The following is a 144,179-nucleotide window of genomic DNA, read 5'->3' as shown; positions in this document are numbered from 1 at the left end:
AATCAATTTTGTAGTTCTGAGATTAGATTCAGCAATGACATCAATTTGCAAAGAGTTTATCATTAATTACATTCAGCATAGTGCGAACTTACGACAGAGTCTATCAATCATTAGTTACATTCAGCATAGTGCCACTGGAGATAGCAAAAACAGCCCTAGAAATGCAAAAGTTTGTTCACATTCTCTCAATTATATTCTAAAAGGTTTTCTCAACATTCATTAACTCATAAATGGGCGCCCCTATAATTTCTAACCCAAACACTAAAACCAAACAGTGAAGTCCTTACTGAAGCTACAAATATAGAAACAAAACATAGATTATAAACACAAGTGAATAAGATAACACCTTCCATTCAAGAAACACACAATCCATTAACAAAAACGCATTTAATATATGATTATAACTATAACGAAAACAGAGTACTCTGACTGTGATCAAACAAAAACTAGTCTTTAATTGATATACAAACATTTCAACAACAACAGACAGAATTCAACCAAGTGATCATTCAGAGGGATTGAGGATCAAACGTACCTAATTTTACAGAAATAATAAAGCCGATCTCGATCTCTATTTCTTGCTATCGTAATCGACGATTTCGTTATCGGTGACAGATCGCGAGTGCTGAACGATGGACCGTCCGATGGAGTTGATCCAATCCTCCTTCTCCTTCTCGGAATCGGCGATGAAGTACATGGTCTCGGATCGAGTGGAGAGCTCGAATGCGAACTGCTTGTTGAGGATGTCTTCGGCCCCTTTCACAGTGAGGCAGGTGGAGACTGGGATCACGCCACGTGGCTTGGAAACGCGGTTGACCGTCGATTCCTTGAACCAGAAGAGCTTCCCCTGCTTGAGCACGAACCAACGGCGACGCCAGGTCTTGATGTACTCGCCTTGCTTCGTGAGCCAACCGGTGCGCTCTGGGTTCGACCAGAACTCCACGCCTTCGTAGTCTTCGGGTGATTGGTTCGAGCCCATCGCGGCTCGCCAGAGGCTTGCCATATGGGTCCGATTGGAACGATAGAGGAGAAAGAGGGGGATGAGAGAGAGAGAGAGAGAGGGGGGGGGGGGGGGGGGGGGGGGAAGGGACGGAGGGCAGCAGAGGACGACGACTCTCAAGACAGGTTGTTGGATTTTTTACTTTTGTTTTTCCGTTTTAATATTTTTATTTTTGTTCTTTCTTTTGTCTTTTTAAGAATAATTTACTTGAACTCAAAAATATAAGACTATTTGTTTCAGTTATCCAATAGCATTACTCATCAAAGAATTTTCCTGCAAATATATATAAGAGATTAATTTTCTTTTAACTTTTAATTTTATGAAAAACGTCCATAAAATAATTTTTTTTAATATTTTTTACAAACGCTACTTTCCTCTTTTTTTAAAAAAAAAATGATATTTTAACCTAACAAATAAACTACATAATTAAAGATATTAGGTGAGTTAAGCCTGTCATATTATTGGTGTGCCCGATTAATAAAAATTAAAAAAAAATGAGCACCAATTTAAGTTTCATAGAGCAATAGTGGGAGGGACGGTCTAACAGCGGATTCGAGAGTAGGAACGTGAGGGCAAAAATTAAATTACACAGAGTAGGAACCGAAGCAAGAGTCTGTGCGAAGCGTGAAAGCCAGAACGTACTCGAAAAGTCGATACCCACTGAGAAGAATTGTATGACTCAAGTATCATTAATTAAAAAATATATATACTCAAAGATTATTATATAAAATAATTTATTATATTTTAATTGACCAAACATACTAATGACATGTCATGCACGACACATCTTGTATTTGCAAGTTGCTGCAGTTTTTAATTTCTTGTTATTGTGTTATTGTACATGTCACCTTAACAAAGCACACCATGTACAAGGGTTACAGATTCTAAAGGTATTTCCAATGGACTCTCCAAATTTAGACTCTCTGAATTTATTATATCAGCATTTTTTCATAACCATGTTAACATTTTTCATAGCCACGTCAGCATTTTAGAATCTCTAAATTTTAGCTATCGGATGTACTCCAATGGTGCATTTTCACTCTATTAAAATTTTTAATAAATTTTATTTTTTAATTTTTTCCAAACGGCTATATTTTTAAAACGGCTATATCATAAAAAAAAAATAAAAATTAAACAATAAAATATTTATTATTAAAAATAATACCATACGATATAAATTTAAGCAATACAATCAAAAAAAGAATTTAAAAAATAGGTTTTTGTGCCAATATAGCCGTTAAGGCATTGTTTGGGTCAGCCAAACAGTGCCTAAAACGGCTATATGTCAATAGGAATATTAAAAAAAAAAAAAAAAAAAAACTTTTATCTATTTTTTTTTAACTTTTTTTTGCCCAAAAAAGCCTTTAAAGCACTATTTGTATCAACCAAACAGTGCGTCAATGGCTCTTTGGTTCAATTATTTTGAGGAAAAAAAAAAGACCAAAATCAGCCAAAAAAATTAATTTTTTCTTTCGTTTTTTTTGGCCAAACAGGCCTTGCCAAATAGTGTTTTGGGCTAAAACACTGCTTTGGCCAGAATTAAAAAATAAAAAGGAAACATATGCTGGCCCGCATGTTAGGGCCGCAATTCTCCAAACCAATCTTGATTTTTGGAGACTTGGATCAAGATTGTCTTAATGGGGCTCACTTTTTGAACAGTCTATTGGAACAGCTCAGTTTTCAAATTCAGTCCAGAATCATCGGAAGTATCACAGTTGGACTTGCTATAAGGGGGTCACAAAAATGAGCATATCATTGGATTGCAGGAAAATGATACGCTAATTATCACTCAGACATCATTATTTGCCTCTAAATCAATCAATCGATTCCAAAGATGGTCATAAATATTGTTTCAATGCTCACAGCTTGCCTTGCTAGCGATGTATAGAACGGACTACCAAATTGGTTGAATCTGGAATTTACTAAGTTTACTAAACAAACCCGTTGTATTTTATCATCAAAAGATTGGTTTACTTTAAACTACCCCATTAATTGTTAGAGATTTACGGTCTTTTTAACTCTCACAGATATTAACCTTATAATATATTTCTAAATGAAAAATTGCTAGGAAGTGCAATATGCTTAGAAGCTTTATTTGCAGGAACAATCAAATAATGCAACTAAAATACCTTCAGATGGAGTGCATATGATTTCATCTCTTATAATATATTTACGTTCTTTTTTGAAGGTATTTTAGTTGCATTATTTGATTGTTTCTATAAATAAAGCTTCTAATCATATTGCACACCAATTATGCATGTATGTTATATATGAGTCCTGCTATTTAGCCTTACAAATAAAAATCTACTATTTCACTGAGATTATGTGCCTATTTATGTATCCCATTACACGAGACACATTAAAATATAACTATTTTGAAAGTTGTAGATTTTTTTAAGATTTCATCTTAATCTAGTATCTTTGTTGACAATTAAAATTTCAATCACTATGTATAACAAATTGTGTATATATTATATATATATATACACACACACACGTCACATTGCATGCATCTCTATAAGAATTCTTGAAATACTTACATCTTCTATATAGAATTAGCTTGTGTATCCTTCACCCTCATTATATATAAAACATTATATCTTTGATCATTAATATACATCAATTACTTTGATAGGCATTTGTTAATTGCTATAATGATTAAAGTTAATGATCTATCTGACTCCCAGAAACAAAAATAAGGAGAGAAATTTTAAATTTTGTTTTCAAAGTATTGAAAAATTGTATGAAAAAAAAAAAATGTAATTTTTGTTATAGATTTTGTACAAATCAAATTCATATATTTGAGTACCATGAAACTTGATATGAAAACGAAAAAAAGAAAAAAAAAAAGAAGATGATACAACCATAAATAAAAAAACTAAAAAGATAAAGAAATGGGATATGAAAAACTGAAAAGGAAAAATAGACGAATTTTATGAAAAGAATAGTAATGATGACTATTTAATTTAAAATTTTAAAATAATCATGTCATATTTTATATCTGTCGATTTTAAGTCGGGATATTAAAATCGTCAATAATATCATTTTTCATTATATATATAAAGTAAGATACTCTTGAGTCGAGCTTATTATATTGATCCATTCATTTTGAATTTGGATTATTAGATTCTAAACTTAAATGGTATGTTTTATAAAGAAGGATCTGAGTTGTTGAACAAATTTCACTTACTAATAAGTGAGATATACACACCCTCAACATATATTTATTAATAATAATACCACTAAGTAACCCTCTAAAAAAGAAATAAATAATTGCACATTTATTTACCAAATTGGCACAATGTGGTCTTAATTGCACATTTATTAAGGACACAATGTGATTTCTATTTCCTTCTCGGCAAAACTAATATTTCCTTGTTGATTATTCTTTCTTGGTTTGGATTTAAATCAAGTAGAGTGACCAGTGATACTGATTTTCTTTACTTGGTTGCCTGGAGATTATTCAGTAAATTATTGTTTTTTTAATCATATCCTTGTATTTAATTTTAAATTAAAATTAATTGAAATTATATATATCTAAAAAATTAATAATCAACTACACGCACTAACAACCAAGTAACTCATCGTATATATAATAATATATGTTGTTTCAAAAATATGAGTTAGTTTGGGTTGGAACGACTCGTTTTATCAAAGACAAATCCAACGTATAGGATGGGGTCTTTCTCATTATTATTTGTATTAATGGTACTAAATTATTTTGCACGGGTGTTATTATAACCTTTGGAAGGACATAGATTTTTTTTTTTTTTTTTTTGGGTAAATAAAATAGGAAGGACAGTTCAGCCTGTGGCCTTGAATGTAGAGTCAGTGACTCCTGGCCTATATGCTGGGAGTTTGTGCCCCGCATGTGACAGAGTGTTGAGGTCGACTATATGTAAAGAGAGTTTGGTTCTAAAGAAATTCATATTTATGTAGAGAACATAGAGTTGTACAATGTTTTACATTTGTGGAAGATTGTGGAGTATTATAGGGTACAATGGAGAGCTTTTTGGAATTGGTAGACTAAAGAAAGATTTTAGAAAAGTAGGAAAAATTAGGGAGTTTGTAAATTTCTTGAATATTTTAGAGGATAATTGTTGAAAGTAAATCTTAATCATTGATTATAAATTATCATAGTAATTGATATACGAGGAGGATGTATATATAAAGAATAAATGTGTCATTTGTAATCAACAACTGGTGAGGGTAAGTGCTGTGAGAGAAGTGAGAATGTGAGTGGTAGAATTGTAGAGTGTTTATCATGTTAATGAAACTATTTTTGTGGAGGTAGGTAGGTTTAATATTTGGAAATGACACAGGTATTTTGATGGGAAATGAGAGTTAATGTAAGAAAATGATAATAATGGAGAAAAACTAAATATCATTTTCCCAATTTACTATTGGACAAGTGCAAAAGATACATATAATTAGAATTTTTTGTTTTTCTTATTATTATTGAATTTTAAAATTTTATTTATTTACTATTTAGATGTGATATGTATATTGACTCGTGCACAAAACCTACCAATTTTTTAAATTGTGCAAAAACCTCCCTCCTCACTATTAAAGTAATAGAATGACCAAATTATCCCTTTATACACAATTTTTATATTATTTTAAAAAGTTGTATTTATGAAATGACCAAAGAGGACATAAGCTAAAATTCCTCTTTGCATGCTCGATGGGTTCTCCATCCTGTCCAACTACACTTTTTCTGGCGACTTTCATATCTGTCGACAACCACCACCACTGGAACCGCCACCCTTACTCCATAACCATCACCACCATTGTTAACAAATTTAGTGTTGACAAATTTGGAAGTTGCAAAATTAGAATTGGCTCAAAATATGTCATCGTTTACATCAACAGTTGCATATGTCATCGCTTACATCAGCAGTTGCATTTGTCATCGCTTACATCAGCAGTTGTATATGTCATCGCTTACATCATCAGTTGCATATGTTATCGCTTACATCAGGCTTTGCTTACATCATTGCTTACATCATCAGGAAGATTTGTTGGCTACAAATAGACCTTGTATCTCATAGTTTCAATCATTCAAAAATCATCCAAGAGTATTCAAGTGAGCAAAGAGAGTTTAGAGAAAATAATATTTATTTTCTCATTGGTGAGCCTATTGTAACCCTTTGGGTTTTGATATTAGTACATTGATCTTGAGCTACCGTGGACGTAGACACATTGCCGAACCACGTAAATTGTTATCTTCCTTTTGTGTGTGTGTTTTCTCTTATTTATTATTTTATGAGTGTATTCTTCTTGTGTGTGTAATCATAACCACCATTATTTATTTGTTGGGCTCATGCTTCCGCACAACAAATTGGTATCAGAGCACCACGGTTCGGTTCTTTTGGGTGATCATGATCGTTGAAAAAGAAGATGGCAACCGCAAAATTTGATATTGAAAAATTTGATGGGCGCAACAACTTCAGCATGTGGCAATGCGAAGTTATGGATGTTCTGACTCAACAAGATTTAGACACTTCTCTGGGGAAGGAGAAACCAGAAGAAATGAAGGAACAAGATTGGAAAAAGATCAATCGTAAGGCTTGTAGTCAAATTCGGCTTTATCTCGGAAAGGATAAAAAATATCCTTTCATGCATGAAGTTTCAACAGACAAGCTTTGGACGCAACTGAAGGAGAAATATATGACAAAGAGCATTGAAAATCGGCTCTATTTGAAGAAGAAGCTCTTTCGGTTTGATTATAAAGAAGGTTTGTCTATGTCCAAGCATCTAGATAATTTTAACAAAATTCTTGCTAATTTGCAAAATTTGGATGTTAAAATTGATGATGAAGATAAAGCATTATTATTGTTAAACTCTCTGCCTGATTCGTATGAACATTTGATTACCACACTACTGTATGGAAAAGAAGAAATTAAATATGTTGATGTCTCTAATACCTTCATGAATAATGAGCTTCGCAAGAAGGATAAGGAGGTTAATAGAGACTCAACAGCTGAAGCTCTAACAATACGTGGTAGAACAGATCAGAAAAAGTCTGGTAGCTGTGGAAGATCTTAATCCAGATCAAGAGAAGCATCAACTTTGGGCAAGAAAAATCTTGCCAAAGATGAATGTGCCTTTTGTCATAATAAAGGGCATTGGAAGAAGGATTGTCCAAAATTGAAAAACAAGAATGACAAGAAGATTACCGCCAACATTGTTAGCAGTGATGATGAAGCTGCAGAGTTTGCTTTGACTGTATCAGTTGGATCCAATTCTCATGATGCATGGATCTTGGATACGGGTTGTTCCTATCATATGTGTCCCAACTGGGAGTGGTTCTCCAGTTTCCAGGAGTTGGACGTGGAGCTGTTTTCATGGGCAATGATCATGCCTGTCAAACAAGGGGGATAGGAAATATCCGTTTGAAGTTGCACAATGGAACAGTCAGAGTTCTCGAAAATGTCCGGTATGTACCAGATTTAAAGAAAAATCTCATTTCACTTGGATCATTGGCAGCAAAAGGTTATGAGATCACGCTAAAAAGCGATGGTCTAAAAGTGACCTATGGAGCTCTAGTTGTGATGAAGGGTACAAAGAAGAGTAACTTATATTTTCTCCTTGGAAATACAGTTACAGGCACAGCAGCTGTTGCAGACAGTTCAAAGGGAGATGCATCAGATGCTACCAAATTGTGGCATGTACGCTTGGGACATGCAGGTGAGAAGGCTTTGCAGGGATTAGTGAAGTAGGGTCTATTGAAAGGTGCCAAGACCTGCAAGCTTGGATTTTGTGAACATTGTGTTCTGGGCAAGCAGATAAGAGTCAAGTTTGGCACAGCAGTACACCACACGAAGGGAATACTTGACTATGTTCACACAGATGTTTGGGGACCAACCAGAGTTGCATCTTTGGGAGGTAAGCATTGGTTTGTCTCATTTGTTGATGACTTCTCTAGACGAGTATGGGTGTACATAATGAAACATAAAGATGAAGTCTTAAAAGTGTTCTTAAAATGGAAGAAGATGATGGAGACCCAGACTGGCAGAAAAATCAAAAGACTCAGATCCGATAATGGCGGTGAATACACATCAGACCCATTCTTACAAGTATGCCAGGACGAGTGTATTGTTTGACACTTTACAGTCAGAGACACGCCACAACAGAATGGGGTGGCAGAACGCATGAATCGAACCTTGTTAGAAAAGGTTAGATGTATGTTGTCCAATGCTGGATTGGGCAAAGCGTTTTGGGTTGAGGCTGTGACATACGCATGCCATCTCATCAACAGGTTGCCTGCAGCTACGAATGAGGGCAAAACGCCGATGGAGGTATGGTCTGGGAAACCTACTACAGATTATGATTTTCTGCGAATATTTGGTTGTACTGCCTACTTTCATGTTAAAGAGAGTAAATTGGATCCTAGAGCCAAGAAAGCTATATTATTGGGCTATAGTGAAGGCGTAAAGGGGAATAGACTTTGGTGCCCCGAGTCAAAGAAAATCATTAATAGCAGGGATGTTACATTCGATGAGTCTTCTATGCTAAAAAGTTCTTCTACAAAAAACATGACCAAAGAAGTTTCGCAGCAGATAGAGCTTGAGGGTCCAATTGTTTCAACTAGACCTGTAAGTAACTCAGATGATGAGGAAACAGGTACAGATGAGGAGGAGGCTCCTACCCAAGAGTCTCCACAGCAACCATATTCGATTGCAATTAGTAGATCAAAAAGAGAAATAAAAAAACCTGCACGGTTTACTGATATGGTGACATACGCACTACCCATAGTTGATGATAACATCCCATCTACCTATACAGAAGCTGTCAGAAGTTCAGAAAGTGTAGATTGGAAGAAAGCAATGGAGAAGAGATGCAGTCTCTTCATACGAATCAGACTTGGAAGTTGGTCCAGCTTCTAAAGGAGAAGATGGCGATTGGGTGCAAGTGGGTATACACCAAGAAGGAAGGTTCTTCAGGGCAAGACAGTGTGAGATTTAAGGCTAGATTGGTGGCGAAAGGCTACGCGCAAAGGGAAGGGATTGATTATAATGAGGTATTTTCACCTGTTGTAAAACACTCTTCCATTCGAATTTTACTAGCTTTGGTTGCACAGTTTAACCTCGAGTTAGCTCTACTCGACGTCAAAACTGCCTTCTTATACAAAGATTTGGAGGAGGAAATCTATATATCTCAGCTAGACAGATTCAAGGTTGCTGGTAAGGAAAATTGGGTTTGCAAACTGAAGAAGTCATTGTATGGGTTGAAACAAAGTCCAAGGCAGTGGTACAAACGATTTGATCAATTCATGAAAGGGCAACAGTGCACAAGAAGCCATTTTGATCACTGTGTATATTTTCGTAAGCTTTGTGATGGATCATTTGTATATTTGTTCTTATATGTTGATGATATGTTAATTGCATTTAAGAACAAAGTTGAAATTGATAAGTTAAAGATTCAGTTAAGTACTGAGTTCGAAATGAAGGATCTTGGTGAAGCTAAAAAGATACTTGGGATGGAGATTAAAAGAGATAGAATGAAGGGCACTGTTTGTTTATCTCAGAAGCAATATTTGATGAAAATGCTACATCAGTTTGGTATGGACTCGAATACTAAACCTGTAAGTACCCCTTTAGCCCCTCATTTTAAGATTAGTGCTTCATTATCTCCACGCACAGATGAAGAGCGTGTGCAAATGGCTCATGTTCCGTATGCGAGCGCAGTTGGAAGTTTAATGTATGCAATGGTGTGTACGAGACCCGACATTTCATAGGCCGTTAGTATGGTGAGCAGGTATATGCATGACCCAGGTAAAGGTCATTGGCAGACAGTGAAATGGATTCTACGGTACATCCATGGTACTGTAGATGTGGGTTTAAAATTTGAGCGGGATGATAGACTTGGTCAGCATTTGGTTGGATATGTGGATTCGGACTATGCTGGTGATTTGGATAAACATCGGTCAACTACAGGTTATGTGTTCACACTTGTTAAAGGACCGATGAGTTGGAGGTCAATATTACAGCCTACAGTTGCTTTGTCTACAACAGAGGCAGAGTACATGACAGTGACAGAGGCCATTAAGGAAGCCGTATGGCTACATGGGTTGATTGAGGACTTGGGGATTATTTAGGAGCATGTCGATGTCTACTGCGACAGTCAAAGTGCTATCTATTTGGCAAAGAACCACGTTCATTATTCACGTACAAAACACATCGATGTCCGTTTCCATTTTGTTCGTGAAATTTTGGATGAAGGCGATATTCTTCTTCAGAAAATTGGGACTGTAGCTAATCCTGCAGATATGCTGAAGAAGGTTGTAACGAAGGTCAAGTTTGAGTATTGCTTAGACTTGATTAACATCCTGCGAGTATGAGCGCATTTGGGCGCAATTGAAGGCATTTCAAGATCATGTTTGAAAAGGTGTACAGAATTTTTCACCAAGGTGGAGATTGTTAACAAATTTAGTGTTGACAAATTTAGAAGTTGCAAAATTGGAATTGGATCAAAATATGTCATCACTTACATCAGCAGTTGCATATGTCATCGCTTACATCAGCAGTTGTATATGTCATCGCTTACATCAGGCTTTGCTTACATCATTGCTTACATCATTAGGGAGATTTGTTGGTTATAAATAGACCTTGTATCTCATAGTTTCAATCATTCAAAAATCATCCAAGAGCATTCAAGTGAGCAAAGAGAGTTTAGAGAAAATAATATTTATTTTCTCATTTGTGAGCCATTTGTAACCCTTTGGGTTAGTACATTGATCTTAAGCTCCCGTGGACATAGGCACATTGCTAAACCACGTAAATCTTTATCTTCCTTTTGTGTGTGTGTTTTCTCCTATTTATTATTTTGTGAGTGTATTCTTCTTGTGTGTGTAATCACAACCACCATTATTTATTTGTTGGGCCCACGCTTTCGCACAACAACCATCTCCATAGCCGGCAACCACCCCACCAAAGTCTTCAACGAGTTCCGTGCGGCGAGGACTCATGAGTCATGTCTCTCAACGTCTCCAACGTCCTTCTCTTTGGCACCATTCCACTGGACTGAACTTGGTGTCGTCAAGGCTTGGAGCTCAACGTTGAAGCTGGGTCGATGGAGCTCGCCATTGAAACTGGGTCGATGGAGCTCGTTGTATTGTTCGTCGTCACTATTGTTACAATCTGTCTTGTGCTCTGTAGATAGTCACTGAAGGACTGTCTTGGAAACTCGCAGTGGAGTTGTCGTTACGGTCGTGGTTGAGCAATGAGGCTCACCGAACTATGCTTTGGTCAAATTGAACTGAACTTAAGTATTTTAGTGATTTGGGAAAAGTTGGAGGGGCAATTGAGTCATTGCCATGGTCACACCTTTGACTCATTGCATGCTTGACATGTGGAGGGGCACTTGGCTGTATAATATGTATGTGTGTGATGACTGGTGTAGTGCATTGAGAGGAGATAGATACAAAACAATCTGCAGAACAATTTTCATGCCCTTTATCCCTCATCCATAGTCATTCTTTTAGGCTTGAAATTGATGACCTTTTGATGAGATTTTGGTGTGGGTGTGTGAATGAAAAATGTTCCTCTAGTCATCTTCGTTCTTTTGATATTAAGTTTGGAATTATCTCTTCACTGCTGAGTTTCAAAAAGGGGCTGTATTGTGGTTGTTTTTAGGCTGTGTTTGGGGCTGTTTTAGAGGCTGTTTATTGGCTGTTTTAGAAAAATCTTGCTTGGTTTGAGGTAGGGGTTTTTCTAAAGTTTACAACATTTGCTTTTAGTGAACTATTTCCTTGGAATTGAACTTCTAAATTGAGTAAAATTGTGTCTTTCTTTCAAGCATGCTATGTGTAGTTTAAAAACTGAAATTTTTGGTTATATTATAATGTGTTCAAACTGAAAATTTTCATGCACATTAGCCTATCTGAAATTATATGATTTTTCTTGAAATTACTATAAGTTAGGTGCCTAAAATGTCTTGTATGATTGTGTGGGTTAAATGACAACATGTTTAATTGAAAATTCTAAAATGTTGTAATATTATATCATGATAAAGTGTGCTGCCATATTGAATTTTTGTTAATGATTAGTTTATAGACTTGTGTTTTAAAATATGAAAATGCTATGATTTGTAGAAAACGGAATTTGATAATACTAACTATGCATGGGCTGAAGTTGAATGTTAAGACTGAAGTGTTGTTATATTGTACTATTGAAAACATACATTCATCTTGCATTAATTGGGGATGAATTTGGGATGAAATGAGAAGTTGGAAATGTGGCCAATTGACTTTTGAAAATAAAATAAGAAGAAAGGTCTTAGATGCCGGATGACGGGGATTACCTCGTATCCGTGTCGTTAATGGATCTAGAGAGGATGTAGAGATATACTCTGCATGTGGTTGAGTCACTGGGCCAAATGGCGCTGGGGATTACCCTGGGTCAGGGACAGATGATCAATTTTCTTCTCGTGGTGCTAGGGATTACCCTAGGCCGGATACATTAACTGTTGAGATGTGTCTGGTGGGTTAAGGTTCAGGAAGTAGGAAGTGTAAGTGGCATTGACATTAGCATTGCACTGCATTTTATTTTCATTATCTTACATGATATTATTTTTCCGAGCCTGTATGACCCCCTTATCTCATATCTGTTCTTTGTTTGGATTCACGAGGGTATTAAGGAGTGCACTTTAGGCAACTCCTACTGAGCTGTGGTTGCTCATTCCTATTTTATACATATTTTTTCAGGGCATGGCAAGGATGTTATAGAGGACGTTCCTCCTCAGCTGTAGACAGAGTTGGGGCTTGTGGTTGTGGTGTTTTTTTTGTTTTTTTTGTATAACAGATAATGTATAATAATGAGACACTATGTTGTATATAGTTAGTTCAGTATATCCCTGTTGTGTAACAAACTCTATTACAGACTCTGAGATTTTACAGTTGTAAATGATGTATTTTACTTGTTTATTTTCTTGTATGGGACTGTAATGGGAATGAATATGTGGATGTTATGTATGTGAGACAGGTTACAGGGAGGTTAGTATTTTGGATGGGGTTATTAGTTTGATGTGTTCACAATCCGGGATTTAGATCTTGGGGCGTGACACTGACATTGTCCTTGAAACCACAAAAAAGATTAAGTTGATTCTGCAACGTTTGCTTATAGCGCAGAATAGAAATAAGTGTTATGTTGCTGATGCACAGGGACGGAGGCAGTTAAGGACTAGGGGCACGTGTCCCCTTGAATTTTCTCCCTCTAATATATTCTATATATATTTTATACTAATATATTTTAATCCTTATATTCTATATATATAAATTAATTTCATCTCAAAAATATCACTATCTCTTCCTATATATATATATATATATATATATATGTACTTATAAACATTGACTTATATATATATATGTATAAATATATATTATGGTATACAATAATATAATGTGCCCCCTGAAAAAAAAATTTGGCTCCGCCTCTACCGATGCCGGTGATGTTTTGGCTTCGTTTTTTGATCTGAGTTTATTACTTCGAACGCAGTTGAGGTTTTATGCATGAAGAATGACTTAAAGCTTAAAAACCAAACTGGGTTTCGCTGGACAGAAGGAACTCGTCAGTTTCAATGGATGCTAAAATGGTTTCGTTGTCACCAGAGTTTCAATGGAGCTCGCCGCTCGGTTTTGCAAAGGTGGGTCGAGGTAGCTTGGACATCGACTATGTAGAGTAACAAAACTCACCAATCTCAGCTGCACTTTGCGAGCCAAGGCTCACCTGACTGAGTGAACGGAAGCTCGCCGGATCGAACTAGCACACATCAAAACTGGGTCTGTTATTTCCGTTCAATTTGGACACTGTTTCATGGGAGCTTTTAGCACGGGCGACTCAATATAATTTGAGGGTTAGGCCAAAAATTTAAAAATGGGCTTTTCATATCTTTTATATATATATATATATATATATATGTATATATAATTAATTTAATTAATCTTTCTTGTCACATAATTGATTAGAATTATATAACTTATATGAAAAATGAAAAAAAATATGTCAGCAATAAGAAGGGAAAAAAAAAAAAAAAAAAATGAAACAAAACAAATAAGGTAAAAGTTAAAATAAAAATATGGAAAGTTTTACAAATTATGGAAAAAAAAAATAAACATGAATGAGGAACTGAGAGAGGGAAAAAAGAGATAAAATAAAGATAGAAATCTTTTGGTCCCTATTAAATCTCTATTGGTTAGGATTTAATCGATGCAAATAAAAATTTTAAAGAGATTATAATATAAGGAAATAAAAAAATAAAAAAATTGGGGCCTTTATATTGGCTGAAACGATAATATAAAGAAAATAAAAATTTTAGAAAGTATATAATATGAAAAAGAAAAAAATTTGAGGGTCCCAGAGGGTCCAGCCGCCCCTAGCTTTTAGGTAGGTTGGCTCACTGATTAAGACACATGCAGGTCCATGGAGGTCACTGAAGTTTGAAATTGGGTTCGTCGAAGTGGGTCGAGTTCACTTTAGATAGTCGCCGGATTTAATGGAGGAATGAAGTGTGGCCGGTGAGGATTTGAAGAGAGAAAGGATAGAACAAATAAAATAAAATTCTAGAGGGCATTTTGGAAAGAGTAAAAAGGGTAAAATGAGTATATTTCAATGATTTTATGTCAGATTTTATAGAAAATTGATTTTAGGGGGCTTTTCGCCCAATTGGTAAACTAAGAGGGTGTTTATAGCACAATTTTTAAAATAGTGGTGAAAGCGGGTTCGTATCGAACCCTAATTCGTGGGAAGAGTTCCTGACTTGCACGGCTTCTAATAGGAAACATAAATTGAAATTGAGCAGAGTGCTAACCTGAAAACTCACATTTGTAAGCTACGTGTATCACATTGGGAAGGAAAGAAATAGCAGAATGTTCAGAAACAAATCTCTTCCTCCTCTCCAAACATCGAATGCTATAATCGATTCGGTGCGCCTCCGACTGTTTTCTAGTATCAAACACGGTAAAAATACTCTCATTCCTGCACTTCCCTGCACTGGTGTGTTTACTGGTAGTTCCCGCCATGGGTTATGATGGTTTGTAGTTAAATGATATAGTTGGGCACTTTGGGTTTTCTTTTTCTTTGTGGACTCAAGTCATGGGCTGCCCTCCTTTGACTTCATGGGTTTTACTGATGGTATTGTTTGGGCCATGCTTTTCTGAACATTATTTACAAGTATATACATTTTTATATACTTATAAACTTTAGTGGGTTTGGATTAATTTTAATTGTGTTCGTGTCAAACTAGCTTTAAGTTCATATTTTGGAGTTCAACCCATTATAAGGTCAGCCCGAAATATGTTTTAACTCAATTATTAGACATTTTTATTATTTCAATAAATTCAATTATGAATATTGTATTTGGCATTTTTTAATTGTATTATCCAAATAGTTCTCATTTTTATGAATTTTATTTTGTATTATCTCAATATTTTATTATATATATTTTTTACATACTTAAATTAATAGACGGATTACATGACCCATTTAAATTAAACTGATTACTTATGTAACTCATTTAACATATTGGTCATGCTCGTATCGATGATCCCTAGTACGATAATTAAACGACTTGTGTTCAAGTGTTTGACAAAATATTCATAGACACGATATAACTGTGATACAATTATAACCCGTAACATAAACTACCACCCCTTTAACAATCCAAAAGAATTACCGATATGCTAGAACAAAATATCCATTAAAAAGGTTATATATGTCGTGGTGTTGAACATAATCACATAAATATCATGAATACTTGGAAAATTCAAGTTGATTAACTATACTGCCATGATTTTGAACTAGCCCCACACTAGTATCAAGAGTAATAGAGACTATTCCATCAATAAAGTAATCAACCTTTTTCAAAATTCACTAATACATTTGGATTGTGTAATGACAAATCCATGCCTAGGACCGCAATTTGATTCACTCTTTGCCGACGGTAGCTACCATCACAACAAAAGTTTGAAGAAAAAGATTACAGCCATAATTTCACATTTTCACCTAATGGACACTTCAGTATAAATTAGAAGTAAAAATGAAAATTGTTAAATCAAAATACGAGTAGAAAAAGAAAAATCATCAAAAGGATTAGGTAAAAAGTTGTCAAATAAAAAAACACAGGATCCTGATTACAGCAAACATCAACATATAAATTTTTTGACAGATTTATAGCTCATCTCTCTTCTTCTTCTTCTCATTCCACTAGTTCATGAACCTCTTCATCTCCTACTTCTTGTTGAGATGGTAGTTGACCAATTTACCCTTATTATTAGTATTTAAGCATTAGTCTTTCTATTTTTAACAAAACAAATGGGGTCCTATTTGTCGACCAAGGAACGATGTCATGTTTTTTTCAACGCGCACTTTTTAAACTTACAGACACACATACATGACGCATGTACGGTAAATAAGCAAAATTACTAAATAATTGGGACAACATAATCTAGGCAATTCTATCCAAATTGTGGTAGGATTTTAGAACCCTTTCACAAATTCACCCCTAATTTGATTAGCGACTAGAAAATTATAAATAATTAAGATTTATAATTAAGATCCCCTCACTTTCTTCATAATTATGCATTAAGATAGTTCGATGAAGTTTTTTGGTAAAATATGGCAGTTATGAATAGATGCTCTACCTCGCAAAGTAAAAGATTAATGACTCAAGTATTCATAGGAACAAAGTGCTATATTTGTAAGTATTTAAAAAATATATATTAAACTAGAAAAAAAATAAAATAAAATAAAAAGTGGTGGGATATACCATATCTCAAGTCAACCCTAAGAATGTCATCTTTCAAACTTTAGCGAGTAAAATTTTAGGTTAGTTTCGAGAGAGAATTGGACCTAGGAATATCCCTTTCTCGTACATGATCCTTCACAAACTACACCACCCTGCGGGTCTGAAAATAAAAATTAAAAAGTTTCTTTTAGAATGAAAATTTTTGAGAAAATTGATCTCTTTTTCCTCCTTTTATCTCAAATTTGGAGAAAGTTTTACATGGTTTCCGACTAATTATATGGAATCATATATGTAATTGTGTTAACTTTATGTATTTTTTTATTTATGTGTCTTTATATGATTGGTCAAAATTATGTAATCTTGATGATATAATAATTTTTCTTAAGATTTGAATGAATATGGTGAATTTGGAGAAAAGGGGCATCCCCCTCCTCCACTCTTTTTCCTTCTCTTCCCTCCACTAAATAAAGGGAAGACCTTCCCTTATCTGCTTTCTTCGCTCCTTACCAATATAATTAGTCTTTAAGCTTTTTAGGGGTGTCCGAAAATTTAAAAGGAATAGAGAAATTACGAAAATTTAAAAGGAATAGAGAAATTAGTGCCCTTCAAGACATGTCATGATGATAAAGATCGATGAAAGCTACAAACACCAAACAAACGAAAAGAATCTTTTGGTGCACATCTATGAAGGCCCCATTTGCCTAAATACTGCTACTATAATTTGACTAGTCAACCCCCAATAAGGGGATAAAGCACGTTGTTTGTTTTCTGCACTTACCAAAAGCTTCTCTTTCCTTTTATATATATATATATAATCTTTTGAACTTATTGATCCTTAATTTGGAATCACATGTAAGAGGTTCTTACAACTTTTTTTTTTGATAAATCAGTTCTAAATGGACATCTTCAATACCAGAACAATGATGCCATGTGGCATTACAAATGGACAACCACCGGTAAGAAAAAACTTTAAACTTGTCGAGAGTGGACAATTGACATGAGATGTTGGGTGTAAACTGTTGTAATGACTTTAACACATTCATGTCAACACATTTATGTCTCAGTTGGTTATCGACTCGCCACAATTGTAGCACGGTTCTAATAATAATGACTATGCTAGATTTGAATATATAAAACATTCCACATTAATTACATATAGTACTAGAGTCAAACCAAATTAACTATTATGCTATGATACTAAAGGAATCATCACCATTCATCCATCATCTATAGATATATTGATATATATAGCCTGAACAAAAGGGGGAACACTAAGGCACACAACATATGAGAATGTTAGAATGGTGTGATTCAATGAGTTCCAAACTCAGTGATGTCCTGCTGCTGCTGGTGGCTTGCACTGGTAACACTTCGCAAAGAGCCCAAAAGTGTCAACTTGCTTAATGAAATTGGTCATGCTAGCCCACCCTCCGAATCCAAAGCCGACGACGAACACCCACAGGACCACAAACGTGTTCAACGCGTACATGGCCGTCCAGCTCGGAAGGAAGAATGGAGGTTTTTCTGCTGCATTCTGCATAAATCAAAGAAACTTGCAGTATCACATGTGGGATAATATATTCATGTATGTATATGTGTAAGGACACACATTGGTAAGGTAAAAACTGAAGTAGGAACACATGCAAGTGTCAAAATGAAACTAAATTACCCAAGTGGATTTTTTTTTTTTCAAATTAGGGGAAGGGGGGACTCAAATACGAACACACCCGCTCGGACAGTTGGGTGCTCTACCAATTAGGTCAATGTATAAAGCCCTACCCAGCCAAGTGGATTTGATTCACTATATTAGTTTGTCAACTTAGGTGTGGATAGTTTTTACCTAATTTTTGGTAACCTAAGTAGGGTAGATTCAGTGGGTCAGCTAGCCAGCTCATGGCAAGATAACGACTTAGGAGTGTGACTGTCCTATACTGATTGATATAACATCATAACTGAATGACAATGAAATACCACCAAACACATCTTATGTCATAGTTTTCAAAACCCAAACCATTAAAACCTCTAGCTGGAATTGTCGAAGTCACTTCTGAGTTAAAATGCAAAAAGGTAGTATCCTAATCCATATAGCAAATCACAATAAGACTAACGCCCGTCTTGTTTCCTCAGCAGAGGAAAGCATTGGGTAGTCAAATTACCCAAATCCGATCAATCGGCATCCTCCATTGAATGAGGTGAGTTTCACACAGTCCACTCATTCACTGCAAGAATAAGACTGGATTGTCTCCAATTTTTCATAGCACATCTTTTCTCAGCTAGTCCTTCAAGTATTTTGTATATATTAGGAATTTTGGACAAACACTTGTAATAACCGGAGCAATCATGGCATTGAGTAGTCATGGCGAGTGACTAAAAGGGGTGGGACTAGACAATGCCAGCAGGACAATAGGTACAAATGAGGATGGAGTTATAAGGGGAATAGACAGATTACCTGACGGGCCGAGGCCTTCCTGTAAGTGAGCATATGGGCAAGAGAAGGGATGATATAGACTGTGAAGCTGACCAAGAGTGCCCCCACAGCTGAATTGATAGGCCCGAAGAAGGGAAATATAATGGCCAAGAACCATATAGGTACCACCACTGGCAGCCTGGCTAGTGCCCTTAAACATATGCTCTTTGTGTCATGCATCCCTATCACTTTTTCCCACACAAAGTACAGAGGTGTACATGCAAATCCAAATGTTATGAACTGCAAAACGATAAGCAAATTGACCTGTCATGTTAAGATCTACTAATTCGATTATGAAATCATATATATATAGAGAGAGAGACCTGGTGGATGAGCATTAGGACAACGGCTGCATCACGGAAGCCATTACGGGGAAGGAGGGAGAAGGCGTTGGCGTGGTTGAGGAGTTGGTCCCCGAAGGCCCAATACATTGCTGAAGCTGATGGAAGTGTGAGGGTGAACACATAGAATGTTGCAAACAAATATATGTACTTGAACTTTTGAGGCTTCCACATTGCATGCATAATTTCCCTGTAAACATTTACAGTCACCCACATCAGAATCAGAATCAGTATAGAAGTACGACCAAATTAATTGTATAAGCACCATATGCATTGTGTTTGAATAAGTAGTAGTAAAAGGAAAATAAAGAACAGCTTTTGTTAAGAGCAAAAATTAATAACAGAAAGGAGGTAATAGTTTTACTTTGTCATTGTTGTACGAAGTATAAATATAATAACAACCCTTTTATTATATTCACAAAAATAATAATAATAATAATAAAAATAAAAGGAAGAATGGGGACGGTAGAAAACGGTAATATTTGGAGGTAACACGCCACGTGTAATAGGTGGGCACTTACTCATTTATACGAAAGGGTTGAATTATTGGATAGTACTACATACCCACCAATTTATACACACTTCAACCTCCATCCAAATTCGATGTGGGACAAGTTTTCTTTATAATATTCTCTCCCACCCGAATCCACGCAACGCGCTCGTTGCAGTCGGTCCACCCTGCCTACTCAGGGACAGACCCGGACGCCTTCCGGACTGGGCACTTAGCGTGACACCGGATTAAGGACGGAGTCTGACTCTGATACCAACTGTAACGGGTGGATCCCATTTACTCAAAAACTCGAACTATTGGATAGTACTGCATACCCACCCATTTATACACACTTCAACCTCCATCCAAATCCGATGTAGAACAAGTTTTACTTGTAACACCACGCGATCACAAATATAATGATTTTGAACAGTCCAATACAGTACATCAAGTATGCTTCTTCCTCCGATTTTAAATTATTTGGAGATACCTTTTCCTTTTATCTTTTGCATTCATTACCTTTGACTCCTTCAATGTAAAACCTTTTTAGGTGTTTCTTAGAAGAACTATTAACAATACAAAATTGAAAAAAGCAATGTATTTAAGAATGCATTTATTCTCCGAGCAACCATAAGTCCACAGCCGGAGAATAAATAAATACAGTATATTCCAGCTTTTGTTGATGACAATTCGTATACCTTCATAAATTGAGGCAAAGAAATGTCCATTTAGTCATTTTGGGTATGAAAGGGACGCGGACAAGCTGGCAGATAGGGTATGTGTCCTACACTCATTCACAAACTAAACAAAAAGACCAGGTCCATCACAATTGGCAAAAAGACCAATTTACCATCAGGTTGATCACAATTGGCCAATTGTGAGAATCGAAAACTCCACAGTTAATACTCTTTTTGTATAACTAGGAAAAAATTTACTCTCTTTCTATATAGGCCTTGTGAGAATGGAAAACTCCACAGTTAATACTCTTTTTGTATAACTAGGAAAAAATTTACTCTCTTTCTATATATATATATATATATATTTCAACTTGAAAATCACACATTCACTTTGTTCGGCCAAAACTTTTAACCCTTATTGAATGGAGTGTGAACTTTCTAAATAATTGTTTAAAGTGTGATCAAAAGTTAGTAAAATGAAAAAGATAAACTTGTCTCTCTGTTATCTATGACAAATAGTCCATGTTGTACTCTATCTGTTAGGGTCTTGCGAAAATCAAATGAAACTTGTAGCATTACTCTTATGTTATGTTTGAGAATACCGAATTGACAACTTAGAGTTGGAATGAAATAAATATATCATTAATAAAAGGATAAATTATACTTGGACCTTCTGAGATTAGGTCATTTTACACCTACATGAAGATTTTAGTTTTAATTTTCACTTATATTTGAAAGAGTGATTTGGTGTTTCACGTACACTCCAAATGTCAATTTAGAGTGATGTCAGAGTTATTTTTAGGTGTAAAATTACTATAAAACCCTTTTGATTTTGTACTGATTTTATTTCATATATAAAATGACTTAACTACCCCCAATAGACCCGTTTGAAATGACCAAAATGTCCCCAATACACAAACTGAATCCTATGGGCAAAGTTTAATGGTGGAATGAACTGCTCGGCGGGAAGCTTGAAATGTCGGCATTGGTGATGCTGAAATTTAAGGAACAACAGCCAAGGAATGAACCAAAAAGAGGTGGGTCTGTTCCACAGAGGCGAGCGGTGATGGGTGGCTGTTGGCAATCGCTGAATTGGGGTGGGTTTGTTCCGGCGTCAGTGATGATGGATGACGTGATTGCAAGGCGGCATGGAATGATGAGAACAGGAGGCTAAGACCATGAGTGGACGATTAACGTGTCCGGCAAACTTACCGGCAGAACTGTCTTCAAAGGTGAACATGGAGTGCACGCCGGCGAAATGGGTCTATGGTGATGATGGATGGCAGTTCGAAGCGACGGAGATGGCTAGTGGTTGATGGGCCAGCGATGGTGAAGATGATGGCATGGTTTTGACGGCGACGGATTGAGTAGCTCAACGTGGACGGCGACAGATTAAGCAACTCAACGTGGACGACGGTACGGAATGGCAATGGAAACACTCCGTCCAAACTCTCTCCATCGTTAAGACCATCTTGTAGCCGGAAAAACTTACTAGCGGGCTGCGGAAATGTCTTCACCAGTGAGCATGGAATGCACAGCGGCGAAATGGGTCTACTGATGATGGACGGCAGTTCGAAGCGAAGTGGGTCTGTGGTGATAATGGGCCGGTGATGGTGAAGATGATGACATGGTTTTGAAGGCGACGGATTGAGAAGCTTAACGTGGACGACTGTGCAGAATGACAGTGAGCTCGAATGGGAATACTTGGTTAATGGGTCAGCGATGGCGATGATGGACGGTAGTTCGATGCCATCTTTGGTTGTATCGTGTGTTTGTATGGTCGTCGAGCAAGGCATGGGTCCTTGGACCATGTTGTTGGCCATGTCGAGGACCCAAAAGCCACTGATGAAGATGACGATGGCGCTGGGCTTGGGGGTCTTTTTTGCTATAGGGTCGCCGAGGAGGAGGCCCAAGTCGGCAGAATAGCTGATGATGAAGACGATAGTGCAGACAGTACAGACAAGAGCGGCATCGGCAGCGATGAAGGGCCGGGCCGAAGCGGGGAGGTGCAGCGGTTGCTGTAGTTCCGGGGACAGGATAAATATTTATATAGGGGTTTTTTTGTTATTTAAGATTACAAATATTTTGTATTCAATAATTGAGGGTAAAATGGTTAATTTATTTGTATCGGAAGTATAAAAATAAGTTGGAGTATAAATGAAAGTTATGACCAAAATTTCTATCTAACTCAAATATAACCTAACCTTGAGATGTCGGTAATTTACCCTTAATAAAATTTGTCAATATTAATTTAAATTGAAAAAACAAAGCCCTACTTTCACACAAATTTTTGCTAACTGTACATTTCTTGTAACTCACAAGACCTATTTCGCAATAGGGAACGTATGCACCAACAGGGGGTCAACTAATGGGGTATAACCAAACGTGGAGAAGTTGAGGGCAAAACTGACCGGAGAAAAAATCAAGTCTCGTGATTTTGTATTTACCATTTCTCAAACCAAAAACTGCAAACAGCTCCACAGTACCACATATATTGACATATATATATATATATATATAACATTATATAGAGAATTTAATATTGTGAATTTGTGGAGTGTGTGTAGAAGCAACTTCCTTGAAGATTTCCTCATAAACATTGAAAGAATCACTTACACAGTGACGGCGTGTCCGCCGAAAGTATAGAGTATGTTAGTGGCCCCAGTGAAATACAGCACCAGCTTTTTGGGCCCAGAATGGGTCACTCCATCAGCCTGTAAAACAGTAAAAAATAGACTAAACATTTGACTGTCCAGAAAAGATTTTACTCAAGATCGGAAAGATCAGGACCGTTGATCAAAACTACCTGTCCGTGAACAAAGGCAGCAATGGTCAAATACCAAGCAGTATAGGTGGTCATTCCGAGCCCAAGGAATGACCAAATCCTGTAGTTGTGAAATGATGGTATGAACACAGTTGTAGCACAACAAGCCCCAAATATGTAGGTCCATGTCCTCTTGTCTAAGTTATCATTTATGTAGTATATGTTACTGTAATCACCCAATAAAACAAAACCCAATTCTTATTTGCCATTAATTTGAATAATTAAAAGAAAATTATGAAGAAAATAGAAAACCTAACCTTGCACAAGCTATGAGCTGTATAACAGACCCAAAGAGGAGGAAAGTGCAGTTGAAGGCCAATCCCAAAGCCTTCCATGAAGGACCAAGCAAGCCATCCAGTACTTCAAACCACTACAACCATGCTTAGCAGATAAATACAATATATATATATACACTCGGGGTAATCGTGCAATTGTAAGGTTGTTTCATTGTGATTTGTACCTGAAGCTCACGATTTCCAAATGGAAGGGAAAGAGGTGTAAAGACAAGGATGCGTGGATCATATATCTATATATATGATCCTATATATACAATTTAATTAAAATTTAAAAAGTGGGTTTTGGGTTCTCTGGGATGTGATAAATTTATTGGGCTAACTAACCTGTATGACATGGTTCTTGAAGCTGACATTCTCTTTCTCCTTTCTGGTTCGGTACTCAACATAGAGAACACTGATGAGATAAGCAGTCCAGCTTCCAAGTAGACCATAAAACACCTGTAGCAAGATGCCTGAAAGCATACCCAGTTGAGAGAAAGAGTATGGTAATGTTAACAGAACCTGTGCAACCTGTATTTCAAACCCCAAAAAAATTCAATCGAAACTCAACCAAATAACAACATACACACACACACACACACACACACACACACACACACACATATATATATAGTTTTGGGGATTACCTGATTTGATGCACAGCTGAACCAAGCATCATAAACAGACCCACCATGCCAAAGAGCATTTTTGAAGCTAAACATGGACTGATCTACAATCTCTTCATCTCTTTCAATTTGTTCAGTCTCGTTTAAGCCCATTGCAACTATGGCCTCATCAGTTTGTTTCTGAGGAACCATTTCTATCTTCTTTCACTTCTCTAGAGATCTGAAAACAAACAATACAATCCTATACAACAAACTGAAAACAAACCCAATACATAAAAATAGAAGCTAATACATAAATACGTACCAACACACTTAAAAACAAACTAATCAAAGCTCATGCTTTTCTGTACCTGGTTTTAAGAGGGTCTTTGTCTTGGGGTCGGCTTATTGTAATGCAGAAACTGAAACTGTACCGATTGACAAATGTGTGTCAGTCCGCAATCACTTGCTTTTCCACCACTGTTATAGAGAGAAACAATTTATGATATGCACCCCTTATTAAGAAAGTGTCACTGGTCACACCTTCCAGTGTGGAGTGACAAATTTTGCAGAGCTGTTTTCCAAAATTTGCATAATCTAAATTAACTATGGATTTAAAAATAATCTCTGTACTATGTTTTTTTCTCTCTCTAAAACACGCTCAAAGTTCCTCAACAAATGCGGCTTTATCCTCAGGAAAAAAATGGGTGTTTTGACAAAACCAAGACCAAGAGACCTTTTAGGAAACAGAGGCGTTACAGAGATTTTGCCAATAAAACTACCCAACGAGAAGCTTGCTTCTCTTGCATGCCAAAAAGCCTCCCTCTCTCTCTCTAAAACTTTCTCTCTCTAAAAATTGTCTGTGTTCAAGGATCGAGAAAACTGAGGAAAGGAAAAAGAAGCACCTACTGATCAGTAGTGTAAACAAAGAGGAGAGAGAAAAGTATTGGGAGGTGGTTTTGCAGAGGGAATTGAAAAGAGCACACACTTTCTCTCTCTAGTCCTGAAGGAAACACTCAAGAGAATATCCAGCAGTGAAAACGATACAACAAGGAAATCTATTTCCGTCTTGATTCCTTTTCCTCTTTCCGTTGCCTTGTCTCTCTGTGTTTTCTGGTACACTTGCCGAGAGATCTTTGACAGAGAGGAGTACTTTGGAGGAGTTCAATTTTCTGAACTTTTTATAAAGACCCTTTAATATGGTCTGTTGAGGTTACTGATCAGATCCAAAATTAACCATAGAAAAACAATTCCGTCTCAGAGGGAAATTCAATTTCCCATTAATTCCTCTTTCACCCAGTCTTTGTATTCCGTGTCAATTTATCCGGGCACTGTTGAATTGGCTTCATACGGCGGGAACGACGTCGTTTATTCCAAAGACAGGGGCTGGCTTTGATTGGTCAGCCAAATTGCTAAATTAAATACTTATTTTTCATATTTAATATATTAATTTTTAACTACCAATCCATTCAAAAAATAAAAAAAATACTGAATCACCATCTTAGTTACAGTACAATGTTTTTACACAATCGATTTTTTTTCACAATATTTTTACACAATCTAAATTAGAGTTTTGAACATTAATTATATAGAAAATTGAAATAAATTCCTCCTTTTCTCATATGTATGGGTACATCCACAACGTCTCTCTCGCCAAGAGTATCACTTGTAACAAATTATGAAATCAATAACAAAATGTGAACCAAAAAAAAAAAAAGTAAAAATCTAAATAACTCAAATTATTCATGAACAGTTTAGTTGCGAGTCTGAGTTATTTTAATAAATAGGGTAAGCCCAAATAACTATGATTCAGGTCATAGCATTAGGTATAATGTTCCAGGCAAAGTCAAAATTCAGCTTACTCATTTACTCCCCTAAAAAAAATTCTCTTTTAAACATGTAAAATTTTAAATTTGATAAAATTTCACAAACAAACAAAATAACTTTTCTTAGAAAAAGAAACCGCGTGGCTATAAAATTGAGAAGAATGACTAAATTTCAAGAACAAGGTAAAGTACAATACAGTAAAAAATAATTTGACTACATCTACTTTTATGATGAGGGTTGTATTAAAATTTCTACTTGCCATTGATTATCCTATGATTCGCTTAATAATATCAATTAGTGGGTTGAGGGACCTTGTCATCACTCAATTCTACTCTTTTTGAACTCTTTTTTTGCAAGACTATATGCTCTCTGTCTCCCTTTGTTTCTTTGACTTTTGACTACTACATGGTTAAATGTGTGGCTTCACATTTTTCACTTTAATTAGGAGAGTCCCATCCCATTTCATCATCTCCTTCTTTGCAATCAATATATATATATATATAAAGAAGTGGTGACACTAAACAAGTTCATAACTTAGGGTTTAGTGGGTGACCTAATGATTAAAGACTAGAGTTCTATACAGTGATTAGTGAATTTCTTAGGGCCCATACTTCCATGAAGTTCCAATTTATTGTTCATATTTATCCACTGTCTTTGCTGTAAAGTTCCAATTTACTTCATTTGACTGAATTAGTTATGATTAAATAGTTAAAACTCTTGGACAAGTTTAGTAATATTCATTTATAAAGTATTTTCACTTTGTATAAAATAATATCAACGATTACATCTATTTCGAACCATTTATTTTAGTATTGCATTTAGGTAGAATCAATACCATGTTATTGTACTTGCTACGGAATATAATTTATTTGTGAGTGAATATTCTCAAGTAATTTTTCGGTCACAAGAAGCTTTTCTAATTTACATTCTATTTCGTGTTGTCCAAAATATGTTAGACGACAACGCATACGTCTAGCATTGCTTATGTATTGTCGAACCTTTTAATCATTTTGAAAATTTTACGGACTAAAGTCATCGAACTAATTAAGCATGTAGTCTAATGGTATCATGCTCATTTAAACCTAAAAATGCCGATGTTTCAAATCTTTTCAAAACTAATTGTGGGGTTCCCAAAAAAATAAATAAATGAATGATTAAAGTAGTTTTAATCAATTTTAAATCTTGTAGTAACTTTATTTTATTTAAATATTTTTGAAAAATAAAAAAGTTGGGAAGTGTGATAAGGTAGGGTAACTTTAATTAGCATGAGATTCCAATGGGGAGGTGGGTATTAGTTTCCCACACTCAACAATAATCATAGGGTCCATTCAATGATGATTGGAAGGAATCACGAGTACCCACAAAAGAAGAAGAATTTTGGGGGTTCAAATGTTTAAATGGCATTTCAAAGAGATCGGATTTGTTTGGCTTTTCCATATCTTCTAAAGTTTCCCTTCGATTTTTATCATGTTTTTATTATAATAAAGGCATGAATTGTAGGCTTTTCCACTTTTATTATATAGCTTATCCCCTAGTGTTTTCTTAATGTCACTTCTATATAGAAGAATATAATCTGTTTGGGGTTCTAAGTGTTGATATACATCAACCTGACGGATATGGAGGTTGAGGAGCTTTATACCCTTTAGAATATCCCATTTCACATTGTTTGTTACTTACGTGAGAGGGTGGAAGTTCAAATCCCGATTCATGTGAAACAAATTTTTTTATAATTGTTTGATGTATATGAAATTTTCCAGTTATGTAAATAGTCACTCACGGGACGAAAAAAAGAACAAACAAAAGGTTACTTGTGATATTTTTACTTGCCAAAAGGCCCAAAAGATGCCCTAAACCTGTTACAAGTATCATTTTCACAGGGAATGGTCAAACATTAGGAGTGCGCTTGGATGAGATGATTCGGAGGAATAGGGAAAGAAAAAAAAAATAGAGTTTAAGTGTGTTTTCGGTGGTTTAAAATGAGAAAAAAGAAAAGATATAGAAATGTATGTAGGGATGAGAAGAGATAAATGATAGTATTTAAGTAGTATTTTCATAATTTCAAAAGTGTCCTTAACAATTAAAAAGAAAAAATTATTATACCACTCATATCCCTTCTATTTAAAAGAATACAATAGTAATTTAGTTGTTATCATTTCTTTTATTTTCTCTTTTATATATCCAAACAGAGATAATTGTTATCGTTCTTTTCTCTCATAACTAATACTATCCATTCTTTTCTTTTTTTTTTCCTAAATATCCAAACGAAGGCTACAATTTACAGACCATGGAATGTTTTAAGCTTGATGTGGACTTCCAGTGAAGTAAAGAGAATGGAAGCGGAAAATACAACAAATCAGATTTTTTTTAACAAATAATTTCATCACTTAAAAAGAATATGAATTTTGATATTATTATTATTTATTTTATTTTTTGGGTGTGAGTATTTCTCATCCTCTCACTAAGAATTCGTTTGAGATTGTTTTTCAACTGCTTAAAAGCGTTTGGGATTTTAAATACTCATTTCCTTTCTTTTTTGTTTATTGAAACGGAAAGCGGCCCACTCAATCCTTCAATTTTGAAGGATTGGTGAGCCATGTATGATTTAAATTGTGAGAATGAGAGTCATCTGCATTGATAGTGCTGGCAATGTATGATTGCGAAATTCTGGGAGTAACAATTGGACCACTGGACCATAAGACCAATAATACCATACACATCCTTGATTGTAACCCTATTTCTTAGTCATAGTGAATAGTGAAATGTATCCCTATATCAATTGTATGTGCAGAGATGACCATTCAATAAATTATGTATATAATCATTTGATTAAAATAAATAAATATTCATGTATGATCAAATAATTCATTATGTGTTGTTTAAATTTTTTTTTTTTTTTTTGGGGTCTCTAGTACGATTTAAACTCTCGATCTTCTATTTTGAATGGTAAAACAGATAGTACAGAGAAAGCTAAAACACTAAGCCGTACGCCCAACCCAAATTATTAATCATATCAAAACTTAAATTATTAGAAACCCTAGAAAAGGGAAAGCCAAAAACACAGCCCACATGAATACATAAGTTCACGAGGACGTCAGGTCTCTCCCTCTTCTGCGTTGTAATTTATGCAGATCTTCTCCCACCAACCCATTTTACCACTAAACCTTTTTTAGTCATTAGATTTAAAATGAACTATGATACCACAAGAACAAGTAACTTTTTACAGTCATTCTCCTTATAAGGCAAAAACTCATCATAACCAATTTCAAATCCTATAATAATGCACCATATAGTGATTCAATTATCTTTAAAAAAAAACACACACATTCACGGTATATCATACCCTCATCTAGACTCAAATATTTAACCTCTCTATTTAAAAATGGAAAACTTAAACTATCTAAAATGATATCCATTGATTCTAGCACAACCTTCTTATTAAACCAGAATCGTGTCATATAGAGTCGTCAGTATAGCACATTAACAGCTAGACAGACAGGTACCATCAAATGTAAAAAAAAGCCTACTAATGGAATCTAAAATAGACACATTTCAAATCTTATGCAAAGCAAAACAAACACAAATTTGCATTAAGAGAACAATTCAATTTCGAGAACACTTGCAAATGGGGCCATTGGTGCACCATTATAGAGAGGTTACATCAAGTTTGGTCAGACATTAAAAATCAGAGAGGCAAAGACCATCAAATGATGAAAAAACCGATGGACCAAACGATTAGAGAACCTAAATGGACCCCTTTGTCAACCCATGGAAAGCATAATATAGTGACATCCCAATTTCAATGGCACTTGCAAACACGGCCTTGGTCTCGAGAAATTATTCGTGGGTTGTAGTCAGTTCAATCAAAACTCTTCGATTAAGAAATATAGATTCCTCACAATTTAATAAAATTTTATAAAAAATATATATATAAATATAAATTTTTATTGAATTGAACAAACAAATAACTTGCGATTTGTAACTATCTAATAATTTTTTCTTATTCTTGAACACAAAAATTCAAAGAGGTTACATCGAATTTAAGAACACACCGACAACAAATCAAATGGAAGAATCCTTGGAAAGTATTTTGCTTGGGAAAGTTACGACTGTCCCCATTAGCTTTTCTATTAGATAAGTCGCATATTGAAGTTCATTACTTCATGGGGAACACATTTTGGGGCCTACCTCATCAGTCATCACAGTTTAATTTGAGAGCCATAGTAACGAAATTAAGCGACCTAAATTTGAGCCTAATGAGTTTGACACGAACTATTAGGAGTGTTCATTTGATCTGTCAATCTGTGAGTTTAATTTGATCCAATTTGATTCGTGTGAATCGGATCAAATTCTTATATTCACAAATCGATAGTGGATTCAAAAAAAATTGAATCCATAACCTGTAGTTCACGGATTGAATTGTAAAAAATTCGATCCAATCCGTTAGATATATATAAATATATTATAATATTATATATATATTAGTCTTCTATTTATTATTCTGTATTTGTGAAGTGAACTGATATTAACATTATAACCCGAAAAGTTCAAATTCAGCTCCTGCCCTGCATTAGCTATATATTGCATTGTAGGTGTGGTGTCACAGTTATGTCTGCTTATAGGGGATCAAATTCATCATCTATTGGAGGAAGAAGTGTTTTTGTGATGGGTAGTGGAAAAATCCCAGGAATCTAATACCCATCAGTCATTTTAATAGCACCCTCCACATTCTACTATATCTATCATGAAAATGGGGACTTTTAATTATGGAATTGTGTCTGCCATTAATGACCTCTGTTTGCTTCCAACTTAGTTTTCTTTAGTAGGGTCATTCATTCATCTCATAAATTTCTTCCTCAAACAAAAAATCTGCAAGAAAAATCCAATTCATATCTTTTAAATAGTCATAAATTACATCATCGTGACCACTTCCATGGGTGCTCTTGACATTGAACCAATATACATTTATTTAGGAACTGTCTGTTGTTGGGTCGATTCACCCCGTCCAGCCCATCAATTAACATGGCCCGGCCCATAGGATTCGTAGCTCAGCCTGACATTGATGTGTGTATACAGTAATTATATCATATCCATATTTATCTTTTCCTTTTATATGTGAATTTCTTTTTCTTTCCTTTTTTTTTTTTTTTGTGGAGTAATTTTATAAAACTATTAAGATTAGGAGTTTTACAAATGTTTCATTTTCAACCTCTAATCTTTATTATTAGTTAAAATTTTGACTATATTCCGTTTCAAATTAAATATTCACCTTTTTTTTTTTCATTTTTTAAGCCCCAAATAAATATCTCATTTGAAAAGTCAAAGTACTATTTTTCGTAACATTACCGATTTAACCTTTCTGCATTAAACTTTTAAAAAAATAAACCATCACATTTCTATAGACTCCCTTTGGACATATTTGGTAATTCATTTACTACTAATACATTAAGAAAATATTAAAATACATCTTAAAAAGTTGAATTCCCAAAAAACGGATGTTTAATTTGGAACGAGGGAATATTATTTTATTAAATAGAGAGCGAGACAAGGGAAGAAAATACATTGGAGAATGCCCCAGACTAAACAGGCTGAGGTGAACAATTTTGCTATTTGATGGTGTAGGCCTAGCCCATGGCCACCACATTTCACACCCAAGTTTTAATATTGAGAAAATCCACACAGAAAAGGGAGATAAATAGTTCAACACAAAATTTAAAATATTCAAAGTAAATTCTTCCAAACCACAAATTATCCAACTTATATTCTTCCAACAAGTGCATAAGTCTGAATAGAAAATGATAACTCAACATAAAATTCCATAATGTCTACACTCCAAGTCTCTTCAAAGGCTTTCCATGAGTTGTAGAGCTGGAAAATAAAATGATACAAGAGTTAGATCAAATAAAAGAACATCAAACAAACACAATTTAATCACTTGCAATCATTAAACAACCATATGCTCCAATAATTCCCAACCAACTGTTAATTCAACAAATTCCAAGATATATGTCTTTCGCAGTCATTACTTTTGAAACCAATACATGATCAATTGACAAGTCGACCAATGCAGTACTTTTTTTTAAGTTTTATGCAGTTCTTATAGAACATCATAGCATTTGGACAAAAGTTCAGCTACAATTATTGTTATTAAGGCATCAGTACCTTCAGAAACTCATCGAGATTTAGTTTCAGAATCAATCTGGATGGAATCAAGCATTGTGAAGGGCAAGCAAAGGAAAAGACAACCATGTAAAATAAATCTGCGCAAAACATTCTCTGATTGCATTGATGTGGTTGCACATAGAAGAACAAGTCCGGGTTGAATTCGGTGGCCAAAAAAAGAAAAATCCTAGGATTGATTAATGTTTTGTTTCCTTGAGCACATTTATTGGCTTTATTCTTTATACTCCACAGAACTGGTATGCTCAGATCATGCTAAACAACACACTTCAGAACAAACCACAAGAAACAAAAAGTGAAGTCCATGAAAGATTTCCAATTTCAGTATTGCTGCCATAACTTTCACTTATTTAGTTGTTTAAATGTTTCATGTGCAATCAGTAAACATTAATCATTATATCTTGAAGACAAAGGATAATAAACACAAACTGAAAATGAAATATAATGATTATTGCAAAGTATGTTAAATTCAAACGGCCATAGCTCGCATAATAGATCTATCATATTGAACAATAGAGAAATGAACAAGTTCAAAACTCAATTACCCATGAAGGAAAGAAAAAAAAAAAGTGCAAAGCTTAATGGGAGGGTGAAAAAATAAATAAATAAATAAACCTGTCCCCATGAGGTCTAAGGTGAAGGTTCTTAGGTCTCTCGACTCTCTCTAGATCTAGACTCTCTCTAGATCTAGAACGGCCGAATAGAAATGAAGGTATAGAGAGTGAAGAGTGATTTAGGGCAATATATATATATACACAAACGAGGGTAATTTAGTTAAATAGAAACCTAAATGGAGTGGGAGACCTTTCCCGTCCCCGTCTCGAATCTGCGTGGGTTTTTTCCCCTCAAACCCATCCCCGCCAAATCTCAAAGACGGACTCCAAAATTGGTTTAAACGGGTCGGGGTAAATTGTCATCCCTAGATTTACCGTTTCCAAAGATTGGTTGTATACTTATATAAGCAGCTGTTGTTCAGCTTTGAGTTGCGTTCTCAGGTCAGCAAATGAGCTTCAACAGCCAAACAAGTGACTTGATCAACCATCATTTGGAACAAAGTTCAACATATTCAAGCCTATAAACACATGCTGAATCAAGGCTGAGAAGCACCTTGGACTAACCTCACAGTTCAAATGAAACAAAATTATATGATTGTTCAAGAAACTCGGTCAACCGTGCCTGAGCATCGAACACTATTTGCGGGAGTGACAAGTAACATGTGTTTGCTATCTCTCACCTCCCAGCATTCTCATCCTGATCAAGCAGAAGCATCATAAGACAAAACACGACAATAGCTCCGTCGAAGATTGCTCAACTCCCTAACATTCACCACTTGTAGGCCATGATTCATTGGCAAAAGGGTTTATTGTATAAAACCTTCCTGGTTCATAAAAACTTTACATATCAAGCCTTGCACTAAATTTCACTCACTGTACTAGATTTTTAGCAAATAATAATCCTGAAATACAAAAACTCTACAAGACACCTCCTCTCCCTCAAGTAAATTTTAAGAAATAAATGGACTTCCTGAGAACTATATTTTTTTGTTATTGTAAGGGTATTTAATGGCCAACTAGCTGCAGTTTACCTATTTTATTGTTGGCAATAATAAGCAGGAAGTTTTTTTTTTTATTATTATTATTATTTGGGAGAGTTTTTTTGGGCAATTAACCATTCCTGAAACAAAAAGTGGCAGAATGAAGAAAAAGAAACACTAATGAATTAAAATAAGAATAAAACTCAAGAAACCTGAAAATGGTAGTAATTCAAATAACATAAAAACCTTCCCCATCATATTTTCATTTTGTAGGTGGGAGCTCCATGAATACATCCGATCTGCTCTATTACCATAGAGCTTGCTAACTTGAGCTGTTGAAACTTGCCCTGAAGCTCAATATTCTTGAGATTAGGACTTCGACTCGTGCTCTCAGATGAATAGTTTAACTTTAAACGACACGGCATATTTTTCAAATCATCATACCCAATAATGGCTACAGCAAGGGAAGCATCTACACTAATTTTGCCCACATTTCTATTTTCGGTAATTAAAAATTATATATATTGCCTATAGTTAGCTAAACCCAATTCATCAAACTCGCGAAAATGCCAAAGAACAAAGCATTTCTTCTCTCCCAGGGATCCCCAACAAGATGATTTGAGCATTGTTAGAGTCTGATAAACATGCCTGCCCTCTATCTTCTAAGTTATATCTATTACAAATGACAAACATGCCTGCCCAAGTGCCCATATACCGAAGCAAGGAATAGCATGTGGCTTTAAATTTCAGTAAGTCTGCAACATGATTCATGGATCATATTAATCTACAACAATCAGCATGTGGCTTTAAATTTCAATAAGTCTGCAACATGATTCATGGATCATATTAATCTACAACAATCAGCATCCATTTACAGGCAGAACACACAGAAGCACAAAACACATTGATAATAGAGGGAAAAAAGAAAAAAAAAAGGATACTACAACCTGAGATATCAAGGTTTGAGAAATAAAACAAAGAAACCTGAAAATAGTAGTAATTCAATACCATAAATAGCTTACCCCTCACAGTTTCAGTTTGTAGGTGAGAGCTCCACGAATACGTTCAATCTGCTCTATTACCATAGAGCTCGCTATCTTGAGCGAATGAAACTTGCCCTGAAGCTCAATGTTCTTGAGATTAGGTTTTGACTCGTGCTCTCTGACGAATAGTTTAACATCTAAATGACACAACATATTTTTCAAATCATCAATGATGGCTCCAGCAAAGGAAGCATCTACACTAATCTTCTTGTGCATGGATGGTTTCATATTCTCTTTCTTGATTCATAATAATGAAATCTCTCTCTCCATTGACGTAGTCCAAGAGTAAAGTGAACCATGTGAAATATTTTGTTGTGCGTGGATGTGTATAATTCTTATCTCCATATATGCTTTGTATTGATTTGTTGTGATGATACTTTCGTTGTATGTGATGAATGATGGATTTAACCTTCAACAACAGTCGATCATTAAGTGGGTAGAAGGGAGTTAATTTCCCGAACAACCTTCCCCCGCCCCTCAACCCCCCCCCCCCCCCCCCCCCCCCCCCCCCCAAAAAAAAAAAAAAAAAAACCGGTTTAAACGGTGCGGGGAGGATAAATTGCCATCCCTTGATCTACCTTTTCCAAGGATTGGTTGTATACTTATATAACAGTTGTTCAGCTTTGAGTTGCGTTCTCAGGTCAACAAAAGAGGTTCAACAGCCAAACAAGTGACTTGATCAACCATCATTTGGAACAAAGTTCAACATATTCAAGCCTATAGATACAAGCTCAATCAAGGCTGAAAGGCACCTTTGACAAACATCACACTTCAAATGTAACAAAAGCTCCATCCGAGCACAATGATGCGTTTGCTATCTCTCACCTCCCACCATTTTCATCCTGATCAAGCAGAAGCATCATAAAACAAAATGCGACAATAGATCCATCCCAGAAGAAAAAGAGAAGATTGCTCAACTCCCTAACATTTACCACTTTTACACCATGATTCATTGCCAAAAGGGTTTATTGTATAACACCTTCCTGGTTCAAAAAATCTGTACATATTAAGCCTTGCACTAAATTTCACCCCCTGTACTAAATTTTTAGCAAATAATAATCCTGAAATACCAAAAATTCTACAAGACACCTCCTCTCCCACAAGTAAACATTAAGGAAATAAATGGACTTCCTGAGAACTAAATTTTGTTGTTATTCTAAGGGTATTTAATGGCCACCTAGATACAGTTTACCTATTTTATTGTTGGCAATAGTAAGCAGGAAGTTTTATTATTATTATTTAGGAGGGTTTTATGGGCAATTAACCGTTCCTGAAACAAAAAGTAGCAGCATGAAGAAAAAGAAACACTAATGATTTAAAATAAAATAAAACTCAAGAAACCTGAAAATAGTAGTAATTCAAATAACATAAAGACCTTCCCATCATAGTTTCATTTTGTAGGTGGGAGCTTCATGAATACGTCCGATCAGCTCTATTACCATAGAACTTGCTAACTTCTTGAGATTAGGACTTGACTCGTGCTCTTGGATGAATAGTTTAACTTTAAACGACACCGCATATTTTTCAAATCATCAAACCCAATAATGGCTAAAGCAAGGGAAGCATCTAACACTAAATTTGTCCATATTTCTATTTTTCAGTAATTAAAAATTATATATATTGTCAATAGTTAGCTAAACCCAATTCATCAAACTCGCGAAAATGCCAAATAACAAAGCATTTCTTCTCTCCCTGGGATCCCCAACAAGATGATTTGAGCATTGTTAGATTTAAGTCTGATGGTAACCCTATCTTCTAAGTTACATCTATTACGAAGGACAAACATGCCTGCCCATATACCGAAGCAAGGAATAGCACGTGGCTTTAAATTTCAATAAGTCTGCATCATGATTCATGTATCATATTAATCTACAACAATCAGGATCTATTTACAGGCAGAACACACAGAAGCACAAAAAAACACATTGACAATAGCGGGAAAAAAGTAAAAAAGGATACTACAACCTGAGATATCAAGGTTTGAGAAATAAAACAAAGAAATCTGAAAATAGTAGTAATTCAATACCATAAATAGCTTACCCCTCACAGTTTCATTTTGTACCACGAATACGTTCAACCTGCTCTATTACCAAAGAGCTCGCTATCTTGAGCGAATGAAACTGGCCCTGAAGCTCAATGTTCTTGAGATTAGGTTTTGACTCGTGCTCTCCGATGAATAGTTTAACATCTAAACGACACAGCATATTTTTCAAATCATCAATGATGGCTCCAGCAAGGGAAGCATCTACACTAAATTTAGCAGCAAGTGGGTCTTCCTTAATGCTCAAGGGAGGACGTGAGTAAGGTAGCCTCCGCCAACCATCAAAACGGCCTGAATCCAGGTCACGGAAATCCTCATCAAAGGTTAGAGAAAAAGGCTTTCCAAATTCACAAATGCCATGGGCAAAATGGCAGAAGTCTCCAAGTTCGCAGCCTCTAGTAGTATAATAATCGCTGCACAGACGGGTTTTAAGAGCAGGTTGGTCAGAGCCATCCGGGATGGTTGGTGGGGATGCCACATACATTGCAGCTTGATTTGGTCCCAGATTTCTCATCTCGAAATCAGCAATGCTGCAAAATAAAACATGAACCACCAATACACTAGATTGAACTTATAGACTGAAAAGATATTGTGATACTATGCATAAAAAACTCCAAAACCATCTCATTAACTTGCATTGGTGCAGCGGCACCGACATTGCATAGGATTGTTTCATCCCAACTGAAAAAAATTAAAACAAATAAACCCTAAACATAACTGAGTGACAAGATGCAATTCAAAATTACAAAAATAGATAGGTGAAGATTTGAACCTGACAAATTTTGTAAACGGCTTCATTTTGCTTCCCATACCAGTTGATGAAGACTCCATTGCTGTTACAAAACAAAACATTAATTGCTTCTTTCTAGTTAGAATGTTCTAAACCTCCGATCTAGATACTTTAAGAATATACTACACGCATAATAATTACTTTTTACCAATGAAGGCAAAAATTTAGAATGATGAGCTTCTCAAAGAATCACACGACCTAGAAAAGATTTATTGGGTTTCAATTTTACAAACTCTTGTACCACAGTCCGATGCCTGCTGTTATTGTCTCAGATGACAATGCCAGCGAAATGTTCAAGCAACATGAATAATGCTAAGAATAATGATTTATAGGCAAAGTCATTATTATTATATATAAATATACGAGACGTATTTTACGGTTTCTTTTCCTAACTAGGTGTCAGGTGGTAGTCGTATTTGTTAAATGTTCAATGACCTGATTCCCACACGATCCAAGAGCCGGGATATGTAGCATTTTCATCAGGTGGGGAGACTTCAATTGAACCCTAAATGATGTACAACGATCGATATTTTATTCAGCTGTGATCGATCTATAGGCTGATTAATTTAGATTCTTTTTCACAACAGATTTTGGATGGTGAACAATTTGTACATCTCATTAATTGAATATATTAATATAACGCATTCTGTTCACCCCTTGATTAAAAATTGAAGAGGATAAAACTACTCTTCTCTTGAGTTCTCTTCCGAATTTCACTGGCATACTTGTACCATGGTTTTTAAGGTGATATATAATAGTCATCACAAGTACGAATTACTTGATCCATGGGATTTTTATTACAAATGTTCTTTATGTGTTTTCTTATAGCGAATGGGTGGCCATTTGATTGACTGCTGGTCTGGGGAGAAATCTGGGCAGAAATAGAAACTTCAGGAGCTCGGAAGAGGGCTCAAATCATCTCCAAAAATTGGAGTGTCTACAGCTGCCCCTCTTTGTTTGGTAACAATGAGTTGCTAAAAATGAAAAAGTTCTCAATTTCAGAACACCAAATGTGTAATTAGATACACTGTTTCCAAAACCATCTCGGTCACACTCGGGCTTTTCTGCTTTCCACAAAGTGTCCCTCCTCTAATGTTAAAGTTTTGTATGCACTCCTTGATTTGACCTATTTTGACCTTGGTTAGGCTTATAAACATGTCTAGAAACTTCAACCATCGTGTGATAGAAAGAAAAGCTTTAATAAAATAATGATGATGGCGTAAAATCTGTGTCATTGACAAAAATCAGTGAAAATTTTGCATGATATAATTTTAAGCAATAAATAAGAATTAGCGAAAACAGAAGCATGTTATATGGGTCATAGATACAGTACTTCCTTCTCAAAATTGGTTATTCGTAGTTTTTGCTTTCCAATGCCCTTCACAAGTTATCACAACTTAGGCCAGTTCATACAATAACCAATTTACCTTTTTCAAAATAAAATGTATTCCAGGTACAAACCCCCTAAAAAAAAAAACCATGAAAACAACAGGAGCTAGAATCAACACGAACAGTCGTCTCAAGATACATACACCATCTTATTAACTGTTAACAGAAAATCGAACGGAGAAAAAGGCAACATCGCACCAAAAAATACGTACATGAACAGATACATATGTATACTATACAAACAAAATTACAGAGGAACGAACCTTGCTTCAATTTCTTGGCACCGCTATTTGCGTTTAAGGCAGCTTCAGGCCCGACTCTCTTCCGACTATCCATTGCAAGCAGAACACAGGCCTAGATTCGAACAACTTGAGAGGGAGCAAACAACCCTATGAGAGATAGAGAAGAGCGAATGGAAAAGCCCATATACATATATAGAGAGAGAGAGAGGGAGAGAGGGAGAGGGGGATAATTTCACTCACATGTAAAATGACATTACTACTCTTTTAACTTTGTTTTGACTTATCAAAAATTTGTTTCAAATATGAAATGACTTAATTACCTCTGAGACCCATTTTAAATAACCAAAATATCCAAAAATTCCAAAAGCCCCCTCTCTCTCTCTCTTCTTTGACTTAAAGTGTGTGTGTGTATATATATATATATATCCATCAATTAAGAAAAAATTTTAAATCCATTATCCATAATACCCGACTTAAAGGACACGGATTAATTGACTAAAATCCAGTCAAAAGAAGAAAGCCAAGTAAATGTCTTTCTTCTTCTCTTGTGGTGAGAAATATATGAAGTTTTTGACTATGAGTTTCTGAAACTCTTGACTTTGGAAAATTTAAAATTTCTAAAATTTTTAGAATGGAAAATCTGGAATTTCGGAAATGAAAAATCAAATGTTAGGGTGTTCTGTACTATAATGGAAAATCTTATTCTGTTTTTCGGTAAGAAATGGAAATATGAAATTTACTTAGAATTTTAGATATATGAAATGGTTACATACTATAATGGAATATCTAAAAATTTTAAAGTTTCAGTTCCCTTGATTTCTAAATTCTAAAAAATAAACTTTCAATGCACTGTCAACAAAAGGCTATTAAATATGCACTCAACCTTCGTGTAAATGAAGGGCAAGGATGGGTTAAATGGGAAACGGCTATATTGATCAAATCAAATATACATAGTGCAACAGTGAACATATGGGAGCAAACTCAAGAGCTGAAGCCCTTGGTTTAAATAAATATACATGCATCTTATCTCTGATCAAAGATTAAAACACAACGAGCTTCAAAGAATCAAAGATATAATTAAACATATAATATATATACTACAACTTAGAGAATCATACAGTGGGTCAAGCTATATTGAAAAGAAACAACGGAAAAACTTCAGAGACCAATTCGGTGAACTTCAGATTAGCGACCAACCTTAGTTTTAGAACGGCAACCAACAGAAAATTCTTAGTGACAAACCAACAGTGAAAGCTACAGTACCCAACCGGTGCGCTTAAGAGCAGACTGAGTGGGCTTTGAGTATCACCTACTGTAGGTGTCCAAAATATGTTAGCCCACATGGCCCACATAACTTGGTCAAATAGTCAAAGAATTATGCCACATCATCAACAATGACCACATAACTTAGTCAAATAGTCAACAGACTACGCCACATCAACAACGATGGCCCACAAATCAAACGGTCAATGGTCAAAGATACGTGCCATTTACCACGTTATCAATATACCTCGAACAGAAGATCGAAAACTAGAAGACCTGATTTGGGAGCAGGACTCAGGATTACTTGGGATCCGAGGAGGTTCTTGGTTTGGTGGATGAAGTTCAGGGCTCGTTGAATTAACACTCGACCTGACTCGCAGAGAGAGATACCATTTTGACTCCCATACATTCTAGACCCATCTTAATTAACATTATTTTATAATGTTAATGGGCCCCACATATGATGTCATATGACATCACCCAACCTCTTACTTGGCCTATATAAGGATGTGTTCCAAGACCAAGTAAAGGTAGAGCAACAAGGGAGGAGAAAATAACCTTTATGCTTTCTCCATACACCCTCATCAAGGGAGTCAATGGTCTACCATGACACTGCCATCTTCACCCTCTCTCTCTCGAGTTTGCCTGTGTTTTCACCTCTCTCAGTCCACCTCAGATCCTATTATGTTGTCTGAATCACTCAGATTTGTGTATGATATTACCATTTATATGTATTTTATTGTGTTACGAATACGAACTCCCACAATTTGGCTACTCCGCTAGGAATATCAGCACAAAGTCGATGGACTCAGGCGACCATCCTTCTACAATATACCTCTGAAGCTTGAGGTTTACTACCTCGTTTCTAGTGAGCCCGTTCTATGCTTTAAGCTTCTTCAATTCTTTGCATATACTTGTTAATCACTTGCCATGACTTTCTTTTCGTTACACACAAATATACATATATATATATATATGTATATATATATATACCATCTTCGTGACCTACAATCAGGTTACGACCAATAGTGTACGGAAATTTAAGAGAACCCATGTTTAATGGCATCTCTATTTTATTCGTCATACAACTACAAGTAATACATACGTTCTCGCTATTAATTAGTCCCACTCTTACATCTGTTTCTAAACTATTGCTTTAACACCCACTGTAATAGGGACTACCCACACCCACTGTAATGATAATAAAGGTGACTTTAGTACACAATCTTGCATACAATCTCGCAAAGGAGTTGTTGCTTTATGCCTAAGATTGTTTATTTTACTAATGGTCCCATCAAGGAGATGTTATCTCTTTCTTGCTCAGTTACTTTCTCTATCCATTTATTAAGATTGTTTAGGGGTCTATTAGCCTTTTCCAACCATGTAAGACGCTTTCGTAGCCTACATTCATGTAGACAATTAATTCAACTCTACACGCTATCATGATTTGACTACACAATCTTCAAATTTTACTTAGCCCACAAACTTCTTTTTTTTTTTTTTTTTTCCACCTAGGAGACTGTGTTACACAAACTCAGCACCTAGTATTGACTTGACTTGACTTGTCATCACATGCAGGTAAAGAAACCTGCGAGTATTCAACTAAAAAAATGAATAAATAAATAACCTGCTGCAAGTGTTATACATATATTAAGGGTGAGTAACCCCACACTCCATTTATTACGTATATAATGCTACAAAACCCACGTGCCATCTCTTTAAAAGTCTGACACCAGACCTGGCTTGAGTTGAGCTTTATGAAGCTTATTTCAAATGAGAGCAGTCTCACCAACTTAAGCTCTTTCAATATCACAGTATATAATACTTTGGCCTTTTATATATTTTTTCATATTCCAATACTAATCTAGACACCATCTATCTGTCTAGCGACACACTGGGTAGACCATGGCCCCTCCGCATGCTTTGAGATACATTTATTTGAAAAAAAAAACACGTCAAATATATATATTTCTCATACAAGCAGCAAGACCCTTAGATTTTAGGTTACATGGTCGTTGATGACGAAACCTGTTGATATCCACGACCCAAGCTCATTCTTATGTTGTTGTCAATGTATTGTCTTCCTTCTATGCTTAGGTACATGTATGCTAATAGAAACCAAGTTCAGAGACAACACTGTCATCCCAGAAACTTATTCTTCTTGTTGCAGCATTACAAGACACTTTTACCTTCGACATCTCTATCGATGATAACGCACCATCTTTGTGCTTACTCAAACCACCCCAACATATGAATGATAGGAGGAAAAAATCGAAAATGCAATTTCAGGGATGTAAATTTTGAATGTATTTTGAGCTGCAATGTGATTATCTTGTTGGAGGCCCATCAATTTCATTGAACCAACCACGCTGGTCGATCTCGTACGCGCCAATTGGGCAGCTGGTACACACAAGGACGGGTCCGGACTGATACAGGTTTCACCGTTCGCTGTCACCAACAGACTGCAGCTCGTCGATCACCGTCGCCATCAGACTCCATAGATGGACTCGCCAGACCACCGTTCTGCTCAGCCTTCTTCGCTGCCACTTTCTTGTTCGGTGGTTGTTTTCGAAGCTGAGCCCATCGACTTCCAACCATCAACTTTAGGTAGCTGTTCTCTCCCAAATCGCCAACGCCGGTCGATTTTATGCTGCCATTCTTCTTCGCTGCCACTTGTTTAGCAGTTTTGCCTCTGTCGATTTAAACCCACGTTGGTCGAATACCCAGCGATTCTCTTATCGGCAGTTTCGTCGATGCCCAGCAATTCCATTTGTGCAACCAGTTTGGTTCACCCACCTGTCAACTTCACGGCCGGCCCACCATTCATGACCTCGCCTTCCTCGATGTAGCCTCAATTACAGGCAGCCTCAGTTACAACTCGAGGCCAGAATTTCGCCTAGCACCTCGCGTTCCTCGGCGCAGCCTCAGTTACAACTCGAGGCCAGAACTTCGCGTAGCACCTCGCGTCCCTCGCAACCATTGATAGAGCCACATCATGCACTCCTCGCAACCTATGGGCAAGAGCTCGCAACCATTGATAGCAGTCCTCGCAACCATTGATAGCAGCCCTCGCAACCAGTCCTCGCAACCATTGATAGCAGTCCTCGCAACCATTAATAGCAGCCCTCGCAACCAGTCCTCGCAACCATTGATAGCAGTCCACGCAACCATTGATAGCAGCCCTCGCAACCAAGCCCTTACGCATTTGACTAGCCCCGAGTGAATTGTTATCGAGTTGTTTCAAATAAAAGCAGTCTCACCTCGTCAACGACGAGCCCCGTCGATATCGTGTCACTGGCCTTGCTACCTACTATGACTATTTCGCTTAGGTTGTAACCTGCCTGGGTCTTACCAGAGGACACACTTTGTAAAGGAAAGGTATGCGTAATGTATGGGTCTTTGGTTCACATCACTCTTTATGTATATACATATATCTATATATTTTTAACACTCATAAATATATATGTATACAGACAGGTATGCATAAAGTGTGTGTGTGTATATATATATATCTTTTTTTCCCGACTTCACCACGTGAAGCTTTTAATTTTGACAGATTTTCTATAAAAAAATAAAAATCTTGTACTAGCACCTACACAACTATTCATACTATAAGCTATAGCGTGACTTCATATCTATCCCCATCCGGGTATACAGTAATGTTCACTAGCCTTACATAACCGAGATATATTGAAAGGTTCTTTTCCATGACTTTTCACTGCTCATTACCGACATTGTTAAAACCAACAGCACTGATATGACCTTGCTAGAGGGGAATCATATATTTTGTTTGTTTGTCGAGAAGGGAACTTTCCAACTCTCGATACTTCACGTTGAATCATCAAAGCGTATATGCGCTACGAAATTACACAAAGTCAACCTTGTAGCTGATCATTCAAAGTGAAATATATATATATATATTTATATCAACTTACTCTTGTACTCAAAGTCAGCTGCACTAGTTCTCGCTGACGCGAGTCTTCGAGGAACACTATGATACTAACTTACACGGCTAGGGATCTCGAATGTTTGTGACTTTCAAAAGAGTATCACTGGTTTGTTCAAAAGAGTATCATGAGACAGCTATCACGTAAGCATGCACTTTCTAACATCAGCTCGTGCTCGATTCGTTGGATCCTCGATGCACCCATGCTTCTCGACCCACTATATGATAAGACCAACATTTGCTTATTTTACTGGAGCATAATCAATCACCGGACCCCCCCTCTCTCTTTTCTTTATAAGTTTGTGTGTCACATGATTTCTCATCATAGAACCACTTTCTATAAATATATGCCAATGAAATGCTAAAATACCAAAGGCCATACTCAAAGTCCGCAAGCGGTTTCGTTTTGTGTCTAGGTTAGACTGCCAGTCGTCCAGCTGACCTATTTCTCCTTCTTGGGTACGAATAAGAGGTCTCCCCTATAAACCATTGTCTGTGATCGCCAATCCTTGAGCTTTTCTAGTTAAAGGCGATGATGACAAGCGTCTTGCCTACCTCGAGCTCATTTAATATCAATGAGACCCTCGACCAGCAAGTCGCAAATGAGTCTCAAACTACATTCGAGACATGAATCCTCGAGCCAAAAAAATAAATAAATAAAAATAAATTCTTTATCCTTTGGCTCATACATAACTGGTACAGTCAATATTTTATCCTCTTTATATGTTATTATTCTTTTATGCTGTGAATATTCAAGACATGAATGGCTAGTGCTGGTTACCACAAATTTGTAAGTTGGCATCCTCATGCTTCCTCCTCGACACTGAGCTACACAATCCGACAAACACATATGCAGTGGAATAGCAGCCGCTTAACTCACCCTCAAACTCTCGCACCACTCACTCACTCATCACAATATTAAGTCGCGATCCACCAGTACATATCATTTCAGTTGGAGTGCCTCGTGCCGTTTGTTGGCATCGCACACACCATCGCGGTCGTGTTATAAAATTTTGTACATGTAAATCCATGTCACCTCTGTAGTGTCAGATGTCTTCCACACATTTACCAAAGACAGAACTTCATTTATGCATGTACACATAAAGACAGTACCATTTGATATTAAAAATAAATATCCATACAAAAGCTTACACTAACACGTGATCATAAGTCTAAGTCGACTTTTACTGATGGACTTGACTTCGTTGCACAACTTTTAAAACTCTTCTCCTCAAAATATATTGAACTCTCACTGTAGACTTTTACTTCCACATTGGTGTGTATATACATATATGCATTTTTATGGTACTTTATTGGAAAGGTCCATTTGCTAGCTAAGTTGCAGCTGTCATTTTGGTGCTTACATTTTGCAAGCTTGTGTCATGATATATATGAATATACACATATGGATGCTCTCACAACTCTCACAACATCTCACTTGTACAGACTTCCCTATCCACACATATCTGACGTGGAAACATATATTCAATAATATATACATGACACTTGACATTAGATATCAAAACACATTTTTGCTACTCAATGTCCGGAAACAACACCCCGACACCCGTCTCAAAATGAAGCCTTGTAACTCAATTTGTTGCCAAGCTCACTTTCGGCACTTCAAGTAAACAACTTGGAACCTATGTGTTCTACCCAAACCCACACGTTGTTATACACCTCATATCACACTTGTACCCATGCACTTGAAACCCCTCAAACTCAGTCCCATGCTGGCTAACTTGTGGGCGCTCTCTTTCTCTCAAGCTCCTGGCAACTTCGATTACAAAAAACTTAGAAAAAAATTTCTTATCCGAGGAGCACTTCTCGAGACACCTCACCTTTGAGGTTCAAAATTTTTTTTTTCTTCTAAATCCACCTCCACCTCAAATCGCTTCACGTTACAGTACTGAATGTCTTTTACTTGACTTGCACACATTATTGAAATCACAATATAAATATTTTCTCAATGTAACTCTACCTATGGTGTTCGCAGTGCTGCATGCCTTTCATTTGGCTCATATTCACCTTCAATATCTATATAAATTCATGCACATGTACCCTTTTGTAATTTCTACAAGCGGCATTCGTACAGGGGGGACTAGCTATATATATATATATATATATATATATATATATATATATTCACTTAACACATTTCATGGGTTTGCTCTACTTTTTAGCCTTCCTATGGTATCTGTTGCACACACGCTCAGTCTTTACAACTACATATCCTAAGCACCACTCTTTCACATGGCACACGTTCCATCGAGCCACTTTATTAGTTAATGCTATTGTCCACAATAGCATGCATGTTTGCTTACTTTATAACTTCCAAAATGTCTAAGTATTAAGTATGACTAAACACACGTGTCTTGTCATACTCTATACCCTTTAAAAAAAAAAAAGCTAAAGAAAGATTACTTTTGAGACATCTTACCTTACTCTCGCGACATCTCACATGTGAGGTCCGAAACTTTATACACGAAATAAAAAATCTACTTATCACATGGACACACTCAATGTCAAGAAAAACGTCATATCTCCTCGACACAAGAAATACTCTCACTTATGCAATAGTGTCTCATGCTAGTCATTTGGCTCGCAAACTTACTCATCTTTAAGCTTTCTCACTTTACTTAAATCACAAAACGTTGGCCCCTCACATGGTCATCACATTTCATCAGTATATTACGTTTATATGAAAACCTTGAGCAATCTGTCATCGAGTACCAAAACCTTGAGCGATCTATCCTCAAGTACTAAAACCTTAAGTGATGCAATCCATCCCCGAGTACCAAAACCATGAACAATCGGTTCTCAAGTACTAAAACCAAGGCAACAAGGCCGGCCCTTTAAACCTTTCTCGAGTTCTCACACTTAAAAAGATTGGATTCTCATCAAATGTTTTCATTTCAAACATGTCTCGAATTAAAACACTTAAAAATTTTGCAAAATAAAACATTCCAACCTAGGCTACCAGGCCGACACATCATTTATACACAACTATCATTCTATCTTCTACAAAGTCTACCCGTACAAGGGGACTATATAAACTATTGACACTACACATCAAATTGGCCGCTTCACTCGCACACTTACTTGCAGTTTGCTCATGCCAGTACTCACTTACACTCGCCCTTGCCAGTACTCACTTGCACTCGCTTGTGCCATTACTGTATCACACTTCATCGTGCAAATCCTCATTCATACTTGATCGTGCTAACATAACCTAACTCGCACTTCTCATTTGTTTTGCAGTGTCCATTGCCATCCACTTGGCTGGCATACTTTTACGCACTCTAACTAGCGCACTCACATTCCTGCTCAAAACCCTGGCATCGCGCCCAGGTACCCAAAACCCTGACATCGCGCTCAGGTACCAAAACCTTGGCATCGCGCCTAGGTACCAAAACCCTGGCATCGCGCCCAGGTACCCAAAACCCTGGCATCACGCCCAGGTACTCAAAACCCTGGCTTCCCGCCCAAGTACTTAAACCCTGGCATCATGGTTTTGAGTTCCTGGGCGCGATGTCATGGTTTTGAGTTCCTGGGCGCGATGCCAGGGTTTGAGTTCCTGGGTGCGATGCCCAGGTACCCAAACCCTGGCATCGCGCCCAGGAACTCAAAACCATGACATCGCGCCCAGGTACTTAAACCCCGGCATCGCGCCCAGGTACTCAAAACCCTGGCATCACGCCCAGGTACCCAAACCCTGGCATCCCCCCAAGTACCCAAACCCTGGCATCCCACCCAGGTCATCAAACCAGAAGGCCTCACCCTTAGGTCACCAAGCCCTAGTATTTCACTAGGTCGTCAAACCTCGCATATAACACCACTCTCGAGTCATTTATGCACGACTACTCTTTTATGAATTCTGCAAAGAGCATCCGCGCAGGGGGACAAAATGTAGGTGTCCAAAATATATTAGCCCACATGGCCCACATAACTTGGTCAAATAGTCAAAGAATTATGCCACATCATCGACAATGACCACATAGCTTGGTCAAATAGTCAACAAACTACGCCACATCAGCAACGATGGCCCACAAATCAAACGGTCAACGGTCAAAGATACGTGCCATTTACTACGTTATCAGTATACCTCGAATAGAAGATCGAAAACTAGAAGACCTGAGTTGAGAGCAGGACTCAGGATTACTTGGGATCCGAGGAAGTTCTTGGTTTGGTGGATGAAGTTCAGGGCTCGTTGAATTAACACTCGACCTGACTCGCGGAGAGAGATACCATTTTGACTCCCATACATTCTGGACCCATCTTAATTAACATTATTTTATAATGTTAATGGGCCCCACATATGATGTCATATGACATCACCCAACCTCTTACTTGGCCTATATAAGGATGTGTTCCAAGACCAAGTAAAGGTAGAGCAACAAGGGAGGAGAAAATAACCTTTATGCTTTCTCCATACACCCTCATCAAGGGAGTCAATGGTCTACCATGACACTGCCATCTTCACCCTCTCTCTCTCGAGTTTGCCTGTGCTTCCACCTCTCTTAGTCCACTTCGGATCCTATTATGTTGTCTGAATCACTCAGATTTGTGTATGATATCACCATTTATATGTCTTTTATTGTGTTACGAAAACGAACCCCCACATTTACCAAAAAAATTGAGAACAATTTTTGACGAGCCTCATTCAGACCCAACAGATTGGTGGGTTTCAGTCGGTGCATAATTCAGGTGAGCTTCAATCGGTGGAAACTACAAAAAAAGCTTCAGTGACATCTCAGAGTTTCAGTTCTAATAAGCTTTAGTTCCGGCCCGTACTGTGTGTTTCAGTTCCCATAAGACAAGCTTCAAGGGACCCAAATAGTGAGCTACAACAAACAAACCGCTTGCTCCAGTTCAGAAACCTCCATTATTTCTGGGGAACAACACAGAACTACAACACCAATAGTTCCGGTGACGAGCTACAACAAAAAAACCTCCATTAAGTTAAGAGAGAGAATTGTGGGTCATACTAATCAATGAAGGCAATTTGGTCATTCAAGATTTTTTATATTTTGGATTAAAATATAATTAAAAAATGAGGGTAAAAATGTACATTCACAGCCTTTTAACGGTGTTAGAGACGGAAAATGGATTTGGGGTCTGAGTGATACTTATTTTCGAAAGATGTCTCAATGTGATATTTAGCCAAACCTCAGGGGGGTGTCATTGAAATTAACCCATATATATATATATAAAGATCCCACAAATCCTAAACTAAATCCAACTAAAATAATAATAATTGGGGTAATTTGCGCTCACATGGGCTTAGGTTTGGGTCACTGCCACTCAGCCGACGGTGAATGCACAAGTTTACATTGACACCGATTTCAAAAGTTTACATACCTCCCTTTACTCGAGAAAATGATCATTTTTACTTTTGATTTCGTCAACAAATACATCAAAAGTGTAAATTATTAATAGGCAAAAAAGCAAAAAAAAACCCCTAAACTATACCTAGGGTGGCAAATATATTCAATCCGTTCAGAACGGATTAAAAATGAGTGGGGTTAACCAGTTATGGCCCGTGGATCCATTAATTATTATTTTTAAATTTTTAAATTTTTTATTTTTTTATTTTTTTTAAAAAAATTAATTTTTAAAATTTTAAATTATTTATTTATTTATTTATTTTTAATTTTATTGCATAATACACCTTGAATTATTATTTTTAAACAAGTTGCCCCCCTTTAACTACACTATTGTTGCAAAATGCCCTCTTAAAGGTCACCGGAGACTAAATTTCAACTAACAAAGAGACACAATTACTAATATACCCTTCCTTAAAAATTTATTATAAGAGATATATAATATCATGGGTACAAAATATCAATAGTGCCCTCATATTTTTATTTTTCCTGTGCAAAATCTTCGTCTCCCTCAACGACGGAACGGCATAGTTGGCTTCGAACTGGGCATCCGACGATTTCGAATGCCATGTTAATTGTTAATTCATGTTAGTAATTTTTCTCATCATTATGAACTTAAATAGTTAAATGTATCTTTCCAAGGGGCAGTAGATATGATTGGCAGTATCTTTCTAAACAACATTGCTATATTTTCTTAGCCACAGACTACTTTTTTAAGTGGGTAGAAGGCATGGACATTGAGTCTTGCATAATATGATGCTTCAAGTTCGGTTAACAAGCTCAACATTCATTTGACTCAGTCATTTTTTTACCAATCTGAACCGTTTCCTCCTCACAGTCCGTGCGTGGCTGGGTTCATTAAGAAATTACTGAAATCTCCAATTGTTTATCAATTTTACTAAATTCTTTCACAATCAATGAAAAATGGATGAGGAAGAAGTGGGCGTCTTTCCTTTAATGGCTTGGTGATAATAGCGCATTATATGTTTGCTGTTTTCCTTGAACGGAAGGTGAAGGAAGCCTGTCGACAAGCTTTCCTCCAAGAACTCTCTCCGGCAAGTACTGTACTCGTGCGAGCACTCCTTGCCAAATCCAGCAGCCACCGTCCGCATCGCGATCTCATGCAGATCATTTATCATCCCTGACCCACTGCCTTGCTTCATCAACGATCTGAACTCGTCCTCAAGCCGAAACATTGCCTGCTACAGTGGATCGTCGGCGCTGTCGAGACAGCGGCGACAGGCTTATCAGCAGCCATGGGAGTCGAGTCACGAATGGCGGCGAGCAATTCGTCGACAGTGTCGGTCAGTTGTGGCGGCGATGGTGCATCTGAGTCCTTTGATAACATCTTCGAAATTATTCCATGTTTTCTCTGTTTTTTTTTTTTTTTTTTTCCTTTTTTCTTTTATAGATAAAAACCTGAAAACCTCTTTCTTGTATATAAGAGGGTTCTTGGTCTCCAACTGAAATAGAGATTTAATTGTGCTGTTTGCTATGTTGCAGGCGTGCCTGATACCTTTCGTCCTTCTGCGATGGCAACAACTATGAATTTGTTTCCAGTGATGGAGAAAGCGGGTGGTTTGACACAAAATTCAGCCTCGTTTGGGAAGATGAAGAAAAAAATCTTAAAAGGGCATTATTAAAATTTTATACCTGGATATTTTATATTTTTTATAATAAATTAACAAGTACGGATAAATTATTTATTATGTTCCTCTGTTGGTCGGAAATTGGCCTCCGGGACCTTTAAAGGGGCCATTTTGCAATAATAGTATAGTTCAAAAGAGTAACTTGTTTTCAAAAATAGTTCAGGATGCATTATACAATAATAATATACTTTAGAGGTATATTTTGCTCTTTTATCTTACTAATATAACTCTGTAAATTAAATTTTGAAGAACCTCCGTTTTTCATTTTCTCTCTAACCTTTGACAGGTATTTCTGCCCCTCTCTAACTTTCTCTCTCTAAGACCTTAATTCTTCTTAGACTCATGACTGACTAGATGAACTCAACGAAGCTGAAAGAGAAAAATAAAGTATTAAGATGAAGGCTGACAGCGCTGCCGGAGAAACCAACGGATCTGGACCGGCAGTCGCCATGAAGGAGATCAGGTTTCGCGGCGTCAAAAAGAGACCGTGGGGCAGATTCGTGGCTCGAGCCTACGACCCCCCTGCTTGATCCCTACAACTTGCTCGGGCAGATTCGCGATGGAGATCACTCCCCAGAGGCCCACTTCTAACAGTTTGAGCAGCTTCGTCAATCGTGCCCGGTTATTTGAGCAACATCGTCGATCGTGACGTAGCCCTCCTCCAGGCGGCACCCTAGCTCGCCGCCAATCGTGCCCGGTAATTTCGCCGTGGGTAGGGTTAAGGTCGGGCAGTGTATGGGTGTGCAGGTATGGCGGTGGTTGTGGTGGGGTGACCGATTATCTTCTTTGACCCAGAGGCGGTGTTTGATGTGGCAATGGGTGGCGTTATGCGGGTGTGTTGGTGGGTGGCGTTGTGTGTTGTGTTTAATATGGCGATGCGACGTTTGTGGCATGGGTTGCAGCGTCACGTGTGTAGGGCGGTGTATGGGTGTTGCGGTGGTGGGTGAGAGGGGAACACAAAATATTGATTAGGGTTATTTTGGTGGGTTAACAAGTTTAGGGTAAATATGACTTTGAAATTTAAGAAGTCAATGTAAAATTCTGCGCTGACCTCTCTAGTGGCATTGACCCAAACTTTAGAGGTGTGAGTGCAATTTACTCTAATAATAATAATAATATCCTAATATATATCTATAATAATGAATATATAAATATATATATACTCCTTCCGTCCCTCCATTTTTCTTTTTTTATATGTCCCAAATTAGTTGTCCTCTTTAAAAAGTCAAAACATTTTTTCTTTATATTTCTATCATTCTCCTTTATCTTTTTAAAAAAATTCAAACTTTGTTACTATATATATTTAAATTAAAAAGGACAATTTGATAATTTTAAAAAGTTATAAAATCAAAGATGAACAACTAATAAGGGACGGAGATAGTATATATATACACACACATACATACATTTAAGATAATTTAATTTAACTAAAATAATATTTTAATAATATATATACCCTAAACACACCTACATCACCCCACGGGCCCAAAGCCTTCTCAACACACCTTGGCCTTTCCATCGGGCCCAAACCTATCAATTTTGAATTTTACTAACTCTAAGTTCAATCCATACTACATTAAAATAAAATAAATAATTAAATAAATATAGCAATTAAACTCACATTAAGAAATTAAGCACACACGTAAAATATAGAAATCATTTATATTAATCAACCATAACAATTTAATTAGACAATTAAACAAACAAATAATCATAATAAAAATAAGCAATTTAAATCAAATAAAACAAATAATCAAATAATGTAAACAACTTAAATAAAATAAACCTTTAACATATAGGGGTATTACGGTGGGTCTGACTGACTATCTATTTTTCTAGTTCACGACAATTTTAGACTTAGAGTTCGTTCGTACTGATCAAAGAGCTTCCATATTCACTTTTTCGGATTGTCGATGTAGGACTGTATCTTAGACTTCATTTATTGTTTATACTTCATTATTTGGATTTTATTATTTATTTCAGTTATGAGATTTTATTTAGGGGTCCATGATATTCTTATTCTCGAGCTGTACTTTGTAATATTTTATTTATGGTTGTTTTTGGAGGGCTACGTTATGGAGATTCATTTTTTATTGGATTTATTTGGAGGTTTTGTTATGGAAGGATTTAGTATTTATTATTTAGTTTTTCTTTCAGCGATTATTATTTATTTATTCTTATTCCCTTATATTATGTACTCGTTTATTATAAATTATTTTAATATCTCCTAGTTTTCAGATGCGAACTTGATCAATCCGTGTTCGAAAATTGGGAAATATCACATACACGTGTTCTGTGTGTGTGTGTATTATAAACACAGCACACGACGCCGTCATACAACAAGCATCACACACCGGTCGAACACCAACACCGGCGGCCACCACAGCACCACCATTCTCACCCCCACCCCCATAACCACCACCACAAAACCCACCCTTACCCTCACCCCCATAACTGCACAAATAGTGAATCAACGAAGGCATTTTGGTCTGGAAGCAACGTGGTTTAGGCAGGATCCACCTGCAATATCTAGTTCGTCTTCTTCCTTCCCACCAAACCACCACTGTCCGACGACCTCCTCCCCATGATTGTCTTCTTCCACTACTGAACATTTAAGTGCCAGCCACTATCATCCTTAGTTGGTAAGTTATTGCCATGCCGTCAAGAAGTTCAGCCCTGTTGCGCCAGTGCATCGCCTCAGCTTCACCACAGCTCTGTTGTCTCTCTAACTGCCGTCCACCAAAACCTCTATCTTCTTTCTTTCTCCACCTTTTTTTTCCACCTCCAAACCAAACCCTTCTTTTTATAGACCAAACAGGGCTCCAAAACGCTCAATCTCACCACCGACACCACCCTAACCATCCAAATATTTTGGAATCTCTCAAAAGCCAAATTCGGGTCCGGACTCAAACCCTAATCCGGATTCTATATCGCTGTCATCGTCTTCGGCGAAATGACCCTCCTCTCTTTTAGCATTGATCACAAAAGAATTTTGCAAGATTGTCTTTTAAGGGTAAAATTTTTCTTTTAAAAAAAATTAGAGGGCAAAATTATCTTTTTACATATTTTTAACAAAGATTGTGATAGAAAAGTGAGAATGGACCTAAGTGATAGTTATTTTTGAAAGATGTTTAAGAGTGAAAAATGGTCAAACCTGAGGGTGTGTCAATGAAATTAACCGATATAATAATACCATAGAGTAGGATTTATTGTTGACAGTGTCCTCGTGAGTTGGAGTTGTCGTTGAACCATTATGACCAGGGTTCGAATCATTACGGAAAGGCGAAGAAGTATCATTAGATTACATTACTTTTGGTTACCAAGTAATAAGGTGAATGTGGTTAATATTCTTATAAGGACTCTTTTATCATTTAAAATAGTAAATATTTTATATTGAAAAATAAATATTTTATTCAAGGACAAACTAGATATTTCACATTATTTAAGGCTGTGTTTGCCTGTCAACGACAGATAGTGTTTATGTTTAAAAAGGATGTTAACTTGTGTAATTGTTAATATAGGCGCCAGATAGAAAATGAGAAAACTCCCCGAATCTGACTTTGGCTAGGATACGTTACAGTTAAAAAAGAAAAGTCATCTCTTACATAGTATAACAGAAGAGTAAAAAAAAAAAACAAAATGGTGCTTCCTCTTTCCCCTCACAAACAGAAACTAAAAATTCTCTAAAATTGGAGGAGAGAGTAAAAGAAAATAATCACAAACCAAAAATTACTTGTTCCATAAATCTAAATTTACAAAGTACAAATTCCTAGAATTATATTATTTGAATATATCAAATCACTCTAACAATCAAAACTCGTTAACTATTGATTTTAACAAAACAAATACAATATATTATCTATATTATGTTATGCATTACAATTTAGAAATTTTGTAATGGGAAGAGAAAGAGTTGTTTGTTTATGGTTAGTACTAAGAGGAAAGAGGAAGAACATGGTTTTTTTCTTTTTTTCTTTCTTTCCCTTTTTTCTCCTTTTAGTTAAGAGATGATTCTTTCTTTTTAGAGTCGTGCTATTTAGCCCGACAAATACAAAACCGAGACTTCATGTGATAGAGTAAATGTAGGTCATTTAAAATTAAAATATAAGATGCATTTCAAAACAAAAACTCTCCAAAAATAAAGTAACAAAAATAACTCTCTTTAGTTAATGAAAAGAAAAAACTCTAAAAGAAATTAACAATTGAATTTGAAAATTTAACAAAACAATAACTATGAACGAAAGGGCAAACAAATCAATAGAATAAGAATTTAGGTTTTCGAATCATCAATTTTTGTTGATATTCAAAACTTCAAATGAAAATTCTTATATTTTGTAGAAATTAATTAATTAATTAAATAATTTTTTTTTAATTATTTTTTTATTTTTATAGAATTCTTATAGAAGCATTTTTATTTATTTATTTATTTTTTTTGTCGTAGTTGATACTCACATACACAGCCTCTACCGAGGTTTGAACCCCTAACCTCCCTTTGGGAAGTAAGAACCTTATACCGCTATAATGAGGTTACAGAAAGAATCGTGTTCGAGTTAGAAAGATTTTAAGATGGTCACATTATGAAAAGAATTGTGTTTTGAGTTAAAATTTTTGAATAACTAACATCAATTTTTTTATGTGAGTCAGTTTTTGTCGGGGTGTTTTAAAGTTGTCAATTATATAATTTTCCTTCTTTTTAACTGTGACGTGATTTAATCAAATAAAATTGAAAGAGTTTTTGCGTTTCTTATTGTTAATTTAATAGGGACAAGTGCATAAAATACTCCTAAATTATACTTCACGTTACACTTTTACCCTTTATTTGAAAAAATATGCAAACAACACCCCTAATCTTTTCACAGTATGCAAAAATACCCTCTCTGACATAATGTAATGCCCATTTTGCCCTTTTACTATTTCGAAAATGTTCAAGGGTATATATTACTAATCTCATAGTATAAGGGTGTAAGTACGCATTACTTTGTATTTTTTTTTTTTTGAATTTTTTTTCTATATATATATCTCTAACATTTTTTTTTTAAAAAAAACTTTGAGAATTTGTAAAACAAAGATTTGAATTTTTTAAGATTCTAGTTTACTCTTTTTTCTACTAATATTTTTTTTCGTACAAACATTGTTAAAAAAAATAAAAAATTCTCAATATTAGTGTGCACTGGTTTTTAGAGTTTGAAAAAAAAATTATTTTCTTTAGTTTGCACTATATTTTTGTTTTTTATTTTCTATTTTTATCTTTATTTTTCTTTTATACTGTTATTTTTATCTTTACTTGTCCATTGCCGGCGGCGTTCTCCGTCATTTTCGGTCATTTTATTAAATTATTTATTTTTTTATATTTTATAAAAGGATTGAATAAGGGTAATTTAGTCAACTTAGTATTTAAATTTGTCAGAAATACCTATTTACATCATAGCGAAACTTTAGGGGTGTTTTTTTGCATGAGAGGGTCATCACCCAATAGTGTCATTTTACCAAATTATTATTATTATTATTTTTTTAGGAAGGTCATTTTACCAAATTATTTATTTTTATATGCCTTATAAAATGTTCACTATAGGTAATTTATGAAGAATCTACTTATACCAAACTAAAACTTTAAAGATATTTTTTACAGATATAATATATACTGTAAATATATTATAGGTAATTTATGAAGAATCTATTTAATTTTTTACAGATATAATATATACTGTATATATATTATAGGTAATTTATGAAGAATTTATTAATACCAAATTAAAACTTTAAAGATATTTTAAGTATTCTCTGCACTTGACCCAATTTAATAATGACACAGAGAAATAAATATAGGGTAACCGGTTTAATTCAAAGGAAAAAGTCGCTTTTTCAAAACACTTTTATAAGGATATAAATAATATAAAATATACGGAGTAATATATAAATATATATAGATATTCGGTTTATCCGCGTCTAGGGTTTGGAGTTGTCGGCCATCTCTGGTTTCCCAGTTCTCTCCATCAAATTGCCTACACAATCGCAGCGCAGCACGCTTTTCTCATTCCAATCGTGGAAGGTTCTCTTTCTCTGTTTACCTCTCTCTATCCACACACACATACACACTGTATATATATTTATATATATGAAATTTATGTTTGCGCTAATGTTCATTTGTAATCAATCTCCCCTCTATTCTGTGCGTGATTCAATTCTAACAAATTGATTTTGTCCTTGTTTATCACGCACGCAAAGAAGAATGTTTATTAAGAAGGGAGAAGAGACGGCTTTCTACATGGTTGTTAGTGTTGACACATCAGAGTATCGTTACGTCGTCTACCGCATAGAGATGGATACCATCTTCAGCAACCCAAATAGTACTTCTTCTTTAATTACCGAAAAAAAAAACAAAAAAAAAACAAAACAAAACTAGTACTACTTCTTTCATGCTGCGAGAGCCGGCGCTCATTTTGGGAAGAGAATTCCCCCGTGGTATGGCTTTTTTCTCTTTCGGATCCAGAATTTACATGCTTGGTTCCATTAGTAGAAAGGCACAGTCTAGTAGGGTCGTCATATATGATACTGTTTCTGGTTGTTTGGGAGTTACAAATCAACATATGCATACTCCAAAGTACGGACCCATCGTCATTCAGCCTTTGAAGCCCTTTGATGACAGGGTTTTTGTTCTCAGCCGAGATTTGTGTGGTCATGATTTAGAGGTTTTCTACCCGGATGATGACGACTCAGGTTGGACATTTATTGGTGCTCCCTCCTGCTTCATTTTGAAACCGTTTGTTTGGGTTAAATGTCATGCAACTGTATTGGACGGGTTTGGTCTCTTGATCAACACCAATGTCGTGTTTTACTATAACATCCCGAAGAAAATCTGGAGAATCATAACCGAATCATCGCTCAATTTCTCCTTCCTACAACCTCGTGTGTTTGCTCATGACATTTCTATGTGGTTTTACTATTGTGATGATTACCTGTGCGGTTATCATGTTGACTCCAACGTGGAGGAGGTGTTCAAAATTGGGGAATTGCCCCTCCTGTACTTCAATTATCGTCATCCCCTTCCTCTTTATTACTTAAGGAATGATCTCCTTTATTTGGGGGATTTGATGTTCTGCATGGTGCGGACAGGGTCTGATCATTATCGTAGTTGGTGCGGCCATCCTCCCGCTCCCCGCCTTCAAGCAACTATAATTGTATTTCGAGTGGATCCCTCTGCCAATGCCATCTTAGAGCAGCGTTCAGCAACTTTTCATACTGATCCTACTGACCTACCCGATACATGCTTTTGTGCTTGCTTTGTCATATAAATTAAGATGGTTTACTTCTTCGATCTATTCAGCTCAGCTCAACTTTTGGTAAGTGCTTGGATTGACTTAACCCTCCAACTTTTGTGTAGTGCTAGGATCAGGGGTGGATTTTCATGTTTAATTTGAGCTTGACTATGTCTACAACTTGTATTGTTCACTTATTTGGATGAAACTAGTGCACATTACATATGCGGTAAGATGCTAAGATTATGGCTCCCCTTAATTTATTAAATTCAAATGGATATAGAAAGTTTACATCTCCATAGTTTCAACAAATTTTGATTTTGTTATTGCAGTTCTGTTGAAGAAGCCATTATCTTTTATAAAGTTTCCATGCATGTCTACTTATATGTATGATAGAGGTTGCTGGTGCGGTTATTTACCTCAATGCTAACATTTATGTTAAACCAACACTAGTTCTCATGCCACCATCTCAAACATTCTTTTTGCATGCTTGAGAATATTTCCTTAAGCATATTTATATGTAGTCATCTTGGTTGTTTAATGTGTTGGTTACAGATTACATGTAGTGTCCTACTTGCAACATTTGTTGTGTACAAGATATTTATTTCCAATTCATTTTTGTTTGGCACTTGTTGTCGTGGTAATTTCCATTGCATTTTTATTTGAATCTTTACACACTAGTAAAACCAACGTGAGAAATGATTGTTGAAATTGCTTTAGATGCCAACATTCTGTAATGTAATGACGAAAGTTGATGATAAATGATTGCTTTAGATGCTAACACTGGCTGAGAAAAGAAGAAAGGTGATGATAATGAAAATTTTTAATTATATGAGGATCAAAGAAAATATTCTCTGTGAATAGGTTTGTTAAGAGCTAATACTCTCTATTTTGTTTTTCTTTACCCTTGAGTAATGATCCCGAACCTCTATGTCTGATGTATGACTCATATTTGCTATGGATGTAGTCTCATGAAATGACTCTTGGTATATATCAAAGTTAGGGAACTATATGGTATACATAATTTTTTTATAGAACCAAATATAGAACAATTGGTAAACCACATAGCTGACATCTATACTCCTTTTGGTAGAAAGGTAGGAAGAGGGGTGGGAAGAAGATAAGAGGAAAGACTAAAAGCATTCTTTTTAGTAACACGGTGTTAAATTAGACATTCAACTCGTTTAAAGTAATCATATAATAAACTTGAATGATTAGATATATTTTTTAAGTACATGTTCAACCTAAAGAGTTGGGCACATATCCTATACTCGTGTCCGAATTATATGTGTGTAACATTGATACTTCACTACTTTTGAAGAGTCAATGTAACGTAGGGCTACTAACACATATTTCTGTATTGTGTGTGAATAATAAAAATTCATAATTTAATTTTGTGCTTTGAATTATAACATTTGATTTATCTTATTGTATCTAACAGATCATCCTAGATAAGTCGAAATTTGGAATGTAAAATTATGATAGTGATTAAAACAAATAAATTCCATTCCAAACCAATTGTAATTGCATAAATATCATGTTATTTATTAACAAATCTTTATACAACTTTTTTATTTTTATTTTTTATTTTTTATTTTTTATAAAAGAGAGTATTCATGAAAAAAAATAAAATAAAAAAATTGAAGCTATAACTCATAAACAGGTATTGAGTTATTCCTTAAAGTAATAATCTTATGGCAAATCTCAAACATAACTATTCGGTAATAGAGATAACAATCATTGTTGCTTATGTAAAATTTAAAAATAATAATAATAACAATCATAGTGCCTCCATTATTAGGACCTGGTAGCCATGTATATGTGTGTCTATGAAAATTTGAAAAATGGGAGAGGAGATCACTCAAAGTATAGAGTTGTGGGCCTGATGTTTGATCTAATTTGATTAGCTCATGGAATATAGGCAGGCCAGTTGTGAGCCTATTGTCTCTGAAACCATAATCAATGGAGTTTTGGAGTAAACTTAAAAAAAATAAAAAAAAAAAGTTAGTAAGAAAAGGAAATAGTTGATTTGTCCAATTATAAAATATTTTACTGAAAGGATATTTATGTAATTTTTCACTACCTTCACTTGTTAGCATTTAAGTTTTAATTTTGGTGACTATTCACATTTTCTTGACCTTGAGGTCATTTTAGCATAATATTGTTCAAGTTTAGTCACCAAATTCTAATTTTCCATCCTGGGTAGAAATTAGAATATTTTAGGTCACTCGTTTTGTTTAGATAATTTTGTCCTTTTTATTTTTTATAGAGGCAATTACACTCCTTCCCTTATTAAGTTACTACTATCAAATATGGTAACATTTTATTAAAGGATATTATTGTAAAATTAGCAATAAATGTGTTTTTAAAAATATTGCTATCAAATAAATTTAAAAGTAATTTAAGTGCAAAAAAAACTTATAGTAATGTATTATCAAACACTTAACATGTTTTTTTATCGGGGACTCCAAAAGGACTCCAAACTGCAAAGGCAAATAGAGTTTTAAGGTGGTTTCCAATACTACTATGGTAACCCGATCTGATCCGGGTGGTAAAGTTTAACACGACCTGAGTTAAATGGATTTGGGTTTACTTAAACGAGTTTGGATCGTAAACGAATTGACACGATTAACCCATTTAGTTAATCATGTCCTGTTTGGGTTGAGGAGCTAAACTCGTGTAATCCGTTTAACTATACATCTCATAAATAAATTTCTATTTAAGTTCCAAAAACTTGTATCTTATAATTTATTTTTTAATAGATTAGAAATTAATTAGTAATTTCGTTGAATTGAAACTTATATTTTTTTAGTATTTAATGTTTGATCGAATATTATTAATAATTTAAATAATAAAATATTTAATTTTATTAAATAGGTCATTAAACAGGTTACACAGGTAACCCGTTTAATAAACAAATCGAGTTAGTATTGAGGGTTTCTGACACAATTATTAAACCTGTCGTGTTTGAATTGAGCTATTTAGTAATATACCCTTAAATTAACAAGACACAATTACGACCCCTAGATCCAATTTGTAACTTGATTCGATCAGTTAAATATATTATAATATTATATATTTCTTAGCCTTCTATTTAATATTCAGTATTTGTGAAGTGAAGTGATATTAACATTATAACTCTAATATAGTTCACAGTAAAATGAATGGATTTGTGTATAGACGATGAACGGAAAATATTATGAAAACTGAATGAAGCAAAATTGTACAGAAAACTGAAAACAAAATTTTATTTTTAAAATTACAAACCAAGCCAACCTTAAAAATGAAAAATATCACTTTTTATAAATGAGTTTTCATGTTTCTCATTTTCAATTATCTCAAAGCGGAAAATTACCTTTTGAGTGACAATGCAAGCCGACCCTTAAACTCTCAACTATAGTTTAAAAAGAAAAAATGGTAGTGAAATACCTGATTTGCCCCCTTTAATATACACTAGCCAACTTAAACGAAAAGTTCAAATTCAGCTCCTGCCCTGCAATTGCTATATATATATATACTGCAGTGTAGGTGTGGTGTCAGAAATGTCCGCTTATAGGGTATCAAATTCATCATTCTATTGGAGGAAGAAGTGCTTTTGTGATGGGTAGTGGAAAAATCCCAAGAATCTAATACCCATCAGTCATTTCAATAGCACCCTCCACATTCTACTATATCTATCATGAAAATGAGGACTTATAATTATGGAATTGCGTTTGCCATTAATGACCTTTGTTTGCTTCCAACTTAGTTTTCTTTAGTAGGGTCATTCATTCATCTCATAAATTTCTTCCTCAAAAAAAAATCTGCAAGAAAAATCCAATTCATATCTTTTTCTTTTTCTTTTTCTTTTTTTTTTTTCATAATTGCAATTCATATCTTTTAAACAGTCATAAATAACATCATCATGACCACTTCATGGATGCTCTTGAGAATTGGACCAATATACATGTATTTAGGAACCGTTTGTTGTTAGGGCTGAAAAAAATTGTATACAAGTTGTAGGACTGAAAAAAAATTCTCTTCAAAGGCTTTCCATGAGTTGTAGGGCTGAAAAAAAAAAAGATATATAAGTTAGGTAAAATTAAAGAACATCAATCAAACACAATTTAATCACTTGCAATCATTAAACAACCATATGCTCCAATAATTCCCTTAGTTGCTTTCGATAAAAACTCCAATTACCCAAAGAAAAAATTGGAATCATCACCAACTGTTAATTCAACAAATTCCAAGATATATGTCTTTCACAGTCATTACTTTTGAAACCAATACATGATCAAATGACAAGTCGACCAATGCAGTACTTTCTTTTAAGTTTTATGCAGTTCTTATAGAACATCATAGCATTTGGACTAAAAAAGTTCAGCTACAATGATTGTTATTAAGGCATTAGTACATTCAGAAACTCATTAAAGATTTAGTTTCAGAATCAATCTGGATGGAATCAAGCATTGTGAAGGGCAAGCAAATGAAAAGACAACCATTTAAAATAAACCTGCTCAAAACATACTCTGATTGCATTGATGTGGTTGCATATCGAAGAACAAGTCCAGGTTGAATTCGGTGGCAAAAAAAAATCCAAGGATTGATTAATGTTTTGTTTCCTTGAGCACATTTATTGGCTTTATTCTTTGTACTCCACAGAACTGGTGTGCTCATATCATGCTAAACAACTCACTTCAGAACAAGCCACAAGAAACAAAAAGCGAACTCCATGAAAGATTTCCAACTTCGGTATTGCTGACATAACTTTCACTTATTTAGTTGTTTAAATGTTTCATGTGCAATCAGTAAACATTGATCATTATATCTTGAAGACAAAGGATAATAAACACAAACTGAAAATGAAATATAATGATTATTGCAAAGTATGTTAAATTCAAACGGCCATAGCTCGCATAATAGATCTATCAAATTGAACAATAGAGAAATGAACAAGTTCAAAACTCACTTACCCATGAAAAAAAAATGTGCAAAGCTTAATGGGAGGGGGGGGGGGGGGGGGGGGGGGGGGGGGAAGGATCAAACATACACTAACAAAGAACGCTAACATTTACAGGAAGAGAAATTTTTTTAGATAAAATTGAATCTGAAGACCACAAAAAAAAAAAGACTCAGTGATAGAGAGAGAGAGAGAAATTACCATACACCGGTGAGGATGACGGAAGCCGTCGACAAAGGTAGGTGGCAGGATACAGTTATCGGTAGCAAGCGGTGATGGACTGCCAGACTAAGGTCTGTCATGAGGGTTGTTAGGTCTTGACTTTCTAGATCTAGAACGGCTGAAAAAAATTGAGGGTCTTAAGAGTGATTTAGGGCTTTTATTCCTTTATATATATATATAGACGAGGGTGATTTAATAAAATAAAAACTAAATGGGGCAGGGTTACCTTCCCCCGCCCCTACTCCAAACCCACGCGGGTTTTTTCCCCTCAAACCCATCCCCACCCAAATCTCATAAACATGCCCCCAAAACCGGTTTAAACAGCACGGGGAGGGGTAAATTGCCATCCCTTGATTTACCGTTTCCAAGGATTGGTTGTATACTTGTATAAACAGCTGTTGTTCAGCTTTGAGTTGCGTTCTCAGGTCAGCAAATGAGCTTCAACAGCCAAACAAGTGACTTGATCAACCATCATTTGGAACAAAGTTCAACATTTTCAAGCCTATAAACACAAGCTGAATCAAGACTGAAAAGCACCTTGGACTAACCTCACAGTACAATGCAAAAGCTCATGATTGTTTAAGAAACTCAATCAACCATGCCTGAGCATCAAAAACTATTTAAGGGAGTGACAGACAAGTAACATGTGTTTTGCTATCTCTCACCTCCCAGCATTCTCATCCTGATCAAGCAGAAGCATCATAAAACAAAACGCGACAATAGCTCCATCCCAGTAAAAATCTCCCTCAACTATGCTGTTTGGTTGCAGTTTATCCAATCCGGTGACCGGCCGATGGATTTTTAACACGTCTGGCATGTGAGACCCCATATTTATTTAAATGACCATACAGCCCTTATCAAATGTAAAAGACCATAACGCCCTTGAAAGACTATTGGACCATAACGCCCTTTACCCTCCTTTATATGGATATATATTGTGTATATAGACACACAGACACACAGACACACACACACACATATATATAATCAAAGGAAAATGCAGAAGAAATTGCCAGGGTGTTAAAGGAGTCAACATGGTAGTGAGTTTCTTCCCTTGTGATGCCACCACTACAAATTTAAGGGGGAAACAAGAAAGCTTACTGATTTCATACGATCAATTTGAGAACTGGGTTTACATGGACTCGTCAACCTTGTGTTTTTACACTACATGATTTGAGTGAAAGTGACCTCCATATCATCTAAAGGATCAAAGTTTCAATTTGATGTTGGGTTACAGTTCATTGATTATATATATATATATTCTAATAGTGTATTAAAACCGATTCAACTTCTCCATTAAAGCTTATAATTTTTTTTTAAAACTGATTCAACTTCTAATAGTGATGAATCTGATGATCGATTAAATGGGCTAATACCAGTCCAATCAAATACTTAAAAACTTAATTTTTTTGAAATCTTTCTAACAGTATGTACTAGGTTTGTTTAAAACAGCATAGTTGCAGAGTTTTTCTTTCTAATTATTTGTACTGGGTTTGTTTTGTTCCTACACCACAATCATACCCATATCAGATTGCAACAGCTCCAATAAACAAAACAATGCCAGATATTGATTTTTCCAATACCCGGCTTCAAACTCTATGGCCACCGGTGAGAAGCTCTAAGCATCACCGGCCCAACCGAAGATGAAGACGTGTAGAAATACAATGACCCATCCGTTCCGGCGAGCTCCAAGCAGCAGCGTCCATTGAAGCCGGCAAGCTCCGAATCGAAGTTGTTTGAACCGAAGTAGAGTTTCATTAAAGACCCAACTGACCTCCATATAGATGGCGACCAAACCTTAAGAGTATCAACATTCAATCCATCGGAAAAGCTTCAGCGAACCTCAAGGTTGCGTTTCAGACAGACCCAGAAACTTCAAAGATCAACTCCGGTGACCCACAGTTTTAGATGACTAGGCTTGAGCGACCCACTAATTCGCGAATGAAAAGATGACGATTAAAAAAAATGTGCAAGTATATGTGATAAGGTTGCATAGGTGTCGATATTGTAGTGGCTATTCCGATTACACTGGTCCTACATCATTTAGCCAATGTTATATTTATAACTCAGTGTTAAACTACACCAAAATCATAATTGAAAGGGATTATTTGTAATTCGAGAGAATTAGTTGCACTTGGTAATAGTTGAGGGGAGTTTTTATTGCACCTTACCCTATTAGAAGTGGTATGTTCATATCATTCTAACCAACTCACTTCAAAACAAACCGCAAGAAACAAAAAGTGAAGCCCATGAAAGACTTCCAATTTCAGTATTACTGCCATATTTTTCACATATTTAGTTGTTGCAATGTTTCATGTGCAATCAGTAACATTAATTTTTATACCGTGAAAGACAGTATAAGAAACACAAAATGAAAATTGAATATATATTTTTTTAATCATTGACAATAAACACACACGTCCACTTTTGCTCCTATGGGACTTACCTTCTACTTTGGAAGGTGATGAAGTACCATTGGGCTACAAAGCCATTCGTGAAAATGAAATATAATGATCATTGCAAAGTATGTTAAATTCAAAGAGCCATAACTTGCATAATAGATCTATCAAATTGAACATTATTGAAATGAACAAGTTCAAAACTCACTTACCCATGAAAAAAAAAAAAAAAAAACCATTGTGCAAGGCTTAATGGGGAAAAAAAAGCTCAGACACGGTAACAAAGAACGCTAGCATTTACTAGAAGAGAAATTTCTTAGTTAAAATTGAATCTGAAGGCCAAAAGGGCAAGAAAAAAACTCGGTTGAGAGTCTTCTGACGTCAAATGGAATTGAAAATTTGTTTTTGAAGCTCAGAGTTTAGAAGCATACCTGGATAAAGTTAGTCTTCTAGATCAGCAGCTGAAGAGAGAGAAGATGACAGAGTGAGTGTTTAGATTTTCAGAGGAAGAAGAAGAAGAAAAAAGACTCACTTATATAGAGGGAGAAATTACCTTACACCGGTGATGGTGACGGAAGCCGGCGACAAAGGTAAGTTGCAGGAGTAAGTTATTGGTGGCAAGTGGTGAGGGACTGCCAGACTGACGTCTATGGTGAGGGTTCTTAGGTCTCTCAACTCTCTCTAGATCTAGAACGGCTGAATAGAAATGAGGGTATTAAGAGTGAAGGGTGATTGGTTGTATACTTATATAATCAGCTGTTGTTCAGCTTTGAGTTGCATTATCAGGTCAGCAAATGAGCTTCAACAGCCAAACAACTGACTTGATCAACCATCATTTGGAACAAAGTTCAACATATTCAAGCCTTTAAACACATGCTGAATCAAGGCTAAAAAGCACCTTGGACTAACCTCACAGTTCAAATGAAAAAAAATTACATGATTGTTTAAGAAACTCAGTCAACCATGCCTGAGCATCAAACACTATTTGCGGGAGTGACAAGTAACATGTGTTTGCTATCTCTCACCTCCCAGTATTCTCATCCTGATCAAGCAGAAGCATCATAAGACAAAACACGACAATAGCTCCGTCAACTCCCTAACATTCACCACTTGTAGGCCATGATTCACTGGCAAAAGGGTTTAGTGTATAAAACCTTCCTGGTTCATAAAAACTTTACATATCAAACCTTGCACTAAATTTCACCCACTATACTAAATTTTTAGCAAATAATAATCCTGAAATACAAAAATTCTACAAGACACCTCCTCTCCCTCAAGTAAATTTTAAGAAATAAATGGACTTCCTGAGAACTATATTTTTTTGTTATTGTAAGGGTAATTAATGGCCAACTAGCTATCGTTGGCAATAATAAGCAGGAAGTTTTTTATTATTATTATTATTATTTGGGAGAGTTTTTTGGGCAATTAACCATTCCTGAAACAAAAAGTGGCAGAATGAAGAAAAGATACACTAACGATTTAAAATAAAAATAAAACTCAAGAAACCTGAAAATGGTAGTAATTCAAATAACATAAAAACCTTCCCCATCATAGTTTCATTTTGTAGGTGGGAGCTCCATGAATACGTCTGATCTGCTCTATTACCATAGAACTTGCTAACTTGAGCTTTTGAAACTTGCCCTGAAGCTCAAAGTTCTTGAGATTAGGACTTGACTCATGCTCTCGGATAAATAGTTTAACTTTAAACGACACGGCATATTTTTCAAATCATCATACCCAATAATGGCAACAGCAAGGGAAGCATCTACACTAATTTTGCCCATATTTCTATTTTCAGTAATTAAAAATTATATATATTGTCAATATTTAGTGATGAGCACTGAAAAGTGCGCATTTAAACCCGTTAAGCTTAAGCATTCTAGTACCTTTATCTATCTTACTTTGCCGTTTTAGACTTATTACGTGTTATTTATATTTTCAGGCACTAATCCCAAAATTTAGCTAACTCAGCCAAATAAGAGCTTAATTGAAGCAATCCTGAGATAAACCAAAGGAGGGAGCAAAGTGGAGAAAGAAAAGAGCAAAAAGGAATCAAGTTGTGTAGCTGAAAAGTTCGATCGATCCAACTTAGAGTTCGATCGATCGAACATCTATGATCGATCACAGTACTTCTCGATAGACCCAACCTTGGCCTTTGCTGAAATTCCAAGTTCGATCGATCGAACATCACCTTCGATCGATCGAACCCTATTTTGTCCTATTCAAATGATTGATCTTATCCACAGCTGTACGCCTACCAACCACTTTTGTCTTTTTCCCCATAAATATCTTGAAAATATCCCAGCCTTGTCATTATCCGGAGGAGTCAGACCACTTCGATCGATCCAAGATGCAGTTCGATCGATCGAACCCATTTTCGATCGATCCAAGTTAAGGTTCGATCGATCGAACTTCCTCCAGCGAGAAAAAGTTAAAGTCCAGCTCATTTATTCCGTCCTTCATCCAATCATTGGAGAATATGCCTTGCACGACCACAGCTCATCATGGGGTGTATTTGACCTACCTATATAAGGAATATGATACACTTTTTGAGAGAGTCTCTTGTCACACATTGAAAATCATCTTGGAGGCTATTCTTGGAGAGGAAGAAGGGAGGAAGCTAGAGCAACCTTTGGAGGAGACCTTCATCATCAAGGAGCAGATTTTCACCATGGATTTAGCCCTTGAGGGTTGGAGCTTCATCATCATGAGTGGCTAGACATCCTTTTGGGGATAAAGTTAGCCCCAAACATGCTTTCTTTACCTAATCTTGTGTAATTTTGAGGAATTTGTGTTGTAATGCATATTTTGACTCTTGAACTTATGAAGATCTTGATTATTCATTGAGTTCTATGGATTAATGCTTCTAATTGATCATTTTCTCTATCTATATGTCTATGTATGCTAGAGTAGATGCTCACCTCTAGATTTAATGTTATTGATGCATGTCTATGTGTATTAATGCATTTAATCTTGAGATTGTCAAAATATGAAGTTCTTAATGTAATGCTCTTGTTATGTCTCTAGATGGTTCATACTTATTCCTTGATGGATTGTGCTTCTCTTTTAAGTAGTGTAGTGTTAGTTGGGGAAACAATTCATGCTTGTTCTTTGATGTTCCATGCTTTTGAATGCAAGAAGCATATGCTCTAATATTGTGGTGTAATGGAATTTTGAGCTTAATGAAGGATTAATGACTAGTTATGATATGTTGTATCTTTCACATGGGTTTAGACAATATATTCCTCTACCAATAGATGTATTGTGGCCTCACACATGTTGATTGAGACAATTTGCACTTGTTGAGTCACCCTTACCAATTGAATGTCTTTTACACACACAACATTGTTGCAACACATTCATTTCCCTCATTAGTCACTTGATTATGGTTTGGAATAGGATTGTTTGGTGGTGATCTCTACACCCCAAGACCTTTCCTTCTTACTTACTCTTTATCTTATTGCATTACTTTATTATAGTTTAGCTCATTTAGTATAATCAACCAACCAATCAATTGTGTGATCACTCGACCTACTAACCCTAATTACCATAGTTTCACAATTCGATACACCATCTAATCCCTTGGGACGATCCCTACTCGCCCTATCTATATTTTATATAGAGAAAGGTAGTAGTGGCTTTCTATAAATGTAAAACTTGGCCACCTCCTAAATTCACAACTCTTCAAGCTTGACTTGGTATCGCGACCATTGTAAAGGACCGGTCAGTTTTTGGCGCCGTTGCCGGGGATTTTAAATTGGCAACATCATTAGTACTCTTTTGATCGTGTCTTTACTTTCTTTTTATTTCCTGTTTTTTTTTTTTTTATTACTTATTAAGTTTGTTCTTCATTAACAAGGTGCATTGAGTAAGGAGCTAGCAAAGAACTTCAAAGCTAAGGAGCAAAACAAGCAAAAAGGAAAAAATGCTAAAAATGAAGAGTTGCTAAAAAAAAAAAAAAAAAAAATTTTGCTAAGCTAAGCTTTTAAATTTGGAGTTGAAGTGCTAAAGGACCATTGTGAGACCTTCTTACTCAATCTCCTTAGTTAAATCGGGGGCCCATGTGGTGGCATTGCATATCATTGAAAGCATGGGAGTATGGGAATTATTGTATATGGAGGAAGTTGTTGATATTTGACTTGTTGTGAAGGAGAAGTGTTTGTTTGATTGTTTTGTTGTGATTTGTAGTCCTTACTTGATCATTCACTCTAGGCATTCACATGGAAAACCTAGAGGGTAATCTTGGCTACCGAGACCCGCATTTCATGCAAAACCTCCCTCCCAATCAATACGGTCTCGGAGCTTAAGCTCCAATGCCTCCAATGGTACTTCGTGACTATTATGATCTCCATGCATACCATGCACCTTCTTGTATCATGTTGCCTAATTTCGAGACAAATCAATATGAAATCAAGCCCGAAACTATTCAATTGTGTCCACTTTTCTATGGTCTAAATGATGAGGAGCCTTATAAGCATCTAAATGAATTCTTTGAAATATGTTCCACCATTAGATACATGAATGTTCCGGAGGAAGTGATTAGACTACTCATTTTCCCTTTCACACTCAAAAGCAAGGCAAAGCATTGGTTCAATACTTTGGAAGCAAATTCTATAACTTCTTGGATGCAAATGCAAAATGAATTTTTAAAAAAGTTTTATCTCATGAGTTTGACCAATGCTATGCGTACTTCAATTAGAACTTTTTCTCAAAAAGAAGGGGAGTTATTACATGAGGCTTGGGAAAGATTGAATGACTTGCTAGGGAAATGCCCACATCATGGCATTCCAAAATGGCAAGTGGTTCAATACTTTTATGAGAGCCTATCCGACATTCATAAAGACATTGTTGATACATCATGTGGAGGATCATATTTTGGAAAACATGAGGATGACATTTGGCAACTCTTTGAGAAGATGAGCGAAAACTCTTTACAAAAATTTTATACTTCTCAAATTGACCATGAAAGAAAAGAGAAGAAGAAAAATTCTCAAGTTTGTCAAATAGAGAGTTCAATGGGAATTGTAGCCGAGATTAAAACTCTTTCTCAAAAGTTTGACCAATTCTTGTTAAATCAAAAACCGGCTAACAATTCATATCCTCATCATCATACCTCTCAAATGTATGAGCCTTGTATGACATGTTCAAGTGTTTTGCACACTACTTTTGATTGTCCCCACGGACATGCTTATAATAAACACTATGAACAAGTCAATGCTACATTTGCTCATCCCTATTCCAATGCTTATGTTCCAAGGTGGAATGAACATCCAAATTCTTTTCAGGCTCAGAATTTTCAAAACAAGTACATTCCACCTCACAAGAGAAATGAAAGTTTTCAAGGGTTCACTCCTTCATATCATCAAAGAATGAATAATTCTTCACATCCTCAAATGTATGAATTCCAAACGGAGCATCATCTTCTTCATGCACTTCATAATAATTCTACATTTGAAGATAAGGTTTTAATGGCTTTGGATAGCCTAGAGAAGAACACAAATTTGTTGCATTCACACTCTCAATCTATATCAAAGCTAGAGTCCCAAATCGGGATCATAGCTAATGCATTGAATGCAAGGGAAGTGGGTAAGTTACCTAGTCAACCCGAGAGGAACCCAAAAGCTCAATTTTGTGTGGAGGCAAACTCTACATCGAAGAATGCCTCACAAGTTCAAACACAAGCAATCACTACTTTGAGAAGTGGTAAGCAAGTTGACAATAAGGTTGAGTTGCCAAAGGAGGATAGTGAATCGATGCAACCAAATGTTGTCACTCATCAAAATTCCAATTCCATACCTATCTCTTTGGATGAGAATGTTCCAAATCAGAATACTCAATCTTCATCATCTTCTCAAGTGCCAAAATGTCATGAGCCAAAAGCTCCTTTCCCTTATGCTTTGAGAGAAACCTCGCCTCAAGAGAGGCGAGATGGGAAAATAATTGACATGATGGATGTTTTCAAGCAAGTGAACATAAATCTTCCCCTCTTAGATGCAATTAGGCAAATGCCGCCTTATGCCAAATTCTTGAAAGATCTTTGCACACAAAAGAGGAGGAACAAAGGACAAGGTCCTAAGAAAGTGTTCATCACGGAGCAAGTGAGCTCCATTCTTCAACAAAATACTCCACTCAAATGCAAAGACCCCGGTGCTCCAACCATTTCATGTGTAATTGGAAATCACGAGATCCGTAGAGCTCTTCTTGACTTAGGTTCAAGTGTTAACTTGATTCCTTATTCTGTGTATGTCCAATTGGGGTTAAATGAGTTAAAGCCAACCTCGGTGGTGCTTCAAATGGCCGATAGATCCGTCAAAACACCTAGGGGTATGGTTGAGGACATCCTTGTCAAAGTAGATAAATTCTACTTTCCGGTTGATTTTGTAGTGTTAGACACCGAACCGGTTGCTAATCCCACTACCCAAATCCCAATCATCTTGGGAAGACCATTCCTTGCCACCGCCAATGCCACTATCAATTGTAGGTCCGGAATCATGGATCTTTCTTTTGGTAACATGTTGGTCAAACTCAATATTTTCAATGCAAGTCGACATCCCATAGATGAAGATGAGTGTTATGTTATTGATGTGTTAGATGAGGTTGTTGAGGAATCAATTCCCACAATGATCATGAAACAACCGCTTGAGGATGATCTCTCATCTCTTTTATCCGATGATCCTCTTGCCTCATGTCTTCTTGAAATGTATGAGAGTTGTGGGTTTGATAATGAAAATTCAATCAATGAAGTAAGCAATATAATGGAATCCGTAGCAAGTTTGAATTGTCCACCATGGAAAACTCCAATTGAGCCTCTTCCTTCACTTTCTAGTACTCCTCCGGTTCCATCTTTGGTATCTCCACCAACTCTTGAGCTAAAAACTTTGCTTTCTAATCTTAAGTATGCATTTCTAGGTCCTCACGACACTCTTCCGGTTATCATCTCTTCAAGCCTAGATGAGGACCAAGAAAATGCTCTTCTTAATGTACTTAAAGAAAACAAAGAAGCTATAGGGTGGAGTGTGGCGGACCTTAAGGGAATTGATCCTTCCATTTATATGCATCGTATACTCATGGAAGAGGATACAAAACCCTTTAGGGATGCCCAAAGGAGATTGAATCCTAACATGAAAGAGGTAGTTAAGAAAGAAGTAGTGAAGCTTTTGGATGCCGGAATCATCTACCCAATCTCCGATAACAAATGGGTGAGTCTTGCACAAGTAGTTCCCAAGAAGTCGGGAATTACCGTGGTTGAAAATGCTAAAGGTGAGGAAATCTCTAAGCGCACTGCCAACTCATGGCGTGTGTGCATCGATTACCGAAAATTGAATGCCGCCACTAGAAAGGATCATTTCCCTTTGCCCTTCATTGATCAAATCTTAGAGAGATTGGCGGGGCAACAATACTATTGCTTCCTAGATGGATATTCCGGTTACAACCAAGTGGCCCTTGACCCATTAGACCAAGAGAAAACCACTTTTACATGTCCATTTGGCACATTTGCTTATAGACGGATGCCTTTTGGTTTGTGCAATGCCCCTGCTACATTCCAAAGGTGTATGATGTCTATCTTTTCGGATATGGTGGAAGAGTATCTTGAGGTCTTCATGGATGATTTTTCTGTTTTTGAGTCTTCCTTTGATGCTTGCCTCAAAAATTTGGACTTAGTGCTTAAAAGATGCCGTGAAACAAACCTTGTTCTTAGTTGGGAAAAGAGCCATTTCATGGTTCAAGAGGGAATTGTTTTGGGTCACGTCATATCTAGAAGAGGAATTGAGGTAGATAAGGCAAAAGTTGAACTCATCTCTGAACTACCCCCACCTTCAACGGTGAGGGAAGTTCGCTCTTTTCTAGGTCATGCCGGCTTCTATCGCCGCTTCATCAAGGACTTTAGCAAAATCGCTAGACCTTTGTGTAATCTTCTTGCCAAGGATACTCCTTTCGTCTTTGATCAAGCATGCCTAGACGCCTTTCATAAATTGCGCACTTCATTGTCATCTGCTCCTATCATGCAACCTCCTAATTGGTCTTTGCCCTTTGAAATTATGTGTGATGCTTCTGACTATGCCATGGGGGCAGTTTTGGGCCAACGAGTAGGTAAGCTCCCTTGTGCCATATACTATGCAAGCAAAACCTTCTCAGGAGCTCAATTGAATTACTCCACTACCGAGAAGGAATTACTTGCTGTAGTATATGCTCTTGATAAGTTCCGCTCTTATTTGCTAGGATCTAAGGTTGTTGTTTACTCTGATCATGCTGCATTGAGACATCTTTTAACAAAGAGGGAAACAAAACCTAGATTGATTAGATGGATTTTACTCCTCCAGGAATTCGATTTTGAAATCAAGGACAAAAAGGGCACCGAAAATGTGGTTGCTGATCATCTTTCTAGATTACAAATAGAACCTTTCCCTAGTCCCCCAATTCATGATTCCTTCCCGGATGAACAACTTTTTCAAGTCTCAAATGGAATAATGCCTTGGTTTGCTGATATTGTGAATTATTTGGCAATAGGCAAGCTTCCAACCTCTTGGTCAAAGAACGACAAAAATCGTTTCTTTGCCAACATCCGGAATTACTATTAGGAAGACCCTGTTTTATACCGCTATTGTCCCGATCAAATTGTGAGAAGATGCATTCCGGAGAGTGAAATCCCAAGTGTCCTAGTGTTTTGCCACACACTTGCATGTGGTGGGCATTTTAGTGCAAAGAAGACCGCCCTAAAGGTTCTTCAAAGTGGGCTCTTTTGGCCCACTATTCATAGAGATGCCTACAACTTTTGCAAGTCGTGTGAGAGGTGTCAAAAGATGGGAACAATGTCTAAAAGAGATATGATGCCATTAACCAATATATTGGTTGTTGAAAATTTTGATATTTGGGGCATTGATTTCATGGGTCCATTTCCCATGTCATATGGTTATCAATACATTCTTCTTGCCGTTGATTATGTTTCTAAGTGGGTTGAGGCTTGTGCTACCAAAACGAATGATCACTCCGTGGTCATTCAATTCATTAAATCCAATATCTTTGCTCGTTTTGGTATGCCAAGGGCTATGATAAGTGATGAAGGAAAGTATTTTTGCAATCAATTCTTGAGGCAATTATTTCTTAAGTACTCCGTCACTCACAAAGTAGCCACTCCCTACCATCCTCAAACAAGTGGACAAGTTGAAGTGTCTAACCGGGAAATTAAGCATATACTTGAGAAAACGGTTAACACCACCCGGAAAGATTGGTCAAGAAAGCTAAATGATGCTTTATGGGCTTACCGGACGGCATATAAGACTCCCATTGGCATGTCCCCTTATAGAATTGTTTATGGGAAGCCTTGCCATCTTCCGGTTGAGCTAGAACACAAAGCCTTTTGGGCCGTTAAAAAGCTCAATTTTGACCTAGCCAAAGCCGGAGAGAATAGGCTACTTCAATTGAGTGAATTGGAAGAGCTAAGGCACAATGCTTATGATAATGCCAAGCTCTACAAAGAAAGAACCAAAGCCTTCCATGATAAGCATACTGTGAATAAGTCCTTAGAACCAGGTCAAAAAGCTTGGCTTTTCAACTCTAGGTTAAAACTCTTTCCCGACAAATTGAGATCCAAGTGGGAAGGTCCCTATGAAATTATCTCGGTTGCACCGCATGGAGCGGTAGAGATACAAGACTTGAAGAAGGGGAACATCTTCAAGGTGAATGGGCAAAGATTGAAACCATACATAGAGGGTCAAGTCTTTCAAAGACATTTAGAGGCTGCAAATCTTATTGACCCGGTGTATGAACATATTGATGAAGATTTTGATAAGAACTTAAAAACATCTTTTGAGTTAAATCCAACAAGTTCTTCCAAGAACCATTTGTTGGGTGGAACTCAAAACATTTCTCAACCCAAAAAGGAGGGGATGCATCACAAAATCTTTGATCCGGGCTGAAAGAGCCCAAGGTCTTGCTAGAGACGTTAAAGACTAGCACCGAAACTCATATGATGTCAAAACCCTATTCCTCCATCATTTCTATCTTGCATTTTGATTCTTGCGAAGTCTGAATACTGTTTTTGTGGTTCATATACATTGGAAGGAACTGAGTAAGGGATTGCATGAGCATTCAAGTCATTTTAAGCATTTAGGCATAATTTCGATCGATCTAAGTTTTTGTTCGATCAATCGAACAGTGGTTCGATCGATCCAACTATGGACTCGATCGATCCAGCTCTCATTTTGCACCCAACACTTAGAAAAATTTTGGACCTGCATCCAAATTCCAAAATGCATGCTCTCGGGATCTCCAAATTTTTGAAAGTTCGATCGATTGTAAACCATTTCGATCGATCGAACTATCTTTTGATCGATCCAACATGTGGTTCGATCGATCATGAGTCCCAACACTTAGAAAAATTTTCAAGCCTCATCCATTTTTCAAAAATGTATGCTCTCGGGACTTTTCAAAAATTTTCATGTTCGATCGATCGAATTCCAAGTTCGATCGATCCAAGGTTCAAACACATGTCAACTCTTGAGCCCTTAAACTTGTACATTCTTTATCCTCTTCGATCGATCGAAATTTTTCTTCGATTGATCGAAATTTGCATCTCATTAATTTAATTTCCTTTGATTTTTCAAAATTCAAATTCAAAAAAAAAATAAAAAAATAAAAATCCACTTCCAGTTGTTCTATGCTTTCATTTCTTTTATTCTGGATCTGTATTATACTGTCACTGTTACTGTATTATACTTTGCGGCCGGTCTGTCAGCTTTATTATTTTATTGATGTACCTGCACTTTATATTCTCTATATACTGCTTTTTGATTATGGATGTCTCTTAGTATCTCATATTTGTATGTTTGACTCCATCAGGTACACCACAGTGACTTCAGTGAGAGAGTGCTGCCCAATTTTTCAGGACCACTCTTACACCTCTCTCTCTATTCTCTATTTATCCCATTTTATACTTGCATGTCCACTGTGCACTGATTATCCTATCTTGTTATCTAATGAGTTTATCCGAGTGCAAACTTTTCAGGACCACAATTTATCCCAAGTTTAGGGGGGCCATGCCACCCACTTTGGATACTTCTATCCCGATCATTCATATCTAAAGCATTGGTATACTCTTTCCTTTGTTCTCTTCACACATTGAGGACAATGTGCAGTTTAAGTTTGGGGGTATTGGTGTATGTTTCAGTGTTGCTTTAAAATTCAAATTTTGAGCATGTCTTGTGTATTTGAGGGAGATTTCTATACTTGGTCCATTTCTAGCTATGATTTTGATCTTTTGAGGATTATACTGCTTAAAATTTAAAAATTGCTTGACTTGAGAGTCCAATACTCCTTGTATGCCTTTTGAATGCCATTTAGGAGTAAATTTTTCCAAAAAAAAATTAATTAATATCATGCTTGCACTTGTGGTCCACATCATCTTGATTCTATGATTATTTTGAGATTCATTCTAGGATTCTACACTAGCACCGGCGCACGCTAGCATTCAATTGTGGGGTACATGCTTTGTTGATTATTGAATTGGTTATATCCCAATTGGGCTAGTAGTGCATTGAAAGCTTTCATTCTTGATAAAGGTGGATAACAACCCCTTTTCATTAAGTAGCCGGGATTCTTGCCTCATTAAGCAGTGAACTTCTCGCGCCGAAAGGTGGAGGGCCCAAACTCTAGGTTAATAATTGATCAAAAAAAAAAAAAAAAAAGTTGCAAAAGCAATAAAAGTAAGGACTTCTCCCAAAAGGCGAGAAGTGGGAAATGATTAGATGGTTGTTGTCTTGATTTGTAGCCTAGTTAATTTGAGTTTGTAAGTCCGTTGGGGTGTCTTAACACCTAATGCCCTAAAGCCATCTGGTTTGGGAGTCATTGACCTAAAGCTCGCTACATGAATCTTCTAGAAAGCTTAAGAGATCAACACATTACACAATATTTCCATCTTTGATCCTCAATAAGAAGAAAAAAAAAAAAAAAGAAGAAGAAGAAAATGAGTGAAAAGAATAAGCGCACCTAGAAAAATAAAGCTTTAATAAAAGGTCCACTCTCTTATCTTGATGATCGGTACTAGATTTGTGTGCTAGTTTGAGAGTAAGGATGTGATTACTTCTCTAGTTGGCTAAAATAGCAACACACTTGATGCCGGACCTTTCACATGGATTCTAGACTTGTTTCGATTTTCATGATCATTTTCTTGATATGTGGAGGACCATACTTGCTTGCTTGATATTGAAATTTTGGGAGATTGCTTAGAAACGGTTGAAAAATTGCATACTTGAGGTAGTTTTCTCCCAATGCTTGTTTGCAATATTGGTGCCTCTTTTGAAAGAATGAGCTTAAGGTTTGTGGGTACCATTTCTGGAAACCCTCACGAGACTTTACTCGTCCACTAGGGGTAACCTAGGGGTTTAAAAGGCTTGTTGCATATGCTAAATGCAATCGTGTTCCCTACGAAAATGGTGTTATCATTTTACTTGCTTTCCAGTTTATACTTGTATAGTTGTTTATTTCATTCCTTTACTTCTTAATTCATTGCTAGGGACTAGCAATATTTAAGTTTGGGGGTGTGATGAGCACTGAAAAGTGCGCATTTAAACCCGTTAAGCTTAAGCATTCTAGTACCTTTATCTATCTTACTTTGCCGTTTTAGACTTATTACGTGTTATTTATATTTTCAGGCACTAATCCCAAAATTTAGCTAACTCAGCCAAATAAGAGCTTAATTGAAGCAATCCTGAGATAAACCAAAGGAGGGAGCAAAGTGGAGAAAGAAAGGAGCAAAAAGGAATCAAGTTGTGCAGCTGAAAAGTTCGATCGATCCAACTTAGAGTTCGATCGATCGAACATCTATGATCGATCACAGTACTTCTCGATAGATCCAACCTTGGCCTTTGCTGAAATTCCAAGTTCGATCGATCGAACATCACCTTCGATCGATCGAACCCTATTTTGTCCTATTCAAATGATTGATCTTATCCACAGCTGTACGCCTACCAACCACTTTTGTCTTTTTCCCCATAAATATCTTGAAAATATCCCAGCCTTGTCATTATCCGGAGGAGTCAGACCACTTCGATCAATCCAAGATGCAGTTCGATCGATCGAACCCATTTTCGATCGATCCAAGTTAAGGTTCGATCGATCGAACTTCCTCCAGCGAGAAAAAGTTAAAGTCCAGCTCATTTATTCCGTCCTTCATCCAATCATTGGAGAATATGCCTTGCACGACCACAGCTCATCATGGGGTGTATTTGACCTACCTATATAAGGAATATGATACATTTTTTGAGAGAGTCTCTTGTCACACATTGAAAATCATCTTGGAGGCTATTCTTGGAGAGGAAGAAGGGAGGAAGCTAGAGCAACCTTTGGAGGAGACCTTCATCATCAAGGAGCAGATTTTCACCATGGATTTAGCCCTTGAGGGTTGGAGCTTCATCATCATGAGTGGCTAGACATCCTTTTGGGGATAAAGTTAGCCCCAAACATGCTTTCTTTACCTAATCTTGTATAATTTTGAGGAATTTGTGTTGTAATGCATATTTTGACTCTTGAACTTATGAAGATCTTGATTATTCATTGAGTTCTATGGATTAATGCTTCTAATTGATCATTTTCTCTATCTAAATGTCTATGTATGCTAGAGAAGATGCTCACCTCTAGATTTAATGTTATTGATGCATGTCTATGTGTATTAATGCCTTTAATCTTGAGATTGTCAAAATATGAAGTTCTTAATGTAATGCTCTTGTTATGTCTCTAGATGGTTCATACTTATTCCTTGATGGATTGTGCTTCTCTTTTAAGTAGTGTAGTGTTAGTTGGGGAAACAATTCATGCTTGTTCTTTGATGTTCCATGCTTTTGAATGCAAGAAGCATATGCTCTAATATTGTGGTGTAATGGAATTTTGAGCTTAATGAAGGATTAATGACTAGTTATGATATGTTGTATCTTTCACATGGGTTTAGACAATATATTCCTCTACCAATAGATGTATTGTGGCCTCACACATGTTGATTGAGACAATTTGCACTTGTTGAGTCACCCTTACCAATTGAATGTCTTACACACACAACATTGTTGCAACACATTCATTTCCCTCATTAGTCACTTGATTATGGTTTGGAATAGTATTGTTTGGTGGTGATCTCTACACCCCAAGACCTTTCCTTCTTACTTACTCTCTATCTTATTGCATTGCTTTATTATAGTTTAGCTCATTTAGTATAATCAACCAACCAATCAATTGTGTGATCACTCGACCTACTAACCCTAATTACCATAGTTTCACAATTCGATACACCATCTAATCCCTTGGGACGATCCCTACTCGCCCTATCTATATTTTATATAGAGAAAGGTAGTAGTGGCTTTCTATAAATGTAAAACTTGGCCACCTCCTAAATTCACAACTCTTCAAGCTTGACTTGGTATCGCGACCCTTGTAAAGGACCGGTCAGTTAGCTAAACCTAATTCATCAAACTTGCAAAAATGCCAAATAACAAAGCATTTCTTCTCTCCCTGGGATCCCCAACAAGATGATTTGAGCATTGTTAGATTTGAGTCTGATGGTAACCCTCTATCTTCTAAGTTATATTTATTACATATGACAAACATGCCTGCCCATATACCGAAGCAAGGAATAGCATGTGGCTTTAAATTTCAATAAGTCTGCAACATGATTCATGGATCATATTAATCTACAACAATCAGCACGTGGCTTTAAATTTCAGTAAGTCTACAACATGATTCATGGATCATATTAATCTACAACAATCAGCATCCATTTACAGGCAGAACACACAGAAGCAAAAAACAAATTGATAATAGAGGGAAAAAAGAAAAAAAAGATACTACAACCCGAGATATCAAGGTTTGAAAATTAAAACAAAGAAACCTGAAAATAGTACTAATTCAATACCATAAATAGCTTACCCCTCACAGTTTCAGTTTGTAGGTGGGAGCTCCACGAATATGTTCAATCTGCTCTATCACCATAAAGCTCGCTATCTTGAGCGAATGAAACTTGCCCTGAAGCTCAATGTTCTTGAGATTAGGTTTTGACTCATGCCCTCTGACGAATAGTTTAACATCTAAACGACAGTATATTTTTCAAATCATCAATGATTGCTCCAGCATGGGAAGCATCTACACTAATTTTGTTGTACGTGGATGGTTTCATATTCTCTTACTTGATTCATAATAATGAAATCTCTCTCTCCATTGACGTAATCCTAGAGTAAAGTGAACCATGTGAAATATTTTGTTGTGCGTGGATGTGTATAATTCTTATCTACTATATGCGTTGTATTGATGTGATGTGATGATACTTTCGTTGTATGTGATGAATGATGGATTTAACCTTCAACAACAGTCTATCATTAAGTGGGTAGAAGGGAGTTAATTTCCCAAACAACCTTCCCCCGCCCCAAACCCGTGCGGGTTCCCCCCCCCCCCCCCGCAAAACCGGTTTAAACGGTGCAGGGAGGATAAATTGCCATCCCTTGATCTACCTTTTCTAAGGATTGGTTGTATACTTATATTACAGTTGTTCAGCTTTGAGTTGCATTCTCAGGTCAGCAAAAGAGCTTCAACAGCCAAACAAGTGACTTGATCAACAATCATTTGGAACAAAGTTCAACAAATTCAAGCCTATAGATACAAGCTGAATCAAGGCTGAAAGGCACCTTGGACAAGCATCACACTTCAAATGTAACAAAAGCTCCATCTGAGCACAATGATGTGTTTGCTCTCTCTCACCTCCGAGCATTTTCATCCTGAACAGGCAGAAGCATCATAAAACAAAATGCAACAATAGCTTCATCCCAGTAGAAAAAGAGAAGATTGCTCAACTCCCTAACATTTACCACTTTTAGACCATGATTCATGCCAAAAGGGTTTATTGTATAACACCTTCCTGGTTCATAAAATCTGTACATATTAAGCCTTGCACTAAATTTCACCCCCTGTACTAAATTTTTAGCAAATAATAATCCTGAAATACCAAAAATTCTACAAGACACCTCCTCTCCCACAAGTAAACATTAAGGAAATAAATGGACTTCCTGAGAACTAAATTTTGTTGTTATTCTAAGGGTATTTAATGGCCACCTAGATACAGTTTACCTATTTTATTGTTGGCAATAGTATGCAGGAAGTTTTATTATTATTATTATTATGAAGAAACACTAACGATTTAATATAATATAAAACTCAAAAAACCTGAAAATGGTAGTAATTCAAATAACATAAAGACCTTCCCCATCATAGTTTCATTTTGTAGGTGGGAGCTTCATGAATACGTCCGATCTGCTCTATTACCATAGAGCTTGCTAACTTGAGCTGTTGAAACTTGCCCTGAAGCTCAATGTTCTTGAGATTAGGACTTGACTCGTGCTCTCGGATGAATATTTTAACTTTAAACGTGACACGGCATATTTTTCAAATCATCAAACCCAATAATGGCTACAGCAAGGGAAGCATCTAACACTAATTTTGTCCATATTTCTATTTTTCGGTAATTAAAAATTATATATATTGTCTATAGCTAGCTAAACCCAACTCATCAAACTTGCAAAAATGCCAAATAACAAAGCATTTCTTCTCTCCCAGGGATCCCCAACAAGATGATTTGAGCATTGTTAGATTTGAGTCTGATGGTAACCCTATCTTCTAAGTTATATCTATTATATAGGACAAACATGCCTGCCCATATACCGAAGCAAGGAATAGCACGTGGCTTTAAATTTCAATAAGTCTGCAACATGTTTCATGGATCATATTAATCTACAACAATCAGCATCCATTTACAGGCAGAACGCACAGAAGCACAAAACACATTGACAATAGAGGGAAAAAGGAAAAAAAAAGATACTATAACCCGAGATATCAAGGTTTGAGAAATAAAACAAAGAAACCTGAAAATAGTAGTAATTCAATACCATAAATAGCTTACCCCTCACAGTTCCATTTTGTAGGTGGGAGCTCCACGAATATGTTCAATCTGCTCTATTACCATAGAGCTCGCTATCTTGAGCGAATGAAACTTGCCCTGAAGCTCAATGTTCTTGAGATTAGGTTTTGACTCGTGCTCTCCGATGAATAGTTTAACATCTAAACGACACAACATATTTTTCAAATCATCAATGATGGTTCCAGCAAGGGAAGCATCTACACTAAATTTGACAGCAAGTGGATCTTCCTTAATGCTCAAGGGAGGACGTGAGTAAGGTAGCCTCCGTTTACCATCAAAACGGCCTGAAGCCAGGGCACGGAAATCCTCATCAAGGGTTAGAGAAAAAGGCTTTCCAAATTTGCAAATGCCATTGGCAAAATGGCATTTGTCTCCAAGTTCGCAGCCTTTAGTAGTATAATAATCGCCGCACAGACGGGTTTTAAAAGCAGGTTGGTCAAAGCCATCTGGGATGGTTGGTGGGGATGCCACGTACATTGTAGCTCGATTTGGTCCCAAATTTCTCATCTCGAAATCAGCGATGCTGCAAAATAAAACATGAACCACCAATACATTAGATTGCACCTATATACTGAAAAGATATTGTGATCCTATGCATAAAAAACTCCAAAACCATCTCATTAACTTGCATTGGTGTGGCGGCACCAACATTGCATAGGATTGTTTCATCCCAACTGAAAAAAATTAAAATAAATAAAGCCTAAACATAACTGAGTGACAAGATGCAATTCAAAAAGACAAAAATAGATAGGTGAGGATTTGAACCTGAAAATTTTTGTAAACGGCTTCATTTTGCTTCCCATACCAGTTGATGAAGACTCCATTGCTTTTACAAAACAAAACATTAATTGCTTCTTCCCAGTAGAATGTTCTAAACCTCCGATCTAGATACTTTTAAGAATACACTACACGCATAATAATTACTTTTTACCAATGAAGGCAAAAATTTAGAATGATGAGCTTCTCGAAGAATCACACGACCTAGAAAAGATTTCTTGGGTTTTGACTTTACAAACTCTTGTACCACAGTCCAATGCCTGCTGTTATTGCCTCAGATGACAATGCCAGCGAAATGTTCAAGCAACTTGAATAATTCTAAGCATAATGATTTATAGGCCAAGTCATTATTATTATATATAACTACACGAGACGTATTTTATTGCTTCTTTTCCTAACTAAGTGTCAGGTGGGAGTTGTATTTGTTAAATGTTCAATGACCTGATTCCCACACAATTCAAGAACTGGGATATGTAGCATTTTCATCGGGTGGGGAGACTTCAATTGAACCCTAAATGATGTACAACGATCGATATTTACTCAGCTGCGATCGATCTATAGGCTGATTAATTTAGATTCTTTTTCACAACAGATTTTGGATGGTGAACAATTTGTACATCTCATTAATTGTATATATTAATAAAACGCATTCTGTTCACCCCTTGATTAAAAATTGAAGAGGATAAAACTACTCCTCTCTTGAGTTCTCTTCCGAATTTCACTGACACACTCGTACCATGGTTTTTAAGGTGATATATAATAGCCATCACAAGTACAAATTACTTGTTGATGCATGGATTTTTTATTACAAATGTTCTTTACGTGTTTTCTTATAGCGAATGGGTGGCCATTTGAGTGACTGCTGGTCTGGGGAGAAATCTGGGCAGAAATAGAAACTTCAGGAGCTCGGCAGGGGGCTCAAATGATCTCCAGAAATTGGAGTGTCTACAGATGCCCCTCTTTGTTTGGCAACGATGAGTTGCTAAAAATTAAAATTTTCTCAATTTCAGAACACAAAATGCGTAATTAGATAAACTGTTTCCAAAACCATCTCAGTGTGCTTTTCCGCTTTCCACAAAGTGTCCCTCCTCTAATGTTAAATTTTGTATGCACTCCTTGATTTGACCTATTTTGACCTTGGTTAGGCTTATAAATATGTCTAGAAACTTCAACCATAGTGTGTTAGAAAGAAAAGCTTTAATACAATAATGATGATGATGATGCAGTGCACAGTCAAAATTGGCGTAAAATCTGTGTCATTGACAAAAACTAGTGAAAATTTTGCATGATATAATTTTAAGCAATAAATAAGAATTAGCGAAAACAGAAACATTTTATATGGGTCATAGATACAGTACTTCCTTCTCAAAATTGGTTATTCGTAGTTTTTGCTTTCCAATGCCTTCACAAAGGGGATCTTAATTTATCACAACTTAGGCCAGTTCATATAATAACCAAACAACTAGGACACACACCAGTAAAAGAGAAGCATAAAATACAACCAATTTAACTTTTTCAAAATAAAATGTATTCCAGGTACAAACCCCCGAAAAAAAATAACCATGAAAACAACAAGAGCTAGAATCAACACGAACAGTCGTCTCAAGACATCTTGCTTCAATTTCTTGGCACCGCTAACAGAAAATCGAACGGAGAAAAAGGCAACATCGCACCAAAAAACTACGTACATGAACAGATACATATGTAAACTATACAAACAAAATTACAGAGGAACGAACCTTGCTTCAATTTCTTGGCACCGCTATTTGCATTGAAGGCAGCTTCAGGCCCGACTCTCTTCCGACTATCCATTGCAAGCAGAACACAGTCCTAGATTCCAACAACTTGAGAGAGAGCAAACGACCCCATGAGAGATAGAGAAGAGCGAATGGAAAAGTCGTTTTCTATATTTATATATATATATATATGCACACACACACACTAGTAACATGTTTTGTAATTTATTTTATTATTTGATAAATTATTTTATTAAATAATTACCCATTTTACCTATATATTTTTTTATTGTTTTAATAATGATTTGAAACTATTTTATTTTAAATCACTTAATATCAATTAATAAATATTTTTTATATTAATAAATAAATACTTAAACACTGAAAAAATTTACACTTTTAATAATAACTAGTAAAAGGCACGTGCAATGCATGTGATGAATATTTTCTAACTTATATAATTTATATTTTTATATATTTTTTTAATTATTTATAGTTTTATAAAAAATAAGGACAAAACAGTTTCAGGTCAGAATGCCTTAGAGAGTAATAATTGTCACTTCAAAAGAAACAAAATAAGTTTTTCCATTAATGTATAAATGAAAATTATAAACATTTACAAATATATATGAAAATAAAATTCTATAATTTACAAAATATTCATATAAATAAATACTATATAAAAATTCTATATCCTATAAAATCCGAAAGGCTACCAACAATTTTTAGATTATAATAATTGTCACATTAAAAGAAACAAAATATATTAGAAAATCCAAAACTATAACTGTTTGAAAATAAAAATATTCTTAAATTATTTATTTCTCATTCTTTATCTTTTTTGCATATCTCATTTCTTCATGAAATGAATTATTGTCAAATGTCAATTCTTTTATTTCTTCCACCGCAAAATAAGTTTTCACGACTGGTTGAGTATTGTCTATCTTCGCCAGAAAAATAAAATATTTTCCTTTGCAGCTTGTCACTTTGTTGCTAAATTCATCCATGTCTTGCAAAGAGAACAAATATAATTTAGAGCTACTGATAATTTAGAGCTATTGAGAAATTCAAGTAAATATTTTTTTAATTTAATTAAAATTTAATGAATAAGGATGGAAAATCACCTCAATTTGTAATTTTAGCAAATCATCTAGTGAACAATTTATTAATATTTGACAATCATTGAACACTGTTAGGGTTACAAGTGTTCCAATATATTCCATACTTCGCACTTTAATTATCATCATGAATCTGCACATAAGTAAAGACAAAAAATTATGTATTTGTAATATTATTAAACCAATGAAATAAATACAATAATGAGATTTTAAGATATAATAATACTTTTGAAAGCATTTTGGGTCTGTTGTGTTGCATCGAGGACAATATACTCTATCTTTTTCAACTTTAATTTTCTTGTTGCATTTTTCATACACGTTGTACCACGGTTTGCGATCATTAACAACATTTTCAATTATTGCTTCAAAAAAGTAATTTGGTTTCTGCAGGTTGTGCAACAAAATATAACTTCTCAATATATAAATTGAATATAAAAATGTGATACACAATTAAGAAAGATTAAGAAATATATTGAAATTTAATACCTCAAAGGACATTATAGATTTTCCTATTATGTCTTGAAGTTTGACTTTTCAGCACCATTGAATTTTTGATCTTTTGTACTAGAAATCAAACTTTTTATATCTTTGTTATTTATGTTCTCTTTGGACCTGTCCACATATAAATTATTTTGTAAAATAATTAAATAAATAAAACAAAAAAACATGTTCTCCTTCTACAAATAGTGTATATATAATGTAAAAGAAGTTACAATAAATAACGAATCAATATCTTAATGCTTTGACACTTTCAATATTCAAATTAATTTGCAATGTAGATCTTTTTTTGTGTTTGAAGAGACGGACCTAGAATATACATTGTTATTTGTAAAAGTTTGTTATTATAGATTTACTTAATAATATATAGTGTAAATAATATCAATTTGTATGATAATTTACCTTTGTAGGTGTTGATTGCCACATGTGTAAGTGTGATAATAGGTCTTTCCTGTATTAGCTCCATGATAAAGTTTCCTTCATTATCAGCAAGATCCTCCTATAATGTCAAAGTAGTTGTCCTTCAACTGTAATAAAATTTAATTACTTTAGTCATTATATTATATTTGCATTATAATGACATATCTTATATCCATTATAATGACTTCCTGCTTTTTGGTTGTGTCTTTGTTGTTCTTCTTACATGTTCAATGAAAGAGATACCTCAATAACAATTCCCAAAATATCTAGCAAGATTAAAAATAAAATAAAAAATAAAATATTAATGTTAATGTTAATTTTAATTTTAATTTTTTTTTAAATATATATACAAGAGAGAACATATATATGGAGAGTTGAGAATTAAACGAAAACTAACCCATATATATATATATATATATATATATATATTGCATCAATGTACTTGTTCAACTCCTTGAAGTTCACAAAATTAAATTTTATTGTTTCTAAGCTTAATACTTCATGCTCCTCAACTTCAATTGAGTTGTTATTAAGAAACTTCAATTCAACAACTTCAGTTTCACCATTATGAATGTGGCCAGTCAAATAGTCAGTTTCTTCGGGGGTTAAAATGCTGAGGGTTATTCTACAGAGAATATCATATTCGGAAAGCATAAGCCATGGACATATAAAAGAATTTATTACTCAAAAAAATAATAAAACAATGCATGATATGGGTATGAGATAAATAAAAATTAATAAAACAATTCATGATCTGGGTATAAGATAAATAAAAAATAATAAAATAATGCATGATATGGGGGTGAGACAAACAAAAAAATGATAAAACAATGCATAATCTGGGGGATAAAACAATGCATAATGGGGGTTACAAGTACCTTGGAACAAAACATATAAAACTGATGTGATTACAGGAAGGCGAAAAAAGACTTATATATAGAGAAAGTATAGATTTTTTTAGAAACAACAAATATATAAAATAGGTAATTTAAATTTTATTAGGTAATAATTTTCAGAGTTTTATAGAAACTCTTTTTTAGAGTTTCCATAATTTGAAATATATTTTGTATTGGAGTTTTAATAAATATTTTATTTGAATTTTATTAGATAATAATTTTTAGATTTTCTATAATTTGAAATATATAAATTGAAATGTATTTCGTGTTAGAGTTTTAATAAATATTTTATTTGAATTTTATTAGGTAAAAATTTTTATATTTTATTTGAATTTTATTAGGTAATATTTTTAGAGTTTCTATAATTTAAAATATATAATTTGAAATGCATTTCGTGTTAGAGTTTTAATAAATATTTTATTTGAATTTTCTTAGGTAATAATTATATCTTATTTGAATTTTATTAGGTAATAATTTTTAGAGTTTCAATAATTTGAAATATATTTCATGTTAGAGTTTTAATAAATAATTTATTTGAATCTTATTATGTAATAATTTTTAGAGTTTGTAAAATTCGAAATATATTTTGTGTAGCAAGGCAAAAAAAAGGCATATATAGAGAGAATATATATATTTTTAGAAACAATAGGTTGACAAAGTAGTACTACACTTGATCTTAGCCAAAAGGCCGAGGAAGGTGTGATTATTATTTCTTTAGGTCTATAATCTTATAAGAGACCTCCATGTAATCTTTTTTACTTAAAACCAATGTGGGACAAGAAAAATAAATTTTATTAGGTAATTGTAATTTGAATTAAACTCTTTAAATAATTTTTAGGTAATTTTTTGTTTATAAAAACTTTTTTTTATATATTAATAAATACTGAAAACCAAAAGGCCGAGAAAATAGTACTACACTTGATCTTAACCAAAAGACCGAAAAATGCGTGACTATTATTTCTTTAGCTTTATAGTTTTATAAGAGACTTCCATGTAATCTTTTTTACTTAAAACAAATGTGGGACAAGAAAAATGAATTTTATTAGGTAATTTGTAATCTGAATTGAACTCTTTAAATTATTTTTTATAAATTTTATTAAGTAATTTATAATTTGAATTAAACCTTTTAAAATAATTTTTAGGTAATTTTTTGTTTATAAAGGTTCTTTTTTTTTTTATATTAATAAATAAATACTGAAAACCAGAAGGCCAAGAAAGTAGTACTACACTTAATCTTAGCCAAACAAAACAAGAAAGATTAGCCAAAAGGCCGACCCAAAAAAATTTAGTATTACACTTGATCTTAACCAAAAGACTGAGAAAGGTGTGACTATTATTTCTTTAGGTTTATAGTTTTATAAGAGGTTTCCATATAATCCTTTTTACTTAAAACCAATAGGAGACGAGAAAAATGAAATTTTATTAGGTAATTTATAATTTGAATAAAACCTTTTAAATTAATTTTTATAAATTTTATTATGTAATTTATAATTTGAATTAAACTCTTTAAATAATTTTTAAATAATTTTTCCACGTAATCCTTTTTTTATTTAAAACCAATGTGGAACAAGAAAAAATGAATTTTATTACATAATTTGTAATTTGAATTAAACTCTTTAAATTAATTTTTATAAATTTTATTAGGTAATTTGAAATTTGAATTAAACTCTTTAAATAAATTTTAGATAATTTTTTGTTTATAAAAACTCTGTTTTTATATATTAATAAATAAATACTAAAAGCCAAAAGGCCAAAAAAGTAGTACTACACTTAATCTTAGCCAGAAGGCTAAAAAATACATGATTATTATTTCTTTAGCTCTATAGTTTTATAAGAGACTTCCATGTAATCTTTTTTTTTTTATTTAAAACCAATGTAGGACAAGAAAAATGAATTTTATTAGGTAATTTGTAATTTGAATTAAACCTTTAAAAATAATTTTTAGGTAATTTTTTGTTTATAAAGACTCTTTTTTTATATATTAATAAATAAATATTGAAAGCTAAAAGGCCAAGAAAGTAGTACTACACTTGATCTTAGCCAAAAAACCAAGAAATGTTAGCCAAAATGCCTACCCAAAAAAATTTAGTACTACACTTGATCTTAGCCAAAAGGTTGAGAAAGGTGTGATTATTATTTCGTTACGTCTATAGTTTTATAAGAGGCTTCCATGTAATCTTTTTTACTTAAAACTAATGTAGGACAAGAAAAATGAAATTTTATTAGGTAATTTGTAATTTGAATTAAACTTTTTGAACTAATTTTTATAAATTTTATTAGGTAATTTGTAATTTAAATTAAACTTTTAAAATAATTTTTAGGTAATTTTTTGTTTATAAAAACTCTTTTTTTTATATTAATAAATAAATACTGAAAGCCAAAAGGCCGAGAAAGTAGTACTACACTTAATCTTAGGCAAATGACCAAGAAGGTTAGCCAGAAGGCCGACCCAAAAAAATTTAGTACTACACTTGATCTTAGCCAAATGACCGAGAGAGGTGTGATTATTATTTCTGTAGGTCTATAGTTTTATAAGAGGCTTCCATATAATCTTTTTTTACTTAAAACCAATGTGGGACAAGAAAAATAAATTTTATTAGGTAATTTGTAATCTGAAATAAACTCTTTAAATTAATTTTTATAAATTTTATTAAGTAATTTGTAATTTGAATTAAACTCTTTAAATAATTTTTAGGTAATTTTTTACTTATAAAAACTCTTTTTTTGTATTAATAAATAAATACTGAAATACTAAAACATTTTGCACATTTAATAATAATATAAATATAGATAGAGATATAGATATATACACATACAAATGTCTGCATATATAATGATATATATTTGTTTGTTTGTGTGATATGCTTGTATTTATCTTACATAGTCGAGATGAGTTTTAGATAATTTGAAAGTGGTGCTAGAGTTTGAGTTTTGTAAAATAATAAATTATTTTATTTTTTATATTAATACTGAAATACTGAATTTTGAAATTGGTGAAAAAGTTTGAGTTATGTAAATTACTAAATTCTTTTAGGTTTTTATATTAATATTTATATTTTATTTTTTATTAATTAGGAAATATTTATTATTTTAATACAGAAATTGGTGGTAGAGTTTGAGTTTTGCAAAATAATAAATTCTTTTAGGTAATTTGAATTTTATAAATAATATTTTAAAAATTATATATATATATATATATAATAGTATATATTTGAATTTTATTAGGTAATTAGTAATTTGAATTTTATTAGGTAATTTTACATAGTATAATTTAAAATTTACAATACAAATTCAATTATAATAATTTTTAATTAAATTAAACTAATCAAGCATTAGATTGAAATTGATATAAAAATTTATTTATTATAAACAAAAGGCCGAGAAAGGTTAGCCAAAAAGCCGACCCAAAAAAATTTAGCACTACACTTAAATGTATGATTGATTTTTCTTTAGGTGTATAGTTTTATAAGAAACTTCCATGTAATCCTTTATAACTCAAAACTAATGTGAGACAATAAAAATAAATTTTATTAGGTAATTTGTAATTTTTAATTTGAATTAAACTCTTTAAATTAATTTTTATGAATATTATTACGTAATTTGTAATTTGAATTAAACTCTTTAAATTAATTTTTATGAATTTTATTAGGAAATTTGTAATTTGAATTAAACTCTTTAAATAATTTTTAGATAATTTGAAATATTTTTAGTGTTAGAGTTTTAATAAATATTTTATTTGAATTTTATTAGGTAATAAGTTTTAGAGTGACTTATATATAGAGAGAGTATAGATTTTTTTAGAAACAACAAATAGATAAAATAGATAATTTGAACTCTTTAAATAATTTTTAGGTTATTTGAAATATATTTAGTGTTAAAGTTTTAATAAATATTTTATTTGAATTTTATTAGGTAATAATTTTTAGAGCGACTTAAATCTTGTTTATTCAATGATTTATGTGATTTAATGCTTCTAATTAATCATTTCATTCTATCCATATGTCTATGTATGCTAGAATAGATATTCATGTGTTTATCTTTAGTTTTTTTGTATTGTTGATGCATGTATATATGTGTTGATGCTATGAATCTAGAGAGTGTCAATGCATAGTGCTTAATAGAATACTCTTGTGGTTTATTTAATGGTTCATACTCATTTCTTGATGGATTGTGCCTCTCCCTAACTTAGTTTAGCTAGTTTAATTTTCATGTCCCTAATTTAGTTTTAGAGTAGTTGCCTTACTTTGTTAGATGAGAGGACAATCCATGCTTATTGTTTGATATTCTATGCTTATGAATGCAAGTAGTATATTTCTCTAACCATGTGATGTGTTTGGATTGTGAGCTTAAAGGAATGAATAATGGCTTAGTTTGATATATTGTGTAATTTACTATGTTGCTTAGACAATATATACTTAATTGGTCATCCATGCTTGTTGAAATAATCACACACACACACACACACACACACACACACACACTAATATTGCAATACATGTTTCCCCTCATTAATTATATATTGAGTGTCTACAAATGTGATGTTTAGTGGTGATCTCTAAGTCCCAAGACCTCTCTGTAATGACCCGGATTTTTCGGATAAATTTTTTCCGTTGTCTTTTCCCTTCTGAGTTTGGTTTCTTGTCAATTAGTGTCGTCTCGAGTGCTCTGGAGTGATTTTCGAGACTCTTTTTTGTGGATTGACAACTTCCTTTGAGGACCGAGTCAGTTCTGCACTTTTTGTTTTTCGACATTATTCACTTTTTGTCTTTTCCCTATTTTATCTTTTTCCCTATTTCGTCTTTTCCTCGTTTGTCACTCTGTTTGCGTAACCACACTTCTTGTGTTTGGAGTTGGTTTCTGACTTCGCGTATCTTCATTCCCAATGATTTCTATGAGATACGTATCTTTACTTTTGTGAGAAAGTACTCTGATTGCTCCCGGTATCCATAGGGGCATAAATGCAAAGTTCTTTGGAAACTTTTTCTTTTCTTGGGGTATTTTTCATAAATATCTTTTAAAGATATTTTATTTTAGGGGTATCTAAGAAAATATCTTTTGGAAGATATTTTCATTCTGGGGCAGTTTCGCAGTTTTCACTTTTTGGAGGGACCATTGTGCAATTAATGAAAGTTATTGCTCAATGCCTTGTTTTGAGCCTGGATCCTCGTATGGGATTCATTTTCACATTTCGTTGAGTCGTGGACTCTTAGAATTTCCTCCTGGACGATGTTTTCTCATCTACAAGGAGTAGCCGTGGAGTTAGCCCTTGAGGGTTGGATCATCACTACCATGAGTGGCTAGACATCTTCTTGGGGCTAGAGTTAGCCCCAAGCATGCTTTCTATACTCTAATCTTGTGTATTATTGAGGGATTAGTGTTGTAAGATACATCTTGATATTCATGTATATATAAATCTTGATTATTTCATGGTTTGTATGGTTTAATGCTTCCAATTGACTATTCTATTCTACCCATATGTCTATGTATGCTAGAGTAGGATATTCATGTGCTTATCTCTAGATTTAGTGTTTTTGATGCATGTCTATGTGTATTGATGCTATAGATCTAGAGATTATCAAGATGATATGCTTAATGAATGTTATTTTGGTTCATTTGATGGTTTATGCCTATTCTTGATGGTTTGTGCCTCTCCCTTAGTCTAGATAGCTTTATTTTCATGCTAGTAGTGTAGATTTAGTGTAGTGGTAGTATAATGTTAGATGGGAGGACAATCTACTCTTGATGTTTGATGTTCCATGCTTGTGAGTCCAAATGGCATATTCCTCTAATATTGTGTTGCATGTGGATTGTGAGCTTAATGAAGGATTAATGACTTGTTTTGATCTATTGTGCTATCCCCATATTGTCTAGACAATATATGCTCTATTGCTTAGATATATTGTGCTCTTCACATGATGTTTAGACAATACTTGCTTAATTTGTCATCCTTGCCAATTGAATCAACCTAATGCACACACACACCCTTATCATATTGCAACACATCCATTACCCTCAATTGATCACTTGTTAGTAGTATAGAAAAGTATTGCTTGGTGGTGATCTCTACACCCCAAGACCTCTCTCTCTCTTGTTTACCTCATATTATTTTATTTAGTTGAATTCAATTTAGCTTAATCAACCAACCAACCAATTGTGTGATCACTTGACCTACTAACCCTAATTACCATAGTTCACAATTCGATACACCATCAAATCCCTTGGGACGATCCCTACTCGCCCTATGCTTTCTATATTCTAATCTTGTGTATTATTGAGGGATTAGTATTGTATGATACATCTTGATATTTATGTAAATATAAATCTTGATTATTTCATGGTTTGTATGGTTTAATGCTTCCAATTGACTATTCTATTCTACCCATATGTCTATGTATGCTAGAGTAGGATATTCATGTGCTTATCTCTAGATTTAGTGTTTTTGATGCATGTCTATGTGTATTGATGCTATAGATCTAGAGATTATCAAGATGATATGCTTAATGAATGCTATTTTGGTTCATTTGATGGTTTATGCCTATTCTTGATGGTTTGTGCCTCTCCCCTAGTCTAGATAGCTTTATTTTCATGCTAGTAGTGTAGATTTAGTGTAGTGGTAGTATAATGTTAGATGGGAGGACAATCTACTCTTGATGTTTGATGTTCCATGCTTGTGAGTCCAAATGGCATATTCCTCTAATATTGTGTTGCATGTGGATTGTGAGCTTAATGAAGGATTAATGACTTGTTTTGATCTATTGTGCTATCCCCATGTTGTCTAGACAATATATGCTCTATTGCTTAGATATACTGTGCTCTTCACATGATGTTTAGACAATACTTGCTTAATTTGTCATCCTTGCCAATTGAATCAACCTAATGCACACACACACCCTTATCATATTGCAACACATCCATTACCCTCAATTGATCACTTGTTAGTAGTATAGAAAAGTATTGCTTGGTGGTGATCTCTACACCCGAAGACCTCTCTCTCTCTTGTTTACCTCATATTATTTTATATAGTTGAATTCAATTTAGCTTAATCAACCAACCAACCAATTGTGTGATCACTTGACCTACTAACCCTAATTACCTTAGTTCACAATTCGATACACCATCAAATCCCTTGGGACGATCCCTACTCGCCCTATCTATATTTTATATAGAGAAAGGTAGTAGTGGCTTTTTATAAATGTAAAACTTGGCCACCTCCTAAACACACACAACTCTCAAGCTTGACTTGGTATCGCGACCCTTGTAAAGGACCCGGTACCAAGTCAAGCTTGAGAGTTGTGTGTGTTTAGGAGGTGGCCAAGTTTTACATTTATAAAAAGCCACTACTACCTTTCTCTATATAAAATATAGATAGGGCGAGTAGGGATCGTCCCAAGGGATTTGATGGTGTATCGAATTGTGAACTATGGTAATTAGGGTTAGTAGGTCAAGTGATCACACAATTGGTTGGTTGGTTGATTAAGCTAAATTGAATTCAACTAAATAAAATAATATGAGGTAAACAAGAGAGAGAGAGGTCTTGGGGTGTAGAGATCACCACCAAGCAATACTTTTCTATACTACTAACAAGTGATCAATTGAGGGTAATGGATGTGTTGCAATATGATAAGGGTGTGTGTGTGCATTAAGTTGATTCAATTGGCAAGGATGACAAATTAAGCAAGTATTGTCTAAACATCATGTGAAGAGCACAATATATCTAAGCAATAGAGCATATATTGTCTAGACAATATGGGGATAGCACAATAGATCAAAACAAGTTATTAATCCTTCATTAAGCTCACAATCCACATGCAACACAATATTAGAGGAATATGCCATTTGGACTCACAAGCATGGAACATCAAACATCAAGAGTAGATTGTCCTCCCATCTAACATTATACTACCACTACACTAAATCTACACTACTAGCATGAAAATAAAGCTATCTAGACTAGGGGAGAGGCACAAACCATTAAGAATAGGCACAAACCATCAAATGAACCAAAATAGCATTCATTAAGCATATCATCTTGATAATCTCTAGATCTATAGCATCAATACACATAGACATGCATCAAAAACACTAAATCTAGAGATAAACACATGAATATCCTACTCTAGCATACATAGACATATGGGTATAATAGAATAGTCAATTGGAAGCATTAAACCATACAAACCATGAAATAATCAAGATTTATATATACATGAATATCAAGATGTATCATACAACACTAATCCCTCAATAATACACAAGATTATAGTATAGAAAGCATGCTTGGGGCTAACTCTAGCCCCAAGAAGATGTCTAGCCACTCATGGTAGTGATGATCCAACCCTCAAGGGCTAACTCCATGGCTGCTCCTTGTAGATGAAGATCTCCTCCAATGGTTGCTCTAGCTTCCTCCCTTCTTCCTCTCCAAAAATAGCCTCTAAGATGATTTTCAATGTGTGACAAGAGACTCTAGACTGCTCACCAAAAAGTGTATCATATTCCTTATATAGGTAGGTCAAATACACTCTATGATGAGCTGTGGTCGTGCAAGGCATATTCTCCAATGATTGGGTGAAGGACGGAATAAATGAGCTGGACTTTAACTTTTTCTCGCTGGAGGAAGTTCGATCGATCGAACCTTAACTTGGATCGATCGAAGATGGGTTCGATCGATCGAACTGCATCTTGGATCGATCGAAGTGGTCTGACTCCTCTAGATAAGGACAAGGCTGAGATATTTCGAAGATATTTATGGGGAAAAGGACAAAAGTGGTTGGTAGGCGTATAGCTGTGGATAAGATCAATCATTTGAATAGGACAAAATAGGGTTCGATCGATCGAAGGTGATGTTGGATCGATCAAACTTGGAATTTCAGCAAAGGCCAAGGTTGGATCTATCGAGAAGTACTGTGATCGATCATAGATGTTCGATCGATCGAACTCTAAGTTGGATCGATCGAACTTTTCAGCTGCACAACTTTGATTCCTTTTTGCTCCTTTCTTTCTCCACTTTGCTCCCTCCTTTGGTTTATCTCAGGATTGCTTCAATTAAGCTCTTATTTGGCTGAGTTAGCTCAATTTTGGGATTAGTGTCTGAAAATATAAATAACACGTAATAAGTCTAAAACGGTAAAGTAAGATAGATAAAGGTACTAGAATGCTTAAGCTTAACGGGTTTAAATGCGCACTTTTCAGTGCTCGTCATTTTCCAGTTTCAGGGTTTCTGGCCCCAATTTGCGCTAAACTTGTTTTGGGTATAACTCTCTGCTCGGGACTCAGTTTTTGACGCCGTTTCTTCCGTTGTTCATATTTTCTCATTTGGAATCTTTTTTGTTCATGAAGTTTTGCCATTTGAGTGCGTCTGCGTGAATTTCACTTTTCCGGATCCGGCGGGGCCTGTTCGGGGCACTTTTTGAGTTTTTCTATAAATAGGAGGTCTTACAAAGAAAAATCAGATTTTTCTCTCTCTCTCTCCTCTCTCATGGCCGGTCCAAGCTCCATCCATGGCTGCCATCTTCTCTCTCCTCTTTTGGACTTTTTCCCTTCATTAAAAAGTGGTGATGCCTTTATGTTTATTGTTCCCCTCGGCGAGACCTTCGATTCCAACTGAATAGAATCTCATTTTAGCCATTTCTTGAGTTCGGGTTTGAAGTCAAGTTGCGTTTTTGATGGGGCTTCCTTGGGATTCATGTTCGTGGTGTTGTCCCCGACAAAACCTAGGAGTTTCGTCGGATTCGGAGCCGATTTATTTTGGTGGGGATTTGAGATTTTATCTCAAATGGAGGTAGGGAATGTTTTTAGGATTTTATATGTGTTGTATTGTGTGTTTCTGTGATACCCCTCAGATCCGAGACACGGGTTGATCAGGCCCAGGCCCAAACTCGAGGGAATATTTAACAATTAATATTTTATAATGAACACGGAATACAAAATGAATTAAGAAATGAAATTAAAGCTGAAAGGAACTAAAAATAGAATTCGCAAAAATATTATAATTATCAAAATCCATCAAACCCCAAACTCCAAAACTCCCTCAGTTTATAACTCGGGAATCCATCTCTAGTGGACCCCTATTAAACATCCAAACAGAAGATAAAACAATTGTAATAAACGTCCAGAAATAAAACTAAGAAGAGAACCCTACATCGTCAGAAGAGTGAATAGAGACCTCTACTCAGCACGAACACGTCTAAGCCTGGAACTGTCGTGTACCTGAAAAATAAAAGTGGGTCAGGCCCACGCACAAGTTCTATACTACTACAATCCAAAAGAGGCCCGATACGCATGTACATCCTAAACAATTTAACAATAGCTAATAGTTCGTAAGTGTATATATATATAGTCACACTAAAGGACTCTCACTGGACTACAGGCCGGTCTCAACCTGAATAGAGGTAACATGCTAAAAACGCACACGAAGTGAGCATGTGTACCTAAACCTAAACAGGGTACACCTCTAACCATCGTATCCAGCTATGCATCCCAATACATATACGCTCCCTAACCGTCGATCCTGAGACTCAAGCTCATATCGAGGTACCATAATAGTAATATATTTAAAATCCATTCAAAATCCATAGTAGTGCCGCTCAACTAGTTGTTGCCATGACACTACAAATCCATAGGATTTAACTTTTAGTTAATCCATTCATTAATCCAGAATAGGTAGGTTTTGGTATTTTGAAACCAAACCGTCCCTAGTATACCACCGTCTCATACCAGTGTATACTATCCAACCATCCAGCAGTTGATAATATAGGCAACTGAAGAGAATATCAACTAATTCCATACATCCAATAATTGATAACAACAGTAGTGATGTGAGCATCAATAAGTAGAGTAAACATAGTCAGTACATACGGTTACACAAAATCCGATATAACACTAAGTTTAAATATTAATAGTATTTCACATCCAGTAGTTGATATCACAGTCATTTGGGGTAAATATCAACAAGGTTCATGCTCCAAAAATTGATACTAGCAGTACTAATGAAAGCATCAAAACAAAACTTTAGCAAATACATAGGCATGCTTAATCTCTAATGTTTCACAGACTCAGTAGAGTCCACATCCAGCAGTTGATATCACAATCAGTTAAGATAACCATTAACCATGTCCATTCCTCCACTAAGTGATACTAACAGTGGTAAGATAAGCATCAACAATAGAACCCACAGTATCTATATAACATGCTTAATTTAAGTTAGTTTACAAAATTCCCTTTAGTGCCAAGTTTAAGACTTAATCTCATTCAACTCTAACACATCCCAGAAGAGTATAATCCAGATACATGCTCAGGTTATAGAGTTTAACAAATTCCAGTTATAACATCTGTCTCACAAGATTTCTATTGCAGAGAGAGTTAAACACTACTAGCTTCACAGAATTAAACATAGTTTAAATACTTGATTAAGTCCCTACTGTCCAAGCTAATCTAAGCAAGTAGACTTAATTAACACCACAATAGAAACTTTAATCCACCCAAATATATCAATTAGACCCTCCAAAATCACCCTGCACTCAATTGAACACTCCAGAAACAACTACAGCATGCAAAACCTACTAGAGAACGAAGAAAAAATAAAAATTCACCAAAGGAGACGTCTCCAAAAAGTGGAGCCGCCTCCTTTAGACCTTGGAGCCGGCTCCACTTTTTGGAGCCGCCTCCACCTAAAAAGGGAGCCGGCTCCCTCCAAGGGAGAACCGGCTCTCTACCTCTCTGTCTCGTCTCTTCGCCCTCTATCTTCGTTTTTACGCCTCTGCTACCTCACGCCATGATTTCCGGAGACTGTAACCCACTCCAGTACATCCCAGCTCGTGCTTAAGTCCATTTAACATTACACACATTGTTTTAAGCAGAGATTCATGCAAGCAAACAATAGGTTCTTAACAGTTTTACAAAGCGTGAAAACTTACAGACCAACTTCGGTTTAAGCACAAACAAAGAATGTTTTAATTGATCTGATTAATCCTAAAATTGTTCAAGAATGCAAAGAACACGAAACCTAAGGGAGAGAGTGAGGATAGAACTTGCCTTACGCCGACGTTCGCCTTAATTTGCCGTCAAATCCTTCGTTTGCTCTCTGTTTCCTGCCGTCTCTAAAACTGCTCACAAACTTACTATGTCGTAGTATTATGCTAAAACCCTAGACAAACCCCTTAGATGAGTATTTATAAACCACTATAACCCTAAGCTCAATTAAACTCTAATACAAATCACTCGGCCCATTAAACAACCTAGGTTTAAAACATTGACGGCTATATAAACTATAACCCTAATGTAATACTATCTGTGTGCAACCTTCTATACTGACACGTTAAGATATAATAAATAAGGAAAATGAATTAAATAACTTCAAGTAAAACAATTAAATAATTAACTTAAGCAATTAATTCAAATAAAGCAAATAATTCAAATAAAGCAAATAATTCAAATAAAGCAATTAATCACAATTAAGTCAAATAATTCAAGCAACTAAACAATTAACCATTAAAAATTTAACTAAATAAAACAATAATCAAAGAATTTACAGAACACAATTAAACCAAATAGAACATTAAATAAAACAATTAATGAAAAGAAAATAATTAAATAAAAATAATACCGAGACTATCATTTTGAAAATTAGGGGTATTACATTCTTCCCCCCTAACAAAAGGAATTCCGTCCTCGGAATTCGCTCTTACCTTCTTCCAAAATTGCAGGAAACTATGAGCAAATGACATCCTCCCGTTCCCTAGACTCAGCCTCATTATGATGACTCCACTGGACACGAACCAAAGGAATAACCCTGTTACGAAGAATTTGATCTCGTAGGTCGACAATACGACACGGTGGCTCTAAATAAGTTGCATCCGGCTGCAACTCAATCTCCCCAACATCAATATGCTGATACCGATCCTCATCTCGCAGAAATTTTCGCAACATGGAAACATGAAACACGTTATTGACGCGATCCAAATTATCTGGAAGTGCTAGCGACAGCTCCAACTCGATCTGTAATCATGAATGGACCGACAAACCGCGGTGACAACTTCCCTTTCTTCCCAAAGCGCATTACACCCTTCATAGGCGACACTTTGAGTAGCACTTGATCCCCAACCCGAAGTTCCAAAGCACGAGTGCGACGATCAGCATAGCTCTTCTACCTACTTTGGGCAGTACGCATGCGATCTCGAATAAGAGCAATCTTTTCAGAGGTATCCTTGATGAACTCAGGACCTAAGAATCGATTCTCTCCAACCTCCATCCAACAAACAGGTGATCGACACGGTCGACCGTATAATGCCTCAAATGGTGCCATACCAATAGTCTTCTGGAAACTATTATTATAAGCAAACTCCACAAGTGGCAAATATTCCTCCAAATGGCCCTTGAAATCCAGAACACACGACCGAAGCATATCTTCCATAATCTGATTCACCCTCTCAGTCTGTCCGTCAGTCTGAGGATGATAAGCAGTACTAAGGTGTAACTCCGTACCTAAAGTCTGCTGAAAACTCTTCCAAAATCCAGATACAAAGCTCGAATCCCTGTCCGATATAATAGACAATGGAATGCCAAGTAGCTTCACAATCTCTGAAATGTAAAGCCTCGCCAACTGCTCCGAAGTGTAGTCAGTGCAAATAGGCAAGAAATGAGCGGACTTGGTCAACCTATCCACAATGACCCATATGGAATTATGCCCCTTGAAAGAATTTGGCAATCCTTCCACAAAATCCATAGATATGCTTTCCCATTTCCACTCCGGAATTGGTAGTGGCTGTAGAGCTCCTAGCGGCCTCTGATGATCAATCTTAACCATCTGACAAGTACTGCACTGAGAAACAAAAAGAGTAATGTCCCTCTTCATACCTGCCCACCAAAACTGCCGCTTCATATCTTGATACATCTTATCGCCTCCAGGATGAACAGAGAACTCAGAGTGGTGAGTCTCAGTCATCACATCCTTCCTCAAACCATCAGCAGAGGGTACCACTAACCGTCCCTTGTACCTTAAACCTCCATCAGCCCCAACATAGTAGAATGGAACCTCCCCGGAAGCTATCTCTGCGACCTTGTTGACACACTGTTGATCAGTGAGTTGTGCTTGTAAAACCTTGCGAATAATGGAAGGTGTAACCACCATGCAAGCCATAAAAGCATCCGATAACTCATCCACACTCTTTAAAGCATTCCACTCAGTAGTGAATAGAGTAGAAAGACTATCAACAGGTCGGCGACTGAGTGCATCTGCCACTACATTCGTTTTCCCTAAATGGTACTGTATAGAAAAATGATAGTCTTTTACAAACTCCAACCATCTGCGCTGTCTCATATTCAGCTCCCGCTGAGTGAACAAGTACTGCAGACTCTTGTGATCACTGAATAATCTGAAGGACTCACCCAACAGATAATGCCTCCAAATACGCAAGGCAAAGACCACTGCTGCCAACTCCAAATCATGTGTTGGATAATTAAGCTCATGAGGCTTAAGTTTCCGAGATCCATAAGAAATCGGTCGCTCCTCCTGCATCATTACACATCCAAGACCCTGCAATGAAGCATCCGTATAAACAAGATACTCTATCCCGCTCTGCGGAGTAGCCAGAACTGGTGCAGAAGTCAGCTTCCTTTTCAGCTCATCAAAAGCTCGCTGACAGTGTTCATCCCACACGAACTGTACACCCTTCTTGGTCAGATGAGTTAGTGGTCCTGCTATCTTGGAGAACCCCTGGATGAATCTCCTGTAATATCCTGCCAGACCGAGAAAACTCCGAATCTCAGTAGGTGATGTAGGCTGTCCCCACTCAACCACCGCTGAAACCTTGGCCAGATCCACTGCTATCCCCTTTTTTGACACCACGTGACCCAGAAATTTCACCTCCCGCTGCCAAAATTCACACTTCTCGAACTTGGCATACAACTGGTGCTCACGAAGCGTTTGCAAGACTATGCGAAGATGTCTAGCATGATCGTCCTCCGACCGAGAATAGATCAAGATGTCATCAATAAAGACAATAACAAACTGATCCAAATAAGCCCGGAAGACTCTATTCATTAAGTCCATGAATACTGCAGGTGCATTAGTCATCCCAAACGGCATAACACGAAATTCATAAGAACTATATCTCGTGAGAAATGCTGTCTTAGGAACATCCTGCTCCCTAACCCTCAGCTGATGATACCCAGAATGCAGATCAATCTTGGAGAAGTATGTGGCTCCTCTTAACTGATCAAACAAGTCATCAATCCTAGGCAAAGGATACTTGTTACGAATCGTAACCTTGTTCAACTCCCTGTAATCTATACACAGACGTAGCGAACCATCCTTCTTCTTCACGAACAGAACCAGTGCTCCCCAAGGTGATGTACTCCTACGAATAAAACCCTGGCTGAGTAACTGCTGAATCTGATCCCTCAGCTCTCTCATCTCCACCGGTGCCATCCTATAGGGTGCCTTAGCAATAGGCGCAGTGCCTGGAGCTAAGTCTATCACAAAATCAATCTCTCGATTAGGTGGAAACCCTGGAATCTCCTGAAATACATCCGGGAAATCCTGTACAATCGGTATATTATCCAATGGCACAGTAATCCCCTCCTCATTTTCCTCCTCCACATGGAACAAATAGGTACTACCGCCCCTTTTAGAACGTGGCATAGCTACTACATACATATCCTGACCAGGTATGGTAAAAATAATAGATCTATTAAAACAATCAACTTGGGTATGGTAGTGAGACAACTAATCCATCCCAAGTATCACATCATAAGTGTGCATGTCCAGGACCAATAGATTGGCTAGAAATCTGAGTCTGCCAATATCTAGTGTCACAGGCCCATCACTCTTATGTATAATAGTTGTATCACCCAATGGTGTAGAAATACCCTGAGGTCTAGTGCATACCCTCGTCCTCATCCCAGATAAAATAACAAAAGTCCTAGCTACAAATGAGTGTGTAGCACTTGTATCAAATAAAACACGTCCATGCAAACAATGAATAAGAAACTTACCTTCAATAGCCTGAGGTGCCTGAACATCCTGTGGCATGGGGTTATACACCCTGCCATAGTGCAACTGCTGTGGTGCCTGTCCCTGAGTCTGCAGCGGTGCCGGTAAAGCCAAATGTGTTTGTCCCTGAATCCGTGGAACCTGTGGAGCTGGTAGAGGCACTGGCGCCCTCTGTCCCTGCTGCACATACTGTTTCTGTCCCTGTCCCTGTCCTGCTTTAGGACACTGCCTGGTGGTATGACCATACTCCCCACAAGTGTAACAACTACCCTAGAAAGTACCAAATGGCCTCCTCTGTCAGTTAGCCTGTGGCTGACCCTGTCCTGCCTGTGGTCCCCTATTCTGTTGCCTCTGAATAGGTGCCCCATTCCGGTGAGCATCTGAACCACCCTTGTGCTTCTTCCAAGGCTATTGTCCCTGGAACTTGCCTTTGTCATTCTGCCGGTGACCATTGCCATTCCCCTTTTCAGCTGACTGATTAATAGAGTCTTTATCACCTCGCTTCTCACCACGAGCCTGTCTGATGTCCACAGTCAACTGATACTGTTGTAGAGCGGCGTCTACCACCTGAGCATAGGTAGTATAGGCTGGACTACCTGTAATAGCTCTCTTGATAGACCACATCAGTCCCTTGACGAAACTGTTACGCTTCTTCTCCTCTGTATCCACCTCTTCCGGTGCAAAGAGAGACAAGCGTGTGAACTGCTGCTCATACTCCGCCACTGTCATGTTTCCCTGCTGCAGATTTAGAAACTCGGTCTTCATAGCTGCCCTGACTGCATAGGGAAAATATTTCTCGTCAAAGCGAGCACTGAACTCATCATAAGACAATGTCATCCTCTCCTCTGAGGTGGTAACTGACTCCCACCACTGTAGTGCATCCCCAACTAACTTGAAAGTAGCAAGCATCTGCTTCTCAACCTCCGTGCACTGAACCAAACGAAGATGACACTCAATATCCTGTTTCCACTAGTGAGCTGCTCTCGCATCGGTTGAGCCTGAGAACACAGGTGGACTCCCCTTTGTGAAAAAGCTCCTAGCCTTTCCCCAAGAATCCGTCTGAACAACCGATGCTGGTAGCGGTGCCGGCTGTACCTGAGGCTGATTCCGAAGTGCAGCTGTTACCCCAGCTTCTATAGCCCAAGCAACAAGGTCATTGAGGTGAGGAGGAATCTCTGGATCCCTGACCTGGTCCAGATTCTGTTGAACTTCCTCCTGCTCCTCCTGAAACCCTGGCATTTGCTCCACTTCCTCTATTTGCTGATGCCGTAGGAGATATTGTTGCCTACGTGCCGCTCTCCTTTCCTTCCTAGTTCCTTGCATGTTCTGTCCATTTCTAGCGTTAACCATCTGTTAACACGAAAAGACAAACATCAGTACCATTTCTATACGAACTATAAGGAATACAATGAATCCTAACTTAAGCTCTATTCAAGAGAAAACACTACGCGGAAGTCTTATACGATAGAATCCTAGAGACACTTGAACCTGGAGTGCTCTGATACCAACTGTGATACCCCTCGGATCCGAGACACGGGTTGATCAGGCCCAGGCCCAAACCCGAGGGAATATCTAACAATTAATATTTTATAATGAACACGGAATACAAAATGAATTAAGAAATGAAATTAAAGCTGAAAGGAACTAAAAATAGAATTCGCAAAAATATTATAATTATTAAAACCCATCAAACCCCAAACTCCAAAACTCCCTCAGTTTACAACTCGGGAATCCATCTCTAGTGGACCCCTATTAAACATCCAAACAGAAGATAAAACAATTGTAATAAACGTCCAGAAATAAAACTATGGAGAGAACCCTACATCGTCGGAAGAGTGAATAGAGACCTCTGCTCAGCACGAACACGTCTAAGCCTGGAACTGTCGTGTACCTGAAAAATAAAAGTGGGTCAGGCCCACGCGTAAGTTCTATACTACTACAATCCAAACAGAGGCCCGATACGCATGTACATCCTAAACAATTTAACAATAGCTAATAGTTCGTAAGTGTATATATATATAGTCACACTAAAGGACTCTCACTGGACTACAGGCCGGTCTCAACCTGAATAGAGGTAACATGCTAAAAACGCACACGAAGTGGGCATGTGTACCTAAACCTAAACAGGGTACACCTCTAACCATCGTATCCAGCTATGCATCCCAATACATATACGCTCCCTAACCGTCGATCCTGAGACTCAAGCTCATATCGAGGTACCATAATAGTAATATATTTAAAATCCATTCAAAATCCATAGTAGTGCCGCTCAACTAGTTGTTGCCATGACACTACAAATCCATAGGATTTAACTTTTAGTTAATCCATTCATTAATCCAGAATAGGTAGGTTTTGGTATTTTGAAACCAAACCGTCCCTAGTATACCACCGTCCTATACCGGTGTATACCAACCAACCATCCAGTAGTTGATAATATAGGCAACTGAAGCGAATATCAACTAATTCCATACATCCAATAATTGATAACAACAGTAGTGATGTGAGTATTAATAAGTAGAGTAAACATAGTCAGTACATATGGTTACACAAAATCCGATATAACACTAAGTTTAAATATTAATAGTATTTCACATCCAGTAGTTGATATCACAGTCATTTGGGGTAAATATCAACAAGGTCCATGCTCCAAAAATTGATACTAGCAGTACTAATGAAAGCATCAAAACAAAACTTTAGCAAATACATAGGCATGCTTAATCTCTAATGTTTCACAGACTCAGTAGAGTCCACATCTAGCAGTTGATATAACAATCAGTTAAGATAACCATTAACCATGTCCAATCCTCCACTAAGTGATACTAGCAGTGGTAAGATAAGCATCAACAACAGAACCCACAGTATCTATATAACATGCTTAATTTAAGTTATTTTACAAAATTCCCTTTAGTGCCAAGTTTAAGACTTAATCTCATTCAACTCTAACACATCCCAGAAGAGTATAATCCAGATACATGCTCAGGTTATAGAGTTTAACAAATTCCAGTTATAACATCTGTCTCACAAGATTTCTATTACAGAGAGAGTTAAACACTACTAGCTTCACAGAATTAAACATAGTTTAAATACTTGATTAAGTCCCTACTGTCCAAGCCAATCTAAGCAAGTAGACTTAATTAACACTACAATAGAAACTTTAATCCACCCAAATATATCAATTAGACCCTCCAAAATCACCCTGCACTCAACTGAACACTCCAGAAACAACTACAGCATGCAAAACCTACTGGTGAACGAAGAAAAAATAAAAATTCACCAAAGGAGACATCTCCAAAAAGTGGAGCTGCCTCCTTTAGACCTTGGAGTCGGCTCCACTTTTTGGAGCCGCCTCCACCTAAAAAGGGAGCCGGCTCCCTCCAAGGGAGAGCCGGCTCTCTCCCTCTCTGTCTCGTCTCTTCGCCCTCTATCTTCGTTTTTACGCCTCTGCTACCTCACGCCATGATTTCCGGAGACTGTAACCCACTCCAGTACATCCCAGCTCGTGCTTAAGTCTAGTTAACATTACATACATTGTTTTAAACAGAGATTCATGCAAGCAAATAATAGGTTCTTAACAGTTTTACAAAGCGTGAAAACTTACAGACCAGTTTCGGTTTAAGCACAAACAAAGAATGTTTTAATTGATCTGATTAATCCTAAAATTGTTCAAGAATGCAAAGAACATGAAACCTAAGGGAGAGAGTGAGGATAGAACTTGCCTTACGCCGACGTTCGCCTTAATTTGCCGTCGAATCCTTCGTTTGCTCTCTGTTTCCTGCCGTCTCTAAAACTGCTCACAGACTTACTATGTCGTAGTATTATGCTAAAATCCTAGACAAACCCCTTAGATGAGTATTTATAAACCACTATAACCCTAGGCTTAATTAAACTCTAATACAAATCACTCGGCCCATTAAACAACCTAGGTTTAAAACATTGACGGCTATATAAACTATAACCCTAATGTAATACTATCTGTGTGCAACCTTCTATACTGACACGTTAGGATATAATAAATAAGGAAAATGAATTAAATAACTTCAAGTAAAACAATTAAATAATTAACTTAAGCAAATAATTTAAATAAAGCAAATAATTCAAATAAAGCAATTAATCACAATTAAGTCAAATAATTCAAGCAACTAAACAATTAACCATTAAAAATTTAACTAAATAAAACAATAATCAAAGAATTTACAGAACACAATTAAACCAAGTAAAACATTAAATAAAACAATTAATGAAAAGAAAACAATTAAACAAAAATAATACCGAGACTATCCTTTTGAAAATTAGGGATATTATAGTTTCCCATGTTTATAAAACCTATATGCATGCCTTGTATCAAATTTAGGAAATTTGAAACATTTAATTCTTTGTATAAGATTTAATTTTCATGATGATGAGAAACTTGGTTTTGAATTGTGGCATGGTAGAAACTCTTGTATTAATATGTTGGTTAACATATATTAAATTAAAATTAATTAATAAGAAGTGCTCTTTTTAATTAATATTTATCTTTTGTGAAAGATTTAAGTTCATGGCCATACCTTGCATCGAATTGAGTTGTGTTATACTTCTAAATTAAGTTTTGGCATATTTGTTAACATACTTTAATTTGAGAGCATTTGGTTGAGTTTTGAAATCTAGAGACTTTAATTAAGGGAATTAATTAAAATCTATTTTGGTGGTTTCATGGGCCGTCACACTTTCTCTATTGTTTTCTCTATCCTTCATTTACTTTGCTTGTTTTACATTAAACTTGTCTAATTTAGTTGTAGTTTAATCAACCAACCAAACCACATTTTGATCACTCGACCTACTAACCCTATTTTGTTTCCAATACCAATGCTACCCCTTAATCCCTTGGGACGATTCCTACTCACCCTAGTTATATTTTTAATTAGAGGAAGTAGTGGTTCTTTATAAATTTAAACTTGGCCATACTTTAGTATCATTTTAAACTGGTTGCCCTCGACACCACACCACTCCTCTCCTCTTAAATTCCTTCCATTTGTTGTTTTATGCAATTTTCATTTCCTAGTTCTAAGTGACAAACAAATCTAAACCTTGCATCTCTTTCGTCAAACATAGTGATCTTAAAACCTTGGTTGCCATAAACCTTGCAATCATTGTGGTGCGACTTACCCCTACGATAGCCCTATTTTACAATGATTTGTGCTATTGCAAGGGTTGATTATAATTGGTAACGTATAACGACCCACCAAGGCTTAAAACGAGGCATATTACATTAACTTTCGTTAATTGCACAATGTCCCCTCCAAGAAAGGGTAACTGCAAAACTGGCCAGAAAGAAAATATCTTCTAAAAATATTTTCTTAAAAACCCCCAAAATAAAATATCTTCAAAAGATATTTACGAAAAATACCCCAAGAAACAAAAATGTTTCTGAAGAACTTTGCATCCATGCACCTATGGACACAGGGAGTAACCAAAGTACTTTTCTACAAAAACAAATATACGTATTTCATGGAAACTACTTAAAATGAAGGTACATGAAGTCGGAAATCAACTCCGAGCACAAAAAATGAGGTTACGCCAACAAAGTGACAAACGGGAAAAAGATGAAAGGTGAATAGTGTCGAAAAACGAAAAATGTGGAAATGACTCGGTTCTTAAAGGAAGTTGTCAATCCAAAGGAAAGAATCTTAAAAATCATTTCTGAACACTCGAGACGACACTAAGTGACGAGAAACCAAACATAGAAAAGAAAATAATACGAAAAAAATTTATCCATAAAATTTGAGGAAAAAGGAAAGGAAGGAAAATGACCGGGTCATTACAAAACTCGTAAATCAAGTATACTAAGCTAAACAAGTACGCACAAGACAAGTGTACATGGCACAAGTATACTTAAATGAAATCTGAATACACCAAACAAGCATACAAAGCGTAAGTATACTAGATGAAATTTAGATACACAAACAAGGATACGAGTTCAAGTATGCTAAAAGAGATCTAAATACACGAAGCAAGTATATTGTTTCAAGTATACTAAATGAAACCAAAATATGCAAGGCAAACACCAATTCACAAGCTACAAGTAATCCATGATTAACTACTTGGAATTAAATGCTAAAACAGATAGTGGAAAGACTAGGATACTTGGTTACTGACCAAGCAAGTTATTCTGGGCAATTATGACTCACAAGGTATTACATAGTGCACGTTGTATAAGTTATTCTGGGCAATTACAACCCACGAGGTACTACCTATTACACACTTCATATGACTAAGGAAACTCTTGTCTCCGTACTAAAGTCAAACTCTAGCCATCATACGTGCATTTTCCTCATAAGCCTTCCAAAATCAATCAGTTCAAAACTAATGCAAAATCAATAAGGTAGACTAAACTTATACAAAATCAAATAATACATAAAAACCATCTTCCATGCACAAGTAAGGTTGAATCCACACAAACTATGTCCTAGAATTCAAGTCTAAATGGCTTATAACATGTTAAGTCCTTGCTATGCAATTTATACACAAAATAAGAATATTTTACAACAATTGAGCCAAATTATTATCCTAAGCCACAAATACTAAATAAACTACAATTTAGTAACTAGCTTCCAAGGTAATCAATTGTAATATTCTAAACAAGCTATATACCTATGCAAGATATATTTAAACAAGCTTGCAAGACAATGATATCTTATATCATGCTAAGTCTAATTACCATTTTAAGAAACCACAAGTACAAATTCTACTCAAGCCTAGCAACATGCTCACAAGGTAATTAAACATACTACATTTCAAGAGATTATCAACCTAACATGAAAAGTCTCTAAATTTCAAATCAATTCCAAATGGACTCAAATTAATATATGTTAAAGGACGTAGTATGGTCTTCACATATATCACCTCAAATATCAAATTAAGTGATTAAAACACTTAAAATAAAATTAATAAAGATAATTAATTAATTTTATCTAGATTTTTAAACAACTCCAAATATCCTCAATTTAACATAGGTTGAACAACATACCAAGGCCTATTTTAATATCACATTACAAGTTAATGTCATGCTAGTTACAACCATGTGAATTAGATTTTTATAAAAGAAAATTATTAAATAAAATTTGCAATACTTGTTCAAGTACTCCCAATATAATATATGTTAATAAAGCCTAATTTAATAGCATGCCACAATTTAATTTTAAGCAATATACATCCATGTTAATTAAATCTAATACAAAAAAATAATTAAATTAAATTTCTACATTTAATACAAAGGCATGTAAACAAGTTGTATAAGTATGGCAAGCACTCAATACAACACATACATAATCCTAAAACATCCCCTATCTCAATTTGAGATGAAAATCTCAAAAGCCACCAAATGGAAACCGCCCGAATCCGATGATACTTTGGGCTTTTGTCGGGGACAACAAGATGCACATTAAACCCTAAGGAGGTCACACCAAAATCCAAACTTGGCTTTAAACCCAAACTCAAAAAATGGCCAAAACTGGATTCTAATAAAGGGGAAATGACCGTCTCGCCAAGGCCTACGATCAAGAGGGAAGAGGCCAAAAAAGAAGAAGAAGGGTAACAGCCCAAGGGGCTGCCATCGCTGCCAGCCAAGAGCGGGAAAGAAATGAAATGTTGACTTTTCATTTAAGAACCCCCTATTTATAGAAAAACCCTAAAAGTGCCCCGAACGGGTACCGTTGGGTCCGAAAAAGTGGAATTTGAGTAGATGCACTCAAACGGCAAAACACCGTGAACAAAAAAAGAACTGAAATGAAAAAAAAAAAAATGAATAATGAAAGAAACAACGTCAAAAACTGAGTCCCGAGTAGAGAGATATGTCCTAAACAAGTTCGATGGCAACCGGAGTTAAAAAGCCTAAAACTACAGGGATTGACTGAAAGACAATTCTAAAAGTGCACGACTCGACGAAATATAAAAATGAATTCCGTACGAGAATACAAGCCCCAAGGAAACACTTTGCAATTAACTTTCATTAATTGCACAAAGGCCCCTACATAAAACGATAATTGCACAAGTGACCAAAATGAAAAAGATATTTTTTTAAAAACCCCCAAATCAAAATATCTTGAAAAGATATTAATGAAAAATACCCCAAGAAACGAAAAGGTTTCTGAAAAATCTTTTCATCCACGCCCCTACAGGAAAAAGAGATAACTAGTGAGCTTTTCTCCAAAAGTAAAATTACGCCTTTCAAGGAAACCAACAAGAATGAAAGTACGTAATGTAATGACCTGGTCATTTTTCTTCCTTTCCCTTTTCTCAAATTTTTACATATATTTTTTTCTGTTAATCTTTTTTTTTTTCTGAGTTCGGTTCTTGTCACTTAATGTCGACTTGAGTGCTCGGGAATGATTTTCGAGACTCTTTTCTTTGGGTTGACAACTTCCTTTAAGAACCGAGTCATTTTCATATTTTCACTTTTTAGTCACTATTCATTTTTCGTCTTTTTCTCGTTTGTCACTTTGTTGGCACAACTTCACGTTTTATGTTTGGAGTTGAGTTTTGACTTCATGAGTTTTCATTCCAGTTGATTTCCTTAAAACACGTAACTTTACTTTTGGAGAAAAGCTCGTCGGTTGTCTCCTTTTTCCGTAAAGGCGTGGATGAAAGGATTTTTCAGAAACATTCTTGTTTCTTTGGGTGTTTTTCATAAATATCTTTTGAAGATATTTATTTCAGGAATTTTTAAGAAAATATCTTCCGTGTCAGTTTTTAATTATCACTTTTTGTTGGGGTCATTGTGCAATTAATGAAAGTTATTGCAAAATGCCTCGTTTTGGGCCTGGATCTTCATAGGGGATTCATTTTCACTTTTCGTCAAGTCGCGTACTATTATAATTGTCTTCTGGTCGTTTTCCCAGTTTTAGGATTTTTGACCCTTATTGCTGCCAAACTTGTTCAATGCAAATCTTTCTGAACGGGATTCGATTTTTGATGCTGTTTCTTTCGTTATTTATTTTTTTCTTATTTCGGTTCTTTTTCATTTACGGTGTTTTGCCGTTTGAGCATGTTTACACAAATTCCACTTTTCTGGACCCGGCAAGACCCGTTCGGGACACTTATAGGGTTTTTCTATAAATAGGGGGACTTAAAATGAAAAATCAGATTTCTTCATCTCTTTCCCCTTTCTTGTCCGGCAGCCATAGCAACCAAGGGGCTGCCACCCTTCTTTTTCTTTTTTCGGTCTCTTCCCTCGTGATAAATGTCGTAGTGCTTTAGCGTTTATTATAAGCCTCGGTGAGATCTTCCTTTTTCCCTTATTAGAATCCGTTTTTGACCATTTTTGAGTTCAGGCCTTGAGTTAGGGTTTGGATTTTGGTGGTACCTCCTTGGTGTTAAAGGTTCACCTTGTTGTCCCCGATATAACTTAGGAGTATCGTCGGATTCGAAGCACTTTTCTTTCAGTATGGGATCTCAAATGGAGGTAGGGGATGTTATAGGTTTATATTTTTGTTGTCTTGCATGCTATTGATGCATATTCAACTTGTATGCATGCTTTTGTTCATAATCTGGAATTTAATTTAATTATTTTCTTTGTGTAAGATTTAATTCACATGGTTGTATATGTGATGGAATTAAATTATGGCATACCATTAAATTATGCCTTGATATGTTTATTAACATATATTAAATTGAGAACATTTGAATAAGTATTGAGACTTTTATTTAATAATTTTCTTTTATGAATGTTTAATTCACATGGTTGTAACTAGCATGAAATCAACTTATAATGTGATATTAAAGTAGGCCTTGGTATGTTCTTTAACCTATGTTAACTTGAGGACATTTGAAGTTGTTTTAAAATCTAGAGAAAATTAATTAATTAGATTAATTAATTTTATTTTAAGTGTTTTAGCAACTTAATTGGATTTTTGACTTGATATTGTTGATGAACATGTTATGTTCTTTAACATACATTAATGTGAGGCTATTTGGAATTGATTTGAAATCTAGAGACTTTAATTATTTTATTTAATTAAATTCTATCTAATTGTTCCATGGATTCAATTATGTTTTAGAAGTTGATTCTATGTTTAAATCATGGACTTGGACTTGTTGTATATTCACTTCGTTATGTCTTGAGCAATGGATAACATTATTGTTATATTTATATGTATGAGAACATGTTTCCATTATTGAATATATTGTTGTCTTGTGTAATGAATTGCACAATTGAATTTGATATTTTACAAGACATAGTTTTGTGGACTTAGAGCATGTGTTGTGCTTTTCCAAAATTTGTTGTGCATGGTAGATAGCTTATATCTTGTATATACATGTTGATATATACGTTATTGCACAATTTATTAATTTTGGAAACTTGGGACATCGTTGTATGACTATGGCTAGGGCATAGTTCTAGTACAGGGGATTGTCCCCCTACAAGTCTAGTGCGCACATAGGGAGATTATCGTGGGCTAGTAACCTTAAAGTAACCACGTTGTCGGTCAAATCCGGTGTGATGTCTGAGTATCCACCTTGTTTGATTTTACATTTTATTTCAAGTTGATAACTAGATGATGTTGTAACTTGTTGTTCCTTATTTGATTTCCCATTTTAAGTTTCAAGATGTTAACTTTGAGAAATCATGCTTTATACATTGTATTGGAAGTTTCAATGTTGGTTAAATGGCATCGATATTGTGATTTGTGTTTTATTATTCTAATGTAGCCTAGGATGATTTCTTAGACTCATTTAGAACATAGACGTTAAGTGGCATGAACCATTTTAGTTGATTTCACATTTTAGATTTTAAGTTAATAACTTTGAGAATCTAAATCTTGTTGCCTTGTATAACATGCTTTTATGTTGTTTGAATTGCATGAATGATGTGATTTATGCCAGAAATGATTTAAGGTAGCTTAGGATGTTCTTTGGATCTCACTTTTGACATAGTCGTTAGGTGGAATGAACCACAAGTATTAATTTATACAAGTATTAATTGCTCTTTGCATGCTCATCTCCTACGAGTAGCTTTATGTTATTCACTCCAAAGTTATTGGGGACATTTTTCAGGTACAGGATTCAAGATTTGGGGATTTGTATTTGTCTTGGGTGATTTGTAGATTTGAGGTTCTTTTAAAAATATTCTTGTTTACATGCAAGTGTTAACATGTTTGAGTTTTACCTTTAAAGTTGTAATACTTAGTTAGGTTCAATATGCAATTTTTGCCTCATGATATATAAAGTGTACTTAAATACACTATTTGAAACCTATTTAATATGTATGATTTGAGGCCAAAGGCCACAAACTTTAAAGTTCAAGTGTATGCATTTAGATTTCAAATTTTGCCTTTGAAATGTAACTTTTCCTAACTTTGGAGGTTTGGCATGTGATTCGGAGTAAATGATATGAAATGAGTCCAAGGGCCATTGTAACACATTTCAATATGTAAATTACATTTGTTGGTATGCTTATACAGTTTTTAGGATTTGTTTTTGGACCAATTCATAATGGGAATTGAGGCTTGGGTTAAGCCTCAACATTTTTGGTGTATGATAGGTCTTTCAGCACCATCTCGAGTCATTTCGGCCGACCAAAAGGTCATTTCGGTCGACCGATGGCTTTTAGGATTTGTTTGTACAGTAAAAACTCATTTTCCAATAGCTTTCACACTGCTTGGGTCCATTTCGGTCAACTGGTTCTTCGTTTCGGTCAACCTAAGTGATTTTCCTTCATTTTTCAGATTTTTGGTGATTCTGGGTCCATTTCGGTCGACCTAAATAGCACACGCATAACTGCCTTTCAGTTTTATATCAATTTTGTTCCTCTGACTCAAATGATTATAGCTTCTTCATTTCTAATCCAAATAAGGTGATTCTTGAGCCTAAATTCAAGGATTTTGAGTCAGCTTTCCAATGGTACTAATACCATTCTCACATTCAAATAACAGTCGGAGTTATTCATGTTTTAGTGAGACAATGTCAGATTTTGTTTAAACCGAGAATGGGAGTTTTGTGGGATTCATGGCCAAAGTTCATAGAACCTCTTAGAATGTTATGAAATGATTAGTTTAGGTTGTTTAGAACTTATTTGACTTGGTTGAAGTCAAATTTCCCTTCTTATTTGTAAATTGACCATTTTGCCCTTGATTAACCAATTTTGCCCGTTTTGACTCTTGTTTGCTCTTTCATTCTCTTTAAGTTCTGTGACTTCATGGAATATCACATTTGTGTCTTACAGATGATTTATATCTCTAAAGACTTTGGTTTTATCTTTCACTTCCGCATTTCGGATTCGTTACCGTGTTAACTTTTGGGTTATCATTGACGCACCGGGTTGTAAAACTTGGGCTGTCACATATAAAGTCAAAAATCAACTATGAACACAAAGAGTGAGGTTACACAAAAGGAAATTTCAATGAAAAAAATGAATCCGTAGAAATGGAGAAAAAGGAAAGGAAGGAAAATGACCTGGTCATTACAAATGCAAACTAAACATAGATCATCACAAAGGTGCATTCCACCTAACGTCAATGTTTTCAAGGTACTCTAAGAAATCATCTTAAGCTATGCAAATATTTGAAATGATAAACGCATAGCATCCAAGTATACATATATAAGTACACTAACCACATTGAAACTTAAGCACCAAATTACAAACTATAAGAAATCTACGATTTACAACTTGGAATTGAATGCGAAATCAAATAATGGAAAGACTAGGATATTGTAATACCCCTAATTTTAGAAGGATAGTCCCTATTTAAATTATTGTTTAAAATTGTTTTTGTTTTTCCTTTGGTTTGATTTACTTATTTTAATTATTTTTAAGCTGCATTTGTTTTAATTATTATAATTGTTCTAAATTAATTTGGTTACTTGTTTAATTTACGTGAAGTTAATTGAGTTAATTTGTTTAACTGATTTGTTTTAATTAATCATTTTATTTAAGGATTTAGTTGTTTTAAGTAAAATTAAATTTAAATTGGATTCGTTAAATTATATTTATTTGCAGCCGACAATGTGTAACATGGGTTTGCCTATGGGCCGTATTATACATGGATTAGGATTTAAAATTTAAGGTTATAAATAGGCTTATACGGTGGTTTAGGGTTGAAGGAAAAATAAAGTAGAACCGTGGGTTTTCTGTGGAGGCATAGAGGAAACAGAGAAGGAGAGAGCACACAGAGGTTCACCGGAGAGCTTGGGGAGAACCGTCGGTGTAAGGCAAGTTTTATATCTAACTCAATCCCTTAGGTTTCATGTTCTTTGCATCACTAATTCAGTTCCAGGAAGTAATAATGTTAAATTAATATGGTTGCACTATTAGTTGTTTCAAAACAGTATATTTCCATGCCTGTGTTTTTCTTCCGTCCGTGAACTATTGTTGCTTGTTCTTGTTTTGGATGAATTTTTGATTAACAAAGAATGAATTTAAATAAATTTAGAGCACCTTGGGACTTAATTTTAACCAGTAGAGAAGTTGGTTTGGAGGAACCAAGTAGTCTATTACTGCCGGACTGGAAGGAGACGATGAACAGAGGAGGAACTGAGGCGTCGAAACGCAGAGCAGGCTCCACCTTGAGTGGAGCCAGCTCTAGGATTAAGTGGAGGTGGCTCCACCATAGGTGGAGGTGGCTCCACCATCATTGGAGGCGGCTCCACTTTGTGTGGAGCTGGCTCCTCCCAGTTTTTATTTTTATTTTTATTTTTTTATTTTGTTTTGTTTTCTGCGATCCTAGGCTACTGTAGATGGATATTTGAAATTTCCAGAAGGTATTGGAAGCGGTTCTAGGGGAAATTAGTGATGTTTAAACTCTTGGTAAACTTGCAGGAGGCATGGAAATTCATAAATTACCATAAAGGGCCAAACAGGAATACAGTCTGAAACTTATTAGGGTTGTTTTCAGGTTTATTTTGATGATCAGAATTGCTTACTTTTGAATTAGCAATTTTAACTTGGAATTTATATGTTTAAATCATGTAACAATGATCTGAGATTAAGCATGTCAATTAATGTAAATTCGATTGATGCTTAAGGTTAAACTAGTTGATATTTTTCAAAGAATTATTTATATCAACTTATGGGATGTTGCGGAGTGGTTATTAGTAAGCATATTAATTCTGTTCCAATTATTACTGTGCTTATTGTGGAGTACAGAATGGTTATATTTATTCTCGGATATTTATATTTGTTAGAGAATTAAGTACTGGATGTATTGAAACAAGCATGCTAATTATAGATTCTTGTTATGCCTATATTTGGATAGGTTGATATTTATATGTGTTAATGTCAATGATATTACCAATAATTGGATGGATGGTGCATACTTGTTATGGATTGGTTGATTAGTTGATATTGAAATGGTTACTGTCTTATACATTATCAACACTGGATGGATGGATTGTATACACCGGTATGGGACGGTGTCATACTAGGGGGATTAGCTCAAAAATGCTAAGTCCTACCTACTCTGGATTAAGGAATGGATTAACTAAAAGTTAATCCTATTTTATTTGTAGTGTCAAGGAAACATATAGTTGAGCGGCACTACTATGGATTTTGGAATGGAATTTAATAATATATTTTATGGTGCCACGATGTGAGCCTGAGTCTCAGAGTCGTTGGTTAGGGAGCGTATATGTAATACCCCTAGTTTAAAAGGATATTACTGGGTTCTTTTTAATTTTATTATTTAACTGTATTTTTATTTGCTTATGTGTGCTTAGTTGAATTAATTGATTAAGTTTTTTGTTTTCTTTTATTAAATTGTTAATTTTATTATTTAACTGCATTTTATTTGATTATGTGTGATTAGTTGAATTAATTGATTAAATTATTTTGTTTTCTTTTATTACATTGTTTTAAATTAAATTGTTTTATGATGTTTTATTTGACTTAATTGATAATGGGGTTTATTTAATTAAATTGGTTTAAAGTAGGATTGTGTTTTCTGTATATTCACGTATTAGCCGACACAGGTTTTAATTAAGTCTATGGGCCGGTTAGGATTTAGTTAGGGCTTTAATTAATTTAGGATTTTGGTATAACTCTATAAATATATGGGTATACGTTTGCCGAGGGTTTCTGAAAACCCTATTCACCATATTCCCGTATACAGTGATACAGAGAGTTGTGAGAGCAGAGGAACAGAGAGGGAACTTGAGTATTATACAGAGAGGTTCAAGGAAGGTTGGACGGGGTGTTTTCTGGGTTGATCCAAGAGCGTCGGAGGAGTAGGACGGTAGTCGACGACGTTGACGGACAATTCAGAGACGGAGGTTTAGAGTTTCAAAGTCTGAAACTCAAAGCAAGTCTCTGTTTCACTCTATCCCTTTAATCTGTGTTCTGTGCATGTTTAGGAAGACTCCAGGGATTAAAATAAGTTTTAAATACATCTTGTATGCATGTTAATCAATGTTTAAAATTATTGAATTAATCTGTTTTGCAGTTGATTAAAATTTCAGTTTTGAATCCTACTGCCGTTGTTTAAAAAAAAAACTGATGTTTAATTAAATTCAAGTTTTGATTGTGTACCATTGTCTTGTGATTAATTTGGAACCGGGATGGAACTTAAAACATGTAATAAAAGTTACCACAGAGGACTGGTACTCACGGGAATCGGAGAAGACGAAGTTTAAGGCTGCTAAGGGAGGAAGAAGAGGCTTCCAAAACCCTTAGAGCCGGCTCCTAAAGAGGAGGAGTCGGCTCTTGGTGCACTAGAGCAGGCTCTAGTAAGGCTAGAGCTGGCTCTAGATGGGAAGAGCAGGCTCTACTTTTTTCTAGAGCCTGCTCCCTCTTTAATTGGCTAGAATGTTGATTTTAGGGTCCGTTTGGGCTGAAAATTGGTTTTCTAAAATCATTTAAAAGCTACTGGAGAGTGTAAATCATTGCCAAAGACTTATAAAAATGTTGGGAAGCATGGTTACAAGTAGTTATGGAGGATGGAATTAACTTTAGTTTAAATAGAGAACCGTAGGAGGATGATTGAAGAATTAATTTTCTTTTGTCTATTATTTTTGAAATTTTGATTTCTCTGTATAATCTTAAACTGCTAGTTATATTTTTATTATGGTTTAAGCATATAGTAGTATAATTAGATGGAGATATGGATGGAATTAACTGATGATTTAAACTGGATATAAATTGCATCAGTTATGGCACTGTTTGGAGAAATAAATTGCATGCTTTTGTTTTGTCATTTAACGGACTGGAATTGGGATTTTTATTTATTACTGTTTTAATTATGTTTAGACAGTTTTATAAGCATTGTAAAATTTTTGGAATTATCTATGTTTGGTTGGAAATAATTGATATAACAGTTCAGTTAATTTTATCAATTAGTGAATTTGATGCATGCTATAAATGCTATGTTTTATAAATAACAAATTTAATGGTTGGAATATAATTTCTAGGCCTGGACTGAATGCCTAAGTTTTATAATTATGGATTAATTTGGTTTGTGCATAATTTGGGAGTTGGGTTGATGACTATCTAGTACTGTTTTATTAACTCTGTTAACTGGAGGATGGTATGTACCGGTATGGGACGGTGACATACTAGGTATGGACTAATTCCAACATTAAGTCCTACCTAATTTGGATCAAGGTATGGATTAATCATAAAGGTTAAGTCCATCATCTACATGTGTCATATCAGTTGTGAATTGAATGACCTACTAGGATTTCAGGATGGATTTGTTATACATATATCAGACCACTACACAGATGGATGGTATACTGTATTAGGAGGAGTACGGACTTTATATATATATTATATGGTGTCGTGGTATGAGTTTGAGTCTCATGACCATGGTTAGGGCGCGTATATCGCCTAGAATGGATAACTGGACATATGTGTTGTTCCTTGGTAGGTCTAGGTACTCATGCCCACCTTAGGGTGCGTATTTGCATGTTGCCTTCTATTCAGGCTGAGACAAACCTACTGGACTAGCGAGCATCCTATAGTGTGTACTATATACTTATATGGACTACTCTAGTTATTGTTGAGTCTTCCTAGGATGTATCTGCGTATCGGATTACTGTTTGGATTGTAGTAGATCAGGACTTGCATGTGGGCCTGACCCACTTCTTTATTTTTCAAGTGTTCGTCAGTTCCAGGGTTAGAGCTTAGACGTGCAGAGCAGATACAGATATTCATTCCTCCGATTATGTAGGAATCTCCTTTATGTTAGCTTTGGTCTTTATTTCTATTATTTTCAGTTCCGGTTTGAGAATCTTTAATAAGGGGCCCAATGGATAGATTCCCAAGTTGTAAACTGATGGAGTTTTGGAGTTTGGGTTTGATGGATTTTAATAATTATAATATTTTGCGGATTCTATTTTTAATTCCTTTCAGCTTTAATTTCATTTCTTAATTCATTTTATATTCCGTGTTCATTATAAAATATTAATTGTTAGATATTCCCTCGGGTTCGCGCCTGGGCCTGATCAACCCTTGTCTCGGATTCGAGGGGTATCACAGTATATGCATGGGGATGCATAGCTGGCTACGATAGATGGAGGTGTACCCTGTTTAGGTCAGGTAAACATGCCCACTTTGTGTGCGTTTTAGCATGTTACCTCTACTCAGGTTGAGATCGGCCTGTAGGCCAGTAAGAGTCTTTTAGTGTGATTATATATATATATATATATATCTGCGGACTATTTAGTTATTGTTGGACTGGTTAGGATGTACATGCGTATCGGGCCTCTGTTTGGGTTGTAGTAGTATAAAACTTGCGCGTGGGCCTGACCCACTTCTATTTTTCAGGTACACGACAGTTCCAAACTTAGACGTGTTCGTGCTGAGCAGAGGTTTCTATTCACTCTACCGACGATGTAGGACTTCTCTTCGTAGCATACTTCTGGGTGTCTTATTAGTTATTTTTATTACTGTTTGGATTATTATTAGGGGTCCACTAGAGATGGATTCCCGAGTTGTACCCTTGGAGGTTTTGGATTTGGATTATTTAATCTTTATTATTTGAGGATTTTATTTTAGTTTCTTTCAGCTTAAACTTTATTTCTTAAATTCATTTTGTCATCTGTGTTCGTTATAACTTATTAATTGTTTGATATCCCTCGGGTTTGGGTCTGGGCCTGATCAACCCGTGTCTCGGATCCGAGGGGTATCACAAATATGTGGCCATGAGACCATACAAGTTATTCTGGGCAATTACGACTAGGCAATTATGACCCGCAAGGACCTACCTAGTGCACACTATGACTGAAGAGAATTCTTATCCCCGTATTAGAGCTAAACCCTAGCCATTAAACATTTCATATCCTTACAAGCTTCCAAAAATCAACAAGTCTGTGAAATCCATATAATCACAATGCATGAACTAACTACCAAGCACAAGTTAGGTGAAACCACACAAACCATGCCCTAAGGTTACATGTCTAAAGTGGCATATACCATGTCGAATCTTCAAGGTGCGATTCATTACACTTTCAATGAACGTTAAAAATCGAATCTTCATTGTGCGATTCGTTACATGCAAGTTAATGATACTACATATTAACTAAATCAATTTACTATTAATGTAAGCCACAATTACTAATTACACAATATAGTAATTTGCCTAAAAGTAAATACAAATGCTATATACAAGATTTTCATACTAAACCTTCAATGAAATCTCTTTACTTAACAACATAAGTATCACCTCTAAGATATTTATAATAAACCCTCAATAAAATCTCTAATATTAGACAAGTCATTAACAATAACCTACCTATTCAATGTAATTACACATATACATGCTTAAATTCGCAATTTCTAAGTCAAGCATATAAAATCTTTATTTATATGCAAATACAAGAAATAAAAGAGTATGTAATTAACATATATCAAGCTCCAATATATATAAAACCCAAAGATAATAAACATACAACCACTCCTACCTCAATAGAGAATTGAATCTCTATAATCCAAAGCAACCAAGCTACAAATGAAAAACCAAACTAGGGTTTTGTAGAGGAGAGTGAAAGGAAGCTAAAGTATTTTAAACTTTAGGTTCAAAAATGAGTGGAAGGGCACCAAAATGAAGTCTAAAGCTCTAAGCCAAGCTTTTCTTTAATGGTGGCTAGGTTAAGGTTTGAGAGTAACGAGATGAGAATGATGGAATAAAATGAAGTGAGTGGAGGATCTAGTATTCCTCCACTCACTATGTGATCCTACACCATGGTCTTCACACACACAAAATACAAGACTAAAAATGGAGCCTACACTTGTCACTAAAGCCAATTTTCAAGGCTTAATCCAAGCCTTACACTTGTCAACAATCCAAGTCAACAAGTGCACCAATCCTAGGCCAATATGTGGATGAATCCTCACTCTCCACATGTCATCATCCAAGGCTTTCAAGGATAACCAATGAGATGCCTACAAGTGGACTAATGAGAGTGTGACACTTGTCACACTTTTCAAAAATTACAAAAAGGTCCCTCCCCAAAATATCTTGCAAATAAAATTACAAAATGGTCTCTAAACAAAAATTAATTACACTAAAACCCCAAAAATGAATAATATTTCTAATAAACTATGCATCCATACTCTTTACAAGAAAAGTAAACATCTATCATGTTTTTCTACAAAAGTAAAAATATAAATATTTTAGAAATTAAATATAATGACGCATGCAAAGCCCGAAAAAAAAAAAAATCGAGCACAAAAAGTGAGGTTATGCAAAGAAAATCGAAACCGGGAAAAAGACGAAAAATGAAAAAAAAAATGAAAAATACTGAAAAAAGAAAGGAAGGAGAATGATAAGGTCATTACAATATATACAACTATCCGTGGGTAAATATTCATATCCATTAAGACTTCTATCAAAGTAGTCCATGGGCCCAATTGGTTGGCCCATTAAAATAAAACAAAATAAATATTTAATTATTAAATCTACAATTAATTTCAAACAAATAATACATCAATTAAATAAACTAAAACGAATAAGATTCAAGCGCATACTTTCAATTAACCAGTTAAGTCAAAAAAAAACAAAACAAAACAAAAAAGACATTTAAGCAAATAAAAAATTTAATTAACCAATTCAATTAAACACGTAATCAAATAGCCAAATAATCAGGTAAATAAATAAAAATGTAATTAAAATAATTAAAACAATACTGATACTATTCTTTTAAAATTAGGATGTTACATTCTTCCCCCCTAACAAAAGAAATTTTGTCCTTGAAATTCGCCCTTACCTTCTTCCATTATTTCTAAAAATGTTGAGGGAATGACATTATGATACCTCCGGATCTCCAGATGCGGGTTGGCCAGGCCCACGCCCAATTACCCGAGGATATCAAATCAATTAGCAATAATCGAACACAAAATATAAATATGATTAACAAGAATAAATAGAAGCGCTGAAAAGAACTAAAACGATAAACCAATAACTTCCATTGATAATCAAAATTTTCTGATACAATTCGTTCTCCAAATTATACAACTCGGGAATCCATCCAGTGGACCCCTAGTAAGAAAAACCAAACTGAAATAAAACTAGAAGAAATCCATAATTAAGTCATAGAGAGAGATCCTACGTCGACGGAAGAATGAGTAACCATCTCTGCTCAGCACGAACAAGCTTAAGCCTGGAACTGATGTACACCTGAAAAATAAGAGTGGGTCAGGCCCACAAACAAGTTCTATCCTACTACAATCCAAGCAGAGACTCGATACGCATATACAATCTAACTAACTCAACAATAGCTACATAATCTGAATATATATATATATATATATAAATATGTATATATATGTATATATATATATATCCACACTAAGGGACATTCGCTGGACTATATAGGGGTCTCAACCTGAATAGAAGGCAACATGCAAAAACGCACCCAAAGGTGGGCATGAGTACCCAGACCTAATAGGGTACACCTCAACCTATCATAGCCAGCTACGCATCCACTGCATATAAGCGCCCTAACCAATGACTCTGAGACTCAAGCTCATGTAGTGATACCATAATCATATATTTTAAATCCGTTTCTATCCATCCATAAGAAATCCAGTTGGCCATTCAGCTTGTGCAGCTTCTTAACTCAACATAGATAGCCAGTCATTTAGCTTATGCAGCTTCTTTGACTTAGCATAAATATGAGTAGGATTTATTTATAATCCATTCCCTTATTCCAATACAGGTTGGATTTAGTATTTTGAAACTAAACCATTCCTGGTATGTCACCATCCCATATCGGTGCATACAATCTATCCGTCCAGAAGTTGATAATATAGATCAAGAATGTAAATATCAAACTAATCCATAACTCTAACAATTGATAATACAAAAATGTAAATATAAACACCAATTGTTCCAAAATACATAGTCAATACACTTAGCAACTGAACCATAATAAGCATAAATAAAAATGTAAACTAACATGCTTACTCCAGTAACTGATAAATCTAAATAATAAGACATATCAATTAAATTTCATGATGAACACCAATAAACATATAAACAAACATGCTCATCCCATATCTCTGTTACAAATTATCTTACCCTGAGCATACAGATAATTTATCTTCTCGTCCATAAATCCATGACAAGTATAATACAAACCATATTAATTATCATGCTTATCCTCTATTAATAATATCATATTAACCAAATTTCCATTCACAGAGAATAATTAAATCAAGGTTCAGTAATTTAAAATTCCTCTGCACTGAATTAAAACAATTGCCGTCGAGACTAACCCCTATTCAAGCTATAAACACCTACTGGTTTATTATGCATTAATCCACTCTAAGAAGTATTAACAAGACTTAGAACATCTCAAAATACCTAAGTATAGCTTCCTACAGAATCTGAAAATCCCAAAATCCAAGTTCTATAGCTCATACAGTCGCAGAAAAACGAAAAAACCAAAACCCGTCGAAAGAGCCTGCTCTCACAAGCTTAGAGCCTGCTTTCACAAGCTTGGAGCCTGCTCTCACAAGCTTGGAGCAGGCTCCAAGTCCCTTTAGAGCCGGCTCTTACAGTCCAAGAGCCTGCTCTTTGGCTCCAAGAGCCTGCTCCTTCAACCTGTGAGCCGTTTCTCTTCCTGTTCTTCATCGTTTTCAACTCCGGTAAGTTTATGATGAACTGTCTGAAATTTCTAAGGTTCTTAAGTGTTTTAAATTAAGTTCCAACATGTTCCAAAATCCATTAAATCCTTTGTTCAATTACAAAAATCAGTTAAAACATGAGTTTTGTGAAAAGGATTTAATACGCGTAATTTAATCATGCATGAACATCAACTGTTTTAGCAAATAAGTCTTGCAACCTAACTTAATTCCAGTGTTTCCCAACATGTTATAGAACCAATTAAATTCATAATTCATCAATTTACATGAATCAAAACAGAAGCTACGCATAGATGAATTTAAAACAAATAACACCACTTGTAAACACGTCCAGTTTTAAAATAACAGAGACATGGAACATTCAGTTTAATTTCAATCCTTATTGACTCCTTAGAGTTGTATTAGACATGCAAAGAACATGAGGCAAAGGGAAGGAGTTAGGATTATAACTTGCCTTTGAGATTTCGGTTCAAAAATCTCAATGTCGTCTTCCTACGTTTTCTGACAATCTTTCTGTTTCCCTCTCTGTTTTCTCCTAGCCTTTTAACTCCTCGGTTTCTCTCTGCCTCCAGTACGTTCTTTCTGCCCCCAGTACGTGCTTAGGGTTCTCAAACCCTTAGCAGACTTATTCCCATGAATATATAGGCAACTAAGTTTAACCTAAACCTAGTCCTAATACTAGACAAGAAAACTAAGTAGGCTACAACGTGAAGAAAATAAAACAAAACCCTAAATTTCAATTAACCATTCACCTTATCCACACAATTACACTTATAAAAGAATATACATCCAGTTAACGTAATGATAGAAAATAAAATACCATCTAATAATTAATTAATCAACAATAAAAAGAATTAAGTAAATAACAATTAACTAAAATATTTAACCATTTAAAATAAAAACAATTAATCAATTACTCACATAAACAAATTTCGCCACATTAGCACATAGCCACAACATCAATCAATAATGCGAATAAAATAAAACTCAAATTTCAAATTTATCCTTTTTAAAATTAGGGGTATTATAGACATCCTCCCGTTCCTAAGTAGATTCAACCTCATTATGATCGCTCCACTAGACATGAACCAAATATATAACCTTATTGCAAAGAATTTGATCTCGACAGTCTATAATACGACGCGGCGGTTCCACATATTATGACGACCCTGGATCTTACAAACCAAGTGTGTCCTGTGATGACCCGAAATGGATTTAAAATGCAAAAACAAAAAATAAATAAGTCTATAGAGATGTTGATGAGCACTGAAAAGTGCGCATTTAAACCCGTTAAGCTTAGGTATTCTAGTACCTTTATCTATCTTACTTTACCGTTTTAGATTGATTTCGTATTATTTTCATTTTCAGGCACTTATCCCGAAAATAAGCTAACTCAGCCTAATAAGAGCTTATTTGAAGTAATTCTGAGATAAAACAAAGAAAGGAGCAAAGTGGAGTAAAAGAAGAGCAAAAAGGAAGAAATGTGGACATTCAGGATTTTTCGATCGATCCAACCTCAAGGTTCGATCGATCCAACATTGATCGATCTCAGTACTTCAAGATAGATCCAAACCTTGACCCCAAAGCAGAAAGCCCAAAGTTCGATCGATCCAACACCCATCTTCGATTGATCCAACACCTTGTCCTTATCCAAATGATTGATCTTATCCATTTGTACCACCTACTAACCACTTTTGTCCTTTTCTCTAAAAATATCTCCAAAATATCTCAGATTTGTTCTTATCAGAAGAAACTTAGCCAGTTGGATCGATCCAGCCTTAGTTCGATAGATCTCAGCTATGTTCGATCAATCCAACTCCAAGGTTTGATTGATCCAACTTCCTTCAGTGTGAAAAAGTTAAAATTCCAACTCACCAAAGTTGTCCTCTATCCAATCATTGGGGAATATGCTTTGCATGACCCCAACTCATTTTGTGTGTCACTTGACCTACCTATAAAAGGAATATGATGCACTTTTTAAGGGAGCTTCTTAGAGATTAGAGATACAACTTTAGAGGCAATTCTTAGTGAAGAAGAAAAGAGGAGGAGGCTAGAGATACCATTGGAGGAGTTCTTTACCAACAAGGAGTAGATTTCTTCCATGGAGTTAGCCCTTGAGGGTTGGAACAACCTCACCATGAGTGACTAGACATCCTCTTGGGGCTAGAGTTAGCCCCAAGTATGCTTTCTATACTTTAATCTTGTGTACTATTGAGGGATTAGTGTTGTAATACATGTTTTGACTCTTTGATATATATAGATCTTGTTTATTCAATGATTTATATGTTTTAATGCTTCCAATTGATCATTTCATTCTATCCATATGTCTATGTATGCTAGAATAGATGTTCATGTGCTTAGCTCTAGATTTAGTGTTGTTGATGCAAGTCTATGTGTATTGATGCCTTTAATTTAGAGATTGTCAAAATATGAAGTGCTTAATGGAATGCTCTTGTGATTTTCTTGATGGTCCATACTTATTCCTTGATGGATTGTGCCTCTCCCTTAGTTTATTTTCATGCTAGTAGTGTAGATGTAGTGTAGTTGTAGTGTAGTGTTAAATGGGAGGACAATCCATACTTGTTGTTTGATGTTCCATACTTTTGAATGCAAATAGCATATGTCTCTAACCTTGTGGTGTATTTGGATTATGAGCTTAATGAAATGATTAACGACTTGTTTTGATCTATTGTGTCTTTCACATGTTGTTTAGACAGTATATACTTCATTGCTTAGATATATTGTGCCTTTCACATGATGTTTAGACAATACATGCTTAACTAGTCATCCTTGCTAATTGAATCAACCTAATACACACACACACATCATTATTGCAACACACCATTAGCCCTCATTAGTCACTTGTTAATGGTATAGAAGTGCATTGCTTGGTGGTGATCTCTACACCCCAAGAACTCTCTCTCTCTCTTTTACTTACTCTTTATTGCATTCTATTACGTAGTTTAATTTCTCTCTGGTTTAAACAACCAACCAACCAATTTGTTTGATCATTCGACCTACTACCCTAATTGCGATTCCACAACCATAATATGACTCCTCAATCCCTTGGGACAATCCCTACTCGCCCTAGCTATATTTATAGTGAAAGGTAGTAGTGGATTTTATAAATGTAAAACTCTTGGCCCTCGCCTTAATTGCACACTCTTAAGCTTGTGGTGCGGCGACACACCAGATGTACATCATCCCTAAGGCATGAGAGTGGCCTTCTGAGGAGTCCCGTGACTCAACGGAAGTAAAATCGGAGATAGGGTTTTCAAAACCCTCCAAGGAATGGACCAAGGGTAAAATGGTCATTCCAAACTAAAATGAATACTACCAAGTATACCATTAGAAAGACAACAAAAAATAAATGAAGCTAGAATTAAGAATTGCCTGATTTGGAGTCCGAACGGAAAAGATATGAAAATTGGACAAAATGGCGTCCTCTGATTAAGAGATACCACGACCCTATCTCACTAAAACTATCATAACTCTTACTATGGTCGGATTTTTTATGTGTCGTTGATACCATTGGAAATCTATCTTCAATCTATTGAATTTAGGCTCGAGAATGACCTGATTTGGACTAAAAATGAGTAAGATATGACCTTCTGAAGTTGGCTCAAGAAAGCTGTCCAAAAAATAAAAAAGAAATCAAGCTTCAGGGAGGATCAGCCGACTGACGGCAAGGATCAGCCAACTGAAAGTGTATCATCAGCCGACTGATGGCAAGGATCAGCAGGCCGAAATGACCTGTTTCACATGCAAACTCATTGGAATTGATCTCGAAAGGTTATTAACCGACTGACAGCTTTTGTCAGCCGACCAACGCATCAGACAGTAGCAAAGTCTGCTGCTACAATGTGTGGGGAAGGTGCTCAGCCTAACCCTAAAGCTCCACATGCATTCCATATGTCTCGAAACAAGTTTTAAAACATGTCAAAGTCACAATTAAGCATTTATAAAATGCTAAACCAAAAAGAATCCATAGAACGTACTCTAATGCATGAATTTTACTTAAAAACTCATAAATCGCCCCCATGAAAATTCAAAAGCTAAAATTTAAGAGTTTTGTGAGCTGTGGACATGCACGCAAACGTTAAAAGACATTGAAGACACATTCCAATGGTCCACGGCCTTAATATACCCCCAATGTAAAATATGACCTCTCAAACCTCAATTTTTGCATAAAATTGCCTAAAAAGGTGAAATACAATACCATGGCATATAAATGAAAAAGAATTGATGTTCAAACTTTGGCCACACCTCATACATATCAAATGAGTCCTAGTGAATGTGCTAGCGCGCACTTTGCACCACCCGATTTGGAAATGAACCCTTAAAGGCTTGAATTTTCCAATTTTAGCCAAAAATGAAATATATGGAACTATAATACAAAACTTAAAACAAAATGGTGTTTGGCCATTGGCCACACCTCATATATGGTAAATGAATGCTAAAGGATGAATTTCAAACACAAAGCACGCTCCGGTGCAAAAATGACTTATAAAAACCCAAGTTTTCATACTTTTCTCATTAAAGACAAAATTCTATATTTAAGAATATACATGAATTCAAATGAAATTTAGCCTTTGGCCACTTATCATATACATAGAATGAATATTAAAAAATGTGCTTAGGCACACATTACAAGTTCCAAGGCAAAAATGACATTTTGGCTTAACTATGCAATCCAACTTAAAAAGTGAAACTCAAGCAGGCTAACACTTGCATGTGAACAAGAATACATTTTAAAGAACTTTAACTCATTAAAACAACTTAGGGATGTTGTGCATCCCGAATCAAGGTATCCGTACCTAAAAACAACCCAATAACTTTATGTGAGTAAATAAGTTACTCGTAGGGAATGAGCATGCATCGATCTAACTTTTTACAAGGTTTTCACATTAACATGAAGCAATTCAAAAAAGGTTATGCCACCTAACGTTTATGTCAAAAGTGGGACTAAAGGATCATCTCAAGCTACTAGCAATTGAAATAAACTACCGTATACAAGTATACATGCTCAAGTATACTAAACAATGTCAAAGCATATTATATGACATACAAGCATACATTTTCAAGTATACTAAACTATATTAAAACAAGTTATGCAACGTCTAAACATATCTACATAAGTATACGTTTAATATGAAAAACTCGTAAATCAAGTACACAAACACAAGTATACTAAACTAATAGGATTGCGCATATGACAAGTATACATAGCACAAGTATACTAAATGAAATTTAAACTCACAGAGCAAGTTTATAAGTTCAAGTATACTAAATAGGATTCAAATATCCAAGTAAGCATTAATTCTCAAGCTACAAGTAATCCATGATTAACAACTTGAAATTAAATGCGAAATCAAATAGTGGAAAAACTAGGACATGCGGTCGCTAGACCAGGCAAGTATTTTCGGGAATGACCACCCACAAGGTATCATCTAGTGCGCACTTATAACTTAGAAGACTTTTATCTCCGTACTAGAGTCAAACCCTAACCATCACATAATTTATGTCCTTACAAGCTTTCCAAAATCAATAAGTTCGAAACTTATACAAAATCAAATGCAAGTTACCATATTCCATACACAAGTAAGGTTGAATCCACATAAACCATGTCCTAGAATTCAAGTCTAAATAGCATTTGACATTTCATGTCCTCAATATGCAATTATACACAAAGTAAGAATATTTTACAACAATTGAGCCACATTACCATCCTAAGCCATAAGTACTAAATAAGCTTCAAATTAGTAACTAGTTTTCAAGGTAAACAATTGTAATATTCACACAAGTTATATACCTACACAAGATATTTTTAAACAAGCTATACAAGTCAATGATATTCTATATCATGTTAAGTCCAATTACCATTTTAAGAGGCCATAAGCACTAATTCTACATCTAATTAGTAATATGCTCATAAGGTAATTAAACATACTAAGTTTCAAGAGGCTATCAACCTAACACGAAAAGTCTCTAGATTTTAAATCAATTCCAAATAAACTCAAATTAATATTTGTTACAGGACATAGCACGGTCTTTACATATATTACACCCAATATCAATTTAAATGACTACAACACTTAAAATATAATTAATTAAGCTAATTAATTAATTTTCTCTAAATTTTTAAACAACTCCAAATGTCCTCAGATTAACACAGGTTAAAGAACTCACCAAGGCCTACTTTAATATCACATTACAAGTTAATTTCATGATTGTTTCAACTATGTGAATTAAACATTCATAAAAGATAATTATTAAATAAGTTTTGCAATTCTTATTCAAATGCCCCCAATTTAATATATATTGATAAACATACCAAGGCCTAATTTACTGGCATGCCATAATTTAATTCTAAGTTATACACAACCATATGAATTAAATCTTAAACATAGAAAATAATTAAATTAAATTCTAAAACTTGAACAAAGGCATGCTCACAAGTTATATATGCTTATAAAACAATCAATACAACTCAAATATAAACCTATGACATCCCCTACCTTAATTTGAGATGAAAATCTCAAATCCCCACCGAAATGAAACCGCTCTGAATCTTATGAAACTTTAAGATTTTGTCGAGGATAACAAGGTGATCATTAAACACCAACTAGGTCACACCAAAATCTAAACTTGGCTTTAAACCCGAACTCAAAAAATGGCCAAAACGGGATTCCAATCGGTTGAAATCAAAGGCCTTGTTAAGGCAAACAATAAACACTAAGGCATCATCACTTTTCACTAAAGGGAGGAGGTTCAAAAGAGGAGAGAGAAAGTGGCCTCCCTTGGCTGCCATGGAATCCGGCCAAGAGAGGGGAAAGAGATGAAAATATCTGATTTTTCATTTTAGAGACCCTATTTATAGAAAAACCCTAAAAGTGCCACGAATGAGTCCCGCCGGGTCCGAAAAAGTGACATTTGAGCATACGCGCTCAAACGGCAAAACTCCATGAACGAAAAAAAAAACGAAATGAGAAAAAAAATAAACAATGGAAGAAACGGTGTCGAAAACCAAGTCTCGAGCAGAAAGATATGCCCCAAACAATTTTAGCGTTAACTTGGGTCAAAAACCCAAAAACTACAGGGATTGACCAGAAGACAATTCTAAGAGTACATGATTCGATGAAATGTGAAAATAAATCCTGCACGAGGATCCAAGCCCTAAGGAGACACTTAGCAATAAACTTTTATTAATTGCACAAAGGCCCCTACATAAAAGGATAACTACGTAAATGAACCCAAATTAAAATACGTCCCAAAAGATATTTTCTTAGAAACCCCTAGATCAAAATATCTTCAAAAGATATTTATGAAAAACACCCAAAGAAACAAAAATGTTTATGAAGAATCTCTGCATCCACGCCAAAAAGAAACAACCGGCGAGCTTTTCTCCAAAAGTAAAGCTACGCCTTTTAAGGAAACCAACAAGAATGGAAGCACGTTGTAATACCCCTAGTTTAAAAGGATATTCCTGGGTTTGTTTTAATTTTATTATTTAACTGTATTTTTATTTGCTTATGTGTGATTAGTTGAATTAATTGATTAAGTTATTTTGTTTTCTTTTATTAAATTGTTAATTTTATTATTTAACTGCATTTTATTTGATTATGTGTGATTAGTTGAATTAATTGATTAAATTATTTTATTTTCTTTTATTACATTGTTTTAAATTAAATTGTTTTATGATATTTTATTTGACTTAATTGATAAAGGGGTTTATTTAATTAAATTGGTTTAAAGTAGGATTGTGTTTTCTGTATATTCACGTATTAGCCGACACAGGTTTTAATTAAGTCTATGGGCCGGTTAGGATTTAGTTAGGGCTTTAATTAATTTAGGGTTTTGGTATAACTCTATAAATATATGGGTATACGTCTGCCGAGGGTTTCTGAAAACCCTATTCACCATATTCCCGTATACAGTGATACAGAGAGTTGTGATAGCAGGGGAACAGAGAGGGAACTTGAGTATTATACAGAGAGGTTCAAGGAAGGTTGGACGGGGTGTTTTCTGGGTTGAACCAAGAGCGTCGGAGGAGTAGGACGGTAGTCGACGACGTTGACGGACAATTCAGAGACAGAGGTTTAGAGTTTCAAAGTCTGAAACTCAAGGCAAGTCTCTGTTCCACTCTATCCCTTTAATCTGTGTTCTGTGCATGTTTAGGAAGACTCCAGGGATTAAAATAAGTTTTAAATACATCTTGTATGCATGTTAATCAATGTTTAAAATTATTGAATTAATCTGTTTTGTAGTTGTTTAAAATTTCAGTTTTGAATCCTACTGGCGTTGTTTAAAAAAAAAAACTGATGTTTAATTAAATTCAAGTTTTGATTGTGTACCATTGTCTTGTGATTAATTTGGAACTGGGATGGAACTTAAAACATGTAATAAAAGTTACCACAGAGGACTGGTACTCACGGGAATCGGAGAAGACGAAGTTTAAACGGACAGAAGGCTGCTAAGGGAGGAAGAAGAGGCTTCCAAAACCCTTAGAGCCGGCTCCCAAAGAGGAGGAGCCGGCTCTTGGTGCACTAGAGCAGGCTCTAGTAAGGCTAGAGCTAGCTCTAGTGGGAAGAGCAGGCTCTACTTTTTTCTAGAGCCTGCTCCCTCTTTAATTGGCTAGAATGTTGATTTTAGGGTCCATTTGGGCTGAAAATTGGTTTTCTAAAATCATTTAAAAGCTACTGGAGAGTGTAAATCATTGCCAAAGACTTATAAAAATGTTGGGAAGCATGGTTACAAGTAGGTATGGAGGATGGAATTAACTTTAATTTAAACAGAGAACCGTAGGAGGATGATTGAAGAATTAATTTCCTTTTGTCTATTATTTTTGAAATTTTGATTTCTCTATATAATATTAAACTGTTAGTTATGTTTTTATTATGGTTTAAGCATATAGTAGTATAATTAGATGGAGATATGGATGGAATTAACTGATGATTTAAACTGGATATAAATTGCACCAGTTATGGCACTGTTTGGAGAAATAAATTGAATGCTTTTGTTTTGTCATTTAACGGACTGGAATTGGGATTTTTATTTATTACTATTTTAATTATGTTTAGACAGTTTTATAAGCATAGTAAAATTCTTGGAATTATCTATGTTTGGTTGGAAGTAATTGATATAACAGTTCAGTTAATTTTATCAATTAGTGAATTTGATGCATACTATAAATGCTATGTTTTATAAATAACAAATATAATGGTTGGAATATAATTTCAAGGCCTGGACTGAATGCCTAAGTTTTATAATTATGGATTAATTTGGTTTGTGTATAATTTGGGAGTTGGGTTGATGACTATCTAGTACTGTTTTATCAACTCTGTTAATTGGAGGATGGTATGTACCGGTATGGGACGGTGACATACTAGGTATGGACTAATTCAAACATTAAGTCCTACCTAATTTGGATCAAGGTATGGATTAATCATAAAGGTTAAGTCCATCATCTACATGTGTCATATTAGTTGTGAATTGAATGACCTACTAGGATTTCAGGATGGATTTGTTATACATATATCAGACCACTACACAGATGGATGGTATACTGTATTAGGAGGAGTACGGACTTTATATATATATTATATGGTGCCGTGGTATGAGCTTGAGTCTCATGACCATGGTTAGGGCGCGTATATCGCCTAGGATGGATAACTGGACATAGGTGTTGTTCCCTGGTAGGTCTAGGTACTCATGCCCACCTTAGGGTGCGTATTTGCATGTTGCCTTCTATTCAGGCTGAGACAAACCTATTGGACTAGCGAGCGTCTTATAGTGTGTACTATATACTTATATGGACTACTCTAGTTATTGTTGAGTCTTCCTAGGATGTATCTGCGTATCGGATTACTGTTTGGATTGTAGTAGATCAGGACTTGCATGTGGGCTTGACCCACTTCTTTATTTTTCAGGTGTTCGTCAGTTCCAGGGTTAGAGCTTGGACGTGTAGAGCAGATACAGATACAGATATTCATGCCTCCGATTATGTAGGAATCTCCTTTATGTTAGCTTTGGTCTTTAGTTCTATTATTTTCAGTTCCGGTTTGAGAATCTTTAATAAAGGGCCCAATGGATGGATTCCCAAGTTGTAAACTGATGGAGTTTTGGAGTTTGGGTTTGATGGATTTTAATAGTTATAATATTTTGCGGATTCTATTTTTAGTTCCTTTCAGCTTTAATTTCATTTCTTAATTCATTTTGTATTCCGTGTTCATTATAAAATATGAATTGTTAGATATTCCCTCGGGTTCGGGCCTGGGCCTGATCAACCCGTGTCTCGGATTTCGAGGGGTATCACATACGTGAAGTCAAAAACTAACTTCGAGCACGAGGAGTGAGGTTACACGAAAGGAAATTTCAACAAAAAAAATTAATCCGTAAAAATGGAGGAAAGAAAAGGAAGAAAAATGACCGGGTCATTACAACCTACCTTCCTTATAGAGATTTCGTCTCCAAAATCAAGATCATTCCCAAAAGAAAAGAACAAGGACCGAACACATGATCACACCAAGGAACAAATTATAAGGTACCCAAGGACAACTCCAAAGGTTTCAAGATCAACAAGGAAACAAGAAATTACGAACCGTGAGACACCTCTCTAACAAATTGACATACAACACAATGTCAACCACCCCAAGGAGACCAAGGCAACTACATGTCGAAACAAGGAATACAACCAGAAGAAACATGGTAGCACGAATAGTAACTAGAACCCTCCCATAACGTACCCGAGGTGCGGTAGCATTGACAGCATCAAGTGCCCGCCCACACTCACATTACTAGCTAGGTAATGCAAGGTAGCATTGATAGTAACTAGCACTTGCCCACACACAACCTATGCGATATCATGACAGTATAAAGCCCTAATTCGTCATCTGCCCCCAACAAGCTTACCCATGAAACCTATCGATACAAATGACATCAATGTCAAATAATCATTACCAAAAGCACTACGAAAACCAGGCACTTTGTAAGAGTTGTGATATGGTCCAAAGATATTTGCCCGGACCATTCTGACCAATCCCAAAACTCTGACAACAATGTCATAGGCACCACTACACTTAAGGCCTTAAATCCTTAATACTGGAAAATCTGACAACCCCAAGTCTTAAAACACTGTTGTCAACCACATCAGTCACAAATCCAAAGCCTGACAAGTCTATGCCCTCAAGCTAATGGATCGGACTTTACAAATCAAGCAACATCATCATCGCCTTAGTCACAATGACTCCCAACAAGACAATGCACCCGAAATCCTCCATGTCATCCTAAAGCTGACCTACTACAAGGCTGCACCTAGGAATCAAGCTCACACACACAATCCTAACAACCAAGGTCATACAACCCCCAGCACAGTACACAATGATAAAAAGGAATGAACTTATAAGGAAATTATTCGTGAAACATATATATATACAAGTATACACAAGAATACTACGCAAAATTGAAATGGAAATGCAATATATATGTGCACAAGTATACATCCACAAGTATACTAAACAGTAATAAATCCAAGGTATACAAGTATACGGGCTCAGTATACTATTCCAAAACGAAATGAAGTAAACAATGCACAAGCATACTAGGCACAGGTATACTAAACGTAAATGAGAATCCACACACCATACAACTAAACACATAGCGTACAAGGGCTATCAAATATGCTACCTATCACATAGGAGTCAAGCATCAAAAACACGCTACACATCACCTATAATGCTAGCGCGATAAACAGATATAGCAAACGAAGAACACCCCATCTATATCAGCACATAACTACCAAATAATCACATCCCCTAAACATGTTTCTAAGGCATGATCAAAACAACAAGGCATATAAACAAGAAGGAATGACTATGCAAATAACAATCTCGCAAAATTATAAGCAAGTAGGGACAAAATGGATCTCAAAAAGGACAACCCTCACCGAAAGTAAATCCCAAAAACCCAGATGAGTCCAATCTCTCACTATGAGGAAAAAAATCATCTCCTAGAATGAACACTAAGGTTCCCGAAACAAAAGTCTACAAGTCTTTCCCAAGACTGGCTCAAACACAAGGTGGAATCTTAACGCCACACAAAATAGATAACGATGCAATGGATAGTCTCAATACTGACCATTACGAGACACCAACAAGAGAACTCAACTCAAGATGCCAATGAGTTCGATGAGAACTCCTCAGGATCCTATTAGAATCCTAAACGCAAAATCCCAAGTCTCCAAGGACAAGGGAGAATAATTAATTACACCAATGTAATTAATTACATGAAACCACTCACATCCAACCCTTAGCTCATAAAAGTTGTCCAAGGCAACACAATAAGAGTTCTTAGGTCAATGCACCTATTAAATCCCTAACCAACACTCTAAGAAAAAGAGATACGAGAACCTCACCATTGAGGCTCACGAAAATAAACCTTCAAATCCCCAAGGAAGGACAAAAGTCGATCCTAACTCATCATCCCATGACGCTAAAAACAAGACCCCAATGACATCACTACATTAAGGTCACCACAAAACCTAAGAGATGATACCAACACCCCAGAAACTCTATGACCATGTCATGAAGCCACAAAAGAAAAAAGGAAAATGAAACGGTGCCTCCTTAGCCCACGTCTCATTCCACCAAACAAGGACTATGACTCTACGCTCACATAAGGCTTACTAGCATCAAACGTTAGACTAAAGTCTTGAAACACCCAAACTAAGAAAACAAATAAGAAGGTTTCCGACATGGGGTCCTTACAGAATGAATTTCTCCTACCCCAGGAGAACTCCACAAGACAAGAATTCTGAAGGATACAATGAACTCCAAGAGACAATACCCTACTATCAATCTCTACCAACCAAGCTGGAATAACCCGCAATACCAAAACAAGACATAAAAATAAATAACTACTAAGCAACATAGCAACAGAGTACATACTTAAACAAGTAGTAAGGAATCACATAAGGCATGTCAATGTCTGAGTTATACAATCATGCAAAGATAAACAAGCTCGTATAACACGCTAAAGCATACAAGCATATCTAACATACTAAGCAAACAAGCATAAAATAACAAGTTACGACAACCAAGCATATACAATGTACTAAAGCCGACAAATATATACTGTATGCTAAGGCAAATAAGCACATACAATACACTAATGCAAACAGGCATATACAATGTACTCAGGTAGGCAAGCATATACAATATGCTAAAGCATTTAAAATAAACTTCTAAATATACGCCCATATAAGCACGTAAACATGTTATTAAACCAAAATATGCTATCAAGAAGCAACTAAAAATATAGAGCATGGCAACATAAGCATAGTATACATCCAAAACCCGTCATCATGAGGTTTTCGAACCTAGGAGCTCTGATACCACCTGTGACGATCCTGAATTTTACAAACCCAGTGTGTCCTATGATGACCCAAAACGGATCCAAAATGCGAAAGCAAAATATAAACAAGTCTATATATACGTACATCATTCCTAAGGCATGAGAGTGGCTTTTTGAGGAGTCCCATGACTCAACAGAAGTAAAACAGGAGTTAGGGTTTTCAAAACCCTCCAAGGAATGGACCAAGGGCAAAATAGTCATTCCAAATTGAAATGGATACCACCAAGTATACCATTGGAAAGACAACAAAAAATTAATGAATTTAGATTTAAGAATCACCTAATTCGGAGTCCGGACGGAAAAAATATGAAAATAAGACAAAACGGCGTCCTCCGATTAAGAGATACCACAACCCTATCTCACTAAAACTATCATAACTCTCACTACAGTTGGAGTTTTTATGTTTCATTGGTACCATTGGAAAGATAACTTCAATCTCTTGAATTTAGGCTCTAGAATGACCTAATTTGGACTACAAATGAGTAAGATATGACCCTCTGAAGTTGGCTCAAGAAAGTTGTCCAAGAAACTGAAAAGAAATCAAGCTTTTGGGAGGATCAATTGACCAATGGCAAGGATCATCCGGCCAAAAGTGCATCATTAGTAGGCTGATGGCAAGGATCAGCCAGCCGAAACGACCTGTTTGATATGCAAACTCACTGGAATTTGTCTCGAAAGGCTATCAGCCGTTGACAGCTCTTGTCAGCCGATCGATGCATCAGATAGTAGCAAAGTCTGCTGCTGTAATGTGTGGGGAAGGTGCTCGGCCTAACCCCACATGCATTCCATATGTCTCGAAACAAGTTTTAAAACATGTCAAAGTCACAATTAAGCATTTATAACATGCTAAACCAAAAAGAATCCATAGAACATACTCTAATGCATGAATTTTACTTAAAAACTCATAAATCACCCCCATGAAAGTTCCCAAGCTAAAATTTAAGAGTTTTACGAGGTGTGGACATGCACACAAATGTAAAAAGACATTTAAAACGTGTTACAATGGTCAACGGCCTCAAAATACCCCCAGTGCAAAATATGACCTCTCAAACCTCAATTTTTGCATAAAATTGCCTAAAAAGGTGAAATACAACACCATGGCATATAAATGAAAAAAAAATGGTGTTCGGCCATTGGCCACACCTCATACATATCAAATGAGTCCTAATAAATGCGCTCACGCCCATTTTGCACCACCCGATTTAGAAATAAACCCTTAAAAGCTCAAATTTTCCTATTTTAGCCAAAAAAAAAAAAAAAATGCAATATATGGAACTATAATGCAAAACCTAAAACAAAATGGTGTTTAGCCCTTGGCCACACCTCATATATGGTAAATGAATGCCAAATAATGAATTTCAAACATAATACACGCTCCGGTGCAAAATTGACTTATTAAAACCCTAGTTTAATACTTTTCTCATTAAAGACAAAATTCTACATTTAAGAATATACATGGATTTCAAATGAAGTTTGGCCCTTGGCCACTTATCATATACATAGAATGAATATTAAAAAGTGTGCTGAGGCACACATTACAAGTTCCAAGGCAAAAATGACATTTTGCCAAACTATACAATCCAACTTAAAAAGTGAAGCTCAAGCAGGCTAACACTTGCATGTGAACAAGAATACATTTAAAAAAAACTTCAACTCATTAAAACGACCTAGGGATGTTGTGTATCCCAAATCAAGGCATCCGTACCTGAGAACAACCCGATAACTTTGGGGTGAGTAAACAAGTTACTCGTAGGGAATGAGCATGCATCGACCTAACTTTTTACAAGATTTTCACATTAACATGAAGCAATTCAAAAAGGTCATGTCACCTAACGTCTATGTCAAAAGTGGGACAAAGGGATCATCTCAAGCTACACTAGCAATTGAAATGAGCTACGGCATATAGGTATACATGCTCAAGTGTACTAAACAATGTCAAAGCATGCTATACGACATACAAGCATACATTTTCAAGTATACTAAACCATATTAAAACAAGTTATGCAGCGTCTAAACATATCTACACAAGTATACATTTAATATGGAAAACTCGAAAATCAAGTACATAAACACAAGTATACTAAACTAAGAGGATTACGCATATGACAAGTATACATAACACAAGTATACTAAATGAAATTTAAACTCATAGAACAAGTATATAAGTTCAAGTATACTAAATAGGATTCAAATATCCAAGTAAGCATTAATTCTCAAGTTACAAGTAATCTATGATTAACAACTTGAAATTAAATACGAAATCAAACAAAGAAAAGACTAGCACATGCAGTCGCTAGACCAAACAAGTATTTTCAGGTAATTACGACCCACAAGGTACCACCTAGTGTGCACTTACCACTTAGAAGACTCTTATCTCCGCACCAGAGCCAAACCCTAGCCATCACATAAATTATGTCCTCACAATCTTTCCAAAATCAATAAGTTCGAAACTTATACAAAATCAAATGCAAGTTACCACATTCCATGCATAAATAAGGTTGAATCCACACAAACCATGTCCTAGAATTCAAGTCTAAATAGCATATGACATGTTATGTCCTCAATATGCAATTATACACAAAGCAAAAATATTTTACAACAATTGAGCCACATTATTATCCTAAGCCACAAGTACTAAATAAGCTTCAATTTAGTAACTAGGTTTCAAGGTAAACAATTGTAATATTCTCACAAGTTATACACCTACACAAGATATATTTAAACAAGTTAAGCAAGTCAATGATATTCTATATCATGCTAAGTCTAATTATTATTTTAAGAGGCCACAAGTACTAATTTTACAACTAATTAGTAATATGCTCACAAGGTAATTAAACATACTAAGTTTCAAAAGGTTATCAACCTAACACAAAAAGTCTCTAGTTTTCAAATCAATTCCAAATAGACTCAAATTAATATATGTTAAAGGATATAACACGTGTAATGACCCGGTCATCTTCCTTCCTTTCTTTTTTCGGTAATTTCTTTTTTTCGTTCTTTTCCTTATTTCATCTTTTTTTTGTTTATCGTTTTTCCTTACATAACCTCACCTTACGTGTTCGGATTTGATTCCAGCTTTGTATACATCCATTATATTTGATTTCCAAGGTATTTGTATTTTTTACTTTCGTAGAAAAGCATACTAGTTGTTTCCTTTTTTCATAAAGAGCATGGATGCATACTTTCTTGGAAACATTCTTGATTTTTGGAGTTTTAGTGTAATTATGTAACATAACTATTTTTTATCTTAGGTACCATTTTGTAATTTAATTTGGAAGATATTTTGGAAAAGGACATTTTTATAATTTTTGGAAAGTGTGACAAGTGTCACACTCTCATGGTACCACTTGTTGGCATTGGGGTAGAGTGACTTGGAAGCATTATCTCTTGACATTTGGAGGGTGGAAATTCACCCACTTGTTGGCCTAGGATAGGCGCACTTGTTAGCTTGGATGGTTGACGAGTATAGGCTTAGAATTAAGCCTAGGAAGGAACCATGGATTGGTGACAAGTGTAGGTACTAAAATTAGTCTTGCATTGTGTGTGTGAGAGAGGTAGTGTAAGAACACCTAGTGAGTGGAGGAATACTAGATCCTCTACCCACCACATTTCATTTTATCTCATCTTCATTCCCTTTGATCTCAATCCGAACCTAGCCTCTATTGAAGGAAAAACTTGGCTTAGAGCTTTTGACTTCATTTTGGCCTCCTTCCACTCACCTTAGGCCTTTAACCTTGAGAAGTAAAAGTTTTCTCTCACTCTCCTCTACAAAACCCTGGAATTGTTTTCCATTTTAAAGCTTGGTTG

At 35.5% G+C, this 144,179-nt stretch overlaps 5 protein-coding genes across 10 annotated transcripts; 1 reads left to right on the top strand and 4 right to left on the bottom strand.

Annotated features, from left to right (window-relative positions):
• Positions 1–372: 372 nt before the first annotated feature.
• On the bottom strand, positions 373–1,081 carry LOC132312170 (pleckstrin homology domain-containing protein 1). The gene has a single exon (XM_059810430.1). The coding sequence runs from the start codon at positions 1,001–1,003 to the stop codon at positions 572–574; it is 432 nt and encodes a 143-aa protein (XP_059666413.1). The 5' UTR covers positions 1,004–1,081; the 3' UTR covers positions 373–571.
• A 16,762-nt stretch (positions 1,082–17,843) lies between these two features.
• LOC132312169 (auxin transporter-like protein 2) lies at positions 17,844–25,667 on the bottom strand. Its single transcript, XM_059810429.1, has 9 exons — positions 24,798–25,667; positions 24,469–24,667; positions 24,167–24,352; positions 23,804–23,916; positions 23,529–23,712; positions 23,339–23,436; positions 19,538–19,745; positions 19,197–19,454; positions 17,844–18,281 (listed from the first exon to the last, which is right to left on the bottom strand). Exons 2-9 carry the CDS (start codon positions 24,637–24,639, stop codon positions 18,075–18,077), a joined length of 1,425 nt encoding a protein of 474 aa, XP_059666412.1. The 5' UTR covers positions 24,640–24,667; positions 24,798–25,667; the 3' UTR covers positions 17,844–18,074.
• Positions 25,668–31,946: 6,279 nt separating this feature from the next.
• Positions 31,947–39,650, bottom strand: LOC132312168 (zinc finger CCCH domain-containing protein 44-like). The gene is made up of 4 exons (XM_059810427.1): positions 39,491–39,650; positions 37,821–37,881; positions 37,048–37,578; positions 31,947–32,118 (listed from the first exon to the last, which is right to left on the bottom strand). Exons 1-3 carry the CDS (start codon positions 39,561–39,563, stop codon positions 37,059–37,061), a joined length of 654 nt encoding a protein of 217 aa, XP_059666410.1. The 5' UTR covers positions 39,564–39,650; the 3' UTR covers positions 31,947–32,118; positions 37,048–37,058.
• A 17,974-nt stretch (positions 39,651–57,624) lies between these two features.
• LOC132312167 (uncharacterized) lies at positions 57,625–59,279 on the top strand. Of its 2 annotated transcripts, none has more exons than XM_059810425.1 (2): positions 57,625–57,760; positions 57,940–59,279. In XM_059810425.1, exon 2 carries the CDS (start codon positions 58,128–58,130, stop codon positions 59,001–59,003), a length of 876 nt encoding a protein of 291 aa, XP_059666408.1. In that variant the 5' UTR covers positions 57,625–57,760; positions 57,940–58,127; the 3' UTR covers positions 59,004–59,279. The 2 variants fall into 2 exon arrangements, with proteins under 2 accessions (XP_059666408.1, XP_059666409.1); XM_059810426.1 differs by having other exon boundaries at positions 57,937–59,279.
• A 3,316-nt stretch (positions 59,280–62,595) lies between these two features.
• On the bottom strand, positions 62,596–86,116 carry LOC132312165 (zinc finger CCCH domain-containing protein 14-like). 5 transcript variants are annotated; one of them, XM_059810424.1, is made up of 6 exons: positions 85,995–86,116; positions 84,244–84,304; positions 84,108–84,152; positions 83,751–84,001; positions 83,461–83,618; positions 62,596–63,014 (listed from the first exon to the last, which is right to left on the bottom strand). In XM_059810424.1, the coding sequence occupies exons 1-5, from the start codon at positions 86,065–86,067 to the stop codon at positions 83,464–83,466; spliced, it is 585 nt and encodes a 194-aa protein (XP_059666407.1). In that variant the 5' UTR covers positions 86,068–86,116; the 3' UTR covers positions 62,596–63,014; positions 83,461–83,463. The 5 variants fall into 5 exon arrangements, with proteins under 5 accessions (XP_059666407.1, XP_059666405.1, XP_059666406.1 ...); XM_059810422.1 differs by lacking the exon at positions 85,995–86,116 and adding an exon at positions 85,870–85,886 and having other exon boundaries at positions 62,601–63,014; positions 83,461–84,001; positions 84,244–84,307; XM_059810420.1 differs by having other exon boundaries at positions 62,607–63,014; positions 83,461–84,001.
• Between the last annotated feature and the right edge of the window lie 58,063 nt (positions 86,117–144,179).

The sequence above is a fragment of the Cornus florida genome, unplaced genomic scaffold, assembly GCF_030987335.1.
Source record: "Cornus florida cultivar Cherokee Brave unplaced genomic scaffold, ASM3098733v1 CherokeeBrave_3.0.0_Hap2_Chr06, whole genome shotgun sequence".
NCBI lineage: Eukaryota > Viridiplantae > Streptophyta > Magnoliopsida > Cornales > Cornaceae > Cornus > Cornus florida.
Note: the sequence above shows the minus strand (reverse complement) of the source record. Positions and strands in the feature narration are given on the sequence as shown.

What these genes read in the sequence shown, in the direction of transcription:
- LOC132312168 (XM_059810427.1), bottom strand. Translation starts at nt 39,563, where the DNA reads ATGGATAGTCGGAAGAGAGTCGGGCCTGAAGCTGCCTTAAACGCAAAT. An exon ending in TGCCAAGAAATTGAAGCAAG is followed by an intron (nt 37,882 to 39,490) that starts GTTCGTTCCTCT and finishes GTTTTGTAACAG; the next exon opens with CAATGGAGTCTTCATCAACT. An exon ending in CCGTTTACAAAATTTGTCAG is followed by an intron (nt 37,579 to 37,820) that starts GTTCAAATCTTC and finishes TTTATTTTGCAG; the next exon opens with CATTGCTGATTTCGAGATGA.
- LOC132312169 (XM_059810429.1), bottom strand. Translation starts at nt 24,639, where the DNA reads ATGGTTCCTCAGAAACAAACTGATGAGGCCATAGTTGCAATGGGCTTA. An exon ending in CTGCCTTTGTTCACGGACAG is followed by an intron (nt 23,437 to 23,528) that starts GTAGTTTTGATC and finishes ACTGTTTTACAG; the next exon opens with GCTGATGGAGTGACCCATTC. An exon ending in GGCGGACACGCCGTCACTGT is followed by an intron (nt 19,746 to 23,338) that starts GTAAGTGATTCT and finishes AAATGTTTACAG; the next exon opens with GGAAATTATGCATGCAATGT.
- LOC132312170 (XM_059810430.1), bottom strand. Translation starts at nt 1,003, where the DNA reads ATGGCAAGCCTCTGGCGAGCCGCGATGGGCTCGAACCAATCACCCGAA.
- LOC132312165 (XM_059810420.1), bottom strand. Translation starts at nt 86,067, where the DNA reads ATGGATAGTCGGAAGAGAGTCGGGCCTGAAGCTGCCTTCAATGCAAAT. An exon ending in TGCCAAGAAATTGAAGCAAG is followed by an intron (nt 84,305 to 85,994) that starts GTTCGTTCCTCT and finishes GTTTTGTAAAAG; the next exon opens with CAATGGAGTCTTCATCAACT. An exon ending in GTTGGTGCCGCCACACCAAT is followed by an intron (nt 84,002 to 84,107) that starts GCAAGTTAATGA and finishes TTTATTTTGCAG; the next exon opens with CATCGCTGATTTCGAGATGA.
- LOC132312167 (XM_059810425.1), top strand. Translation starts at nt 58,128, where the DNA reads ATGCTGCGAGAGCCGGCGCTCATTTTGGGAAGAGAATTCCCCCGTGGT.